Source organism: Schistosoma mansoni (genome assembly GCF_000237925.1).
Source record: "Schistosoma mansoni, WGS project CABG00000000 data, supercontig 0037, strain Puerto Rico, whole genome shotgun sequence".
NCBI lineage: Eukaryota > Metazoa > Platyhelminthes > Trematoda > Strigeidida > Schistosomatidae > Schistosoma > Schistosoma mansoni.
In genome coordinates, this window is record NW_017386026.1 from 1,807,267 (window position 1) to 1,951,445 (window position 144,179).

The following is a 144,179-nucleotide window of genomic DNA, read 5'->3' on the forward strand; positions in this document are numbered from 1 at the left end:
AATGACGGTTCTTTTCAATGAAGGTACTGACAAAATATAGCCTGATCACAATGAGCAATCATGTGTGAGATACGTTTCTCCGCCACTCAATTCGAAGTTTCACCTTAGGACTGCTCCACTTTAACGCATAAATTAGTGGTATGGAGTAAGGTAGTTGAATGCGTCTATGATATTTGAAGTATCATCAGCCCGGGTGTCTGACAAAGTCTCAGCATAGATTCGGAAATCCCACTTGGATTTCGCCAGCATCTATCACCTTTTGTGTAGACTAAGACGTCCGTCTTTTAATCAAGAAGTGAGGGTACTGCATAATGGTTTACTCGATTTTATTTATCGTTATGAAAGATGGACTTTAAAAGTGAAATTCTTAAGTTACTAGTATTTAATCGTAGATTCCTTCAAAGCATTGATTTTCATGTATATTGACCTTATAGATTCCATACTCTTTTAATCGTTTTATTTTCTTTTGTTTCCGTCTCGAATTTCGTTGTTTTATTGTGCTTTATTCTTGTCATTATAAATACCGCAAACATTCACAGACTGAAGTAAATCCAACGTTTCTCCTGGCAATCTGGTCCAAGCTTTTTTCAAGGAATTATAATCAAAATTATCGAATATAAGTAGGTACATGGTTTTCCGGTTCATTGTATACTGAATAGGTCATCCAATCAGCGTAAAAAATGTCTAAACTAAGTATATGTATTATTGTGTAAGAGACTTGTGATGTGAAATGATATGTGTTAAGATAACATATTGTATATATATGTAAGTGGTGAAAACATACAATTTTTAAAATACGATATGAATCATATATGTCACAGGATGTATAAAATGAAGATAAATAAACAAAGTGAGAATAAAAGTGAAATTCGAAGAGGAATAATGTAATTTGAAACTGAATATTTGTGTTATCTTAATGTTCCAATTAATTGTTTGACAAATTCAGATAAGACAACTGATTAGAATCATTGAATGTAATTGTTGTCACTCAGATAATACGAGATAGATAAAACGGAAAGGAGTTCAGGTTTTTATTTATTAATGATTAACTGCCATGGTACAGCTAATTGTATTCCATTCCTCCTATTAATATTGTTTGGATTAGCCCATATGTATAGGGCTTCGGCTGTTTGTCTCTCTTTGTAAGAATTGAAAGCTTTTTGAAGGATTCTTGTGCCATCAAAATCAATTGTATGACCCGATTCTATCGAGTGTAATGCTATCGCTGACTTGTTCTCAACTTTCCTTACATCATCTGATAACTTAGGAATGCGTTTTAAGCATAGTTTGTGTTTCTCCACCCTCACATTCAGTTGCCTTGATGTTTCACCTACATACGTTGCATTACAGTCACTACATCTGATTTCATAGACACAATTCTGTTGTTCTTCTTTGTGTATTGGATCTTTAATTCTTACTAGTTTTGATCTTAGAGTATTGTTTGTTCGAAAAAATACTCTTATATTTTGAATATTTAGGATTCTTTTAATGTCTTCTGAAACACCTTTCCGATGTGCGATCATCACTGTGTTAACCCATTCTTTTTTCTTTAATCCTTTTGTATTATTAATACCGTTTTTTTCTTTCATTCTTAATTATTTTTTTAATGAAATCCTTCGGATAATTGTTCATCATTATGATGTAATTAAATTCATTTCCATATCGTTTGGTTCAGTGACAAGTTTTTGAGCTCTTGTGATCATATTTTTGGCCACTGTCACTTTGGCTGAATGTGGATGTGGCGACTTAAAATCTAGAAATTTCCCTGAATATGTCGGCTTTCGGAAAATACTAATTTTTAAGCAATCATTATCTTTCCTTTCAACTAAACAGTCTAGAAAAGGTAATTCGTGTTCAGGAGATTCCAACCCCTTGGTGAACTTGATTTTTCCATCAAAGTTGTTGACAAATATATTATTTCTATTTAATGTTTTACATTAACTCGGCGCCCAAATACTGTAAAACTATTCGCTCTAATTTAGACGAAAGTTCTTATATATTCACAGACTGGTTTCCATACCAGTCTGGCACATAAACTAGTAATAATGTGTTTCCTATCATTCCTGAATGCTAGTAAATCTGCTTTTTTGGGGGAGGGAAGTAAACCGAACTTAGCAGTTATTTTAACATTTAATGATGTTTGTGTTTTTTCTTAGATATTTTTAAAATGGATTTACCACGTGTATTTCCAAATAATGTTTATCAAACAGTTGTATAAATATGTTTTATTGAATCTTAATTGTGAGATTTCTTGTAACTCGGTTACTGTATTGCATTCTTTTACTGTTCGAAAAATAATCGACAGCTGTGCATGTTTGAGTCAATATGTTAAGAATGTCATAGGTGTTAACTTATCGAGATTCCCAAACTACGTCATCGACCTCATATTTCGGTAGTGTATCCATGCCACCCATGAGTACAACTGACTGTTTGTGTTCATTTGTCCTACCTTTTACTTGGAGTTGGGAAAGAGATAAAATTTACAGGGCATAATAAATGTGCTGAAAAACAATAAAATAAAATAAAATACCCTTAGATCAGCATTCGACCCGACATTTCCGTCTGATTCAAAACTACTGGAAGTTAATTGTAATGTCTCAGTCTGTACGTTATTTTTTGTTTAGTGAATTGTGCCAAAGTAACTTGTGAAATTAATTTAAATTGTCAACAGTCACTAAGTAGACATACTGTTTGGCTTGTGAAGTTTACTTGAAGAGCTTGTGCTTAGTCCACATAATAAATAATGTGTAAGTAACTAACTGACTACCGTTTGTACTAACGTTAGCCCAATCATTTTAAAAACACGACCATGCCATTCAAATATGTTGGTAGTACTACATCAACAACCATATTCTGCACATTTGTTTGTATCTGTTACTCAACATCGTAAAACTGTTTAAAAATAATTTACTTATCCCTTTAGAATGCAACTAACACTGGGTGACGAAACTTCAAAATTTCATTTGTCTACATCACTGTCAACATTCAGTAAATCAAACGTCATGAACTAGCTAATAAGTTGTTGTCGGCAAATAATGTACGACGTGGAATTCTCTGGGACGACATTCGTAGAACATGTCCAAGCCACCGAAGTCGATGTCTCAAGATGGTGACACCAATTGGATTGTCGTCTCTGTGCCCAAACACACGATGCCCAACCTCTGCATTACTAACATGGTGTTACCACTGGCTGTCAGCAATCCTTCGGAGACAATGATGATCGAACACAGAGAGACGTTTAACACTCTCAACTCGGAGAGGCCAGGTTTCACAAGCATAGAGCAAAACTGCTCTCATCGACGCGTTGTAAATCCGACCTTTTACAGCCAGACTAACATCACGAAGGCGCCAAAGATGGCCCAGATTGGCATAAGCCGCTCTGGCTTTCATTACACGTGCATCAATCTCATCACCACCACCAGCACTTATATAGCTACCTAGATACACGAACTTCTCAACTACTTCAATCTGCTCACCATCCAGGGTGAGTACAGGATGAGAATCCTGCCACTCTTGTAGGAGTACTTTGCACTTGGAGGGTGCAAAGCACATGCCGTACCTGCGGACACTGATTGCCAACCGATTAAGTGCGGATTGCATGCCTTGGGCATTATCGCACAGTAAGACAATATCATCCGCATACTCGAGGTCGAGAAGTCGTTCTCCAGGCAGCAGATCCACACCGCCATTACCTACATCCATCAGAGCTGTTTCCAGGATGTCATCGATGGCAAAGTTGAAGAGGAATGGTGAGATCGGGCAACCCTGCCTAACCCCACTGCTTGAATGGAACAAGGAAGAAAGGTGGTTGTATGCCCTCACTCTGCCTGAGGTGTTCGTATACAGGGCCTTTAAGATGTTAATAAACTTCTCAGGTACACCCTTCTTCCATAGACAATCCTAGAGAACAGTCCTGTCCAACGAATCGAAGGCAGCATTGATATCAAGAAACACTACGATTGTTGGCCTGTGATAAATATGACGGTGTTTTAACATTTGGCGGAGGTTGAAGATATGATCAATGCATCCTAGGTCAAAACGAAAACCAGCCTGCTCTTCGCGAGTCAATCTTTCTCGGGTTTTAAACAACCTATGAAGAATGACAGAAGCCAATAGTTTGGACGCAATTGGAAGTAGACTTATCCCCCGATAGTTGTTGCGGAAATGATGTGAACCCTTTCTAAAGATGGAGACAATTATCGATTCATTCCACGATGTTGAGACATTCTATTTGCCAGACCCAGGAATAAATAATCTGAACCTGGAGTTCGTTAGGTGGGTCAACAGCCACCGGCCATGGAGAGCAGGACAATCTTTAAAAAGAGCCTGAGATAGGACATCTGGGCCCAGTGATTTGTAGCGTTTCGACAGTTGGAGTTCCTCGCGGACTTCCGCCGCGCTAGGTGGTTCAGTCGTCACAGGCCATGGAGGGTAGGACAGCCTTATCGATTTTGCCGGAGCAGCAGGCCAGTTGAACTGCCATTCGAAGGACTCTTCCCATCGTCCAAGACGTCGATGGATGTTAGTGACTGGCATCCCGTCATCCTCACAGATTGTTTCGCTTATACCAGACTTCTTGCTGCCAGTGGCTCGGATGCGTTGAAAGAGCTTCCGGCAGTTACCAGATGCAACTGCTGCATCCAACCCATTAGCACGCTACAGCCACCAGGCTTCTCGGTCCTTACGCAAGCTTTGCCCGATTTCACTACGTAACAGCCTTCGTTTATGGTCAAACTCACGGTCACCCGGAGTAGACCGACGGGCTTCGATGAGTTGTAAGGAGCCTGAAGAAACCCAGTGCTTATAAGCGGAACGTTTCGCGAAGCCGCAGGCGAGTTTACTCGCCATTTTCATGGCGTCATGTAGTTGCAACCAATGCTCATTTATACTTTTCGGTGGGATGTTAGCTAGCCTAGAACCTAGCTCGGTTTGATACTTGCAACAGAAGCTGTAACCAGTCTACTGAAATCAATCCTTTTAGGACGATGTATTCGTTGGCCACTGAAAAGTAAGGTAAGATTGGTCCAAACAAGGGCATGATCAGAGTCCAGATAGGTACTCCAAAAGGAGCAGCAGTCTTTTACACAACCATGCCAGCGGTAGCTGATCGCGATGTGATCAATCTGAGTCCAGGCTTGAGATGCAGAGGAAGGACGCCAGGTGGCACATCGGCGATGACTGTTAGTGCTACCCAGAAACAGGTTGTGGTCTACACACAGTTGCAGTAGACGGTCCCGGTTATGTCCTGCGACCAACAAGTCCCCATCGGCCACCTAAACGACTCTCTTCTGTGCCTAGACGCCCGACCTGTGCATTCAAGTCTCCGGCTAGTAGTACAATATCTGTCGAACGCACTTTCTGAAGAAGAACAGTTGACTGGAGGTAAAATCCATCCTTGACTAATCAAGAAATAATTTTCAAAATAGTATTTTTTTTTAGTCATTTTAATGAGGCTTCTACATGAAAATAATCTCTTGTATCACACTGAAATTAAGAATAGTTGACACATCCCAAGATGAACTTTGAATAATTTATGAAACATCTCTACTTATCTATCACATTGACAAATGAAATAAATAAAATTAGTGACTAAACAAGATTATAAGAAAACATAAGGTAAATATTGTTTTTTTGAAGCGACCAAATGTTTATACCATGCAAAAGGATATTTGACTTGACATCACAACTCGGAAAAGTTAAGATTCAGACAAAGAATGATTGAAGTCGTTGAAATATCATTAAAATTTGAAAATCCTGTTAAGCATATAAGAAAGGTCAGGAAAATTCTGGATGCTACATGGTTCGAATCTGTGGCACAATAATCATACTTCATTAGTTAACATTTATATATAAGCTGAATTACATCTTAGCCAATTTGTATAAACTTGGTAGTATAGGTGATTTATGTTTATAAGTTGATTGTATATTAAATCTGTACAATTCATCATAATCTTCCTTTGGTGCTAGAATTGTTGAATTAATCAGTGGAAGTTGTAAAATTCCACGACTACTTCTTACAAAATATGTTTTGTTTAAACTTCTTTTTTTGCATAAATTTGATGGTTGTTTATGACTTGCGAATAATGAATCCGTTTGCACAGCTATTGAATGTAAAACTGGTGTATTAGTACGTCTTACTGATTGACGTGAACATTTTGATAATTCTTTAATTAAATTAGTAGAAATATTTTGCTTTGCATCGTCTATTGGTTTTAAACCAAATTTCAATGCTAATGGAAAGTCCGACGTTGAATCACTGAATAAACAAATAATCAGTTTTGAAAAATAGTTTAAATAATTGACCTCTTCGCACAAATAGGCACAAAATAATTTTAAGTGTATAAAATAGTGATAGCTAACTTGGTGCCACAAAAACAAAGTGAAGTATTCAAACTTCACTTAATATAACTCATCTACCAAGTAAAGGTTTATATCGTTGACTTTGAGCCTCTTTTTTATATGAAAGCTAGTCAAAACGAGGTGAACCAGATTGGTGGTTAAAGCCTAGGTCCTTTTAACCAAAACACCATGACTAGTCCGGATTCACCAATTTAACGAAGTTATCCTTTATTACCTCAAGTTAAACAGCTAGCTGACAGAAAGCTGTTCCTTAATCTTTGATGATTATCTCAAGATAAATCAAAACCACTTACTTGAGCACAAATCTTTATTATTTATGTGTTTTTGTTGAACCAATACATGCTTGACTGATAAACATAATCTTATTGGCCGTACAGCTTGTCGTTAATTAGTTTGAAAACAACAGTCATACACTCCAACTTGGAGTCGTGAACTTTACACCATTGTATGAGGACAACATTGTGCATGTTTTATTTGCCAAGTTAAAATTTTTACACTCAAATATTAGAACCCAATGATGTAAAGGCTAAGTATCCAATTGAATAATTGCAGGCGTTTGATTTTGAGGCATATCTACTGAGTACAAGGGTTTTTTCATCCAATAATCATCACAGACCTCAAGTAACAAGAAAATGTTCATCAATATGGGTTTGTGGAGGTTATTAAACTTAATTAATATCACGGATTGATCCAAGTTAGATAGCAGTTGGAAACCTGGAAGGCCGTTTAGTCCTAATATAGGACTCTTCAGCAGTGCGCATCCGTGACTACTAAAGGAGCTACTGAACTCAAGAACTCCACGTGAACACAACCTCTAGAGCACTGAACCGGCATTCATTGGTATGCAAGTCTAGCTTTAATTGACCTGCTAACATTTTGTGCTCGTATGTGCAACCGAATGATGAGTACTTATATATGCACAATTAATGACGCGGTACTCTTGAATGAACGAAAATCAGAAGAATGAACAAATAATTAGAAAATACCATTTTTGGTCAATCTGACACACTGATAACCAAAGGATCAAACACAGAAATAAACCACTTAATGCAGTTTGAAACAAATGATTAAAGAATACAAGGTTATTTGAGCACTAATTACTAGCCTGTGAGATTAAGAAATTATATGGTTCGTTCATGTCTAACATGTTAACAACGAATTTCCTTATTGGCTTATTCCGTAACATGATTTTGTCACTATCCCTTAGTTGAGAATGGTTGCAATAATAAATTATTAATCGCTTCAGATATCTCTTTCATCGCTGATTACGAAATTATGTTTTTTCCAAATCTACCTAAAGCCTATAGTACTTGACTGATTATCAGAATTTGCTGATCATTTTTTAGTATTTGTATCAACATCAACGAGAAAATAGAAACTCTTAAAAATCAAATTCATAGTCAATTACGCTAGTGGCTGTCTAGACTTAGTAGGTCACTGGATAGTGTGGGTTTGTGCTTGGTGTGAAAAAAGCATTGTGTTTGAGTTTCAATGAATATCAATACTGAGATGCTGGTTTTGCAGTTGATGAGTCCCAAATGGGACAAAACATGCGTCCTGGGCTCCACTGTTAACTAATCTCTAAGTTAGATAAAAAATTTCACGTATTATTCCTGAACACTTTACACGCCAAAACTACTAAATCAAAAACTTACCGATCATTTCCACATGAATCCAACAATGATCCACTAGATTCATTGTTATTCGATGAAAATTTCCTAGTCTGGTTGTCACTTTTAGCCAATGAAGAACTGGAAAATGTATGCAGAGAATTACTAAACATAACCTTATTACCACACGATGACTGCTTTATTGATGATGAAGGTATACTTCTAGTTATTTGATTTAATCGAAAGTCTCCAATTTGATATGGAGTAATACGTGAAATAAGCTGATCACATGTATAAATTAAGATAAAGAATGCAGTCAATAAATGATCATGACGTTGAATGCGTTCACTTAAATTCAGTTTCATAGCATTTTCCGGTTCTAACATCTGTTTAAGGAAATTATGTACAGAAAAACAACACTAAACATAGAAACTAGAAGAAATTATATATATATATATATATATATATATATATATATATATATATTACAGATCAACATGAATAAGATAAAGTAAGCTTACTTCATAGGCTTCCTGTAACGCAGTTTTGCAATCATACACTAGTTGACACAGACTTTTTCTAGCTTTAATCAATTGTTTCAAACGATACAGTTCTTTATTCTTCAAATCCATGTATTCTTCACATTGACATAATGTATGCTCGTACTTAGATCTTTTAAAAAGATATAAAATAATATACTTGTTAAATTAAATAATTTACTGATTAATTTTTTAGAGAATTTCTATAGTTTAAGAATACGAATCTATCATTCAAAGTACAAATAAATACTGATGGAATTGAAGTAGTAAAGCAACCTAGTAAAATAATCTATCACCATACTATTACCATACATTTTGACAAACGTAAAGATTTCAGAAGGGGGTTTTGTGGAGATTTTAGTAATTTTTTATGCAGTTGAGATCATGAGTCAAGACCATCATGGAAAACCTAGAAGTACTGGACGGCCGTCTCGTCCTATTGTGAGACTCCTTAGCAGTGCGCATCCACGATCCCGCCTCGCGAGATTCAAACCCAGGACCTATCAGTCTCGCGAGCGAGCACTTAACCGATAAACCACTGAGCCGTCATCCAACGGTGTTAATGTCTAACTTCAACCGATCCACGAAATTAAGCAACCGCGCGCGAGACTGATAGGTCCTGTGTTCGAATCTCGAGAGGCCGGACCAGTGATGCGCACTGTTGAGTGTATACTATTTGTCTTTAATTGTCACACTTATTTATAAATGATACGTCTTACTGATTGAACGCTATATTCGGATCCTAAGCTAGTCTTGTACCCCCAAGCTAGAACTATACAGCGACTTGAAGACGAGAGAAAAGGCACAAAATATGCGGAAAGCACTTTACTCCAAAGGTTCATTTATGTACAGAAAATATAGGGATTTTATAGTAATTTCAGAGTCCTTGGGTTTTACTGAAAATTCTAGAATACTACTAAACATAGTAGCAGTGTAGTAATCAACCAATCAGAATCTCTACATGTGACTTTTCACTTTCGCAATATTTCTATCAATCTTCTAATCAAACGCTGATTGGATAAAATGCTTCTTAATGTTTCCTGAGCTTGTCATGTCGATTGCGAGAAATTTGCAGGATCATCCCAACAATATATTATATAAGGAGTGATTATTTGATTAATTATCCCATTAGCATTCGATAAAAACTTATTCTATAATGCATATAATTAATTAATATCAACTTTCCTTATGAAAAAAATAAACATATCGGGAACTTAAATGATAAAACTGAAAGAAAGTGAAACATCGATAGTCATTGTATTTGTTTACACTTTTTTTACAAACACCCGATAGTATTTAAATTTTAAATCAACTATCCTAAAAAATTGTAAATTCTCCCAGTTATTACAAAGATTACCATTCAAACAGTAAACAGAGAAATCACTGTTAAGTGCCTAAAACTGATAAAGTGGTCACATATACATAGGGAGGAGCAATCGTGATCTGAAAATTAGGGTGGGTGAACATGTACCAAAATGGTTGCAAAAACAAATAGAATCAAATGATTTAATAAGAGTAGAGGATAAACATCCATCATCCTCTATTGTTAAACAGGTCGTAAGATTGATCTTAACGTTGTAAATTGCAAATCAACTCGGACTGTTAACCACTTTGAATGTGGTTTGAGTCAAGAACTGAAATCAATCGTAATCAAAAAGGAAAACTAGTATTACGTTTTTCAGTAGTGTTCACAAGATCAAACTCTAAACCTTCAGGTCTACCCACAAACAAGATGACACTTAGACTATAGTGTTTGGGATCCCAAACTTTAGACAGTAGCTGTTAATTCTATGAAATTTCGAACTAGGAAAAATATAATTGTAAAATGCTCTTTGATTCTGAGTAATTATTCTGTTCATTTCCTTTAGTGACTGACTAGTTTTATTAAACCACCTGTCTCAATAGTTCCTAAACAAGTAGCATCCAAGAAAACTCTCATTTCTGAACAACCATAATATGACTATATTTCTTCACGGGCAGCAAAACTGATCGTAATACAAAATTAAAATCAAATATATCTGTTAAACTTCATTTTCTTATTTCACTTTTAGTAACAACGTTGCTTTTTATTTTGTCTAACTTATGCTATCTTTTTTTAAGTGGATAATTCTTTATAGTTCGTTAAACGATATTAGCACAGAGATGCAGTTGTCGATTCAAATCCATAGTGGTAGAAGTAGTAAGAGTATAAGCATTACGTGAAAGACTAGGTTTTGAAGATTCTACTGAAGGAGTATAATCCAGTGAAATAAATTTGGAAAGAGAAAAAGATAGAGACATGAAGAATTCAGAAGATTAGAATTTGGTAGAACACAAAGAGTGGATGCACCTTCGTCATTGCAAACGATTTTCAGCCATGTCATTCAAGGTCTCTAACCATCGATTGCTATCATCTCGCGAATCCCAACTAGGTAGTCTACACCTACCGACACGACTCAGTCCACTTGTCAGTGACTCCATGGATTTGTTCCACGTTTTGGTCTGGCCGCCCCTAGCTTTCTTCCAACCTACTCCTACACCATGAAACATTGCACGTCGGGGCAGTCGGTGGTTGGGAATACGTAACACGTGTCCCAGCCATCTCAACTGATGAAGTTTCACTACTTCATCAATCGATTTGCCATCCTTACCTAATACCCGTTTCCTAACAAGTGCATTACTTACTCGGTGGTCCCAGGATATACGAGCAATGCTTCGAAGACACCTATGAAGCGGCCCGGATAGTTCAGTGGTAACGTCTCTGACTGTGAAGCTGGGTGACACGGGGTCCAATCCGTCACGGAGCACCAGTTCCTTCAAGATTACAGACACATCTTGCTGACGAGTGCCAAGTAGCACGTAAACCGGGTCAAGGTTTTCCTGTTGACCACCTTCAACCATCATAAAACAATAAAATTGATCATCTAATAAATGTGTGATTTAAAGCTAGTCGTATAATGTGGATGATTTTGTGTAAAAAAAAAGAAAAACTTTCGCTGTATCAACAAAGAAAATACTGAAAAAGAAAAATAATCAATTGAAGCATAGTTACAATGGTAACCTTAATGTTTGTAAATCATCATTCAGTTGAGCTTCTTTCGTACTGATATATTTTATTTGTTCATCAAATAAATTATTGTTCATTGAGTCGATAAGTTTATCAGTTGTAAATGATTTCATCATTGAAGATAATCTTTGTTCTTTTTCTAAACAATTGGATATTGAATCTTTCAAAGACTTTAGAAAAAAAGTAAAAGAGATGGAAGAAACTTTTAAAAAAAAACTATTGAATTATTTTAAATATATTTTAGAAGAATTAGTTGCTAATTTAAGTTTGAGTGTACATTTGAAAAAAATATGTAAAGCTATTAGATATTACGTTATATGAAGCTAGCTATCGTGAATTGATAATGAAAACGGTATATTTATCATGTCCGAAAGAGCAGAACATTGAACTTTTTATTTTTTTCTCAAAGAAAAACTAACTTGTGTCAAGTTAACACAAGTGTAAATAGCGAAATGAGCAAATCAGTTTAAAGTTTATTAATTTATTTAAACACATAAATATTGGTACAAATGGGCACCAGATATATATGCCCCACACAAATCTCATTTGATTTGTGTGAGGGCTGTGATACTGCCCAGGTGCTCAAACCGAAGCAGGTGGTTTTCTTAGGGGGCCGCACCCGTAACCTTTGACCTAAAGGTCTGATCCACAAGGCAGTGGAGCATCGTAAGGAGATAAAGTCCTATGGTAGCCAGTGAACAACAATTGATTCATACGCCATTCGTTCCTTCAGGATACTGGAGCCCATGTGCACCATTGGTTTGGAATCAGGGTTTTCCAACTCGTCTAGGTGAACTCGCCATGTCCACCAACCCGGTTAAAGCTTCGGACATTCGCTTTTCGTCCTCTCAATTTCGTATGCATATAAACAATTAATATATACGAAAAGGGATGTGTTAAAAAATTTTTAATGGAACATCGTCTTGTTCCTATCAACTGCTGTAATATGGGGACGTAAATAGGTTTCACTTAGAATGATCTCTAAAGATAGCTCCTAGATGTTTTTCCTTTGTATATGTTTACATATGTCTAATATTCACCTACAGTTAGTATACTTTGATAATCTCCATTAATCTATTTAGAACCGAATAAGATTATCCAGAAGAAACTAATAGAGCAGAAAATCGAACAAAACCGACCAGTTATTTCATGCACACGTTCTCGTCCGAAAAACATACTACAAAACACTGTTATCTACTTCGTATATTATTGATATTTACTTCCTCACGTAAAGTTAGAAATTCAAACCAATGTCTCAAAGTGACTAACATACAAGTGCCTCAACTATAGACTTTTACTTTCACCACAATAAACAGACGTTTCACCGGTTAAAAACTGATATTTTACTTACTTTGAGATGATTTAACCAGTTCTTACGCATTTCATCTCTAACTTCTTGTAATACGTTTATATCATGCTTTAATTGTCTTGTAGCTTGTTTATAGGATTTATTTTTACCCATGATATGGGATATTCTGTTGCTTAGATTTGCCAACTTGTCATTAAGTTTATAATTGTATTCTAATGTTCGACGTTCTGTTTTATTAATTCGTTTCTCTGTGCCAATTCGAAATTCGCTAGCCAAATGTGAAACTCTGCTTAACATCTCTTTGAATAATCTGTAATTTGCATATTGTTTTTAACACAATAATATTTCAATATTAACAACAAACCAAATGTTTGACAAGCTTTTATTTAATCTTAACTATGTTTTACTATAAATAAAATGACAAGAGACTGATATGGTTTTGGATAGTGTTAAGTGTGTGTGTGGTCACACATACACAGAGAGGAGCAATCGTGATCTGAAAATGACAAGAGCTTAAACTAGTTTTTTTTGGAAAATCTCTATAACACGTAAATGAGGTCTAATCTACGCGAAAAAATCCTAAGCATAGTTGAATGGAAATTAAATTTTATAAAACTGATGTAATCCAGTTTCTTCATCCTTGTTAGATAAGTTGATTGTAAAGAAATATTCAAAATCATAATACAATTTGCAGGTCGGTGTTGAAGCGACATGAAATAAACCTCATTATGGTCAGCAAATCGAAGTTGTGGAGAATGGTTCGATTTGTAGTTGGCTGAGCCAACTAATAAAGTCTCTGATAGTTAATTTGAAATGAGATTAGACCATAACTACATGTAGTTTACCTAAATGAAACTTGTTATGTGATTATAGTTAATATTTTTGACCACTACAATGTTTTCTCAATCACCGTAATATTACAGACACAGATACGTAATTGTTTGGTAAATCTTATTGTTGGCTGCTCTTCAAATTCCCGCTATGTTATTATAGTTACTCGATATTAGTGTATTATCATTCCGTTCATCTAACGTTTGATTTTTTGACTAATTCTTTCCTCTTCTAACGCAAGGTGTAATAACTCGGACTAACGAAATTTTTCAAAACAATTTATTAATGCCCTCTATCTACTCATCATTACATTTCAATAAATGAATCATCAGGTAATAGAAGTAAAAACACAAAAATAACATTCAGGAGTTTGAACATGATTCTAATGAATGACTTTTTAAAGACTACTATCATCCAATACGTCCATCAATTATCCAGTTTTATATTTGTCATTTATCGTAAGCAGATAAAAGAAATAAATGAGATTGAAAAATAAATTCAAGTTAACCTGAGTTCTTAAATTCCCTAACTTTTACTTCAATTTCATTGCGATTAAATAACTTTGAAAAACTTATTTTATATAAAAAAACTTTTTGGAGATTACTTTAACAAATTTATTATCTTACCTGGACTTGGTGTAAAAACAATTATTTACTATTTTTATCACTGATTTTGCATTTGGAAATGTTCTCTTCTCACAACCACTTCTTATATCCTCATATTTTAGCTACGATTCTTTGAAGTAAGTTCATCTGATCTCTCTAATATTTGTAATTACTGTGACAAAAACAGTTTAGTTATTTTACTCTATCGGCCGACAAACTATTAACAATTTTTTTCATTTGAGTGAATCTTACAGAAGTTGTGCAACCACCTATCGTCATTATTCGCACCACTAGTTCGTCTTAACATCTTTTGCATCATAGCGTTTTTCTCACTGACCATATTTGCCAGGCAATTATTAAGCCCTAAAATTTCATATATGGACGATTTCATAGCCTGATGACAAATCCACTGAAAGAATATCCCAATGATAATAATACGTTGATGAAGTTTCTAATGACCACATAAGCTGAATAGCCCTTGGTTATATCAAGACTAGAATATCTAATTAAGAAAATATTTTGATGAAAAGAAGTTGGTTCCATATTTCAAATATGCTTGAAATTCGAACATAACAATGCGTGACTGGATGGAAATCTAAACCGTGTTACGGCTCTAGCTTAGAGTTCTATTACAACTCTTATACACAGATCTCAATGTGTTAAGTGGTTGATGGTTTTTTTGCGGTTGGAATTTGTAAGCAAACTTTATATTTTGTCTGATCAAAATTGTTGTGTAATTATTCGAAAGAGAACTCCGCCTGTAGCCCCTCCCGGGTCTACTGCCGGTCCCAAGCCCAGATAAAAGAGGAAGGTTGGGTGTGGGGTTAGCAACCCCATCCCGTAGAAAACTAACTCGCTAAAAAACGCTAACCAGGAAAAATAATCCAAACCACTTAAACTCTGCCCTGGGAGTTGAAGGAAGAATTATGACGCCTCATGATGAAATCCGATATTCTGCGGAATTCACGAGGCCAATGCCCCCTTTAACAACCAGAGCAACAATTTTGATAGGTACACGGAACGTCTGAACAATGTGGGAAACCGGGAGAGTTTCCCGAATTGCTGCAGAAATGAGGAATTACAGCCTGGAGGTGCTTGGGATCAGTGAAACATATTGAACGCAGGTCGGACAACAACGACTAACTTTAGGAGAGCTTCTGTTATACTCCGGCCATGAAGAAGAAAATGCTCCACACGCACAAGGAGTTGCATTGTTGCTATTCAAACAAGCGCAAAATGCACTTATAGGATGGGAACCTCATAGACCAAGGATCATCAAAGCCTCCTTCAAAACAAAGAGAGAGGGCATTACAATGAACGTCATCCAATCGTATAAGCCTACCAACGACTACAGTGAAGACATTAAAGATCGATTTTACGATAAGCTGCAGTCAATCATCCAGAAGTGTCCAACAAAGGACCTGACCATTCTGATGGGAGATTTAAATGCCAAGGTTAGAATGGACAACACTGGATACGAAGACTTCATGGGACGACATGGACTGGGAGAGAGGAACGAAAATGGTGAGAGATTTGCAAACCTATGTGCCTTCAATAAACTGGTCATAGGCGGCACTATATTCCCACACAAACGCATATTCAAAGCCACATGGACTTCACCGGATCACACTACACAGAATCAAACCGACCATATCTGCATCAACAAAAGGTTCAGGAGGACGATGAAGGATGTGAGAACCAGGAGAGGAGTTGATATAGCATCAGATCATCACTTGCTGGTCGCCAAGATGAAACTAAAACTCAAGAAGCACTGGACAACGGCGCGGACATCACAAAAGTTTAACACGGCCTTTCTTCGAGATGCTGACAAACTCAACAAATTCAACATAGCCCTCAGCAACAGGTTCCAGGCCTTTCATGATCTACTCAATGGAGAGGGAACTACCATGGAGAAAGGCATCAAGGAGGCAATCATTTCAACATGTCAGGAGGTTCTGGGCCACAAGAAGCACCACCACAAGGAATGGATCACTGTTGGTACACTGGATAAGATTGAAGAAAGGAGGAACAAGAAGCAGCAATCAATATCAGCCGAACAAGAGCAGAAAAAGCCAAGGCACAAGCTGAATACACAGAAGCAAACAAGCAAGTGAAGAGGAGCATCAGAACCGACAAACGTAAATATGTGGAAGATTTAGCAATGACAGCGGAAAAGACTGCAAGAGAAGGAAACATGAGACAATTGTATGATACAGCAAAGAAACTTGCTGGAAATTACCGTAAGCCAGAAAGACCAGTGAAAAGTAAGGAATGTAAGGTAATCACCAACATTGAAGAACAATGAAACAGGTGGGTAGAACACTTCAAAGAACTTTTGAATCGACCAGCCCCACTAAATCCACCTAACATAGAAGCAGCACCCACAGACCTCCCAATCGATATTGGCCCACCAACAATTGAGGAGATCAGCATGGCCATTAGACAAATCAAGAGCAGCAAAGCAGCGGGACCAGACAACATCCTGGCAGAGGCACTGAAAGCAGATGTGGCAGCAACTGCAAAGATACTCCACATTCTCTTCAGTAAGATTTGGGATGAAGAACAAGTACCAACAGACTGGAAAGAAGAACTTCTGATCAAAATACCAAAAAGGCGATCTCAGCAAGTGCGATTACTACAGGGGCATCACTCTTCTCTCAATACCAGGAAAATTCTTCAACAGAGTATTGTTAAACAGGATGAAGGATTCCGTAGACGCCCAACTTCGAGATCAACAAGCTGGATTTCGTAAAGATCGATCGTGTACAGACCAAATCTCAACCCTACGTATCATTGTGGAACAATCAATCGAATGGAATTCACCACTCTACACCAACTTCATTGACTACGAGAAAGTATTTGATAGCGTGGACAGGACAACACTATGGAGGCTTCTCCGACACTACGGCGTGCCTGGGAAGATAGTAAATATCATACGGAACTCCCATGATGGATGAAACTGCCAAATCGTCCATGAGGGACATCTAACCGACTCATTCTAGGTAAAGACCGGTGTCAGACAAGGTTGCTTACTTTCACCTCCTCTCTCCTGGTGATCGACTGGATCATGAAAATGTCAACACCTGGAGGGAAGCACGGGATACAGTGGACAGCTAGGATGCAGCTGGACGATCTAGACTCTGCAGATGATCTGGCTCTTCTATCACACACGCAACAACAAATGTAGGAGAAGACGACTAGTGTAGCAGCAGCCTCAGCAGCAGTAGGTCTCAATATACACAAAGGGAAAAGCAAGACTCTTCGATACAATACAGCATGCATCAATCTTATCACACTTGACGGAGAAGCTTCGGAGGATGTAAAAACCTTTACATATCTGGGCAACATCATTGGTTAACACTGTAGATCTGATGCAGATGTAAAGGCGCGAATCAGCAAAGTAAGAGTAGCATACTACAATTGAAGAACATCTGGAACTCAAAACAACTCTCAACCAACACCAAGATCAGAATTTTCAATACAAATGTCAAAAAAGTTCTACTGTATGGGGTGAAAACTTGGAGAACTACGAAAGCCATCATCCAGAAGATACAAGTGTTTATTAACAGTTGTCTACGCAAGATACTTTGGATCCATTGATCAGACACTATCAGCAACAACCTACTGTGAGAGAGAACAAACCAGATTCCAGTGAAGGAACAAATCGGGAAGAAGCGCTGAAAGTGAATAGAACACACGTTGAGGAAAGCAGCCAACTGCGTCACAAGACAAGCCCTCACATGGAATCTTGAAGGCCAAATGAGAAGAGGAAGACCAAAGAACATATTACGCCGAGAAATGGAAACAGATATGAGAAGAATGAACAACAACTGGACAAAACTAGAAAGGAAGGCTCAGGACAGAATGGGTTGGAGAATACTGGTCGGTGGCCTATGCTGCATCGAGAGTAACAGGAGTAAGTCAGTATTTGAAAGAGAAATTGGAATTAATTTTACACTTGCGGAAACAAATACAGACGGTTTGCAACGGCCAACTATAGCGCGCCTATTAAAATAAATACGACAGTTCTTCAGCAACGTTATTCTCCTAACTTTTCCCATTATCAATTCATTCATGATTTTCTCCGTTTATTTGACACAAACTGGCACACCTATGTGAAAATGAATTGCTATAAAGCCACTTGAAACATAGGCTAGAGATTGTGTAAACATATTTACTGGAAGAATCCATCAAGTTGATAGGCATTCATCAATTGTCCGTGTATCTTTATTGTTTATTTACACTCCATATTATGTGTAGGTATAGAATAGAAAGTTTAGTAACAAAAGCTGATTGTATTTTATTCCAAAGACTTTTTACCTCAAAATTTCCATGAGGTGCTTACTTTGACTGAAAAAGTCTAGTTATACATGTGTAACAATGTTTCTGTTACAGATTATATCCACAAAAAGACATTATAGGCGAATAGTCATCTCAGTTTTGTTTCAAACCTTGATCAGTAATGATTTAAAATTAATTTTTTTACCTAGTCGAGAGCACACATCCGAGCAACAAAAATATGAGTTAAATCAACAGAAGGACACGTTTGGTATCTGACGGCTAAGAGCTTAAGGAAACTCTCGAAGCATTGTGCAACACAAGGTAGAATAGTGTTTTTCAACCAACAAGAACACCGAGTCTTTTAAAAACATTGGTATTTTGAATACAATCTAACTTACAACTAGCTAAATAGCTAATCTCCATATCAAAATACAAGGACTCGTAGTAATCCTAACCTCAGTTAACCCATACGGACAGAACGTTGAGGAACGCTTTACAGGAAATCAAAGAAATAAGAGAAGCTACTTTATAAACGAATAGCACGGTTGTTATTTAAATACAATAAAACTTACTGATCTTGAGAAACAGTTAGTTCTAAATCCTTTTCATGATATATGGACTTATTGAGTTTCAACGTTTCTTCGATTAAATTTTGTATTTCTGTTGTCTTGTACTGTAGCTGAGCTCGCTCAACACTAAAATTTTCGAGGGACTCGACTTTTCCCGCTACATATATGTCGATTATAATGTAAGAAAAACGAATATACTCAAAACCGCTTTCTCTGAGTTCAACTTTTCTTCAATAGCCTCGATCTCAAGTCTCAGACTGACTACAATTTTGTTGTGTTCCTTATGCTTTTCGTTCATTCTTCTGAGTAAAGTGCTAAGATTTTGTTTCAAACCATCAATGTCTTTATCTACATTTTATTGTTTGAAAAATCGTAGATGTACCTAACCTTTGCTTTGAATGCAGTTTTGTAGATATGTGATAAGTCCCTTGCCATCTGATTCAATGTTGTGGACTTTAGACGTTGTTTGAAGAATGAGATCTTTAAAATTATCGATCACGTACTGATAACTAGTAGTTTTACAAAGACAAGAATAAAATACTCTTTAATTTTCTTTTTCAGTATCCCAATCTGCGCTACATAATTTTCATTATCGTACAAAACATTGGAGGCAACACTCGAAGTCCTTTCTTTATTCCTGGAGGAACGAGTACTTCTCCTACTTTTCTTCCTTCTTTTCGCCATTCTGAGCTACTAGAAAACTGAATCATACTCCGTCTAATTAGTTGTTATGGCTATTTTTGACTCCTAGTGATTTAAACAAGCAGAAAGGTCCAATATCTTTGCGACGAGGTTGAGTGAGTGGACAAATTCCTTTATGGTCGCCCAGTTTCTCAGCTTGACGACTCTCGGCTCACTCGTACTCTTTAGTGGATCCCAAATAGGAAGTCCTTTATCTACATCAATGAACTGACACCATTCCCGATATCACTGAACTTGGATGGCAGCCGGTTGTGAGGTTCTTTGTCAAAAGCCTTGCTGAAGTCAATGTAGGCTGCATCTATGAGTAACTTTTGATTTTTGAGAGGACACCATCTTTCATGGGCATCTTATAAGCTAGAAAGACACGAATAACCTGTTCTAAATTCATTTTGTTTTTCAGAAAGAATCTGGAATCTACAACTTCCGAATATTTTTTTCCAAAATCATGAAAAATATGCTCGTTAGGCTTACGGTTCGACAGTTCCGACATTTATGTCTCCCCCCTTTTTTAATGGTAGAACCAGTGTTGTTGATAGTTTCATCAATTTTATCAATCATATTACGTGACTGTCAAGTCATGACACCGCTTTACGACAGTATCCTGAAACCGCTATGTTCAACTAGTTATAGTGATTGCTGAGAACTAGCCAGTAGGAAATAGTTATTGTTGTTTTATGTGCTTCTGAAATGGCAGAAATTTGTAGCGTTTTCGAATCCGAGCTGCCTGATTATACCACAAATCGCAACCCAAAAATGTCCATCCATGTTATGCTATGTTTAATAATAGGCTTCGGAGTTTTTATTTTAAATGTTCATTTGACCAACAACTACCTGATACTTTAGTTATCATACTGATGCAGTATGACAGTACCCATATTTGGTGACTTCATTATTCAAACTATGTTTGTCGTTCTAGGTAAATAACATGACAGACCAATTCATAGCCCCAAATACATATAGCAATGACGACTATCATGGGCTTAGTGAAAAGTTTTGAAGACAATTGAAATAATTTTTAGATTTAAATGGCACTGATGATATAATAAAATGCATGTAAAGGCTAGGTTAACGTGTAGGTTGGTGAGGTAGAGAACAATTAAGAAAGTATAACTTGGCTAAAACGGAAAATATTTTTGACGTTGAGAAGACTTCAGCTAGAAATACGGCGAGTTATAAAGTTTCTATAAGAAGCTGCTGTAGTTAGCCTAGTGATATTTATAAACGTGGGAAATGTAATTAGAACTAAGTGTCAAACAATTTTTGAATCTAATAAGCTTCGCCGTTAAACAACACAAATCTTGATAGTAGTAAGTTGTAGTAGAAAGCTATTTAATATATCTTATGCCAAAAACACTTTGGGAGTGGTTTGTATGAAATATGTACGGCTTGGAATGCATATTATTTGATAATGAATTTTTTAACATATAGATCATGTCTGTAAAAATGGTGTGTACGTGCCCTTGCAGAAATATATTATTATTAGTCTCTGTGAAAACACATGTTAAGCACGAAAACAGTAAGTCGTCCAGCAGAATAGTTAAACTCTTCTGGAATGCTTTTGGGATTTAGATTATTCAATAGATCTGACATAAATATATATTTAATTAATTAAAATATGACGAAATTGACTTTGTAGACGGAAATCTACTTGGCTCAGCATCTGAAAAAAGAATAAACCTAGATTGCATTTCTGACATTGTTTCAAGGTTAGAATCCCATTTAGCCCCATAAGGTTCTCCGTTATACTTTGACTAACACCTACAAATGCATCATCTGCTCAATATGGATGAGGGAAGTGATCACGAAACATGTGTGACACAAGGAAACTCCTTTCAACATGTTCTCTTTTTCAGAGTTTGGACATTTCAGATCCAGTAATTGTAGAAATACGAATGAGTGCAGGACATTGATGTTTAAATCTCGGTCATTCTATGAGAAGCACATGGCCTATGATACTCTGACAAGTCGTAGGAAGCCGAATTTCTATGAAAAGTAAAGAACCTGGAAAATAATTGGCGTCCACTACTTCAGCTTGAAAACGATTCTCTAGAAATGAAGAATGAGGACGTTGGTAGGACCGATGATGGTGTTTAAATACCAGCCAATAAATCCAAGGAAGGTGGACCGACAAACTACCCTACGTTTGCGGAGGAGGAATTATTTTTAGTTTGTGCCAACAATCTAGACGAGACGTACTCAGTGGCCCTAATATTGTTTATTTCTTAGTTATGGGTCCATAGGATGATATTTCTTTCAAAGTACAATATTTTTTGAAAGTCCACTGAACCAGTCATAACTTTCAAAAAAATTAAAGTATGTAATAAGTGATCTGATTTGTAAGATCAGGGATAAACCTCCTCTTAACAATTATCATTGGGCCATTCCTTGAACCAGTTAAAAAAAGTTCATTGTTTTTCCCTATATCATGTTGTAGAAATGGCTCGTTGGTAAACTCTAGAAAGCCTCAAGAAGCCCAGAAAGAGCCGAAGACATTCCGTTCAATCATTGCTAGGGGAATATTCTGGAATGTCGACGTGTAGCTTCTCTATTGGATGGATAAGAATGACCCCCTATGTGCCTATTGGTTGTCCGAAATGATGATTTACTCTCAGTCAAAAACTATAAATACATGAGATTTCTGTACTATATTTTGACACTGTTTTGGAGAATAAAGTTCCCACTTACTAGTCTTCTGTCTTCTCTCTTGCGACATTGCGGGTTCGATCGTTCAAGTTGTCTAGTAGTACGCGGCATAGTAAGAATCAAAACTCTAGATATAACACATATGAAATGGAATGATTACTGATTTGTGGAATAATAATATTGCATTAAAACTGACCATCCATCCTTGGCTAAGCTAATTCAAGCAGCCGAGAAAGGGGAAATTTGGGTGAACACTGGGGAGATAGTGGGGAAAGTGTTGATTGTGGGGAAATTCAACCTTTCTCCAGAGAGGGATGTAAATTTTGGGAAATCGCCTAACTTCCCTCTAGGAGGGAGACGATGTTGTGGACAATCTTTTCGTGGAAAAATTCGTTTCTGTCATTTATATGTACCTACTCGTGCCAACGCCAGGTATACAACTAGTCACAATGGGACTGCAGCACAACATAGGTATGCAGTAGTCGGACGTTGTATCAAATGTAGAATGACTTTTCCAAATAACGAGTATGCTTTACGAAGTGATGAATGTTTCTGCCAACCAACTCAAGCTATTCGCCATCATGGAAGTTCAGACTTCTACTTACTAGATATTAACATATTCACTTTCCCTCTAGTTAATGTGCATTTAATATGCTTAGGTGTCCATGAAAAAGTTAATAACTCTGCGGTTAGATTTATCACACAAGACTTGGAAATATGACAACGACTGTTATCACGACTATAAATGAATTGCCATTGCAGCGTACTGTAAACACTCCTGTCTTTCAGCATAAATATCGAGCGTTAGATGATACTGTTTAGAAAGCATCAGGCTTCCACTCATTTATTCTGTATTTAGGAAGGGTTACCCTTAAAATATCTGAGCTTTACCTCTTCATCTAAACTTTCTACAGTCGTCTATCACAACTTATTTACTGTCTCATCCTAAGTTATGTAGCAGTTCAATGGAACCTGTTAAGGAAGGACTGACTAAAAATCTTCTAAAATGGGAGTAGCGCTACGGTAAACAGCACTTATTTCACAACATTCATTCACTTATATATATTGCTAATGACATCAATCTCCATGGCGCTTTGGACACACCGCATTTCTTTTAGAGCCCTACATATGATAGATTAAAGGGACTGTGCATTAAGGATACAACCAAACAGTTAATCCGTATACTGAAGAAGCATCAGTTAATAGTATGCGGCAAGACAGCAATCCTACTAGTAATCACGAAACACTAGCTAACTACGGTTTAAAAAAGCTAATGACTTGTAGGGGCATTATGTTTACATCATCCAAACCCGACAATTTAGTAAACGTCAAAGGTAAACCTTGTATTATCACAGTAATAGAAGAAAACAGTAAAATTAAATCTTGCCCCTAATTTGATGCAACCGATTTTTTTGAGTAACCAATTCCTTCCAGCGATATGTATATATTCATGTGGTCAGTAGTTTCCCATGAGTAAATGTGGGTAACCACTAGTAACGTATCATGCAAGTTTAAATCTGTAAACAATGACTCCTATGAAACCACAGTTCTGCTGCCTCGCAGATTTTTGCAAGCGACATTTTCGTCCATAAACTCTCTCCATTAGGACACTGACGTCTTTTTACAAGCATTTTTCAGCCTACAAATGAAATGTTCGCAATCTGTAATGCTTTTCTTGGTAGTCGGATTCCTATGATGGCTGGAAAATGGCAAACTAATAACTAATTGTGCATGTATCAGAAATTTCTGCAGGTATGACGTGAAAAATAACGTGTATGCGGAAAATGCGAGGTCCACTATAAAGTGTGAGGACCCGGATTAATTTGAGTGGTTACAAATAATAGATAACAAGACCCAGGAATAAACGTCAGCAAGACTTTCTGGTGAAGCATTCACTTGTTCCGGCCTCCTGTCAAACCCAATATTGTTCAGTCGGCATGTTTTATCTGCTTATTGAATGAGATTTTAAGGTATAATTACATCATTATTAGTGCTGATTCTCCCTATCGTGGATGTCAATAGCGCTGTTTAAAAAACATTTTAAGAACAAAGTTGTTTATGTTTAATAACACTATGTTAGACGTAAAGACTAACAAGGTACACAGGGTGACGAAGCCTAGACCGCAGAGTCACACAGTCTTGGTTAATTGCTTCCGCTTTGAATTCAACTGACATAATCCAATTAATAAATGCCTAACCTGAATCCCTTTATTTATTGTAGGCTCAGCTTCAAGGATCATGTGACTAAAATACAATGTTACTCCACCGCCTCTACAAGTTTTCTACCGTACAATTCGGTAGAAGTATATCATATTTAATTCTCGCATCTACAATTCGTCATCTCAGATGGTGTTCATTATAGTCTCAAAACAGCATTCAAGAATTTCGCGCCTGTAGTCTCAATTCTCACATCACAGGGATCCCTAAAATTCTCCAACTGACTGGGTAATATCAGCACATTCTTCGGACGTATTGGAATAATTTTATGTTATTGTTGTTATTATTATTATTTACAAACATTTTATGGGTACATAAGTGTTGTGAAGAAACCATTTCGGGTTTCTGCAAAAATGCAATAATACAGAAATTTTAATAATGTTGGCATTATTTATTTAGAAGGAAAAAAGAGAGGGAGGGAAATGAACACCTAGTGAAAGGGTTCAACCATGATAATAATAGTGTAATGAATATAGACCTCTGAAGTAAATTAACAATTTAAAAAAGACGAAAAAAATCCTTTAGTGCACTCGGAAAAATACATGTAAATTTCTCAACAGTATACAGAGGGTATAAGTATGCTCATTTGTGCAATAATAATTGTGAATGATGCCATGAAAGTCACAATTAATTGCAAAAGATAATCAAATATAAATATATATATATATGGTGAAGATGAAATGAATATGGGAAGTTGACCTATGGTAATATTTTTTGGTTTTGGTCGTAGGCTTCGGATGTTAGGGAATAAAATATGTTCTTTTTAGTTTTTATTAATGATATTTGTGAGTGTTTTAGTGTGGGTAAGTCCTTTTGTATGTAGACTATATTAGAGTGGTGTATTCATTTTCTCCACATGAGCTGAGCAATATTCAAAATTGCATCACCACGGAGCTTAACAAGGTAGCACAGTGGTGCTCGAAATGGCAACTGGAGCTTAATACAGCTAAATGTGGATGGCTATACTTCGGTGATACATCACTCAACCTCGATCTTACCATAAATGGTGAAGTGTTATCTAGGTTACACACAGTAGTAAACCTAGGACTTAGGTACTCATACGACTTGTCGTTTACCGAACAGATAATGAAACAAACTTCCAAGTCTTAATGCCTTATAGGTTACATAACTCGGAACCTTCATATCAACGAGTCTCGTATTCTAATGTAAAAAGTTTGTGTTCGACCACTCCTTGAATACTGCGCGTTTCTTCCTTGTAGCGCACGCATAAAGGATAAATTAGAGCTGGAATCAGTACAGAGACGATTTACACTTAGTACTCTTGGAACTGATAGTGTCTTGACATATAATTCTAGGTGTAGTGAACTAGGGCTTGACCCCTTATGGAAGAAGAGACTCAAACTTAACCTTATCTTCTTTTTCGAAATACTTAACAAACTTTCCCTCACATCCAGCCAGGTGATTCAATATGCTAAAGCTTCACATTACGACATTCGTAACTCCTTGTCTTTAGCGAAACAAACATATTCCAGGTCTTCTCTCTAAATGAATTACTTTACCTGTAAGTTTTCCAGACTGTGGAATAATCTACCACAAACTATCCGTACGTTAAACTCTCTCCCATTATTTGTTCGCTCCATTAATGCATATTGCTCCTCTGAAAATGCATTAAATGCTCTGTCGCCTGTAAGTGTATCTTACTACACAAGTGAGATTATAAGAACTTTAAATGTTTAACCACTTGCTTGCCGTCACTTTACATTAACACTTTTACTAGCAACTCTAACACGTTTGAATAATATCTAACATAAACAGTAGTAACCTAACCGGCATATTTTGGCAATCATTGTTTTGTTGTTCCGTGCTCTTTGCTTTAATCTTACTTTCTCTAGTTGTAGATATTTATCAATAACTCGCTCTGGCACTGGAAATAACCTTAAAGAAATACGTTCATAAATCATCAGGCTATCCACTTAAGAAAAAATTAAAAGTTCCCTGGTGTTGCATCGGATTGCCGTGATATATGCCATATATAAACTACTTATCAATTACTAAACCAGCAAACATAAAACAATCTTATATTTCATGTTTGTTCTCTACATTAAATGTTGCTTTTTATATCAATCTGATCGTGCCTGTAAACTGGTGTGAATTCTGTAAATATTATTTTCAGAATGTATATTATTATTATTAGAAGGAGGCGAAGAGATGAAAAGAATATCTGATGTATCGAGGGACTAATTATAACACTAATAACACGAATAATTATAAATACGAGCGTAAGCGGACTTTATATATTAAGATGAATAAAGATAAAATAAAATAGACGTGAAAAGTTTCAAAAGTTTCACTTTACTTTTCAGGTAATTAAATAGATGATGGACCTTATTTGTGTAAATCATTATTAAACAGATTGATATTCAATCGATGACAAAATCCACTTTCGGAAAAAAAGCATCAAGAAGACTTCGGAAACAGGTTGTAGTTTCATTGAAACGGAGGTTCAATGGTAGAGTAACGAATAAATAAAACATTCTGGAGTAAATTTGTGTGTTCTTGGAATCACAAGAATATTTTTCTTATTGAGCAGATTGTGGGACGGTACCATAGAGTATGGAAAGTGGATACTGAAGAGTAGGAAATACCGTTAATAAGCCGTTAGATAAAGATAAGGTTTAATTTGATACGCCTGATCCAGAGAGGCTTTAATTTGAGTTGTTGATATCTTTAGTGACAGTCTTTTTTGTCGGAACACCCCAAAACAGCTTTGGTGAACATTTTGTGAACACCTTCAATTTTAATCAGGTCATTGGGCTTGCAAATTCCACGACACAGTCCACTCGCGAAACTTGTTTACTTCTTGGATTACCGCTGAAATATAGCTTTCTTTGGAGGGAGAAGAGAATAAAGAAATCATTTCCAGGTCACCAACAAAAAGGAAAGGTTTACCATACTGAAAGAGGGAACATGTCATCGATAAAAAGGAGAAAGAGTAATGGACCAGTCACACTTCCTTGTATAACCCCGCTGGTTGCATTCACAGGTTTAGAGTAGCAAGATCCAAAGTGGTCGATTTGGCTGCTTTCTTCTAAAAAAGATTTCAACCAAGATAAAAGGGGATTCTGTATGCCAAATGAAGAGGGTTTTAGAAGATGTTTGTGCGAGACACTTTCGAACGCCTTACTGAAATCGAGGTACAGGATAATCGCTGACTGACCAATATCTCGTCTCTGGGTAATTCGATCTAGAGCTCCAGGTGCGATGCTAAGCATGAGCGTTTAGTCATAAACCCGTGTTGAGATGGGCTAATCAAACTAGCCGGAAGTAAAAATGATAATAGCTGTTTGTGGACGATTTTTTCCATTTTTCTTGATAGCACGGACATCAAATTAATTGACCAATAGTTAAGAATATCACTACGTGATTCCTTTTTGAATCTAGTAGTGATTACAGATGTTTTTCATACCGCTGGATTGGTCCCATATTCCATAGATAGGTTGAAATGTCTCAAATAAAATAATGGGAATTCTCTACCACCATATTTTACAAATGATGAAAGGATCCCGTCAGGTCCACCGTCATAAGACTTTTTCAGGGCAGCTATGACCTGCTTGACGTTGGAGAGTATGAAATCAGTTTTCGATAGGTGTCTGGATGTCAGCATTGGAAATGTATTGATAGAGCTTTCAGTTCCAATGTTGTAGCATTGCGAGAACTGCTGGCTGAATTGTTCGCAAATAATATCAGGGTCGTCAACCATGCTTCTGTTAAATATAAAGAATTTAGTCGTGCCAAGAGGATTTGACCTCACACGGGATTTAAAAATCCGAAATATTTATAATTCTGGGCCATTACTACCTAGGGATTATTTTCTATATCTATAAAATACATGCGTTTAGGTGAAGTGTTTCTGTCAATTGAGTTAAGTTTACTCTGAAGTACACATAAGCCATTATACCCGTGGTAGCCGTGTTTTAATTTCCACAGCTTTCCTTTGAAAGTTTTAGAAGTATTCTGGCCCCTGTTAGCGTTATAAGTCACATGGCTAATAATTGGAGTAGTGCAGCCAAGGTAATATATCGGGTTGTGTTTTATATCATATGTCGTAAAATAAGTTTTCCATAGTAAGCAACGAATAAGAGTTTCAGTCCATTTCCAAGCTTTTTGATCAAAGTGTCTACTCTGGTGCATCATTGCAGCTTTCGAGTTCAATGGTATGTGAACCGTCTTCCTTAATATCAAGTCATCATCGATCTTGTCATTGGCTGACAAAATGATGGCATGTGAAGCTGTGGAAATAAGGGTGAGGGTTTATAGCTTCAAAAGCAATCTGTAAAATCACCCTTATTCTTCAGAATTCACCTTCTGTTTATTAAGGCTCCCACTTGTATCATGATGCATACTGTCCAACAAGTACGGTATTGGGCTACCTGTTGTCCAGACATAAACTGACCTGCAAGTCAAGACTTAAAGACGACTGTGGACTTCTACGCAACAACTGCAAACGTTTCTGATTCTTTTGATCAGTACCTCAAGCCTTTTCACCATGTGGATGCTGAGACCGTTATGACTCTACATGCAGTGTTTTTCGACTTAAACTTCAGTTTTGTGAACAAGCAATAATTCCATGACCCTAGTAAACGATTGACTGTTGAGAAACACCCAGATAACCATAACTAGTTCTATCCCTGGAATCACAAAATTTATTCTCCTTGCCGTATTGAAGTGTTAGAAGTTACTTGATCTCAGTTTTTTAATTATTTAACCATAATTTCTCACCAGCCATGCCCTAACTATCCTTGTATTTCAAGGGTAGGGATTAGCAGGGACTCTATGAGAATTTCACAAGACAAAATCAACTCTCAAAAGACCAGTGACATTCTTATAGAACTGTAAATGAGTAGAACTCCATACCTCAACACTTAGTTGAGAATCTAATCATGAAAGCACTCAAAAAAGGTTTTATTAACTGATGGATTTAGACATGAACCTTAAAGCTTCCTGTCTTCCTCAGAATATAACTGAGCACAACTATATTGGATATTGAGATGGTCAGGTTTTGCGCTAGTAGGCACACATTTGAATCTAGACGTTACTTCCGTAGCTTCACAAGTTGGTTGTAGGATTGTTTTCCCCACTTTTTTTGGTAAAGTGGATATGCTTAGCTTTCAAAATGTGCCTTTTGTATATTTTCACCCCCTATTTTGACTTAAAAGGTTTTTTGTGTGCAGACAAATTTTTCACGCACTCAGTCTCGTCAATTCCATGTTATCATAAGCGCGAACAGGAAATATCATTAGCAGATGAAACATATGTCTCAAAAGAGTCTTTGGCGGAATATTCCATGTAGTCTTCGGCTTTTGTTCGCTCTTATTTGTGCCAACCGAAAGCCCTCTAACAGTACTTTCCTAGACACCGTCTTCTGTTTGCTCCGTATCATTAAATAATACATGTTCACTACTGTAGTATTGCAGCTTATTCATTTCTATTCGAAAGGAATTTATTGTGGTGTCACAGGTGTGTCGCGATTGTGCTTTCAGTCATTGTGGCCTCATACAACAGTGTTATTGTCGCAAGTAACACGAATAGTAACAGTAAATTGAATAGTATCATGTCTGACAATATTGGCTTGTTACTTGTCAAGGATTTTCTCAAAAGTTATCCATGGCTCATATTAATATCTGTGTAGAATGGTGACTGATAGGTTCATTACTTGACAGCCATCAGTTGACACTAATTATTGCATGGTTTCTTCAGAAAACCTGATCAACAATCTGTTACTTAAAGTTCCTTGTCATTACTAATACGGTCAAGTTTTTGTTCCCTAAAGGTTTAAGTACATCTATTGGGGCAGTACTGTTCGTAAATACGGTTAATATTAATTTGCTTAGAAAATGGATAATATTGTGTACGTGAAAACCACAGTTAAATGTTCAGTTTCTGTCAACTTTTCGTCTCACTGCTATGAAGCGACAGGTCTTGTACATTTTTGTGATAAAAGACTAGTGTTGAAGTTTACTCTAAATTTACATCTTAATTTTCACTGTACATAGTTTATCACATTGGTAAGGGTTCTTTGAATACAAATTTTACCGTAAGTAATTGATATTCTGTGGGCTTCACATGCCATTTAAAATTGCATATTTAACTAGCTTATTTTAAAATTATTAATTACTTTTCTTTATGCACGATTTATTTTCCAAGTTGTTTCCCCATTCAACTTGTTTTTTCATTGGTGTTTTTTTCTCAAAAATTCTATACCAGAGCTCATCTATCGGTCGTATCCAAATGTCTTTAGATGTGCTTTTAAAATGTGATTTTTCGGAGGCAGAATTACCTTCTGATTGGATACAAAACGTTCTGTTTTCTATTCCATCTGACGTAAAGATTATTATCATCGGGTTGCAGACTAGGATGCTTGTTTTTGGAGGCAATAATGTAATAGTTTTAGTCATTTTCTGTAGAATTATCTCGGAACACTGAAGAGTTTACCCTACTTGGTGAATTAAAGTTTCAAAGGTATTAAAAAGTATAAAATGTTGAATATTTTAGTTGCATCAAAGCGATTAGTTGTTTATATTTTTCTTCGTAAGAAAATTCCCTAGTTAAAAGCAGTGGTTTAGTTTCAGAAATAACAATGATGCTAGATGTGGATCGAATGTTTATGTTGTTGGACTTGAGAATGGCGAACTATTATTTCTACACGAGGTAAATATTTCCATGCTGTGATCCTAATTTTTGTTACATTTTCAGAATAATAAAATTCTTTTGTGCATCAAGACTGGATTTGATTCCGTTAGATCTATCCATTTGACTTCATGTGGCGTAAGCATAATTTTCCATCTTATTTTCAGTAGGAAAATTTATGTGTTTTATATAAAACGACAATCATTTACTTTAATCTTGACGATGTGGAAGGTGTTTTATCAAATAGCTTCACGTACTTGTCAGATTGTTCTCTCCAGTCTTATGGAAACACTACTTCTCAGTACACAATGACGATTCGTTATCGATTGTTGACAATTCCAACTGATGGTGAAAGCAGATATTTTTCTTGTTTGTGTAAGTGTGAATTTTTCAATCAGATTGTTCTAGCCAAATATCAGGTGGGGATTTTCGATTCATTGGTTCGTAAATTCGCTTTTGAATCACAATTGCGAGATGATAAGATGTGTATTTCACCCATTCAGACTAGGTGGATAACAGCTGGATCTAATCCTTTCATCAGCTTCAGTTTTTTAAATGAGGTAATTCTTACTCCTTCGAAGTTATTTGTAGCTAGTTTAATAATTGTTCTGGTATTTATGAGGTCTTTGAATTCTGTATTTGATTCCTTTCATTTTCTTTTGTCAAATATCAAGCTTGAATATTTTTCTTGCAGAATGCAGACCCTGAAGTCTCTCATTTTGCATCTTTTGTCTATCAAGAAGCTAAGCGTGCCATGTTCGGGATCAAAAAGTGAGTAGAATGTTTTCACTTTGCTTCTCACCCACTGCTTTTTTTGTGAATGGTCCACTTTATATTACTTCAAATCCGCTTTTGTGATACGTTTGGGAAATACCTTTGTTTTTAATTCGAGTTGCACATGAAAGTCCATCCTTCAGCTCGCATCTGTGTCAGCTTAGTTATTCACAAACAATGAAACTGAACTCAGTATTATGTGTATGATATCGTTATTTTACAGTGTTAAGTAAGTACTCTCAACAACTACTAGATTACTGCCATTGACCATAATTGAATTTACATAGTTGCAAGTCATTAAGTCTCCTTCGACTTAGTATTCTACCGCGTATTATTCTTGGACACCACTTCAATAGACTGGTTCCAAACTCAAAATATGACTTGGATAGAAACGTAAATATATTCCAAATCAAACAGTAAGTTAAAGTTATTTAGTAGAAAAACGTTATTGTTTGCATGAAATTCAGACAGGAATATACTAATCTCATCTCATCCACCAGTGCTGAGTGGTTAAAAATGGATCAGTTAGCGCTCTCCAACGTTATCTTGTCTGAAACATGTATCAATCAGGTCTCTATTTTGTTGCTCTATATATGTTATCTCGATGAAACAATGCAAAATTAGTCTACGGATTTTTAGGGACTGCTAAGTTGTTGACTAACCAGTAGCTTGAGATATTTGGTATCATGGTTCAGAATCAGTCATTGTTGTCTAGGTGAATGCTCACTTTATTTCCTCCCAAGTCATGGGCTTCAATATTCCTCATTTTTAATCCCTCTAATTCATCCATTTTCGAACCGTACTCTTAGGTTTCCGTATATTCTCTCTATCAGTGACATTACTATCAGTTCTACTCTTCTGCTATTTATATTGTTAACTTTTTATCACCTGTGTTGTTATGTTAATGGCAACTTTATCTGACGTACATCTGTTCAAAACTATTTATTGATCATAACTGATTGCCCACTTAGTTACGGATATTTCTTTTCATTGCTTGTTTTATTGATTCACCTACAGATACTCTAGTAATGATCCAGAATCGTTAGTTGTAACATGGTCACAACAGAAAGATAGCTTCATGTATCCCACTGCTATGTGTAATTCTCTTTCCAAGATCCCTTTGAGTTTGTCTCATGGGCTGGCTGACAGTCGTCGCCATATATTATCTTCCGGTGTTGCTATTTCACCTGACCATCATTGGTTAGCGATTCCCGATAGCCTTGGAAGAGTCCTTCTCGTGGATGCTTGTAGAGAGCGTGTTGTACGTATGTGGAAGGGTAAGTGACCTGATTTATTTTTACCGCTTTTTCAGTAACGTTCTTCACCTTGTGTATATCTGCGTGTAAAGTACTATTTCATGTGTTCAGCTGATGTTCATGTTTATTTCCTTTACTACATAAAATATTTATAATGCTGTGACGAGTGCAATACACATATTCTGGTCTAAATTGACAATGATTTACCGTGAATAATAATAGTGTTTGTGACAGTTAAACGCAAATCTAGAGTGCTAATTCGGTCTAAAATGGGTCTAAATTGACAATGATTTACCGTGAATAATAATAGTGTTTGTAACAGTTAAACGCAAATCTAGAGTGATAATTCGGTGTTTTAGTCTGATAGTCCAGACTGTGTTTCATTGTCATTTTTCTCTACAAATTTACTTCATTTTCTGTGCATTGGAGAAATGAATGATAACAATCAGATACTCAATCTTATTCTGTGAAAATAATTTACGGCCACGCGACCAACCGCTCTGTGACCGCCTCCCATGTCTTCTCCCCGCCAGCACCGCCCAGGCTGTCATATACCACCTTTGCCCTGCCTCTCAGCAGCGTCCCCAGCACCACTTTCTTCGCCTTAAGCTCCTTCACCCGCATCAGCTTCGCCATGGCCTCGAATTCCCTCGGCCATGGGACGTTCATCTTGAGTAGAGGCAGCGACATCAAATGTAACGAACAGAAACACGGTTGGAGACGGACGATTATATTTTAAAACAAAGGTACTGAGTTATTTGGTACAATGTGAAAACCATACGTTCAATCCTTCATTTGAAAAATGTCCATCAATTGTCTCAGACTTCATTGTTCCTTCATTTACATAACAATTACTCTCTGTTCCCGTTCTCTTCTATTCGATCTTCTCGATCTTCTGCTGTCAGGCATTCCATTTCTGATTGGCGTTATACACTGCTTATGTCGACATAAGTAGTACACACCAGTGTCAATAGCCTAGAACGTGTCGACTGATGTAATGATTTCAGTAACAGGTGGGCGCAGGTGACACTTCAATAACTGACATGCAGCAGGTATCAGTTTAATTTCGAGACGACGTATTTGGGCCTCCCGATCAATAATTGCCTTGTTGCGACATTCTAATGTGTATTTTTGAACTCGCGCCTCCATCCAATATCCAGCCCTAAGAAGCACACTGATGATCGATCTCAACACGGGTTTTTTTCTTGTCAGTTTGTGCAGCTTCAAAATTCTCCACGAAGTTGGTATTATTTCGTTCCAGAAGTGTCTCAACCGGTCGAAACGCATTAGATCGCTTGTGTTTCTTAATCAACAAGTGATCTCGTATATATCGGTAAAAGGTACCGTCAATAACTGAAAGGTAGCTTTGAAAACTACAAAAGATTGTAATGTCTAAATATTTTTATTTACCCGTCCACGTTTCGAGTGAACATCAGACGGGAGAATAGTTGTAAGAGCTTAGATCGCAGTCTCTACAATTACAATTTAAGGTTAATTCCACTCAATTAATAACTTATTTTTTTTATGACATTGCGAATGAGGTGTACACAACATAAAATGTGGTGCGAGTCCGGACACACTTCTGTTATGGTATCAGTTATCGCCGGTGAGTCATCCGTAACAATACCAACCAACTCTCGATCGTTAGTTGAGCGCCTGAAGAATGACAGAAATCGTGACAGCAGAGCAGAAGTTTCATGACTTGTAAAGGCTATACAAACAGGTATTGCCATTACATTCATATCCAACGCAACAATTTGATACAAAAATAAATTTTCATTATTAGTTTTGTATGTCCCGTCAAAACCAACAACATCAAGAAAACAACATGTCAAATTCATCTGATCGGCAGTTGCGAAGAAAAAGTACTGAAGATCATTTTCGTCACCAATTTCATGCTCACAAAACCCACCAAGTGACATGATGTCAAATTTCAGCTTGGCGTAATCACCTACCATTTACAGTATAGATAGGCACATTGTTTACCTGGAAGGTTGACCTGTCAGAACACTTTGTGGCGTATGTTAAAAACATCTTGCGTGTTCAGGCGCTTCCCATAAGGTTGGTTAACGTAGTAGACAATATTGAATGCTGTTGTCCCCGAAATCAGCAGAGGTTGCACGGTTTCAAATTCCGCATCAGTTAACCTGCTCATCGTACCTCAGGGGATCACACTCATGATTGTGATGCACATTCCCACGAACAGCAGTCCAGTAACCTTCAATAAATTTACAACTGATGAAGGCCGGATATTGTGTGTTCATTGCAGCCCTTCATGGATAATTTAATAACATTATTAAACGTACCTCCGTCTAATCGGCTGTGAAGATCCACTAGGTGTTCTAAGACCATTTCTCCAACATACAAATTTAATATACGGCTTCTGATTCTTATGGAAATGAAAATCGCGAACTGCATAATGGCAGTACGTCACCCTTTCATAATTTCTGATGTCTCTTTTTAACTCTTTAAGCGACTGGAACACTACCAGATACATTGTACTCAAAAACACGTTATCCGTGATCGTGACAGCGTTTGAAACAATAGAGCTTGTACTTTGTACGTTATCGACGTTCATAATTTGGAGATAAGGTGATCAGTCGAGAAATAGTTACCTTCTTTTATGTCAATTTTCAGAAGTGACTAACCCATTATTACCGTTTTTCAGTTGATCATTTAACTGAACGAAACAGGATGAAAAAATTTTGATAGTTGAATTCATGAGTCGAGTGCTTCCGTTCAGTACTTCCAGGTTTTCAATGGTAATCTAGCTTACATCCACTCATGAGTTCAACTATTAAAATTACTACAATCTTCACAAACCCCATTCTAATCAGAAAAAAATTTTTACTAAAGGAAAATACAAAAATAACCGCGACATAAATCATACTAAAATTCTTCTGTTCTCAATAGGAAAGGTCTGAATATTCATCCAACCTGGACTGTTTATCCAGACAACCACATATGACCTTCACTTGGTGTTGTTTACTTGTATCTTCCCATTGTTATTTAGAACTTCAATTGATCAGTCTTATGTTGGCATATATGCATCCTGTGCGGACTGCCTCGATATTACCTGAAGTCATAAGCTTTATAAGCAAAGATGGTTAGTGGCTAGCAGTGGAATCCAGTTTGACGCGCGTTTCGTCTTATTCGGGACTCGTCAGCTGGATGTACCTGCATCTCAGAGTTGATGTTCACTTTGCGACTTGAATCCAGTACCGTTCGCTTCAAACGCCATCGCGTTATCCACTTGGCTACTGAGTCCTGATCTGACATTTATTTCCCACACTATCTACACACACAATTTCAAACCCACTATTTTTTATTACAAGTGCATGCATTTTTTATACTCACCTTCTGACGCACAAATTGATACTATAACAGGTCATACAAATCCACCCTGACCAAGAATAACTTGACATTTTCAGACCTATTATGATTTTGATTGTACTAAAAATATTCTGCATTATTTCCCTTGTACTATTTAAACTTGTGTTAATTTAATTCCGATTTCTATTTACTCTGAAGAAGTGGTCTACATGAAGTCGCGAAACGTCAGAAGTACAATTTTCTACACATTAGGATGTAACAAATAATTCATTTATTATTAAGTGTCCACCCAATGTTCGTTTTATTTGAAACTATGAGTTCAAGTTTGTCATTGTTTTCTACAATATTATAAAACGATAGATATGCTTATTATTATATATGTATAATTGTATATTCATGCATAGTAAATACAATCATAGCGGTTTGAAGAATAGTCTGAATTAACTTGAGTATTTCTTAATTTGAATTTTTTTTAAATTTTAATTGTTATATTTCTATTAAAAGGGTCATTTCTAAAAACATCTGACTTGAGAAATATATTAAATGCTATTAGTTTGGTTTTTGGTTTGTATTTATAACCTTCGCTATTAGGTTACAGAGATGCTGAAGTTGCTTTTCTTGAAGTATGTGACTCTGAAACTCCATACATTGGCTATCGTAATAAACCAAATTATTCTGTTAGAAAGACACTTTGTCTATTAATTCATGCGCCACATCTTCATTCATTGGAACTTTGGTGTCTGATTCATGGACCACGCATTGTTTCATGGGATGTTGTAGAACCAGTTCGCCTCATTCAAACTGAGCGTCAAAATTACATGAATACTATTAGATCAAATGAATTCAAGTGAATATTTGTATTTTGTTATTTTAGTCATTTATTTTGCGCTTTAATGAATAATCATATTGATTCCAAAAATTATCAATCAAAATAATATCAGGACACTGTCACGTGCTTGAATATAATCACCAGGACGTCGCAGATCTAATTATCGTGCTAGTTGGCACGTATCGGCGGGGCATATTTTACAGTCTTTAGAGATCTAATGCCCTTCGTGGAATTTAAATGACCTTAGCTTATTGACAATTAAAGATTTTACTGACTTGAATTGAAGTAGAAATTGTTCATTATTAGGAGTCAAACAAATATTCCTTTGATTACCATTGTATATTCTATTCATTATAAATATCAAAAGATTCCTAACATTTAAAGTACAAAAATTAATTGTTCATATTCCCCTGAAAGTGATCATCGTTTAATCTTTTTGATTTATTTTTAATAAATATAAAAATTATAAGGAGCTTTATGCTGTCAGTTGCAATATTATTTATTCTTTTAAAGTATTTATGTAAGTCATAGTTTGTCAGTTTTAAGGTTAATTGTTTGTGATGAGATGCCGTCTAATTTCTACTTGAATATATCTGTTAAAACAACCAGTAATGTATAAGAACTTTCGTCTAAATTAGAGCGAATAGTTTCACAGTATTTGAGCTCCGAGTTGATGTAAGACATTAAATAGAAATAATATATTTGTAAAATCTCAGCGGATGAATTTGAAGTAAATCCAACGTTTCGCCTGGCAATCTGGTCCAAGCTTTTTCAAGGAATTCCTTGACGAAAGTTCTTATACATTACCGGCTATCACCGAACGTCGCTCTACTGCCTTGTGGACTACACCTCCATGTTAAAGGTTAGAGGAGTGGTCCCCTAAGAAAACCACCTATTCCGGTTTCGGCGCCAGGGCAGTATCCCAGTCCTCACACGAATCGAATTATGACGTGTGGCGCACATATGTTCGGTGCCTCCTTGTACCAGTGTTCATGTGTTTAAATAATAAATAGTTTATACACAGTTATTATGTCATAGGATTGCCAGTATACAGTAAAAAGAAACCTCATCAATTGTCTTACAATGCTGAGTGCTAGGTCAGTTATCGTAGATACTAATTTCACAGATACTTTTGAAATAGAATCAGTTGTTTCATTTTCTGTTTGTTGTAATCACAGTAAATTGTGTAATAATTACTTACAAATTATGCATTCAGATGAACAATATGATTAGCTTCGTATGGTTTACAAAAAGAAAACTTCACAGTTAAAATAATTGTAAAATGCACAAGTGCTTTATTGCGAAACCTCTCTCTTCCACATTATAATTCAGCATCAGAAAACAGTCATTGTTACATATTCATAGTGTATCCAAGCGGCTAAATCTGGTATTGTAAGGTGATCTCATCCATTGACTGATAGCAAATAGTGCCTATGCACACTTCTGACCCAGAGATCCGTTATACGATCCTCGCATCATATGCTAGTAACACTAAGAGGAGTTGTAAATTATTGTATGGGTACAGAAAAATTGGAACTTTTTCATCAGCCAGTCTTATTCTCCGTGTTATCCTCACCTCATGTTTGCAATTAGTTGTATTTCATATAAAGACAACAAAAGAGAATTCCATCAAATTTACCATACAACTAGAGGCGTTTTAAAAAGGATAAGATGTGCCTATTTGGACATCTTCAGACAGAGAGTTAATTACACAACTAACCGGGTTCAGCAAATTTAGTCTTAGAGTTATCACTTCTGTTGGTTAACGATCGTTTTGAGTGACGGGCTTTTATCAAAGAAATAAAATTAAATACTGATTATTTGTTTATTCACTTTTTATAGTTTGAATTACTACCAAACGGTTTTACTCGACTCATCTGGATCCATTTACACAATTGACCTGAATGCAGGCCTGTGTTTATCAGATACTAATACAGAGGCAGCTGTAGACTATCAAGAATATAAAATTCTTCAGAAATTCTATAAAACCTTGGAACAATGTAGTAATAACTTAATATCAAGTAAGTTTACTATATTTTTTGGATTGATTTTTCACATAGATTAACTTGAATCTTCAACTTATCATTTTTGTGGTTCAGACTTTGCAGTGCTAAGAATTTTATTTGAAAATAAGTTTAATTGATTTGAGATCCCATTGACAAACGTCACTTATTTCCGCAAAGTGCGACCACAACAATTTAAGTTCTTCCTAGTCGTGAAAATTAAATTTTGGCTTCATAACATACAATGTCTTAATGGTTTATTTCAAAAATAATTCTGCAGATACCTATTGCGATTTCTATTACCACCATCATTATCGTTATTGATAGCAATGACGATAGATATAATAAGTTTGTTCAGCGTTTATTTGTGTCCGGTTTATTTTTTCTTTAATTCTTAGTAGTTGGGATAAGAAATAAACTGCAGTCCTAAACATCCATAGTGAATTTAAACTTTACCTCATTGCACAAGCAGGTGGTTATCAGGAACCAGTAGATAACGCGATGGCGTTTGAAGCGGACGGTACTGGATTCGAGTTCCAAAGTGAACATCAACCCTGAGATGCAGGTACATCCATCTGACGAGTCCCGAATAAGACGAAACGCGCGTCAAACTGGATTCCACTGCTAGCCACTAACCATCTTTGCTTATAATGCTTATGAATTAAGGCAATATCAAGGCAGTATGCACGTATGCCTATAAAAGGCTGATCAATCGCGATCCCAAACATCAATCGGAAGATACAAGTAAACAATACCAAGTGAATTTAAACTGTGCTAGGTTATATCTCCATTTCGAATCATCCTCATCTTGTAAATAGTCCCATTGAATTGTGTCGCAGTAGTTTTTCTCTTATACGCACTTATTTACTAAACTGAATGGCTTTTCAAAAAGTGTATCTTATAGTTTATTACTCATGAAATCTCTAGATCCCTTCTTACAAGGTGTCCTCTACTAGAATGAAATCATTCCATTACTAATACCTGCTGTGAATCGAGTTAATTTCAAGCATGGGGTTATGTAAATTGTTAAATCTCATTGAAGTCATGAACCGATCATCGTTCGACCATTACAGAAAACCTAGAAGCAATGGACGGCCGTTTCGTCCTAGTAATGGAACCCCCATCAGTGCACATCCACAGTCCCGCACGCGGGAGTCGAACCCAGGACATTCAGTCTCACACAAACGCCCAACTTCTAGACCAATGCGTTAGAATCTGATAGTGTTGGTGTCTAAATCCAATCAATCCACGACATTTCTCATCCATCTGCCATTGCTTTAGGCGGGTAGCTGCCCCACACCTGACATGGTTTAGCTCTACTGAACACGGTTTCTCACTAGAACTTCGGAAGTTTCCGCTTGAAGCACTTTTTTATTATATAATACAAATGCAGCTTTATATCTACCTACTTTATGCTATTATCAAGAGGTAGTACCAATTTGTTTATTTGTCATAAATATGAGGATGATTTTGTTGGTATAAAGTTTCGTTTCTGTTTAAAATATTTATAAAAGTTTATCGATTTTATTTTAGTAATTTTTTTAGTGTTTATTGAAATCAAGTTTGTATGTTCTTGTAGATCTGCACTGTTCCGATGTAACCGATCTGTTGGTCGAATTTCGGACAACTCAGTGGTTTCAAAGAGCAATTAATTATTTACTAAGCTATCCAGATCTTAATCCTCAAATGATTTTGAACATAGTAACACTGTATATACAGTTAATACAAAAAGGTTAGTCTCAAAGCTTTTTGACACTCAAGCCATTTCCACCTTTCACATCAGTATTTTTATAGCATTGTTATACGTTTTCTTGTGTTTTACATCAGTTTATTAACTTTCTGAAAATTACAAACAAAAAATTAAATAAGTCAAATGGGTTGAAAAACAGAAAACCTGAAGATTCTTAGTTCATTACTAGTGTGTTTATATTCGGAGGCAGGCGTCAGAGTTACGTGTTTTAAAATATTGAAGTTAGACAGAAACATGGAAAAATTGTGCTCAGTATACTCTCCGTATTGTATAAATAATTCACAAGTTATTTATATATCACTAAGATTTTCCTTTTCATAATACTATATGTATGTATGTCTTATTAAAATTATTCTGTTAAAGACAATAGTATCATTTCCAACACATAAATGATTTATAAAGTATTAAAATATACTACAAAACAATCATACATTTTATGTTCATCTAGTATTGTTTGTTTGAATCTTCCCATCGATGTGTTAGGACTGTAACTGGTCAGTCTCTAATTGGCATATGTGCATACTGTGCCTATTACCTCGATATAGCCTTGGCAAGTGGCTATCAGGACTCAGTGGCCGAGTGGATAACGCGATGGCGTTTGAAGCGAGGGTACTGGGTTCGAGTCCCAAAGTGAACATCAACTCTGAGATGCAGGTACATCCAGCTGACGAGTCTCGAATAGGATGAAACACGCGTCCTGGATTCCACTGCTAGCCACTATCCATCTCTGCTTACCGTACATTTTATGGTTTACTTGAACATTGCTTATTCGCTTTCTAATACAGTCAAGTTGTTTAAAGAGTTTAGTCTATGAGCTAAAATTTCTCAGTTATATTAATGGTGAGTAAAACGTCAAAGTAACAAAACGGATAGTTTATTTTTAATTCATTTCTGTTTGTCTAGCAACCTGTTATGTTAATTTATATAATGAATAATAGTATTCGATTATTTATGTGGTGCAGGTAATAAATTTTTTAACACTCCATTTTGTTATTCGTTTAAGAGCTTTTGGATTTCTTTAATATAGATTTCATATAGTCAGAGTATCTTTGGAATGAAGAGAAGTCAAAGGAAGGAAGTTTTACTTTCAGATACATCTTCATAAAGTCAAGTAGCTTGAATCTTAGTAACTGTTTTTAACAGTAGTGATTATACATATACATATTGATGTATCTCGACTTCACCTGTGGACCATCCTCACAAATATATATATAATGATATGTGGTAATGAAACTAAAATATGATTTAAAGCATTTAGTCCCTTTGATAAATTCCGATGGTGTAATAAGAAGACGAAGATTATTAGAACTATGTGATATATTAGCGCAATACATTTCTAACATTCTGATCACACTGAGTATGGACAAGTAGGCACTTAGGTTACTCATTTAAATATTTGATTCCCTCCCCTTTCATCGATTTCCACTCTGGACTTATTAAATGTTGCTGCTTGTAACTGTGTTGAATAAAGTATTTATCTCGTGTTGATCTGGTTTGATAATCATGGATCAAATATAAAGTAACTAGTCTCATTATTGCATTAACGTATTACCTCAGTATACCTGTGTGTGTGAGAGAGAGAAATATTTTAAACCATCCGTTATATCATATAGCCATAGAAAACACCTTAATCATAACTGAAAATTAAATAGCATACACTATTGATTAAAACTAAATCTTTGTTATATCCTGATGAGGACATAAGTACGGTTAACTCCCAGGACGATTACTCTATATATATTCTTATTGTTTAACTGTTAAGTAACTAGATTGTGTATATCTATATTCATCTTATTATAAGCTTTATTTTGACCTATGAATTATTACTGTAAGATTTACTGTTCCAAATTATGTTCAGTTTATTGATTACTGTATCCCATGTTCACAGCCACATATGGCCTGATCTTGTACAAATATTATTTTCTATTTTATGATTTGATGCGTTCTGCCTGTCTGTCTGGTATATAAACAGAGTATGCTTGAAATAAATGATTCTCATAGATTCGCATAGCAGAAGCTGCAGTTGATGTTCTGGACTCGATTGGAAGGGCTAGGCGGACAAGGGACTAATAAGGACGCTAGATTACTCATACTGGTCGAACGTCATTGATTTGTCACAGTGTTAATATTAGGGAAGTCGTATTTCGATTGGTGGATAATTCACGTGATAAAAAGCCGGACATAAGATCAATAACGAATTAGCATACGTTCTATTATATTTTTTTATAAAGTCATAACAGTCTTGATTTGTTATTTTACAACTTTGTATTTTTAGGCAATAATACTAATACTCAGGTGAATAACATAAATGTTAGAATTTGTTCAAATGTTAAGGATCTAGTCAATTTCTATCTTAACTTTTATTCATTATATGATGATACTAACGAAGTCAAGAAAAAGTTGGAATTCACCAAAACATCCCATAAGACATGCGTAGAGGTAAGATTTTTGTTTTTGTTGTTGTCATTCAAGGAAAGGTTACTTTGCATTATTTTCAAGACCATGTTCGCTCTTATTAGATGGTAGTTGCTGCAGGTCTTTTGGAATAATTTAATATCATCTATCACATGACCACTATTAACCAAATCTGATAAAGCAGAACTTCGTATCGATTTTGTCTGACTATTTACAAACCATCCAAGGAGGCTTACTCATAATCTAAACCTCACGATGGTACGCCCGAGTGTTCTACCGTATACCTTAGTGCTTTCCTAATAGAGTTCGATCTTGTCTCTTAAATATAGCGCAAGCCAACGACTTTAGTGTCTATGTATGTTCAAATTACTTTTGCCAACTAGATTTCGATAGTTTGTGATGATCTTAATTGTTCAATCATTAATCTCTACTTTTATCTATAAGTCACTACTAGTTATGATTCCCCATTTAACTGAAGGTTAGTTTGACTGCCTGTCTGTCTAATGTATTCGGTAATTTGATTATTGTGTCCGTATAAATTAGATATTTACAACTCATTATTATATGACATGTGGGAAAGAATATAACTTTTATAATTTGTCCTCAATAATGTTTCTTTTATGAACAAGGAAAATGATGTCAGTGAATTCTGGATCATTTAGGTTGAAATTTCGGTTTATACTAATAAGGGCCGACACTAATAAAGTCGAGCACTGGAAGGGAGTTAAATATTTTCGATTTACTATCTGTTGTGGAAAACTTCCCTAAAACGAACAATATGGTGAAGAGGTCTCACAGAAGCTTTAGCGAACTTATTGGTGCTGCTTATCCAAGTATATGAAAATGTACTGATGCTCTAAATGGATTGAAAATCGAACAGTTTGTTGCAGGGATCCAGCAACAAAACTTAAAAAGAAAGTATACGAAGGTAGAAGTACGTATTAAACTGGTCGTCAAAGATTGAGGAAACAGACTGACACTAGACTACCTACATGGAACAGAACATAATTTGAATATGCACATCTAAACATATTAGACTGCGTTTTGAAAATTTTATAATATATGTAACATGTATATCCATACTCCATTGATGTTACCTCCTTTTTGATGTTTTATAGTCAGTTAGTTAATATATTGCTAGTATTATTTTATTATAGTAATAAGTCTCCGTTTTAGGCTGAAGAGTTATCAAGGTGTTGGAAAGTCGGGGTCCAAATTTTAAATGTCTATGCCTCTTGCTTACCTAGACCCGTTACTCCTCGTATTTTGTCTACGAATGTAAAGAGCAATACACAACTTCAAAGATAGAAATAATGTTGCGTAACGATCTAAAGTGAAAGAAAAGTTATAGTAAAAAACCAAATGTTGTGAATGATAATTATTTACTTAACGAGTATGAAAAGGATGAATAGATCAAAAACATGAAGGTGATAATAACAAATGATTAAAAACCAAAAACATTTAAAGAAAGTTAAAGGAATCAGTCTCTTTTATGAATTTCGATAGAGCAATGATCAACAGATCAACTCTGTTTTGTTCTTAAGCCCGGCTTATTATCACGTGATTTATTCACCAATCTAAATACAACTTATTCAACCTTAGTATTGTGATAAACCAATGACGTTCGACCGGAATGAGCAGTCTAGCATCCTTATTGATCCTTTGTTCGCCTAGCCCGTCCAGTTGAGTCCAGAACGCCAATGACAGCTTCCACTATGCAAGTCATTTATTTCAAACATACTCGGTTTATATACCAGCCAAATGAACCGCGTCACACCATAAAATAGGAAATAACATTTATACAAGATCAAGCCAAAAGATGGCTGTGAACGTGGGAGACTGTAATCAATAAACTGAACATAATTTAAGAACAGTAAATCATATAATAATAATCTATAGGTCAAAATAAAGCTTATAGTAAGAGGAATATAGATATACATAATCGGGTTACTGAACAGCTATACAATGGAAATATATGAATATATATATAATATTAGTCCATTAATAGTTCTCAGAAGTTACCCGTAATTTAATCTTCACTAGGATATAACAAACTCCATCCTCTCATTGCTGTATAAAAATCTAAAGAAAGTATTGATGATAACCGATTGACTCTGTGTGAGAAATTAGATATTACAGTCATGATCTGATAATAGCTTGATGCGACGCGTTTGCACACATAGTCATTTGTCTCTTACCATCACGGAAGTTAATAATCGACAAGACAAAAGTACATTATGTTTCGCTAAAGAGCACAAAGGACAGTGTTTTCGAGAATACATTTCATGAAGAATGCCGAGTATAACTTTAATTTTAAAAGATCATGTTTTTTAGCATTTAAAACTTATTCAATCTGAAATTCACCAAACCTTTTTGAATTATGTTCGTAACCCCCCCCCTAGTTGTTCGAATTGAATATATGAGATAACATGACTAGGGTAATAAAAATAACAGTTTGTTAGCAAATTCGAAGAATTACAGTATTTGATGAATGTGCACGTTTAGAAAACTACTTTTTGTTTGGTTGTAGGGCAAAAGAATAGAACGATTTGAATATATTTTAAACTATTAAAAATGTTATTCCTCGTTTCAATGCTCACCTTTATTATGTGCCTTTTTGATAGTCGCCCTTATTAATCTGCTCCCTTTTGAACGGGTACCTGAAATTTTGAATACTTACCAATATTTTAACATTTTGACTCTTCCGTTTTATGGTAAAATTTATTTTTGAATCCAAATTTATATTCCGCATCTTTTTTCTCTTTCACTAAACTGCTACTTGAAACCAGTTTATAGCTGATCTTCTGTGTTGTGACCTTGAAGATGCTGAGCACTGTTTACAGTTATATGATGTTTGTGGTTCGATTCTACCTAGTAGTTCCAGTTCTGTTGAGAAACCACTTTCTATACAAATGTTTCTTAACTCATTCCGATATGCGTTCATTTCAAATAATGAAAGTGAAAATGCATCCCAAGATTCACCAGAGCATAATACTAAATATGTAAAACAGTTTCACCTACCAATAATTCGTTCAGATAATTGTCGTAAAACATTAACAGATATCGGTAAGCTCTATTAAATTTTGTTGATAAACTTATTTTGTCTCGAATAGGAGAATTGTGGCAAGCAGTGGAATCCAGGTCAAATGTTTCGTTCTGTCGGGACTCATCATCTGGATGTGCCTAAATCCTATGACCCTTCGTTTCAAACACCCAACTTTTTATCCATCGAGCTACTGTGGTATTAAATTCGAGTCCCAATATGAACATCAACACTGAGATCTAGGTACATTCAACTGACGAGTACGAACTAGGATATGTTTGAAGTCTTAGATTTCACTACTAGCCACAAACAATCTCCTTTAAATAATGTGTGACATAATTGTTATGCCAACGCGATCTATACCGAATGTACATGTGATTAAAAGGATTGATCGAAATTCAGACCTGATTACCAATGACAGAACAACTTAAATACTTACTCATAATGATATGTCTTATTGCTTTTTAACATTTATAGATTCGTAATTATTAAATAATAATGTTATTGAGTCATTGAGTATAAAAGATGGGATACGTGGTCAAGACTACGGTGAAATGAGTAATTTGATATGTTGTTTTAATACACAGAAATTAAACTTAAATTAGTAGATTACCAAAGCGTCTACCGTAATAAATCTGTAGAATTTCCCTTTTTAGTTAAAAGATTTTTTCTGTTAAAACATATAATGATTACTGACAATGACGAACTGTATTCATTGCAAACGAAAAATGCCCTAAAATTATAACATTGAAGAATTTAGATTTTTTAAACAATTGTTTGTTACTAAGTGTTCGTTGTACTTAACTAACTCTTAAGGAGACATATATAACTTGGTTAGTTCACCGACAACATCTTTGATACTGTGAGATATTGAATAATATCATTTCGAACTTCTGAGGAGATTACAGTTTCGTTTGTCTACTGAGTTTATTCTAACGAACACTATGTTGATCATTTGTTTTCTGTAATGATTTTAAAAAAGAATACTTACCGTGATGAAAAAAGTATGTTGAATGTATTCTGTAGTAAATATATTCTGACTTGTTTGAATATGCATTCACTGGTTTGTTGTTTTAACCTGGTTTCAGGGTCATTTATTTTTAGACCTTATATGAATGGTTTGCAAAATTTCACTTCTTTCCAAACAATTATTGAATCATCTGATTTGGATCCCAAATTACTTTTGGTATGTTTCTTTTGCTTTTTTCCCCCTTTAAATCATACTCCTAATAGCTTGTCATACAAGTTTCCAACGTTTTTTGTATCATAATTCTGAATTGTTTCAACACCTAACTATAAGTATTGGCTATATAAATTGTTAATTTTTCTTCCATTGAAGATTGGGCGAGCATCGAAAACTGGTGACAATAATCCCAGTTACTTGAACTTTTGAAATTGGGATTTTAAGTATCATTACCAAGGTTTGATTCAATAATTTCAAATAAATTGAGGATTGGATAAATTGCAAATAATAAGAATAATGATTTATTTATAACATCCCATTGAGTAGAAGGTTAAATTTCTGATGTTTCATGGTTTAGCTAACAAACATATAAATAAATGGATTAAACCAACACATGTTAACCTGGTAAATGTGTCCATCGATCCAATTTGACTCAATATATCATCAGAGCATAATAAAATTATTAAACTGAGTACCGAAATAGTAATGGTAATATTAGTGTGAATGATAACAACAAGCATTTGACATGTCGAATATTATCTCCTACTAACACGACTCAATCCTACTGACGATAACTCCGTAGACTAATTCCACGTTTCGGATTAGTTGTCTCTAGTTTTCTTTCAACATATTCCTACATCAGACAACATCGTACATCGAAGTGGATAGTGGTTGAGCATATTTAATTCCGATTCTAATCGATTCAATCGAACAACAGTCAAAATCTCATCAATCGATCTATTGTTTTTGTCTAGTACGCTGAGTGTAACCACAACATTGCTCACTTGTTGTTCCTGACATAAATAACCGATTATTCGGAGACATCGACAATCGAATGCTGATAACCTATGAATGTCATCTACTTTTAAGGCTCTTGTTTCATAGGTAGTACAGGTTTATGTACTTGCCTTCACACCATATTCTTTTTCTATGGTCTGGTGACATTGCTCAGCTCATCGATATCAAGTAGGGGAAACAGAGTTTTATCCTTTGATCTGGTGATTAAAATTCTGAGTCTTTTCATCAATAATCTACCGCTTAACAGAGAAATTTGTTAGGAACTTTCTTATTCAATTTTTTTATAAATATCATAACATGTACATAGTAAGAGAGAGAGAAAGATGTAACGTATAAAATATTTATTACCTCTCAGTCATTATATCTTAGTTCAGTCTCCTAGTAGAACTACATTTTTACCTTGCTGTAATACACACATTGACAAGTGATAATCACGAACAGTTTCTAACATACTATCAACCAATAAAATTTTCCCTTTTTCTTTTGAATATTTTTTTTCTTTTCAAAAACTTTTAGTTCTCTTTCACCTTGTTCATGTTGAATGAAGATAACTACTTAAATTTACCAATTTTAATTGATCGAATACATCACATGTATTGTTATATAATTTATCGAATTCTAGTCGAATTATTATCGTTACTACCAGAGGCAGTAAAAGAAGACGGAAATAATGATGGTGAAGAAAACAGTAACAAAGGAAAATGCATAAGTGGAAATGTAAAAAATCAAACAAATTTTCTTGACTTTCTTGATATAAAATATACTAAATCAAAACAGCTTTATTCAATGTTGTTCGAGTTAACATTTAAACAAATATACAGTTACTGTTTGGATAGTTATCATTTATCATCTGCTTATTTAATTGCATTAGTAATACGTTGTATACTCTTTCAAATATGGCAAACATTTGAATCAGAAGAAAATATTTTAAAAGTTTTATATGATTATACACAAGTAAGTTGTTTATTACTTTTCATATTCTTGTTAGGTCATTACTTTCCAATTAATTACATTGTTATTATTAAGTAATCTATGAAATACAAACGTTTAGCAAGAAAATAACAATGAATAATAATTAGGAAACATTTTGTACCGACTGAGATTAAAATGAAGAACCATAGGATGGAAATTCTATAGTATGAACCTTAAACGCTTGTTATGAAGCTCCGAACTTACTGGTTTCGATCCCTGGTTCAGTCATGTCCACTACTGTGCGATCCTGTACTAGGATGATTCTGTACTTCTTAGTGAGAAATGTTGTCTAGGGAGTTATCGTCAGTAGGATTGAGTCGTGTTAGTAGGAGCATGCTGCCTGGTTAGGGTCCGTTAGATTATCATATTCGATTATTGGAGATGTGTGTCAGTTCAAAACTGATCTTAGTGGCCCATATGCTCTCTGTCTTTATTTTCCTTCCGACCATAACCCTCAGAATTTCTCGATACATTTTTTCTTTTCGAATCATTTTTCCAATGAACGGTTGCAGTATAATTGGATATTACCATTATTTATACTTCTTATTTATTCAACTTGCTTATTTCACCTCATTGTGCTTACTGGGTAAAAGAACTTGGAATCACGAAAAAATGTTCAGGCTATGTATGTAATATTATATGTCTTTCGTTATTTACCTACCTATAGCTCAATATTGTTATAAATTTTTCTAAAATTACTTGTTTTACAGCGCCCAGAATTCACAATACACAGTTCTTCTGGAAATTTCAGTGAAATTGGTAGTGATTCTGCTAGTCAAGAACTTCATCTTAACAAAAATACAATTGATACTGAACTTCATTCTCTAAACATGTCTTCAGAATTGTTCGACTGTTTGACGTCAAATTTACAACATCTTGTAGATAAATGGCATCAAACTTGCGCTCAACTGGAAGATATATTAACTGTTGGACTTATTCTGTTATGTCCGATGAATCTAAAGAAAGAGTTCCAAGATTCTCATCATTCTTATCCATATACGTTTTATTTTAATTTGAGATATGTTTTAACTCATGGTCGTTGTAAGTTAAAATTATTGTTGTTTGTTTTCTGTTTTTATGAAACAATTTTTTTATTAAGGTAAAAAATAGCTGGCAGTAGATTGTTTCAATTTTCCATGTATTAGTAATCCATTAATGTAATTATTCCTAACCTAGAAAACTCGTCAACACCATCGTCTCTAATATAATAGTTAATGTTCCACAGTGATGTTGTGGTGTGGTCTACTTATATCCTTATAAGTAGTATATGATGATGGTCAGACATAGAATGTATTTTGGCAGAAGAATGATAAGGAAAGAACTGAAATGAAGCGCAATTGGTAGGAAAATGCATGAACAATGAAATTAGAGAAGATGGATTGATATTTACAGAGAGAACAGTGGAGAGTGAGACGATTGATTGTTATTTTGCAAGTTAACTGTTTGCTGTATGGTTATCAGATCTTAGTAAGATAGTTTGTAATTTGTGCTTACATACATCCGATTGTCCCCACTCGTGTTCTTGTTCACTACAATGTATGATCAATATTAAGATATATTTTATCCTATCTAGTGTTAGTTAGCTAGTCATACCTTTTTATGGTTAAATTGATTAAAATTCACAACATCAACTTGGTTAGTAAGATTGTACTGGCACTAAAGGATCGGACAGTAGGACAGTGATTACTATCCGAAAACTGACTAGTGTGTTAGCTTAATGTTAGTTTTATCAGTTTAATAAGATATTGAAATTATTTGACGTAACTGAGATGATGGTTCATTTATGGTATTGATTCTTTAGTTCTAATCAAATATAATATAGAAGACAAGTGAATAACTGATCGACTGATGAGATGTATGTAAATAAGAAATTAAAGCTAAGGTTTACATGCGAAATTATTCAGCTGAATAAAGACTGAGTTAAGTGTCAGTTTGTAAATGAATTGTCAAGATTAAGAATTCATGTCACGTCACACTCTATATATAGTTCATTTTTACAGATAGTTCTGTTCTGAAAATTCTTTTGGTGACATATTTGATCATAGCGTTAGTGTTGATTTATAGTCTTGAATATCTCAATTGGTTCCAGTTTGTTCAAAAGCTCATATGTCTTGCTAATTAAGGGCCGTAAAGTATATGGTACAGCTTAATTTCAGGCTTTATTGTCTATTGCCTTAAATAGTTGAACATGAATTATTTTGATTTTGAACTCAAAATCTTAACCTTAATTTTGCTTATTTAAATGTGAATGCTGACAATAAACTAAATAATTTAAATGATAATCATCTCAGATTTAATATTATCTGTAATAGGACAAAGATAGATGTATTTTATCGTGATTTTCCTGAGCTACATTTCAGCATGCTAAGTATTCAATGCCCTATTGTGCAGGTGAATGTTGAAAACTTTTTCCATTAACTCTGATTTTAGGAGATTAAGCGAATTCCTGTCACTTTAAAAGAATGTTTTACTGAATTATTGGGTTATGTACGGACATACGGTTTATGTTACTCTTTTTAAAAACTATTTCGTCGAAAATCCATATCTTATGTTTCTTGTTTAAATAATTTAACAGCCTATTTAACTGGTGTATTTTCATCCTGGATTGTAAAAAACAGCATTACACCTGAACAAGTTTTGAGTTTCTATCAACGGATCTGTGCAAAAACATTACCAGTTGAAGATGAGAACGCAAACGATTTAATCACTTGTGATCCAGCGCATATTAAACAAGGTAAAAAAAAGGTGGTTATTTTTGTGGCTAATTTATGAAATTAATAATTGTAATTCGTTTACCAACCAAGTAGAGATTCATATACTCGGTTTTAAGTTTGATTATGTGTATGAAAGCTGGTGATGTTACCCTGATTACTCAAACAAACTATTAAGATTTTATGTCAAAATTAAGAAACAGCCTCAAGAAATTTATAAAATTTCAATGTTGCTAATAGAGATGATGTATAGAAAAGACGGTTTTTTTTAAACAGATCAAACGTTTCAATCAGTGATATGATGATTTCATCGATGATAGAAGACCTCGAAGACTACAGACCTTCTTATGTTACTGAAGATATTGAATCTTCTCGGTTTATCAATGTTGGGATGATCCTGCAATTTTCTCGCAATCGACATGACAAGCTCATGAAACATCAAGGAGCATTTCAACCAATCAGCGTTTGATTAGAAGTTATGTTACTAAAATAACGAAAATGAAAAGTCACATGTAGAGATTCTGATTGGCTGATTAATACACTGCTACTATGTTTAGCAGTATTCTAGAATTTTCAGTAAAACCCAAGGACTCTTAAATTACTATAAAATCCCTATATTTTCTGTACATAAATGAACCTTGGAGTAAAGTGCTTCCCACGTATTTTGTGCCTTTTCTCTCGTCTTCAAGTCGCTGTATAGTTCTAGCTTGGGGGTTACGAAATTAGCTTAGGATCCGAATATAGCGTTCAATCGACAAGACGTATCAATCAAGGTTTCAGATTGCCAGTTCGGTGTTTGGGCAATTGTTGAAAAATGAATTTAAGAAGACCTGTACACATGATTTTATCAAAGCATTCAGAGTACTTATTTCTTATAAATAGATATCAAGTTTCATTAATCGAAGTTCTCATCTCTTCTGGAGTTTTTATTATTACTGTCATTAATTCTTTTGTTTGACTTCCAATATGTATGTTTTTTTTTCAATTACTTTTTAGTCATTTTCTCACTAGCCTATAAACGTCTTCCTTTCACATTGGAATTAGATACTATTCTATCAACTGTTTGTTGGATTCATTTTCAATGTTGGCTTAATAACCTAGAAGTAAGTTTATACAAATTGGTAAATAGTATTAAAGTTCGTGGATACGCGCTTTCATCTCTTTAGTTTATATACATTCTGTAAAGACAACTCTTTAATTTATTCTTAAAATTACAGAAAATCAGTCAATTATATTATGTATGTATATTTGTATTAATAAGTATACATTATACGTTTATTCGCCATGAGAAGACGTTTAAATAACACATTAAACATTATCCTCAACAGAGCTTTTCAACTACATTAGAACATGCCTAAAGTGTATCAGTTTCAGTTGTATGTACTTGTGATGAATATCATCGTTAATTTCTTTCAATTCCAATCCAATGTATATTAAATCAAGGAATTTCCATTGAATCGTTTTGAATAATTTATTGTTTTCATCATTTATTATTTGTTTTGAGCAGTGGCTTACTAATTTTAAAATGCTGCTGCTTCCAACCAGTAGATCGAAGGTTTAGACTCTCTTGTAATATCTTCCGTTTGAACACCTGAGTACTATTGTAGTGCATGCTACTTAAGTCGACAGATATAAATAGTATGTATCACCAATTGTAAGTGGAATGCCTGGCGGCAGAAAGTTGAGAAAATCGAAGAGAAGAGAACGAGAACAGAGAGTGATTGGTATGAAAATGAAGGAACAACAAAGTCTGAGACAATTGATGGATATTTTGCAAATGAAGTATTTACCAAATGCTCTCACATGGCCACGCGAATATATAGCCTCTGCCAGGGAAGTCCTACTCACTGCCTTCTCGCACCATGGGTGTTGTTTACGAAATTGAGAGGACGAAAAGCGAATGTCCGGCGCTTTAACCGGGTTGGTGGACATGGTGAGTTCACCTAGGGGAGTTGGAAAACCCTGATTCCAAACCAATGGTGCACATGGGCTCCAGTATCCTGAAGGAACGAATGGCGTATGAACCAATTGTTGGTCACCGACTACCATGGGACTTTATCTCCTTACGATGCTCCACTGCCTTGTGGATCAGACCTTTAGGTCAAATGCATGGGGTGTGGACCCCTAAGAAAACCACCTGCTTCAGCCTGGGCATCTGAGCAGTATCACAGCCCTCACACAAATCAAATGAGATTTGTGCGTTGCATATGTATTCGGCGCCCCTTGTACCAATATTTATGTGTTCAAATAAATAAAATAACAATTATCTGGTTGTTACTACCTGTGTTATCGTTCACTATATTATCACTAGCTCTCAAGCAATACATAGCTCAAAGTTTTGTACATAAATTACACTTAATGAATAAGTAATTTTGTAATTTCAGAGTAATTATAATATTAGTTTGTGACAGTATGCTGTATATTTTCTCATTCTATATTTTTAACAACATGAGGAACACTACATTTCTTTGTTTCCTTTCAAATAACTAAAGAAACTCATTGTGTCATCATAGAAAAACTAAAAACCATTCAAGAAAGAAATTTGTCTTTTTTCAATGAATTGTCCTCAATTGTTATTTTTTTTTTTAAGAATTTATTATATATTCCAGTTAACTACAGTGTTGTATAATATAGAAACATTTATACTGATTAGTTCATTTAGTATTTACGATATCGACCGAATACATTTAGTATAATACAGTATACCCTCATATGTTCAGAGATTGATATTAGCTGATTATAAAGAAATAGGACATATTCAATTATATTTGATTGACCATAGGTGTGTTTATTTAGACAATAAGTGTATAAAATTTGCTTCCATTCGCACATTTCCCAAAATCAATCGGTTTGTACCGTAGTGTTACTTACTTTCATTGTCATGAGTACACTTCTATCACGAATTGTCTAACTCCACAGGATTTGGATCTCCACTTATAGTTTAAGGATTACATTTCGACGAATGTCATTAGTATGCATGTTATTTACTAAAATGGTTTCGTGAATGTCTCAAACAAATAGTATACTACTCGCATCTTCTCTTCCGACTTTTCTGTTGTTTGGGGTCTCTTGGGTGAAGACTATAGTTATCTTCAATGTTCTTTAGTTATCATTGACTATCCAACTAGTTTCAGTTCATGATGAAATTACCTTTAAATAAATTTCGCTCTCACATATGATATTGTGGTTGCCAATTAATCTAGTTGAAAACATTCAAAGAAGAACTTTAATACAATAAGTTCCAAGGAAGTTTACTGTGGTATAACACACATTTTCACTGATTAGTTTAAATCTGTAGAAATCAAAGACCTAGTAGTCTGAGATAAATAAGACATGGTTAAATTGAATGTGATGAAGGCTACCAATTAACACAATATCGACCATAAAAATTTGTATAATAAAACTAAAAATGAGGAATTAATGGAAGTTTTTAATTAATTTGATAAACTAAGAAAGATTCTATGGCCCTAAGATAAACGAAAGATTAGGATTTTTTTCTTTCTTGATCAATCATCACAGTAGCTTGAAATTGATTTGATCAACCCGTGTAAACTTGTCTGGGTGTTTTAAATCGGTTCGCATATTTTGATACAACGGTTTTCATGAAATCATATGTCAAATTCCTACTTTACTTGTACTCTTAACTTTCTATTACTCTGTCTTTCATTGCATTTAATTTTTCGTCTACTTTTGAACTGATGAACTGAGTTATTAAGTTGGCTTTGTACTCGACTTCCAGTTACATTGTTTTGTGTCATGGCTAGTAATACTAATCAGCCTTCCAGATCCAAGAACGTGGACTGTTGTTTGAACTTGAAACCAGCGAACTGTGTGGGCTTATTGTACCTCGGCACAATAGATATCCAATCAAACTGGAGACACAATCGTGGATTTAGTATTAGTATCTGTCCCCTAAACGTGCACATTTCTGTTTGTATCCTGAAAAAAGGCACTAGTCGGATCTCAGTCACGCGACAATAATGCCTGGGGAATTATACTGATTTCAGCCCTCTTGTCTACAGGAAAATGGCTTCCTAAAAGTTTATCCATAGCGTAGAATAGGGGCGTTGGTGAGTGATCAATAACAGTTGTAATTTCGCTATAGACAGCACTGGGTACTAATGGTGATTATAATGTGTTAGTGTCACTGTTATCAGAGTATACTTCCATTATTTGTCTGCCATATCTGCCACGACATCTAAGTTAACGGATTGCATAAAAATGAATTATAAACAAATGGAAAAATGTATGTTGGATGTTTGCATCTTCCCACTGATGTTCAGAATTGCAATAGGCCAGTAACGATATAATTTAGAACATTTATACAGCTAGTTACTTGGTGATATTTTCTGTTTACATGTTCCATCCGGTCCAGAAGAAGCCCCAATTTTTAAGAAATGTTCCATCCAAGCGGTATTGTAGTGAATGAGAAGACGAGTGGGGACAATCGAGTGTCCTTGACATGAAAATTACAGACTATCTCACTAAAATCTGACAACCATACAGTCAACAGTTAATTTGCAAAATAACAATCAATTGTCTCAATCCTAACTGTTTCTTTTGCAAATATCAGTCCATCTCTGATTCCATTGTTCATGCATTTTCATACCAACTGCGTTCCTTTTCGGTCCTTTCCTTATCAATCTTCTAAAGAAATAATTTCCATGCCTGACCATCATCATATACTACTTATGTGGATATAAATAACTCACACCGCAGTATATATATATGCTAATAGTCTAACGAATAGTAATTCCGATAAACAAATATTCGAAAATGTGATTAAAAACCATGTGAATAGGTGCTCTTTCGTCCAGGCAAACAAACAGTAATACAAGAGGGAGCTCAAGTACTGTGAGCAGAATATGTAAGATTGTCTCTGAACAAGGAATTTAACATAACAACTTAAATAATCCTCTATGGTCAGTGATATGAGTTGTATAACTAGAGTGATTATAGGAGATATGAATAATAACAAAACTATTTACAGAATAGATCTAAATTGACCGTTTCTACAAGTTTTCTGTATCACAAAAGATCCAGTTCTGAAGCTTCCCACGAACTATTTACAGTAAACCATCTTTATAGCTTCGTTTTTTATGATTGAATCTAGTTCTTAAAAAGCACTGTAATTCTTCCATACAATTACATTTGTACGTGATAAAATTCTACTTGTCGCTCTCTCTACTTTAGATAAGCAGGTTCGGTTATTACTGTTATTTCTTATTACAAATTATCCATCAAACTAATTGTCTACTTTGCTATTTAATGTTCTCTATTCTTCCAGCATATAAATCATTTGATCTCATGCATTGAATTTATCAGTCGATTTAGTTCAGCTGGTACAATGATTGCACAGGGCTTAGGAACAATGATATGGAATAAAGGTCTCATAAATTGGATTAAACCGATTCTGGCTATTGGAAGAGGTGATAAAACAGTAAGTTATTTTTGTCATCATAGCAACACAGTGAAAGCCTAGTTTACATTCCTTGACTTCCTTTTAAAAAAATTTTTCCTAAATATTTTACTGTAACACAAAGTTAAGGGTTATATACACACAGAGCTGACTATTTACTCAATAGTAATCAGTGTCATATGCATCAAAAACTTTTAGTGTTGATGAAATTTTGTTTGATTAAGTCGCATTACATTCACTAGTCTGAAGGAATCGGTTACCCCTTTGATCTGTCTACCCACTTTCGTGCCGAGTATAACTTGTCTAATGTAGATTAAGACCTTGACGCGATAGGCTGACTGGCTTAACCTTGAGGCTAGTATGCGTGAGTTCGAAGCGGGGGTAGAGAGACGAAAACTATTCTATCCCTGATTGGCTGACAAGCACGCGCGCGAGAGAGAAGACAAGACAACTGGAACAGCAATCGCTTTATTCCAATGCCGATCTGGTACCCGAATTCCGAATTCAGATTAGTGTAAAAAGATACAGGAATAAATAGATGACTATCCTGACCACAATGTACAATAATTAGGAAAATACAATTATGTCCGAAACTTGGGGAAAAAATAGAGTACAAAAGGTTGCGTCTGAATTACAATAGCTTTGGAACAGAAAGGGCTATGGCAGTGAATCATACATCAAACGAAAGCTCATGATCTGTAGAATAGACTAGGGACAAAAGTAAATATTACAGTTTTACAAGCTTCGAATTAAATGAAATAACGTCCCTAAAAATAGCTTCCGTAGTTTTTTAAGGCTTCTTGTTTCGCTGTTCACATCACCTTCCCCCTTGACAAAAAAGTGATCTCTGCCATTGAACTGAGTACATAAGGGGAACTGGATGGCATTGTGGTCGTTGTAAACGTGACCAATTTGGCTAACTGGAATAAATAAAAAATAAAAGAAAAGTGGTTAGTCACTATTTACAAGTAATAGCTAAGATATCATCATTGATATCTCCCCTCAGAAAAATATGCTCTTTTCTTTGAGTCCACCTGCATGATATCAGGTCTTTTGCATTTCCGTAGTGATCTAATAAAATGTTGTTCAGGTTACACAGTCTTCTTAGTCGCTGAATTTCCTATGCCGATACTGTCCAAGAAAATCTCCCACATAGAGCACTATTACTTGGCTTTCTGTGAAGGTGAGTATCAGGAACCACGTAGATTCTTCGTTTCGCCCCATGATGGCGATTAAATTGGGTTCCGATTTTTCTCGCAACTACTATGGGAGCAGCCTACTGCGAGTAATTTACTGGCTGAATGACACATAGGGCTTCAAACCTGTCAAGTTCTTGGTCAACGACTGACATAGTAGCATAAGGTTCTGGTCGTTTTGATCTGAAGATGGGCTTTGCATTTTGCTTTCGAAGATGATTTACGTGAGATGCGGTCGATATTTTAGAGGAATAAAATGCATGATATTTTGAGATCTTACGAGAGCATAGTTTATTTGAGGAGTTTGATCGGGAATCATTTTGAGAACATGTTACATCGGAGGTATTTGATTTAACATCATTATGAGAACATATTAAATCGGAGGTATTCGATTTAACATAATTATGGGAGCACAATACACTGGAGGTATTTGATTCAGAAATATCAGGAGAACATAACACATCAGATACATTTGATTCAGAAATATCATGAGGAATTTGGATAGATTCAGAGGAAGGATTGTGAGAACATACCTCATTTAATAAACTATTTAAGATATCGATCTTCTCAATCCAGTCTAATCCCAATAGATCTAAATCGTGCCGATTTGTCAGATAACAAACATCAGTAAACTTATGTTTCTTGAATTGTACGTTGCAAATGACTTCTCCTGTTAGCTTCACTATATCTCCTGAAGCATTTCGGGCAACATGTTCTGTTGATCGGATGTGTGGGCAACTTAGCTTACGCCACGTGTTCTTGGAAATCAATGTGATGTCGGAAGCCGTGTCCAACTGAAGACGTATAGGTTTTTCATTCACTAATAAGTTTACATACTTCCGTTTACTTTGAAATCCAACTTTAAAAGTTGCAAACGTGCTTTTGACTTGACTCCGTGGCTGTGGCTTCGCATTTACGCCACGATATTTAGACTGACGTTTATTTGAAGTGCAGTGACCTTCTTTATGACCAATACGATGACATTGGCGGCATTTGTGGTTCTTGAACGGGCATAACTTCACAAAATGCCATGATCCGCAAAACCAACATAATGATGGTGGTTTACCAGAAGGTTGCTGTGCGTTCACCGTGTTTTGTTTGGAAGATTTGGAAGATCTGAATGCGTTTATTGAAGCAAAATCGGAAGTCTTTGCCTTCTGCTGTACCATCGCGGTATCACGTTTGAGATTTAACAACCGTTGACACTCGGTTGTGACCATTTGCAGAGTCATGTTAGGCTCCTGCTTAATACGCGATAGAATTCTGGTACGGATATCCATATCTTCCGGATTCTTTAGTCCACAGATAAAAATCAAACATTTAAATTGGTCTGTTGTAATTTCACTTATTTTAAAACGTTCGCATTCTCTATTTACTTGTCCAGCATATGTGAGATAATCATCAGATAGAGATTTTGATATTTGAAAACATTGATAACGAATGCTGAATAATGAAGACTGTTCACCAAAAAAATTTTAGATAAGGTTTGAACTGTCTCATTGAAAGATAAATCTCGCGGATTTTGTGGCAGAATGAAAATCACATATTTGTTGTATTCACGTGTTCCGAGTCTTCTCAGGAGTAGGCGAACTTCGGCTGCGTCAACGAGATTTGAGCATTCAACACGGAATGTGTCTTCAAAACGACGAAACCAGGAATCGCAAATAATACCAGATTCAGGATCACAAATAGAATTTGCGATGCTTTCATATTTATCTGATTGACTCATATCTAGTATCGATTGCTGAGAGCTTCTGCATCAATGCATATATGAACGTTATAAGACCGCCCAATTAGAGAGGAGTGAATTTATTGATCGGATCAATAATAATAAAATAATACACAAAAGCCGTATGAGCAGTCTTGAGTACTTATCAGTCCTGCTTTCTGCCTAACCCAACCATTTAAGTCCAGAACATTAATAACAGCCTCAGCAATATGAATCATTATTCTCAAACATACTGGGTTTATATACCAATCAAACAGACCACATCGTACCATAAAATAGAAAACATTTGTACAAGATTTGGTCAGATGTGGCTGTGAATAGGGGGAACAGTAATTAATGGACTGGGGATAACTCAAGAATGATAAGTCGTATAATAATAGTCTATAGGTCAAAATAAAGCTGACAATAAGAGGAACACGAATACGATTAGGTTACTTACTTAACAACTATACAATAGGAAATATACATATTACATTGGTCCATAAATAGTCCTCAAAAGTTACTATTCACAATTCTATTCGGGATACAACACCTCCACTTTTTTGAGAGATTCAGAGTTTATATCCGGATTTTAAATTTCCCGAATTTATCTTCCCCCACGAAACAGTGTTGGATCCTCATGTACACAAGTTACCGTTAATGTGACATTATTTAAAACATGTTTGTCTCATTTAACAGACAGTTCACCAGAACGGATTAGATCGTGAGAGTCAACGACATTTGATTTAAGGTCGCCAGAGTCTGATTCTTCTGAAACACTTTCTTTGAATTTATGAAATAAATTTTCATCAGTATTGATATAACACAATAAACTAATATGTCAACTTTTGCTGATCGAATTTTATTGAACACTGAAATCGATTGGATGGAATGCCGATCGGTACCATCCAATTCTGAGATAACTGCCTCTATTATTTATTTTCAGAGAAATATAATAAAGTTTCTTTTTGATGTAATTCTTGTCACTTTTCTATTTTGTTGATATAAATAAATTTCAGCTTGATAAATATCGGGATTCTTTTCCACATATATTGGATGTAGCCGTATGTTTAATTGGTTTCTTTCGAATATATTCGAATGTAAGTTTTCTTATCAATTTCGCTGGTAAGAAAACATTGTTTATTGTGTTCGTATAATCAAGTATAATAAACTCATTTATTCTTTTTTTAAGTAAGGAATGTTGCTGATCAATCAGTCAGTCAAAGGTAACGTAAAACCTGGTGTGTATGTGTGTGGGTTCAAGTTGCTTTACCCCATTATCGCAGCGAGATGAAATTTTCACGGTAAATCACAAAGTAACAGAGGTAGTAACATTATTAGTGATAACACCAAAGGTACGATTCGAGAAGAAAATATAAATTGGTGAAACATAAGGATTATGAGGAATTTTAAAACTTAGAATCCATGTCATTCAAAGTCTCTAACCATTGGTTTTAATGATCACGTGGACCTCAACCAGGTAGTGTATAGCTGTTAAGATGGTTCAGTCCAGTTGCCAATGACGTAATCGAAATCATTTAATAGCTTGTCTTATATATCATTTCTCATCTATAGTTTGGTCGTGAAATGTTGCGAGGGCACAAGAACTCATTAGAATGTTTTTCGCACTATTTTAAACAATATGTTATAACGCTCGGTTTTACTTCATCTTTACGAATGGGATGTCAATTTACCATATACGAATATCTACCCTAAATTCCCTCCCAGTGTCTATTCTACAGGACATCAACACAACTACGATCAAGAACACGTGATTAGCCTGACTAGAACGTAAATATATTTCCGCACCAGAAACCGACCCATTTCAACAACAGTCAATAATAATAATAATAATAATAAGGACAGGAGAATAAGGACAGGAGAATATATAACTTATCTAAAACTTGTCAGACTATCTACAAGTCTGACAAAGCAAACAACCAATCACTATCATTCTCTCCCACATATCAGACATCATAACAATTGATTATTAATCATGTTTATTTATTTATTTGAACACAAATATTGGTACAAAGGGGCACCGAATACTTATGCGCCATACGAGTCACTTGATTCGTGTATAGGCTGTGATACTGCCCGTGTGCTCAGACCGTAATAGGTTTTCTTAAGAGGTCACACACGGAGCCTGATCCACAAGGCAATGGGGCAACGTCAAGAGATGCAGTTCCATGGTAGCCGGTGACTAAAGATTGGTTCGTACGCCATTTTTTCCTTCAGGATCCTGTGTATAACTGTAAAATATGTTTATTAGTATAGAGCCTTGATGTGTTACTAGTTGAAAGGAAATATTTGTTCTCTCAATTTGTGTTTCAATCTCTTTATTGAACAAAATGCTCAATGAATAAACTAGAGCTGGAAGTAACTGTTAGAAATGTATAATCCATGTTACAACAATCCTAAATAAATTCAAACCACAAGTTGATGTAAACAATTTAGAAATATTAAGCAACAAGAAGGAACCATAACTCGCTATATATTCAAAAATGATTGGAAATGAAACTACTTACTGTATGTCCTTCAGTAGTATAGCTTTGTACCCAAAAGGTTATCTGATAAGAAAAAATAGTAGGCGCAAAATTAATACGACTTAGAGCTGGGTTTTTTTTAAAGAAATAATGATTACCATGTAATTTACTTATTCGATGAACGTTAGAAATCTAATTCCATGTAAGTTACGTGAATCAATATGATTTATTCTTTATGAGGAGACATTTCAAAAGTTTATTTGTTTGATACACTACTTTAGTTTATTATTATTATGCAGGGATAATACTACCGATTGCATTTGAAATAATGCACTCGTTTAATAATGCCGGAAGTCAGTCCCCAGTTTCTGAAATGCACGATCATACGTATATGGAGAAGGATGTTATATTTACAAAATTTAATTTCCATTACAATTAAATGATGAAAATTAGCCACTAAATATTCAGTGTAAATGAAAGCTAAACAGGAAACAAATAATTAGTTTATAATAAAATTAAAAAAAGATATAATAACCAGTTTTAAACGAGTTAACTTTTGAACTCTTAACGAATCATGACAAAAATTGTGTAGTGAAATAGATAATCACTCACAAGTTACATAATCCGATAACGTCGCTAGAATATCGTATTGTCATTTTGTTTGAAAACTGCCTAATTTTAAGCTAATGATTATTACGACATTTAACCATCAGAAGTGTAGCCTCATTTAACTGGACGAATTCTAAATCTTCTAACGTTACTTATCATGAGCTAGCTCTATAAACTAATGGGTTTTATGTTTGTTCTCTTCGTCTAATTCTTCATGGCATTTTCGTTGTTACTTGCTTAATGGTTTTTAAGGCATTTCTTTATTGCCTTTAGTTTGGTTGTATCCATTTTCATCTCTAATATTATGTATTCATAGGCCTGCCAACGTGCTGAAGTAGTACCAGTCTTTTCAGTAGAAACTGAATGGAGTGATTTCGACACTTGTATTAATGATAAATCTTTTCAGTTCAATGACAAAACATTTGAGGACAAATTATTTTTGGATTTACATGCTCAGTCTCCAATTTTTGATGACAACGCTGCAAATAGTATGTTTACTGAGGTTTCAACTGGTGATTCATGTAGAAAACTTTTAGTTCAAGATGCTGTCAATCAACCTGTTCCTAATATGCTGTCAATAATTTCGTGGGAACAACTTATTATTGTCGCATCATCTTTCATCATATTTGGTCGACCTGAAAAATTTGACAAGTCGTCTAATCGACAAACAACCGATTTGAAATTCTATTCACCAATTGATTTTTTCCCATCACAAGTACGTGTATTCACTTGAGTTTGTTAACTTTTCGTTTTAGTGCACATCATTATATGATCGATGCAGTTTCAACTGTTCCCTTCTTGAAGTTTTATTGTCAAAACTTTATCTCAGATGATCCAATAATATTAGATATGATTGGACTTGTCAATCTCTTTCAAATACGTTTTATTATTTCCATTGTATAGAGAGTTCATGGTTGTGCATAATGATAAAATTTAGGATATTGTATATTTCATCTGGTGCTTAAATTTTTTAGAGAACTTGAATAGAAACTACATTGCTGATGATTATGTTGTTCTACTTCTGAAATGATTCTTAACAAAAACGTACTTTTTTTAATCTGAAATCTTATCTATCAACCTTCATGGACCATACTGATTCTGTTTTCTAAATTATCAACAAATATAACGTAGGAATAGATTTAGTATTTGGTTTGATAAAGCATTGAGATTTCTTAACTTTTCATTTATTTAATGGCCGTACTCAATAAATGACTTGCGTAATATAAGCCTGATACACTGGGTTTTGATATCAGATATTAGCTAGCATATTATAAAAGTAACCAGAATTCTTTTACATTCTGCTATTGATTTTTTATTTGTTTATGCAGTTTCATCTAATATGTTGTTATTCCTTCCTTTTTAAGGACTTACATATGTTAATGTCACCTGATAATCCAAACTGGGTCAGCACAGGTGTCGGAAACAATGTTGATGATGATTTAGCAATAAGGCGACGCTTTTTCCTCTATTGGTTAATTGAAAAATGTGTTGCATATCTTTCATTGTTACCTAATTCACAACGTTGTACTACACCATTATTTACATCAAATGAAGATATAATCCGCTCAGTTAATCATCAATCTGAATGCACTTTTGGAGCTGTAGATATTTATCGTCGATTTAGTTCTTCTGCTTTTACTTTGGCCAACCATTGGGGTTTTCCAAAAGATACTGTAGTTATACAACATATAGTATCCTTATTTGAAGCTAATCTAGATGATCAAGCTCAGCTTGTAAGTTTTACAGTCTGTTTCTTACTTATGTAATAAATCTGTTAGGTTACAGTTGGTTATATAATAAAAAGTTACCAAGTTGGATTCGAACTAAAATGGTTATTTCTTAGTTACAAATTTGCTCATTATTTATGTTATTATTGAATATACTTTCACTTTATTCAAAATGTTCAAGTCCGTCTCTGTAAACTTCGTACGTACGTAGTAATGTGATGACAAATGTTTTTCTATTTCTTCCTTGATCTAAGTTTACACAAAACTGTAACAGGTCCTTCATTATCTTCATCGGGTTGATATCTGTAGGCACTTGTCCACAAGCAACTTAATCCTCATAGAGATATATGTTACTGTTAAGTATCTTGCACAAAAAACGTTTGCAACGCTATTTTCTCATAGGTTTCCAGGGAATTTTTATCCCCCCCCCAAAAAAAATAACGTCAATGGTTTACTATCAAGGTCATTTTATTTACAGAAATCGCCCAACGTGCAGTAATCTTGTAGAGCTTACGCGAGTAACACTTAAATTAATGGTGTAGATACATAAACAATCTGATTCTCAATAGGACATGGATCTATTAGCCGCTATATTTTCCTGGGAAGTATAACTTGCGGTGTATACATAGACACAAGTAAGTCAATGGATAAATAAATTTCTGCAGACTTTTTTATTCGTTATTCCTTGCTTCACATTTAGTAAATTTCCATCTTAATTCTTAAACTACTCATTGTTCATTACCTTTATTCACCGATGTTATCTTATTTTCAACCCTACTATTTTTTTCTATTACTAATGGTAGTTTTTATCCAAAGTTCAAGAACCTAGTAATTTGGCTGTTCGATTATTATTCATTGTTGGACGTCGTGTAGCTGATCGATGTTATGGTCCAGGACATAATAATATAAAACAACGATTACGTTTACGCGTATTCATCCCACTGACAATTGAAGCATGGCTTCGTGGTCTATTACCACCGGTATGTTGTAGCACTTTTTTTCATAGATAATATTACTAATTTCCCTTTTTTTATTCATTAGATTTCTAGTTTACCTGATAGTCAACAAATTAATGATCATGATCCTCAATTCACTTCATCTACAACAGATGTGAAAACCTTGACATTTCTTATTGACTATGTAATACAACATCTACCACAATATGCAAGTCAATGGCCTATAGCTGAAGAACTTAGAGATATTATTCAAGCTATTGTACAGTTAGATACAGAATAATATTCCTTTCACTTTTTCTAATCACGTATGCAAGAATCTCTTCAACAACAAATAACTTATTTTCCTTTTATTAAATGATAGATAATAAACGTCTATCTTTGATTATAAAACATGAGTTAACGTGATACATTGTTTTTCTTACTCAATAGGGTACATTGGGTACAGTAAACGAAAGTTTTGTGCTCTTAAAATCACAAAATAAATACTGTTCATTTGACGTGATAAACGAAAATGAAACATTTTTTTGGTTATATTGTTCAACTCTATTATAGTATCTAATATGTTTGGTCATCACCATCACCAAGACACTTGCAACGTAGAATTATGGTACTTGCGTACATCGGTTCAAGTTTCTATACCCCAATAACACAGCGAGATGAAATTGTCACGGTGAATCCCAGAGTAGTAAAGGTAATAACAGCAGAGATCAAACATCAAAGATACGACTTGAGAAAAATATGGATTAGTGAAATAGAAAATTATTAATTTAAAAACTTCGAATCTGAGGAATGATAAAGAGTAGATGCACCTACGCCATCGCAAATGATTTCGAGCCATGTCACTCAAAGTCCTTAACCATTGGTTACTATAATCGCGCGGACCCCAACCAGGTAGCCTACACCTATTAAAATAGCTCAGTCCAATTTTCATTAGCGGGTGCTATGTATTGGTTTCTTCCCCCCCCTAGCTTTCGTCTTCCAGCTTATTCCTATACCGCACAACATCTCCATCGAGGCAATAAGTGCTTTGCATTTAGTTTTGATCCATATCTTGTGGATTTTTCAGATGTCAAATTTGGGTGAACTAGTTTCCCTATAGAGATATTAATGTGGTCGACTAAAGGAAGATGACTGATGTCCTATCCCAATTTAATTTTCTTGAGGCCCCCTCCTGATATCGAGAGGAGTGGTAGCTGAGAATCTACAACAGAGATTGAATGACAAAAGTTGATAAGCGTAAACAACTTATCCTTTTTGTCAAAGGCTCTGCATATGCGGTGGTTCCACCATATGCGAACAATAAAGTTTCCGAATTCCATATGGCTTGAAAAAATGTATCTTAGTTTCATGAAATAACTCAAGACCTACAGAACTTATGTCATCGTTATTTTATTTACCACCGTCCATGACTTTATTTAGTGAAAAAGTAATTGTCAATGACCATCTACAACAGACAAATTTTACGATGCAACCATACAAGTGAAATCTAGTTAGCATGTTTTCAAATGAATCATGTTACCATAGAGTTCCAGCACTTATTTCAATTTTTCCTCATGTTAACTTTTAAAACAAAGCATTTCTTTCAAAATGTTTGCTTAATTTTCATTAACCTTCATTATCCACAAATATCGTTACAAATTACTATTTGTTGTCATTCATTCTATTTTTGTCCTCATACAGAAATATCCCCTTAATTGATTATTGACTCTATAAATTATTCTATTTATTAACTATGCACAAAGATACATCTAATTCTTTATATTTAACTATTCTATATTCATTGGGTGTTATTTCCTGAGACCAATTAAAACAATGTGTAAATCTTAGAAAAGTTTTCAATAAAAATAATATCCATGTATGATTATGATTTAATTTTTGTTTAAAAAAAATACTTGTACATACGTAGTTTAGTGTTTATAAACGAGAATGATACACTTTCAAATGATGATGTAATTGCAAAAGTTTACAACAAGAAAACCCAAACGACTATCAGAATAAAATTGAACAGCCGAAGTAATATATTACTAAATTATTATCATAACAGGATTACAGTGATCAAAAAACAAACTAATATGTAAACTATCTTACATTATTTCAAGTTAATCACAGTAGAAAGACTACAAAAAAAGAAAATAAAAACACCAACTAACAAACGTATCCAATGCTCAACACGATAATCTATCTATTAATGATAATGTATGGTATGATTTGTGCTTACAAAAAAAAACAGATTGTGAATGAAACTGAAACCATAAACAATTTGACACTGTACAAGGAGAAACTAAACGAACCATTTTGCCTACCTACTGCTATTATAATGAAATCATATGAAAGTGGCTAATAAAGATTAAGTACACATTGATGGTGAGGAGTGTTCGGAAAGAAAGAAAAAAAACGACTATTTGAACAAAAAGAAATTATCACTTTTAGTTATTATTATCATCATCATGATTATTATTTATTGGTCTGATAGACATTAAACGTCGAATCTCAGCAACGGCAGAACAAAATTGACACCAGATATATTGTAATTCACCATTTAGATTATCACCAGCAAAATTGTTTATAAATTCAATATTGCTCAGTAATCGAGGAGGATTTGCCTAAAAAAATATAATGAAGAATTGGCAAGCGAAAATAAATTCTGTATTACTAATCTATCAACGAAAATTGATGAACTCATATTGAAAAGTATCATGTGTAGTGTCACTTGTTAGTTAACACAACATCATTTGACTGGTATTGCTTTTCGCATTTATGGTAAGGCATATGGATTGGTGGAAAGTCATGATGAAGACCCTATTGGAAAGAAATACTGCTCCGTTATAGTTACCTTTCGTTCTAAAACAAAGCAGCGTGCAGCTATAATAAAAATTTATATGAATTCGAAAACTATGTACAACTTAAATTATGTTAATACATATGTTTTGTAGTTTATAACAAGAACTGATCTTAGTTGGATAATCATAGAGAACTAAGAGGAATCGAGCAGCTGTTTTGTTCTAATATGGGACTTTACAACAGTGCACAATCACGACCTCATCGGAGATCGAAACCAGGACCTTCAAATCTCGGGACGAGTAATCCATATTTCCTAACGTCTGAAGTTCAGTCATTTATTTTATGATTGCTCTACTTAAATTACTATTTATTGTCTGCTATACACTTAAAATTCTAAAAAAATTTAAGTTAAATAACTTTTCATCATTAGATAAATTAAATACCTAATACCGAAGAAAGTGCTTCGTTTTTATTCACGCTACTAGCTATATTAGACAAATCTCATCAAAAGTTATTTGTCACAGTATACGGAAACACAGAGCATTCGTATTTAACCAACCTGATTATCTGATGTAAAATAAAAGTATACCCTACTCTTAAAAACTAATGATAATGCACAATAAACAACACTCTCATAAGTCAATCATATTAATGGTGTTTATGATTAACAATCAGAATCATATGATAAGATTATATACTTTTATTCAATGTTACTTAATAATGTTGCTTATACGGCGATGTGCTCAAAAGTACTTTCATATATTATATGGTATCTACTTAATGAGAATGATAGATGAGATATATATCTAGTAAACATACTTACATGTATAATTAAATAAATGAGCACTGGTAAAAGATCATCTGCACACGGTATTGATGTGGGATTGGCTAGTTGCAAAGCAGCTAAAACATGATTTATTACACGTTTTAAACAACGAAGTTTATCAGATGATGTCTATTTAAGATAGAAAATAGAATGAAAAACCATTCAACATTATAAAAAAGGAATCAAACAGAGAACATAGAGTTATGAGAATGTTAAATTTCCAGTTCTTAAGGTTTTAGTTCATTGGTGTTAATGAAAGGCTCATTTAATAGTATACTTAAATAGTTACATTAGTCCAACTGACAATTCTGTATTCAGTATGAATTACCAAATATAATTCGAATAAACTTTTAAAAGCAGAACTACTTAGTATGTGAATTCGAGCATCGCTTTCTTGAAAAGTTACAACTCTGCACATGCACAAGATCGAAATCTCCCACTAAATTCAATGTCAATCTGCATCAACGCTTAGAATAGAAAGAAGTAGTCGAGCGCGTTCACCGCTTAAATTACAGTGGAAGTTTTATCAACCCCACCGGTTTGCCAACAGACGAATTATCCCTTGGTTTCTTCTGATTTCCTTTAGCTGTGATATAGGCGGGATGTGGTCTGTCAACAAGGAGGAAAGTTTGATGAATGAAAGTCTTATCTGTATTATTTGGTCGCTATGAATAATAGGAGACATTTGTAGCCTGAAATTACCTATCGATAGTTGTCTCCGAAGCATTGTTCGCACGTAATCGAATACTCAGATGAACAATGCTAACGCTAGGCATACAGGCCCAATTAGGTTGAGAATGCTTATCAGCTGAGATGGGTGAGAAATGACAAGCCAAAACCCAACTTGATGTGAATTCCTGGCCAGGGTAACAGTAAGTTAAAAAAAAAAACAAGTCATGCAACAACAAGAAAAGTACCAGTCCCTATAGTCATTGTCTGTTGAAATAAGCTATATAGCGAGGTGTAGATACTCTAATTCGTGTTCTCATGGTAATTGTGACCAGTAGTTAGAAATTTTGGGTGATATCCCTAAAAATCGATCATAGTATATCAGATCCATTTATTCTTTATCTACATCTAGGTCCTGAGTCTTAATGATTTTCGTACTTTTCATTCCTTTTTCTCAAAATATAAGTTCTTTTCTAATCGATTTAGGGCAATATATATTTGGGTTACATTCTACATTGCTTATAACTGACTGAAAACTTTCTGTACATCACCTGAAATTAAACAATATAATATTCAAACCGACATCACATTTAGCTTTAATTATGGGTGTTACCAATAAAACACTTTTTTCTATCGCAACGATTGAATTGATAGTTACCAAAAAAGAAATCATGATTTTTAAGATAAGTTGAAACTAGTTAAATGAAGAACACAGAAACCTACACAATCAACGTAAACGATAGAAAAAAGAATACTCAAACAAATACATACATGATAGCAATCTAATAGTAGAAGTTCATTTTGTACAGATTTTAATGGTAAAACAATATGATATGCATTTGAAATTCGTAATTCTGTTGGTGTTACAGTATTTTGTAAAAATGCCAACTCTCGATGAAATAATCTGTTTTAGAATGAAAGAAACAATAAAGTTATTTACATATAAATATTCAGAATTATAATAAAAACATTAAATTTTAAAGTGGTCTTTAAAATAACTTGATTACATACTGGAATAAGGTTATTTGTTTGACGTATGAAGCTTTCAAACTGGATTTTAGCGTTCAGTTTATTATTGTTAGCAGATGTACTACAAAATTTAAACCCAAGGGATAATGCTTGTAACTCAATAGTTGATAATGTTATGCTTGAGTAATTGAAAACATATTTCTTTGGAGATTCGGGGAAAAGAAGCTTGAGTCTCAATCTGTTTCAAACTTTTCATTAATTTCAAAATCATGTGAATATCCAAGACCATTTTACAAATTATTACACCGTAAGCATATTCATCCAAATCATTGTTCTTTGAAACGTCTTACTTTGAATTATATCAATGAAATTAAGTCTAGAATACCAGAATTGGAACGTTCATATACGTTATTTGATTTGTCAGAAGATCAACGTTTTAAATTCAAAGATTATATCGATATTGTCAGCAAAAATCGTACCGAAGATGTGATTTTGAAATTAATGAAAAGTTTCAAACAGACAGAGACTCGAGCTTCTTTTCCCCGAATCTCCAGAGAAATATGTTTTCAATTACTCAAACGTAACATTATCAACTATTCAGCTACAAGCATTATACCTTGGTCCTAAATTTTGTAGTACGTCTGCCAACATTAATGAATTGAACGCTAAAATAACTTGATTATTAATAGGAATTTTCTAAAAATTAAATCCAGTTTCCCTTATAATTAGTAAAAATCAGAATTAGAACAGTGAATTTTTCAGAATACAATGAATTCATCATCTTAATTTTATGTCTTCTCAATAACTTTAAATGGTTCTAATAAATAATGGTGATCAAAAATAAATTGTCACCGACGTTCTTAACACAATTGATTGTCGAGATAAATATAAAAAATACCTTTTATAGTTGAATTCATGAGTCAATTGAAACTAGACCACCATGGAAAACCTGGAAGCACTAGACGGCCGTTTCGTTTTAGTGTGGGACTCGACAGTCCTACCCGCGAGACTCGAACCAAGGACCTATCATTCTCGCGCGCGAAAGCTAAACCTCTAGAACAATTAGCCGGCATCCAACGATGTTAATGTCTAACTTCAACCAATCCACGAAATCGAGCAACCGTCCATCATTGTTTGCAGTGAGTTACTATCTCACAACAGACCTGGTTGAACTCCACTGGTCACTGTTTCTCACTAGAACTCCAGGAAATGCCTTTTAGATTGCAAATTACCTCATCTATAACAGTATTAGATTTTTGGAATGTCAAATGGCTAGTTATCCATGATTCAAGTCATGAGACATTGAACTTTTATATGATTAAAACCTTATTTTACTCGATTCCGCCAGTATTCCGATTTAAAACGTAATTGTTGTTGAAGATACAAGCGTCCAAAGTCTTTTTGACACGGTAAGTGTATGGAGCTGTAACTTAATGATTAAACTAACCGACAGACTTCGGGTTAGGCATTTCATTTGGTTTATTCTGACTTGGATAACTATGTAGTGTGTTAGTACTTTTCATACAAACACTGATTGATAAACGAGTACATATGCCAGTAATCGGTATTTGAGTATTATGATACATCAATGTATTAAATTAGTAACATAAGCTATAACTTTTTATTTGAACAACTCTAGCAAAAAGTAAAATTTGAATGAAGCACGGTAAACTAAGTAGTATGGGTTCACTTAATCGTCACAGAACTCCCTTGAGATAAGACAAAGAAATTATGCAATTATTTGTATTCATTTAAGTTACGTAGCGTCCAAACATAAAAGACAACGGATGAAAATTAACTGTTAAGCTACTACTGCTCTGCTAGGAATTCTTACATATAACTACCCAGTAGTTGTACATTATGTTTAACGAATAATCAATCGATTGCCAGTCAATGGTTAACAATATTATTTCATTCGACAAAAGATAAATAAAGCACAATACAGTAGACTAGGGAAACGTACTCATCACGTTCCTTCTCTACGCTGGGATTATTAATCCATATTACAAACGGATAGATTTCATCCATAACAAGTCTTTCTAACTGTATAATTGCACTTTCTACATTGTTATCATTTGTAATTGAATTATCCCGCAAAATATTCATTGATAATTGAGATACATCACATTTGTGGAATAATGATAATGATGATGATGATAAATGCGTTGAAATGCAACAATCATTTAGACAAGATTCACGCCATTTACTTTTCATTTTATTAATTAATTGTGTAACAAGTTTTTGTACCATTTCAACACGTAATTTTGGATCACAAGACAATTCATCACTAGTGAATTCTTGATGAAATTCTATGAATAATTTTCTATTTTGATTAATAAATTCCAATAAATTTCTATTGGTAATATATTCTTGTTGAAGGTGTATAGACTGTTGTAACCTTGGAATAAAAAATAAGACACAGAAACGAAAATTAATATTCAAATCAGTAAGCCTGGCACGAAGTTGTGTTACCCCGATTCATCATACTACATTGTAACAATGGTATGAAATTGATGTAATAAACTCCAAAGAAGTTTAAATAATTATAATACCAATGAAAGTGATAAGGACTGAACTTTGAATATAATTCAAGAACAAAGAATTGAAATTAAACAGTAAGTTGACAACGGGAAACGCGAAGAGACTGTCAGTTTATGACATGGGGGTGTAATATGAAAGATAACTTTATAGGACTGGAATATCTCGATTTGTCATAACTTTTCAGATGGAATCCTAGAGATGAGGCAACTCAATGAGGTATTACCAAACATGTCCCAAAATAGAATCCATAGGAGAAACTACTGTAGTTTTCTTTTAAATGTCTCATAAAAGTAAGTGGGACTTCTTTAACTGCAAGAGATCTCACCTAGTTGCATTTTTAGTAATACTCCTTTCTTTTTTTACTTTGTAAAGTTATTTCTTTGTTTTTGTGGGGCATACTTATTTTGAGGTATTGTTACACCAGAATTCATAGGTATCCGATAAAATTATGAAAAATTCAGGTCACTGATCTCAACCACTTCAGTGAAAATTTCACTTCTATAAATTTATGGCGTTTGAAGCGAACGGTACTGGGTTCGAGTCCCAGAGTGAACATCAACTCTGAGATGCAGGTGCGTCCAGCTGACGAGTCCCAAATAGGACGAAACGCGCGTCAAACTGGATTCCACTGTCAGCCACTATTCATCTTCGCTTACAATCCTAGTGAAATAAGGCTATATCGAGGCAATACGCACAGTATGCATATATGCCAATTAGAGACTGACCAGTTACAGTCCTAACACATAGATGGGAAGATTCAAACAAACAATACTGAGTGAATTTATGTACACATAAGTTTTTGATCATCAAAGAAAATTCGCCCCCCCAAAAAAAAGAAGAATATTGTAAAGATACATAGAAAAACAATAAACAAAAACTCTTTACATACCAATCAACAGATAATTGTAAATTTGATTTCAGTTTATTTAATCGTTCATAATCTTTTTTTAACTGTATCCTATAAACTTGTTGTTGTCTAAGATATTGACGAAGACTAGATATTAAACATTTAGTTAATGAATATGATAATGTTTTATCAGTGAAATTGAATAAATGACCATTTTGATTGGAATTATTTTCTGTATTATTTTTATTTACCGGTTTATCATTTATGGTTGAAGAATTAGGATTTAAACAATTTTCAAATAGATTGTTTAATTCTAATAAAATATTTCTTGTTTCAATTAGAATGTTAATTATTGTTGAATTTTGCTAAAGATAGAAAGAAAAAAGATCAAGAAGAGTAAAACATAAATTGATAAGAATTAGTTAAATTTCTTAAGAAGTATAGGATCTGTGACAGTTATGCCACCTAATTCTAGCTAATTTCATTTAAATACATAAATATTGATACAAAGGGGCACCATATATATATGCGCAACACAAATCTCATCTGATTTGTGTAAGGGATGGGATACTGCGCAGGTGCTCAAACCGGAGCAGGTGGTTTGCTTAGGGCGCCACACCCGGAGCCTCTGACCTAAAGGTCTGGTCCACAAGGCAGTGGAGCATCGTAAGGAGATAAAGTCCCATGGTAGCCGATGACCAACGATTGATTCATACACCATTTGTTCCTTCAGGATACTGGAGCCTATGTGCATCATTGGCTTGGAATCAGGGTTTTCCAACTCCCCTAGGTGGACTTTTTGTGTCCGTTAACCCGGTTAAAGCGCCGGACATTCTAGCTACAAGTTAATCAAAATATTGCTGTAACATAGTGAATTCAACAAAATACTATTCAATTGAACTTGTACTATCCTTCCAATAACTATAGATCAAATTATTAAAATTATTGAGACAACAAAGAATCAAAGGATTATTTTTCCGCTTGAACTAATGAGAATAAGTGAAATAGAGAATAGATATTATTTAAAAAATCTTTACATCAATTGTTTCGGGTAGCGTTTTTTGGAAATAATGTATTTTCCAACTATAAAACTTTAGAAAAATTGATTCGATAGGGTTGTTCAAATACAACGCTACATTTTGTGTACTAAAATTCCAAGGAGAGAGCTACGGTAAAAATACAATTGATATTCGAAAAATTAATATTTCTTTTGCAACAAAAATTGAACTTGGATACAAGAGTACTTTTGAATTTAATTAACACCATAAATAACAATTTATCTCATTTAAAAAGCACAGATCCATACACTAGTCTTTTCACTACTTTTTGTAAGGGCTACTTAATTTTCTATAACGATAAATATGAAGAGAAGGTTCGAATCCGATATATATATATATATATAACTGTTGAAAAACAGTTGCTTTATCTACTAAAGTATTGAACACATGAGCAATCGATATCTAATTGATATGCAAGTGACTAAAAGTATAAGATGAGCTGTTCTTAGCACAAACTACCAAAACACAAGTCAACCAAATACTACAGAAAGTCAGCATAATTTAGAGATTGAATTTTTCTGAAGACAATTTAAACAAATGTATTTCAGTGAAGCTATAAATGTAAGGCATCGGATACTGAATAAGTGATTTCAGATTTGAGCGCTCGCTGTGGGACCTTAAGATAATGAGTGTGATCCCCCTGTGAGGATGTGGGTACGCACCGATGAAGAGTCCCATACTAGGACAAAACAGTTGTCTAGTAAATTATTTATTTTAACTGGAATCAGCTTGTAATGTGAACCATGAGACGTAGAGAAACAAACATTAAAAACAGCTAAGAAATGTTGGCTGAAACGAAACGAACCTGTGTACCATATAGTCCAGCTAGCATTAAATTTAACAAGGAGAAAAAGATTTGGTTCTCAGTAAATACACCAGTTATATCTTGCGATTGTCGAGGTAACAATCGATTATCACACGTCATTTGCCATGTTGACTTAAGTTTTTGAATAGTATTCAAAGCGATAATATTTAATTGTGAGTTAGAGAAAATCTCTTGTAGACCATTTAAGGCTAAATTAAACAAATGAGGAATTGATTTGCATGATTGCGAACAAACAGGAGATAATGAATACGATGATGATGACGAAGCAGACGATGATGATGATAATTGCAATGAAGGGATAGAAGAGAAATTTTTGTCCGAACTATTTACATTTCCAACACTAACAGCAGTATTATTATTGACCATTTTGTTGGAATTTGAAGTACTGGGGATTTGTTTGTCGTGATGAGAATACTGAGAATTAGAATTATGATTAAAAATTGATTTGTCTGGTGAAACAACTTTTGTTTGTCTACGATAACGTTCCATCATTTCATCGACAGTTTCTTCTAAATAAATGAAGGGATTAAAAAAAACACGAAAACTAACAACTTGTTTACATGAACATTTTAAATAAAACACTGAATAAGAGTAGTTACTACTTCAATATTTGAATTATTTGGCTTATTAAGAATTAGCTGTAATTTAAACCTTGCGATTTTGAGTCAATTAACCAAAAGTTATCATGCTATAGCTTCAAGACCTGAAGACTACGATAATGAAGAGTCCTAATCTAAAAAAGCAGTAATTTTTCAACGAATGACATTAGTTGCTTATCTCAAAAAATCACCTTCTTGCAGGACATTATCGGTCGGTTTCAATCGCTATGTTAAAGAATATATCAAAATAAATGCTATGATTATATGATGCCCACTAAACGTTAACATTTTCAAAACCATATTTAACAACAAAAGTAATAATCACTTGATTGAGTACTGTATATAGTTTGGTGTAAAATGAACCAAAGAGACTGAGGGTCGAAGTTCCATTTCTAAATTGATTATAATACTTCAGAATAACCTCCAACGGAGAGGCTGAAATCGACTAATTGTCTACAAGTCCGAAAAATTTGGAAGGTGACCGGTTGTTGATATTGAGAGAAGTTTTGCTATTGAGTTATAAAGTAATAACTAAGTGTTTGTTCAGTTTTGACATTACTGTAAATTATATACGCGTTTTTGATAAACATGAATGTATCTTTATAACAACAATCGTTATTCTAATATGTATCACTGGAGATAGTATTCGGTATAATTCAGATTGCTTTCTTTTCCAAATTTAAATAGTTAGCAGTCGGTTAAAGTTAATAATGATTTATTAACTTGCTTACATCACCAAGGTGTACCTAGAGTTTAAAAGAGATTAATGCTGGGTTTGAGCTCAGGTTACCTAGAATGAGATGCTAATATTGAGCTATTCACGCCACGACTACCTCCCATAGGACTGGGATATTTACATTGATCCGTAACTGAGTATTGGCCAACGTTATGTTTGTGTAATCCTTAACGCTGATTGAATTTTATGAATCAATTTGTAATGGAAAACAACAATGAAATAGATAGAAGGACAGTCACAGGATTCTTAGCAATTACCTTTTCTCATACTGTCATCTTCACATTGACTTGAACTTTGTGATTTAACAGCTAATTGCTTCGATTGATTAGAATTTGGCAAAAAGGAAGTAGATGATGCACTTAAATGTTGTTGATTATCATGTGATGAATAAGTTCCTGATTTCACAGAAACTGACTCCATTAAATCCGGAAGAAATGAATACTAAATTAAGGGGATATAGAAGCACAAAATGTGAATACAATTAGTAATAAGATATATTATATGCAATAGAATATAAACTTGAATAACTCAAAGGGACATTATTTTATTAGCTGACTAGTTAACTAAAATTATCTTGATGCACAAGATCAACTCCATTTAGATGGCAAAATTATCTCAACAATATACAGTAAACAAAACTCATATCACTGGGTTGGAATATTAAACGGACGCTTTGATTTCATGTTACCGTTACTGTGAAGTAATTTTAGAATAGATATTACCTCGGAACTGCAGTCAAGATTATGATTAGAGGCGCAATTTATGATCAAGTATTCAGCTTACATCCTGCTAAGATTTTTAATTGGTCTACAGTAATTCCTAAATACGAAAGATTCGGATATCGCTCTAATGTAAAATTGGATCTACTCAAACTTAATGGAGTAGAGAACCGGCAAACAACAATTTAAGAATAATCCCCAACCCAATGGAAAACAGGAGTTCAGGAGAAGCTGGATATCGAAAAGGAAATGGCAGTGGAGCAACTCTGTATATATAGGGACCAATAATGACATTAGAACACAACAAAATCAAATTAAATAACGGCAAAAGTCAATATGGAAAGATTTATTGGGAAAATGTTATTACGGTTATTATTACAGGAAAGAAATGTCAATCATCAATAAGAGACAAGATAATCTAAGACCTCCTTAGCACATATACATGATCTGAGTACATAAAAGTTACTGATACTACCCGGCTAACAGAACCAAAATAAGCGAAGTAAAGATATAATCTGCAATCCAACGGTTAAGATATAAATACTTTTAAATTTCAGATTTTGACATGTCGCGTGATAATGGACAAAGACGAACAGCGATTCCATAATCTGTAATATGAATATCTATAATGTATTTATGATTTCATTGTGGACTCTACTCTATGTGTACATTTCTAGCATATATGTTCAGTAAACTATTGTTTGGCCTATTAACTGATGTGTAGTTATTAGTTGTGAACTGTACATTTAGGTATAACGTGATCCAGTTTATAAATAATGTATGCAGTTGAAGTGCTATCCGGGAACATGAAAATATCATACTTCCGCGTTACAACCGATATTTTGAGAAAATAAACTCAATCATTCCAAATGCAACAACAGTACTGTCGGTAGGTGTAGACTACCTGGTTGGTATTCGCGAGATGATAGCAATCGATGGTTAGAGACCTTGAATGACATGGCGCAAAATCGTTTGCAATGACGAAGGTGCATCCACTCTTTGTGTTCTATCAAATTCGAATCTTCTGAATTCTTCACGTCCCTATCCTTTTTCTCTTTCCAAATTTATTTTACTGTATTATACTCCTTCAATAACATCTTCAAACCCTAATCTTTCACACAATGCTTATACTCTTACTACTTCTACCTCTATGGGATTTGAATCGACAACTTCATCTCTGTGCTAATGTGGTATGGCAACTCGAACTGATGTACGTACGTACGAAGTTCTACGTTGTGACTGATTGACTGTTTATATTTGTCAATTAAACTACGTAAAAAAAGGCACACAAAGAAAAATCATAATTCACTACTGAATATACACTAATACATATTTATATTGATAAACTATATACATTTTCATTTGATTAATAGATTTTTATGGTGCAACTAAGTGCCATTTTATTGAGAAAATCTAACATGAATAATAATGTTGATCAAACTCATACAAATGCGATACATAGAGAAAGGTTCACAAACAAACATGTTATAATACAACATGTTTAATTAACATAATTTTCTACAATGACTTTTTTCATTTAGAAAAATGCATAGTGATACACACTTGATATAGACATTTAGTTTTACAGAGATAAAACAATTAGCATAATAATTCTTTGATAAAAAGAAACAAAGTCATATATAATTAACATGATAAGAAGGATTTTATTTAATTTCTATGTTTGTTTGGTTTTCATATATTCAATTTACCATAACTGTTGAATAATCATTAATTAGAAACAGTGCAAAATAAGACGGATTTTTTTATGGAAAAAGTTTTTTCGGAACTTCCCAATAAAATAGATTATAAATGATAGTTTTCGGGGAGAAAGTTCTGGTCACTCAGTCAGCTACAACGTAGGACCAGGTACATTTATGCATCTGTCCAAGTTGCCATACCTTGTTAGCACAACAAGATGAACACCAAATTCATAGAAGTAGTTAATTTAGTGGTGGTAGTATATAAAAGATAGGTTGTATATAAGGATATAGTACAGGAAGGAAGAGAGATATGAAGCAATTTTAATCTCAAGGTTTAAGGGAAGATAAAGAATGTATACACCTACGCCATTGTGATCGATTCTGAGCCATGTCACCTAGAGTCTCCAACCATTGGTCACGATAGTCACGCCGACCCCAACCAAGTAGTCTGCATCTACCAACATGGCTTAGACTACAAGTTAGTGACTACAAGCACTGATGCCACGTGCTGGTTTGGCCGCCCCTAACTCTCTTCCAACCATCCCCTACACTAGTCAGAATAGCGCGTCGTGGTAATCGGTGTTCAGGCATACGTAACACATGGCCTAACCATCTCAGTCGATGAAGATTCATGACCTCATCAACTGATTTACCATCATTCTCTAGTACCCTGTGTCTAAACTCACTATTACCTCTAACAGCACTCAAGAAAGTTTTAGTATTATAACACGTTAAATAAAGATAAATGGTAATCGATAATTATGTATACCCAACCATTATTTATCTTGAAATGTAACGATAATAGTGTAGAAATAAATTGGGAATGAGCTTAAAGCAATAAATTAAAAAGACATCACACTAGTTCGTATAGTAGCTGACTGTTAAAATGGACTAGATGATGCATATATCTTGATTGAAGTCTATGTAAAAACCAAAAGGAGAGGTCGAAAGCACAGTAAAGAGGATTTATTCATACTTTACTTTAAACCTAGATTTACTTTTAATCCCTCAGTTTATTAGTTTTTCGAACCTAGTCTTTTCATAATTATAGGCCTTAATTTGATATCTGTCTTGTTAGTTTTTGTTATAACTTGTCGCCACCAATTGTTATATGTTGTGGCTGAGTGCCCTGTTATGTATAACGTGACGATATAGTCAGTTAGAATGCAGTGAATTATCGATTGGGCAAATGACACACGAAACCCATACAAGCAGTCTAGAGTACTTATCGGTCCTACTTTCTGCCTAGCCCAGCCAGTTAAGTCCACAACACCAATAACAGCCTCTACAATATCAATCATTATATTCCAAACATACTGGGTTTATATTACCAGTCAAACAGACCACATCGTACCATAAAATAGAAAATAACATTTGTACAAGATTCAACTAAATGTGGCAGGCAGCAATTAATAGACTGGGTATAACTCAGGAATAGTAAATTGTATAGTAATAATCTATGGGTCAAAATAAAACTCATAATAAAAGGAACATGAACATGAATAGTTAAGTTACTTAACAATTATACAATAGGAAATATACATATCATATTGGTTCATAAATAGTTCTCAAAGGTTACCATTCATAAGTCTCTTTGGGATATAACAGTTTTATCTCGCTGTGTTGACATGATGTAGCAACCTAGGTCAAGACACATTTACGCCACATCTTGCGCTAATTATGAGAAACCGACTAACACTTACAAAGAATAAAATAACTAGAAGCATTTTGTACTTTACCCACCTACCTATCTGAACTGTTTTAAATATGATTGAATCCTGGTGATAATGTTCAAGAACAAGTATTATACATTATTAACAATTTTCATAAAAAAGTTTAGTTTAAACTAATCTCATTTACGATAGCATAAACTACTACATACAGTTGTTCATGATAAAATAAAAAAACATTTCAGGCTGTACGGAACAAAATAATAAATTTCAACTTATAGATTATCTGAAATAATTAGGTCAAACTGTTGAAACTTGAATCATAACCAGATTAATAAAAGAGGAACTACAACAACAATCGGGAAGAATAAGTTAAACGAATCTAAGTTTATTAATTGATCATTTGGTTCGCTAATCTTTTGATCAGTGGATCATCGATTTGAACACCTAACTTAATTTAAGCAGTAAAGGCACCACATACAACGTAAGACCAACAAATCTATAAGTTTCATTCTGTGATAGAAAATTTATTGTATTATAATTTTGATTATCAAGCTACCAGTATTTCTTAAGATGAGTAGTAATTCAATGAAAGGTTAGCAACATATTATTAAACTGAGGATTTAGAAATATGAAGAACGAATGCAACTATACCATTAGACTTTGAGCTGTTATTTGATCTTTCCAATGATCAATTACGAATATCTCAAAAACCATACTTAAGAAGCATTTACTTACTAGTATGCCATACACCAACAGTCGTTAGCTTTATAATTTTTATCTTATGCTTTCATTTGATAACTGATACAGTTGGCCAATCGGAAAAAGAGAAATGAGTAGGGGAAGTTGATATGTTACCCCGACCAGAAATCGGCAAATGAAAAGTGTATGTGATTAACTACAGAATGGCTTTATTTTTCATGGAATAAGACATTACTCACTGATAAGCTTAATTTCCTAAGGAAAGACACGTGTTTATGTAAATGAGTATATGTACATGTAAATTGGTTTAACCCAATAATAAACCTTTCTCACTATTCGTTTTTGGATTCAAATAGCCGGGCTTATGAATAGGGAGAGTGTGCATCAGAGCATCAAAACAATCACCCAAGTTAACCATTGTAGAGCATGAGATAGATCATAAATATTTATGTATAATACATTTCCTATTGGTTATATAACCGATGAAGTTCCGCAATATATTCTTTATATAATGATAATAATAATAATAATAATAATAATAATAAAAGTTGAAATAAACTATAGAAATAACAAATAATTTGAAGGGGATAAAAAATTGGTACTGCAAACAGAATAAAAACATTTTAATAATTATAAATTATTATCATAAGCAATTATTATGCAATTAAGTATACGAACAGTTTCTGGCTTCATTCGGTGGATGACATTTCTATATCATATACAGTGAGTAGATAACTGACTATTAAAAAAGGACATTAAAAAGCCGGTTTCTATAGGTGTTTGACATTAATATTCCTAAAATTCTGTAAGTTATGAACGAAAAGGTGAACGAAACATGAACGAAAAGGTGAACGAAACAACAGTAACCTACTTAGAAGTGGGCATATATGCATATATATATATATATATATATATATATATATATCATAACTTAACGTATGCATTCAATGAGAAAATAGAGACAAGAAGGATTGAAATAAACAGATGGTTACTGAATTATCACCGAATAAATATAAACATAGATATCTACAAAATAGTAGGAATAACACCTTTTATCATTATAGTTAACATACAAGATTAGACTGGGATTCATTGTATTGAGTTGATGGATGGCGATGTTTGTCAATACTTGAATTACCTGATATCCGTGGGCGTCGAGCCATAAGATCTGGAAAAAAGGATAAACTCCATTTTAGAGAAAAAAAATATTCGATTAGGTTTTCACAAACTGTCCAACAAGCCATGTATATGATACTTGAAGGCATCATGTATATTCGCTTGATGAAAGGTAAACTTTGCAGTTAAAGGATCTGAATCTAAGATGTAAATATCATCGGTTACCATGGAACTTCATCTCCTTACGTTGCTCTACTGCCTTGTGGATTAGACCTTTACGTCAAAGTCTCCGAGTGTGGCCCCCTGAGAAAACCACCTGCTTCGGTCTGGGCACTCGAGCAGTATTCCAGCCCTCACACAAGTCGAATGATTCATGTGATGCATATCTATTTGGTGCCTCCTTGTTCCAATGTTTATGTGCTTAAACAAATAATAAATTAGGATGGATTTGATTATTACGCTAAATGGAAATATAAAAAACAATTTTATATGTGCTGATTGTGCTAAATAATAAGTTCGATACAGAAAACGTTTGAAATATTGGCTGCCTAGAATACCTCCAAACTTGCCTAATCCTTAAGAATTAAATCTCGGATGAAAGTGAAAGGTGATAAGTATTATTTGTATCACTAATAAAGAGTTCCAGAAGTTGAGGTTCTCTAAGTGTTATCATTGTTTTGCTAATAAACGACCCAGCTACTCCTATTGCTTAGTATTCTTTACACAATGACACTCGACAAGACCCCAAAATCAGAACACGTTGAACAGGAATGAAATTGTATTCAAAATAACAAGGGTGGGTGAACAGCAATCAATGGTTAGAAAAACGTTCATATATTTATAGTATATGCATAAGAAGCTTCTAGATGTTTACTCCAATAATTTTCCAAAGCTGATTGGTTTAGAATTAGCCAATCAGTGTGCGCCATCACGATCATGCACATAACATGCCTTAATCCGGTTTATTTCCCGCTAACACTAAGCAATTAATACGTATAAGTATTCTATTTATTAAAAGTAATCAAATACCCAAGTAACCAATTTTAAACTCATTGTAACAACTTCCTAAAATACTAGAGACAACTTCTTGAATATGATTAGTGAAATGTAGTCGTTTCTGACCTAATAAAGTAATGTCAACATAATATCTAAAACGACGAAGACAGAATAGCAATCACATTCAATGACCATGACCGGCTGAGAGAAGAAATTCGCCATTATTGCGAACTAATGATACAGTAACACGGATATACCCTTACTAGGTCTAGTAATTACTCACCTACCACACGATTTTTGAAAATCATATCGGGATGAAATTTGACCCGTTTATTAATCACTTATTTGATGCTACTGTCTTAATGGAAAACAATATAATAGACCATTGGCATCACCGTTTTAAAAACATTCATTTTCCACAAAATCATAAATACAAATTTTCATACATACCTAATTTTCCCATTAGACGTGAAAAACTCTCTTTTAGAGTATGTGCACCACCATGGAGACGATATGTATTCATATTGCGCCGTTCATCATCTGTAGACGATCTAAACTCACCATTGACTTTTTCACAAGCATTACATGAGTTATCTATTTTAGTGGACATTACAGATGAAGCATGGTGATTAGAGTTTACTGCAGAATCCAATGATACAGAACAATGATGATTTGAATGATCAGAATTGATAGGTTGTGATAATCCGCCAAGATTATCCTATTTGGTTAAATATCAAATAAAAAAACTTCCATATATGATTTCAAAGCAGTATTGTTGAAATTGTGGAATATTGACTGTTTTTAAATGATGGAATCAACAAAATTGATTATGGTATTTATAGATTTAATTCAGAATTGTATTAGGTGTTCACATTCTCTTCTAACAAAGTTCTCTTCATGTTATTTGCGCTATGGATGAATTAAGTTAAATGGGTAGTGGTCATGCACTATTATTATATGCCCACAAATACTACTAAATGAGAGTTCGCCATATTAAACTGAAAACAATTTAGAATCAGATTAAATAAGGACTAATAAAGTAAGTAGTATACCGGATATGAATTAATTACCTGACACTGAGAGGTAGTCGGAGAACTCCTCATAATTACAGGATGGATAGAATCATTAAGGACATGTAAATTATTTTCATTTTCTTCTACATTTATTGCATCATTCAATGGGGAGCTGGAGTGAACTCTCGGCTGGGTTTCCCTGTTATCCGACTCTGAAGGAACGTTTGCTGATCGAAAGTTATTATTCTCAGAAGATTCATTGATCAACGACTCAGGCATAGGTGCCCTTCTGTGATGATGACGATGACCACGCCGATGAGAAACACGTGTCACACTGTGACTAGAAAGACGTCTAACAGCTGCGTCTGGATTTAAATTGGATTGTGAATTTGAAAATTCTTGACCAAGATCAGTATATTCTGTATCCGATGGAAGTACGTCAGTAGACCATGTATCACTAACAGTAGATCTGGTTTCATCTAAACATGTGAAATATATTTACCATAAATCCCAATGATGATAACATCAGTTATCATGATGTGATAAAGGACTATATGATTTCATACAAATAACTTATAAAATAGTACGTTTGTTTTATCACTCGGAGAATAGGGGGTAAATATATGAACATATTTTTTATATTCAATTTGGACAACATCGGATACCAGTCAAATCGCAATACTAATTACTACAAACTTATCAAATATAGTACAATAACTTGGATTTTGATTAAGTGTGGTGCATATGTATTTGGTGCCTCCTTGTACCAATATTTGTATTTAGATAAGCAAATAAATAAATAGCATAGAAAGCTCTTTCTACAAAGTAATAGTTTTGATTGGTGCATATTGGAGGTAAGTGCTAACATACCTGTGAAACAGAAATTTAGATTAACTCATTCACCAGGTACTCGCGTATAACCCACACTCCAAGTGTGGGGTCTAACTAAATGCTATCTGGTTGTTTAAAGAGACGTAGGTGGAGCGGGGTTTGAACCTAAGACTTAGTGGCAGAAGGTTGGACGTCTTAACCACTAAGCTATCTGTGAAATATAATCGGTTTGGGCGAGGGTATACCATAGGTAAAGTTACACTCAACGTAGAACCAAGCAAATATGTGTACATCGGATTATGTTGCCACATTCCATAAGAATAGTAATAAGAAACTGTCAAAGCAAATTCCAGAGTAGTATTGATAGCAAAAGTATTGGTAGTAATAGAAAAGATTGAGCATTAGAGATTTGATTCAAAGAAATATGGATTAGTAAAACGAACAGATATATAAGGTAACTTATAAACCCAGAATCTAAGGAAAGACAAACAGTGAATACACTTGCGCCAATACGAACGATCCTTATCTATGTGGTGAAGTGCTACAATTATCTGTTGCTGAAAAAAATGACAACGGAATTCCAACTACTGAATTATCAATCACGTAAATCGAGGAAAAGTGGATTGAACAAAAAAATATGCTTGGAGATATAAATTGTAACAAACTAATATTATTACAGGAACCAAGATAAACTGGAGAGAAATGGAAAAGCCAGTTTATTCTAACTTGACACTCTAAAATAACTTATTGACCGACCTAATAAAAGTTTTTATGTTGTAGAAACTAACAGATCATCAATGAACCATTGATTGTAAAACCAAGGTAAAACGGACCTGTAATTCAAAATTACAAGCAAGTAATCGTTTTCACTCTCAACCTAAACAATTCCATAAGTCAAAAATTCTTCCTTTGGAGACACTTCTTCCTATACTACAGCTACTTAATAAAGAACTTATGAAGAGATGAGAGGTGCAATTTAATTCCGTAACGATAAAATAGGTTCATGAATAAATAACGTATATATTTAAACAGATACATAAAAAAGCATTACTTTCTGTCATTCGATTCGGAGGTAAGTCAAATTTATTAAACTTTTCGGTAACGTCTGGTGTGCAATGTCTTTGAAACATTGTTGACGGAAATTCATTAGGGCCACATCTTGTAAGTCCTAAATGAGTTGTGTTGGATGGCAATGCTGTTCCAGTAGGAAGGATAATACCAGATTGAGAAAACATCGCTGATACACGATAATTATTTTCCGTACCATGGATATTTGGTTGAGCCAATTGGCCCCCACGAGACGTTGTACTGGTTAAAGATAGCGGTGTCACACGACCAGATATATTTGCTGATGAAAGAGGTAGATCAGAAAGAGCATCTTCTTCATCTCTTGGATAACTAGACTGTTCATCAACTTGTGTTTCAATTTGATCACTATTAATATCAACATCTTGAGACTCAACATTTTCAGGAATTGGATCCGGAATAACATCTTCGCCTAAACGTACTCCACATGATGAACATGTTAATAAACTAGACTGTTCATCAACTTCTCTAACATCATTATGATCATGTGAATTTTGGTATGACTGTATGAATGACGAATTTAGATGACATGAAGAAGAAGCAGTACTATGCTGAGAAACTGCCGCTCCTATTAAACCGCTATCACTGTCATTGTCACTTGATGCGCTATCCACTGAAAAACTAGGAGTACCTATTTATAAATAATAAAGAAGAAATAAAATTTAATTATGTTGTCTGAAATGTGTCGTCATTGCTCTTATATACATATCGACTTTGTTTTGTCAGCTGTCCTATTTCTTATACTTGTCAACCGAGAACCACTGCAATCCCCACAACACAAAATAAGAACACGGAAGACTAGTGCAATTAACACTTATCGATTTTCCCAAAACACGTCTCTAAACAAGTCCAAAATCACGTCGTGATTAGCCCAAACTACAGTCGTATATGGACTAATTTCGACATACAATAATAGCACATATAAGAGAAAACATACATAGTTACTGTAAGAATACACTGAACATAGTTTACCGGAATCGATAAAGGGAATATATGTGTCAAACTGGATGAAAGTTCACATTTGTCATATTGAACGAAGTTTACACCTGTCACCCTGGCCGAAGTTCCTAATGAATTCAAACAAAAACTATTGACGTAAATTAACGTCACCTTTTTATTCCGTCAAATAATCCTGTAGGGTTTCTATCAACAAAATCTTCTGGACAATCTTGAACTTCTATCCATGGTTGATAGGAAAGGAACGAAAAAAAGAGAAGCAACCTTGTTTAGTGTCACTGTAGTTGGAGTTACAAATCGTTAGTTTGGTGTGCAGACGTATCACGCTGCGATCATAATATTTTTGAGCGGAATAAGTACTGGTATGTTTTTTGTATCAAATGGTTTAATTTTATGTCAATTTATGCTATCGATAATGATTAACACTGCGCACATGAGACTTCTACGCTATCAAAGATATAGACCAAGATGAATTAATTGATACTGTTTTCGACATCGTAACTGATATATTAGCAGCAACTTTTTTAAAACTCAACACTATATATACATTTACATTCGCGAACCTTGGGACTCACCTTGACCTTCAGTATCCTGATTGGAAGTACTTGTAAGAAGTTTTTGAGAGTGCCGACGTACACGGTGAGCTGGAAGTGAAGAGATTCCAGCAGATGCACATAAAGAAGTAAGTGAAGAACATCGAGGTTGAATTGTAGGTTTATCATCACTACGTAACATTTTATTTGATACAGGTATGGAAGAAACGAAATCTAAATTCGATTTATGTCCATCAAATTTGTATTCTCTTTCGGTTAATGGATTAGAATGGTTGATTAAACCAGACTGAAATAGATCGATTGAACTACACCTAACAACCGAAGGATGAACAGAGGACCTTTCTTTAACACACCTTGTTTCTGATATTTTAGATTGAACCATAAATCCATGGTCAGGTATAAGACTCGAATTTTCAAATCCTCGAACTTTCGTAACAAAAAAAGGAAAATTGTAAAAAAGATATGTTAAATGATTTCATCATTGATGCCATTCAACTATCATTTGGCAGTACATATAAAATCAATTCCATTATGTAAAAAGTGTGTATCAACATTAAGTACTCGATTCCATATATTTAAGATGTCGACATCTCAATTTTTTGATACATTTAGTTACCTAAGTATAGATATTTTTCAAACACTGACTACAAAGGGCGATAAACAAAATACGTTCTGTTTTTTATCCGGCCTCAACAAATACAGAAATAAAAGGGCGAACCATTGACTAAGACTTATTAAATCCACATGGGAACAACAAAGTGTAAGCTTTCTGTGTATGAATACATTCCGTGTGTTTATTGGAAAAAAGGTAACAAATTAACATACAAGTAAACAAATACGGTGGTTGTGATGTTAAAAGTAATAAAATATGGGGGACAGCATGAATTAAGCAACATAGTCGACAGAGTTCAGTTGATAACCTAGAGGTCATTAGTTAAAACTGCACGATGACCTAGATCTTTGCTCAAGCATAGTCATTATCGATGTATTAAAAATCCAAATATCGAATGAGAAAGTAAACCCAATAAGTTAGTTCCGTGAGACCTAAACACTTTTAACACCTTTTCTGTCACGATCGAATTTGTATTTCCCATAGATGTAAACCACGGATGTTAGATTATCTTTGATACGTTTTTTACAATGTTTCGTTACATTATCTGCAGTGGGATTAACAATATGCATCAGTATATGTCCGAAGAATTCTGACAAAATATAGCATATGCTTGCGAAATAAACTACGAAAATTCAGCCATCTCCCTACACACCCCTATGCTAATAATAATTATGTACTCATTGGTGATTAACTTCGAGATGAGACTGTAGGAGTTCTAATGAGAAGCCGTGACTAGTGGAGTTCAACTACGTCAGGTGTGAAAAAATCACTCATCACAGGCAGCGGAAGATGGCCAAACAATATCGATAATTATATGAGATTAAACATAGATACCATTGGATTTCGAAACAGCGATCTAGAGGTTAAGTGCTTGTGCGAGAGACTCAACGTCCTGGTTTCGAGCTCCGGCACAGTCATGGACGTGCGTTGCTGAAGAGCCCCATACTAGGATGAAAAAGTCAGCGAGCGTTTCCTGGTTTTAAATAATTGTCTAATTGGGATCAATTCGTGACGTAAATTATGAAGGTTCAACAATCTCCATAAATTCGCTATACTAATATTCTTATGTTCACTTCCAACACTTAAGTAGAATAGTAGATATATAATTCTTACTTGCCATTTCCTGATTATTGTAAAGTGTTTATACTTCGCGACATAAAGTCTAGAACAAACTGGATTCAGAAAACGTTTTAAATTCCAAACCACTTTAAAAAGTAACTGCTTTGGCAAATGCTTTAGGTAGCAGTAACAAAGGAATTCGAAATTAACAATTGATCAATAAGAGTATATGCGAAATGAAAATACACCTCCGTTCTCGTAATACTATAAAGCTTAAGGAATCCGGATAATATTGCTAACCCCAACCCCCACAAAATAAATTAGTACTTGATTTACATCCACGCGATAGCTGTGATCAATGGTTGGAAACGATGGGCGATATGGATCAGAGTCGGTCACAGTAGTGTCGAAGCATTTAGTTTTTAACTTCCCATAGATCTTGAGATTCAGTATTCATTCATACATACCTAATCAGTTCGTCTTCTTCAGTTATAATCTCAACGTTCAGTATTTATTACTATCATCGCTACTACAGTTATTTAGATCCCCTTGTTGTTCGTTATGCTAATTCCATTTCATCGTGTTGACATAGTTTAGCATCTTGGGCAAACACGTATTAATGCTAGGCTCTACATTATGACTGACTGATTGATTTATATTTACGTCATGTAAAAAACCCTAGACTAGAAACAAGTAAAGATATCATAAGAAAGGAAAATATGGAAAAAAGTTAAAACATGGAAAGCAAATCACAGTTACCTGAGTTACTACTGGGCAGAACAGAAATAGAAAACCGAGTACGTTTTTCAACCCCACGTGACAGTGAACTACATGCCACATATTGTGTTGTGCGATCGTTGACATCACTCCGTGAATTGCTAAAACTATGTTTAGGGGAAGCTGGTGGTGAAAATGAATAAATATGTGATGATGAGTTGATTGAAGGACCAGAGACTGAAGTAGGATGGGGCGTTCCTTGATTTAACTGTAAGTCACTCACATTTTTATCTTGTAGCGATTCATTCACAGATGTTGTTGTTTCTAAACGTCGTCCAAGAGCACAAGCACTGCTAGCTAAACTTGTGCACCCACTTGGATCAGAGTTCTGTGAGGCAGCTTCATCACTGGAACGCTGACCGGTCAAAAAGTGATTGTGAGAAAAGCTGATGGATGAGTGCTTTTCGTTACTTAAATTATTGATAACATCACCCCGCGGGGAACAATGAGATTCACATAAGTTACATTGTCCATCTTCTGCACTAAAATATTAAACAGTATAATGGCTCTAAATAAATGTGATCTCATGATAGACACATAATAATGTAATATCGTCGTTACCATGTATTCAGGTGTTCGGTAATCGGAGATCGTTACAACCTGGCTTGAACTACACAATTTGTTAAAACAACAAAATAGTGGACGTGAATAAATTTCAGTCAAGCTTGCACTATACTCCTAATAACATTCTTGCCCAGCCACCCCTCCCGCAGGGAGTTAGAAAGTAAAATAACATGTTTTATTACCGTTTCAACCAACAATAATACAAAGTAAAATGCGTAGGTACTAACAGGATTTTTCGGGGAGGTTGTGAGAATCAGGGATTGAGGATGCAAGTACTTAAGCCCTAAGTTCAACTGCCAGTTGAAAATATCCTTCTTTTAGTTGGCTCCAGCCGAATTATGGGGAAATAGTGCATTTCCTAACAGAAATAATCAACATGAAACCATGGTTCTGGATGACCTTCGGTTATCTCTTAGTAACTCTTACTCCTCTTAACTTACTTAGTGACAAACTGAAAGACCTTTTCCTCTTTTGGTCCTTCACAAAACTAACACCACTTGTGTAATGTAATTTTCATGCTCTATAGTCGCAGAGTTTATATTTTAATATGCAACATACTAAGCCAAACGCTAAACTGAGGTATGAATAGTCAAGGATATTGCAATCAAAGTATTGAGATCAAAACAGCGAACAGGAAGAAATTGGTACACTCCGTGACCTTCCGAAAGTTTGGGATTTACGTAATTCAGCTGCAAAGTAATCCCCTAAGGCGTTAATGAATAAATGTAGTGTTTTCTCTAATTGATTTTAGGACTACTTAGTTGGGGTCCACGTAACTATCGTAACCAGTGGTTGGAGACTGGGTGACATGGCTCAGAATCGATCACAATGACGTGAATGTATACACTCTTTATCTTCCCTTAAACAGTGAGATTAAAATTACTTTATACTTTTTTCTTTTCATAAATTAATTCTTTCTCCTTGTATCATATCCTTATATCCAATCCTCTTTTTATACATTACTACCATTGATGTGGCTGTTTCTATGAATTTGATGTTCATCTTGTTGTGCTAATGAAGTATGGCAACTTGGACCGATGCATATATGACTGAATGAATGACTTTATGACTTTGAGGAATTTGTTGTTCGCTAGTTTCAACCTACTTTAATAAATATTTATGTAGGAAGTAACGACAGGAGCTCAAAAAAAAGCATAACTGGGTTACCAAATCAGTGCGTTGTTGCTTAAGTTAAAGAGCTAATTGCTAATTAAATCTTAATTTTACTCGAATCGTTGACATTATGTTCGTTCAACCATCAAGTGAATGAAGCATACGCATTGAAATTTGATACAATGACTACGTAGCTAGATGTCTTTAATTCTACACAGTGGATTGTCTTAATGAGAAAATAGAGTAAACTTCGCTCGAATATGCTTAGAAGTAGATGGGTAACTTACTTGACATTCCCAGTGACATGAATTTCACTGATAGGATAATATTGGTCGAAACACGGATGACTCGACCTGTCACACCCACTACTTACACTACTAGGAACAAAACAACAGGCAGTTTGGTTGGTGTCCTTCATAACAACTTTCCTGACTATGTCTGAGTAAACATGACTCGTTGTAACACTTGCATCATCGCCATGCGAACTTGTAGATTCATCCACTAGATGATCAGTCTTATTTCTATCCACCCTTACTTCCCGTGATCGATCAACTTGATTTTGAGAAGGCATCTTCTGATGATGAGAGCAATGATATGAATATAAATTGAATAAATAGACAAATTCTGAATTTTCATCATTGGATTTAACGTTTTTCCCTGATAGACTTGGATTTACAACTCCAGCATTGTCAATATGAGTGTCTCTGGAATGACTAGAAAAGTTATATTTTCCATTAAACAAACGATTTAATGAACGACTGCGTCGCCTTTGTGGTGATGGTGTATTACTGTTCGATCTTTTGATTTCTCGAGTTAGAGTTTTAGTAGTATTATTTTCTGATATATCAACCAAAACAGCAGATATGTTCGTATCTGAAAGAATATAAAAAACGTCGAAATCCCCATGTTAGATCCACCCTTATTCCAAAGTTATCTTTCTCTGGTTAAATAAGCCACAAACACAAATTAAAACGACTACATGAAACACGCTGTTGAGGCATCACAACCATCTTTCAATACAAGTTTGTCAAACATTGCAAATCTACACAACCAAACCTTTCAAGAACTATGAAGATTTCTACCATACACATTTGCTGCACCTTAATACCTCCTTAATCGGACTTTAATCCGAAAAGTATATACGGTTATTACATCTATGCACATATTTTTCTCACTTTCTAGCAATTTAACAACCCGTCTGATCGTCGAAACTTAAACTTAAACGTACCCAAATAGATGATTTTTTAAATAACTGTGTTTGTTCATTGAAAACAAAAAACACGTCGTGAATTATAATTTGAATAACTGGATGAATATGTCTGGGACACAGAAACCACAGGATAATGAATTAAAAACACCTACCTCTCTTTACCTCGATCCATCTAATAATACAAGAAACGGCATCCCAAACTGACAAAAAAAACTTATCAGACCCACAAAATATAACTAAGCATGCAGTTACAGGATACATACATGTTTACACTGATTCTATATATACGACGACCAAACAGTTAAATAAAACAATTACTCAATAAAAAATGAGTCTATCAGAATTTGAGATGAAAGATTTGGATATCTCACGACATTATCAAGCAATAGTAGCTAACATAATTTTCTATTCTATACAAGTTTATTTATTTAGTTAACCACATAAACATTGGTACAAGGAGGCAAAGAAAATATATGCGCTACTGTTATGTCCCAATAACAATAGTGAATGGTAACTATGGGACCCGTTCATTGACCAATACTATGTATACTTTTATTGTGTAATTGTTAACTAACTAAACTATTCATATTTGTGTCCCTCTTATTATAAGCTTCATTTTGACCCATAGACTATTATTATACGATTTACCATTCTTGAGTTATCCCTAGTCTATTAGTTACTGCCTTACACATTCACAGCCACTATTTGGCCAAATCTTGTACAAATGTTACTTTCTATTTTATGGTACGATGTGGTCCATTTGATTGGTATTTAAACCCAGTATTTTTTAAATAAATGATTCGTATTACAGAGGCTGTTATTGGTGTTCTGGACTTAACTGGCTGAGCTAGGCAGATAGTGGGATTGATAAGTGTGCTAGACTGCTCGTACAGTATTCGTGTGTCATTGGTCCAATCGATAATTTGCTGCTCTCTGATTGGTGGTCTTATCGCGTCACATATTAACAAGGCATCCACTCGGCCACAAGATATAACAGCTACACAAATTATTTGATTTGTGTGAAAGCTGGGATACCGACCAGGCGCCCAAACCGAAGCTGGTGGTTTTCTCAGGGGGCCACAATCGGAGACTTTGACCTGAAGGTCTAATCTACAAGGCAGTAGAACAACGTACGGAGATGAAGTCCCATGGTAACCGATGACCAACAATGGGTTCATACACCTATTGTCCCCTCAGGATCCTGGAGACCACGTACACCATTGGCTAAGAATCAGGATTTCCCAACTCCCCTAAATGGATCCTCAGTATCCACCAGCCCGGTTAAAGAGATGAACATTCGCTCTCCGTCCTTTCAACTTCTTAAACAACACCCCTGCCACGAGAAGGCAGTGGGTAGGACTTTCTTGACAGTGGCTGTATACTCGTGGCCATGTGAGAGCATTTCGAGAGGGACAGCGGACATTCCCCACCCTCGGCCGTACCAGAGCTAGGCGGTTGATCGAATCCTATAGATCAATTTACAGTGTAATCCAAGTCTAATAGGGAATATCAGTTCCCCCGAGATCGCTGGTACGCCTTACTGATGAGTGCTAACTAACAAGAGACCTAGATCCAGGTTATACCCCTGACTAACCCCTTCCAACTAGTACATCAAAAATCACCATCAAATAGTATCATTATGACTTAGTAAACAAAGAACATAAAAATTGACCTAGAAGAAAATACCTGAGCTTGATGCGTCTCCAAATGAGACATTATCCACGGATAATTCTACTTCCACAGTAGCACCTGGAACATTATGCGGTAAACGATCAATTATTTTGAGGAATGGATGGGAGTTCAACTTTTTTTGTAAGAATATACGAGTACACCCAACCTACAACCAAGACATATAGTGATCATGAAATTAAGTCTAACAAACAGGAGTGTAATTTTCTCGTATTAATTATAAATTCAATGATGAAAGCGTGTTCAGTTAGCCAGTTAGTTATATGTGACGTAGAACCTGCCACAAATATCTATCTGTTTAAGCTGCTACACCACATTAACAGAGAGATAAGATGATCAAGACAAATCCTAAAGTAGAAGTGTTAACAGTACCAATAGTAGTGGAAAAGATCAAATACAAAAATAAAAGTATCAAGAGATCTCGGAGTTAATGACCTATGGGGATATAGAAAGTGAATGCACCAACGTCATTGAGAACGATAGTGACACGCATCGCCCAAAGTCTCTAACCACTGATTGCAATGATCGTGCGGACTGCAACCATTTCGTCTTCATCTATGTACATGGCCCAGTCCAACAGTCTACCACTTCACAGGTTGGTGCTACCAGCAAATATTCGAAAAATATCCTAAATGAAAGCGCTCGTGAAGAATCCACCGCTTATAGCTTGTCATTTTACTGATTATGGTATCCATGATTTTTTTTCGTTTGAGTTAGTCTAATGTATCAGCATTCCACTGAGTGATCTTGAACTCAATTTAGCTGGAACGTAGTCCTCAAAATATCTCTCTTGAGTCGTGATAAACACTCAACGTGTTGCAGAGATCGGCTGTTATTGGCCGGTAAATACTTAACTGAATGATCAAACTAAGTCGGTCTACACCGGCTAGGAGGTGGACCCTTAACATATACGGTTAAGTATTGCCATCAAGTACAGTTTGACAATCAATCAGTCTTCTACAACATAGGACCAGGCACATATATGCATCCGTTCGAGTTGCACAACAAGATGAACATCAAATTCATAGGAACAGTTACGTCAATAATAGCAGTTATATATATATATATATATATATATATATAGGGAGATTTACGCTTTATGAAATCTAAAACTTTCTAATCACCTGGTGAAAGCTTTCAGTGTTCGAGTAGATGGTGTCAAAACGAGAATAAATAACGCCCAGCATTTACAGTCGTACATTTAACGAACATCGCATAGTCTTTTGATACTGTTTGATTTCAAACGATCATATGTCATGCCTAATTTTAATCCCATTTGCTTTGTTGTACACATTTGTACGAAACGAAACGTTTTATTACATAAAACGACAAAACCTTTGTGAAATCTGGGTTAAATCTTCAGTATTTTTGACCGTCACGTGGTCCAGAAACTGTTAGTTAAGACAAAACGCCACTGAACTTGGGTTTCACCAGTCGTCCTATGCTAGAGCGTGCTTACAAACAATTAAAACTGTGATTGTGAGGGTGACTGACTTATAACTTCTTTAAAGTGTGGACTACATCCTATATAGATAGAGCTAAGGTTAATTCTCAGACGCAAATATTGGTTAAAAATCTGCCTCAAAAGATAACTTACAGTCACGGTAAAAATAGAAAAGACGTTAATGAAATACAAAAAAAACTATATCTTATGGAGTTCAAGACGGTTATTAGCCACAAAACATGGATAGATATGGATTATGAAGAAATTCCAAGAATTAAGAAACACTAGTTAATAATAACCAACAATACGGCCGATGAAGAAGCCACTCCACAGGAACATATATTACCTATCTACATATATCCATGTTATGTAAATTCTCACACCCTCAATGTGACAACTGTACCCAGTAATTTTTTTGTTAAATGGTATTTGATGAACTATATACTAACATCAGTAAGAATGGACATAGACCTTCAGATCATGAAGAGTTGGCCAACTTTTTTGAATTATAGTTGTTCTGAAACATGTTTACACTTATTAATAGTCCATCTATTTGTTAATAGAAGTAAATGTTACTAGATAAAAGATGTTGGCTCACTTCTAATTATCACCTTAAAAAGCAATAATCTTGCGAAAGATGAATATATGAAATTTTTAGGCGGAATTGTTGGCGTGAATAAAGTATGAAGCCGAAGATTAAACAAATAATAGGTAAAGTTAGCATATTTCTAAGAAAGCAATAAATTATGACACCAAATTTTGACACATTGCACCCAGAATACATGAGTTAATAACCGTGAATAGAGTTCCAAATACTTACTAAAATATTCAGATTATTAGAGGTTATTGAGACGATATCACAATTACATGAACCCTTTGAAATACAGTTATCTGACTCAGGATGCTGAAGTTTATTTTCCCCAACTAACAAATTTTCAGAACACTTTTCAAACAAACTATTTGGGAAGGCCATAGAATCAGCAGCACCAAGTATAAATTGAGCAAATCCTTGCAGCCGGTCATAATCTATTTTTGTACATTCATTATGGATAATTGCCGAACCGTTCTGATTAGTTACACCGGCAGTTAATGAGTAATTCTCACCCTCGATAACGATGGAAGAAATAACCTAAAGGCAATAAAATAGTATTAAAAATGAAGTACTTCCATATAAGATAAAACTTAACACCTCTTGAAAATATCTTGCATAATATGGGAAGGCTATTACGTCAAAAGACATGAAAACGATTAATACATTTCTGGACAAATAATACATACTTCATGAGGATTTCAGGGAACTATACATTACAAGAAAGTTACCAGCAATAGCCAACAGCAAAATATATCAGAAACCCAATGCAATATTTCGACTAAAATAACGGACCAGTGGTCGGAACATTACCTAGCCATCATAGTTAAACTGTTGGATAAAAATGGAATTTCATGGTGTGGACAGGTAATGGACATAAAAATATGATAGTGTGACTTTTATATGAACAATATCAGATCCCAACTCCAATTTTGGCAGCAGGATAGAACAGTGAGACCTTACTGAAATGTATGTCTCGAAGACAAGTATGTGGACCCCTACTCGTTCACAAACTAGCATCAATATAAGAATATATGTGTTGTGAAATATATTTTCAGTCACTTACAACAATTATTTCTACTTCTACCCATTTGAGTGCTCAAACATTTAAAACGAAAACCATGAAAAATCGCGACAAAATTTACCTCGATCGTTTCCTTGAAGATTGCGTAAAATGTAGGAGACAACATGAGACTCAGGTTGATGTTGTATAATGCAGGCTTTTCAAAAGCATATCCAATAAAGTCTTTGAAAATAAACTCCACGCATGCACGCAGAACTTCTTTATGTGACAGGTTGGCAGTAGACCAAATACGACGCATATTACCCAGCAAGATGAGAACTGACTGGGGAAATAGTAGTATATTATCAGACAAACTACTAATTATGATATTAAGAAGCATAACCATGGAAGTACCCGGTGAAACACTGCTGGGAAATTCAGCAGAGTTTTTATCGTATTCAAGCATATTGATTGAAAGATTGGAACTACTGTTTATAAACCTGTGGAATACATTTTGTAAAACAGAACTTAAGAATGAGAAGACATCTGGAGTACCAAAGATGAGTAAATGCACCAAGAGCATTAGCTCTGACTTGGAATACATTGCACACTTTACGTTATGTAGGCACTGCTGCAAATAATGAGCGATTGTAAGCTGAACTAAGTTACTGGGAGTATCTACAGGGTTTGTACATATAGCTGAACACACTGAACTAAATAGACTTTCAACTACGTGAGCACTGAACTTGTAGTAATGTAATATTTCTGCAACAAGCACAGGATCTTTCCTAAGTAATCTGAAGAATTCAATGTAGGAACTTTGAAGAGAACCAGTTGGTAAGTCGAATTTCAGGGTATTGAAGGAACAATATGGAAGTCTATCCACATATTTAGATTCATTGAACCTCAAAGTATAAAAGATAATTTTGGCTCTTAGATGGTGATAAAACCATCTCAATTTAAGTAGATTGTCGTAAATTCCATTTACTTCCAATTCGAAAGTTTTTACTGCTTTCACATGACGATCATAAAAACTGTTGTCTTCATAAATGTCCACAATGATCGAGACAAGATCATCACACAAACTTCTAAACATGCTATATGTCCACGAAAGTATCAAAACATTCTGACCTCAAGTGGTAAATAAGTAACGCTCTGAACTTGAAAGCTTGCGCCTTTTAATTTGAGCAGAACATCAGTGCTATTCGTATATTCATTTGGAGCTTAAATCAAATCTTCTCGTGCCTAAGAAATGGTATGACTGTTTCGGCTGACTGGAATCATATTTATACTCAACATTATAAGTGACTATAAATGACACCTGTTGTTTGTTTACAGCACACGCACGCCTTTCGAACGGGAAGTTTAGTCCTAACGTGATTTACATTTCTCAAACTTTTGCTGTGTTCTTACGCAACAAAAGTACCATTTTCGATCTAAAAAATCTATTCTGAGCTATACGTTCGTTAACTTACTTCTTTTTTTGTGTTTCACTCAACTTAATAGTTAACTGTGGTTTTGCCTCAGCTCATTATCGGTTTTCTTATAGCTTTCACGTAAGGACTAGCTTTAGCTTATCGTTAACTGTTTTTATACATTTTTGATAGTTTTTGTTTACTGTGTTTTTTTTAACGGTCCTAAATTTACTGCTTGTATTTTTAAGACAGTCTAAATCATTAGCCATGAAAAATTCATGCAAAAGACCTGGTTGCCGTTTCGCCGTTACATCTGGCATGCAATGTGACAACTGCAAAGGTTGGTTCCACGAGGCATGTACAGATCTAACAGCAGCAGCCTATAGCAGACTCAGCAAGTCTGATCGTAGGTGGGTATGTGTTACCTGTAACACTGATACCGTAGTTATGTTGGGTACCATCATTACTTTACTAACAGGTCTGAGAGATAAGTTGTCTAAGAATTTGGTAAATGATAGCATCATGACGGGTAACAAAGCTGGAACACATAGGGCAAACAAGAAAAAGGATATTGACAGGTCGGTTATCGACGGTGCTGTTAACAGCACGAGTGATGATGTGCTGAAACTCAGCACCATCTTAACATCGACTGTCATCGACTCCTTCAGTAAACTTCAGTCCCCCAGGGAAGATTCCTTGAATAAGACAGTGGTTCCCAAAAATCCTTTGGGTGGTTGGACTCACGTTAACAGGAGTAAAAAGGTCTAAGCGTCCCCGCCGAAACTGAACATCCCAAGTACCGTGCGGAAATCAATTGATGCTTTGGCCGCAAAGTCTACACCCAAGACTGTCCGCCCGGTCATCACTGAGCCCAGGAATCGAAAACGCGCCTCGCCATTCAAATAACAGGATACTAAACCTAGACGCCCTGGAAAACCTGGGAAATCAATTACGGTTCGTGACGACTCTGTCATAATCATGAACCTTATTGACAACCCCGACCTTCCTCTCAGTTTTCAGGACAAAAATGATAGGATGCTCTGGGGAGAATTAAACAAGATGCTTGAACTCCCTAGAATAGAGCCTTTGACCGTCACACGGCTCACTCGGGGGAAGGACTCTAACCACCTAAACCACCCGAGGCTGCTTCGTGTTACACTTAAGAATGCCTCCGACGTAGAGGACGTCCTGCTAGCCAGTCACTTACTGAAATCCGATGGGAACGTAAGAACACTGCCCGACATACCGTATTCTGAACGAAATCTCATCCGAAACATCCCTAAGGAATCTCGTGAGGCATTTTTCCGTGGACGAAATATCATTGTGCAAGGTGTGCCGGAAAATATGGACCCAACTCAAGCAAACTCTGATATTCGGGAATGGAAATTCATCAAGCATTCCTTAGAACTCAAGAACATATTGACCCAATAGGTAATGCGACTAGCCAAGAGAGACGGAGACTCTTGGCCCCGGCCATTGAAGATAACCTTCTTCTCCTGCCACATAGCGGCTGCAACTCTGGAAGCATTTCGTGCCCATAGACGTCGGTTGCCAACTGGCATCCATATGCATCCGGATAGGCCCCACGACAGCAGGATCAAGCACAAGGGAAAGCTGGAGCTGACAATTCCACTCGTGGACTGTCTCTATCATAAAAAAGGTGTAAAGGACAGGGACTACCAACTCGGTAAACATTGTATAGGTAGGTTACCTGTCCACTCACACACGGCTGATATAGACAAACAAGAAGAGGATCACGCGTTCCAAATTGAAAGCATAAACTGCCTATACACGAACGCCGCGAGCTTGCCAAATAAAATGGATGAGCTACGTGAACTTAGCAACGCTAATGATGCCCATCTGATAGGAATATCCGAAACTTGGATAACGTCTCAGTTTACGGACCAAGAGTTAGCAATAACTGGGATGTCTTTATTTCGCAACGACAGAAAAACAGGATTGGGGGTGGGGTAGCACTATATATACGGTCATGCCTGGATAGGCACCAACTTCACAACCAAGAGTTTCACAATCTTGATGAGTCAGTATGGTGCTCAGTAAGATTGTCTACCACCTCGGGGTGTCTAGTTGGGGTCATTTACAGGAAGCCCACTGCCGACATCGAGTATGACAAACGTCTGCTGGAAGGATTAACTCGCTCTACGCGTCTCGGATTTTCTCTTATCCTGATTCTAGGGGACTTCAATCTTCCTAGAATCAACTTCGTGGAACATACATACATTGGAGGTGACAACTCTACTGAAGCTCTGTTCTTCAACCTTATCGGTGACCTGGGATTATTCGAAAATGTGAAGTCGGCAACTCGTTCGAGAAACGGTCAGACGCTGGCGCGCTTATACTGGGTATTCACAAATGAAGAATTTCTAGTTGACGACCTCTCAATCCTGGCTCCCCTTGGGAAAAGTGATCACGCCGTCTTATCATTCAGCTCTGTCAGCAAAACGAAGCTAAGATATCCTACTAACAACAAGCGCTGGAACTTCAAACGGTTGAATGTGTTAGCTTTACAGGACTATCTACAACAGGTGGATTGGGATGTTCACCCTCAGCTTGAAGTGGATGCTCATTGGGATATTTACTGTACACGATCTCATGTGCTACTGAGCTAAGCCGCAAAAGGCACTGTTGGGCCGAATATAAACGAACCGACAATAACGACGCATACAGGCAATATAAACGCATAAGGAACATATGTTCAAAGGCAATAAGAGAAGACAGGCTTCAGTTTCAGACCAAGCCTATCGATAAATTCGTCTCCAATCTGAAAAGCTTATTCAGTTACTCAGCTTCTCTTCGACAAAGCAAAACTGGAGTTTCCCAACTGCTTGATCCTAATGGCCCCACCAATAACGACGGTGATGCCACTAAATTTTTGTCTGAACAATAATCCCGGACATTCCAGCTGACCCACATCAACTATACTGACGAAAGCTTCATCTGCACCTGTACAGGACTTTCCGAAGTGGACCTGAGTGCTGACTTGGTGCTCCGTAAACTGCAGCACCTAAGAAAAGACATTTCTCCTGGTCCGGACATGGTTCATTCCGCTGTATTGAGGGAAGCAGCTTCAATCCTGGCGACACCACTTAGAGTGATGTTTGCACACTCGCTAAGCAGAGGCAAACTACCGGAAATATGGAAGCTGGCCCACATCACACCAATTTTCAAAGGACGTCGACGCAGTGAACCCTCAAGCTACCGACCAGTGGCCCTTCTCTCCATACCTTCAAAAATTATGGAATCCCTAGTATTCGACGGCATACTAGAATACTTATCCTCCTCAAAGTTCTTCTCACCTCAACAGCATGGTTTCAGAAAAGGTCATTCTTGTATGACCAACCTGCTGACTGCGGTGGATAGATGGACAACCATCCTTGATCGCAAAGGGAAGGTTGACGTAATCTACCTGGACTTCTCAAAAGCTTTTGATAGGGTCAACCACGTATGTCTTATCAATAAGCTTAGACGATTGGGTATAAAACCCATTTGATTGACTGGCTCACTTCATATCTAGAAAACCGACACTTTAAGGTCAGGGTTAACTTCACTCTCCCTCAGGCTATGGAATGTCCTAGTGGGGTCCCCCAAGGCTCAATACTAGGACCTCTTCTCTTCTTGATTTATATTAACGATCTTCCTCAACAAGTTTCATCTGACTTATTGCTTTTTGCTGATGATGTGAAACTTTGGAGAGAGATACGTAATCATAATGATATACTAGTTCTTCAGGAGGAGCAGACGACAACGGACTTACCTCCAACACTTCAAAGTGCAAGGTAGTCCATCTGAGACATGTTGCAGACTACAGTTATAACTTAGGTAACTCCCCTCTAGAAGTTTCCCAAGTCGAAAAAGATTTAGGAGTGTTGGTACCCTATGACCTGAAATCGTATGCGAACTGTGACAAAAACGCCTTTCAAGCAAACCCTGCACTGGTAACATTGAAACGCATTTTCGGCCAGTTTGACGGTAGAACCTTCCATATAATCTTCAACAGTTTTATTCGTCCCCATTTCGAGTACGGAAAAATAGTATTTCCTCCCTCCCTCCAAAAGGATAAGGACACTCTGGAACGTATACAACGTCGAGCCACGAAATCAGTTCGGGGACTCAAATTCAAACCTTATGAAGAGCGCCTCCAATCACTTAACCTTTACCCGTTAGAGTACAGGCGTCTTAGAGGTGATCTTCTTATGACTTACAGTAACCATAATACTTCTGGTCATCCCCTTAAACAACTTCTTAAGCTTAGTCATAACACTAACCTCAGAGGTAACACCCAGAAATTGGAGACCCTACATAGCAGAATAGACTGCAGACACAACTTCTACTCCGTTAGAGTTGTCAAGTGCTGGAATTCGCTGCCGACTGAGCTAGTCCAAGCGACCTCCCAGGAGTCCTTTAAGAGGAAACTTGACTTATTTTTAAGGGCTAAGGATAACATATTATTATGATCTACCAAATTCTTTTTTTCTTCCATTATCGTTCATATACCTAGGTTCTTGCCTGGAGGTATTGGTGATCCACTGCTACTAGACACGAAGGCCCATTAAGCGAAAGCTTATTCTATTCCGTCCTCAACCATTTGAACCATTTGAATACTGGTCGTCAAGCCTGTCTCCGAAGTTACGCCAACTACCTCTGTGCTTGTTCCCTGTTCGATTATTCTGTAACTGCTGTTCAGGTTGAGAAATAGGCATTGCTGTGGGGTTAGTTTATCACTGTTCAATAGCACTTATATTCCTTGATTCAAGTGCTCTCGAATAGATGCATAGATGATCATTGAAAGTCAGTTCTAACAAGTGTGGTGATGAAAAAATAGTGGCGATAATTCATATCATCGAACGATAAGTGGAATAGCATAACCTAAAGTCATGGATTATAAAAATCTAGGAGTCAATAAGCAACGACTTCAAAAATATGAGCAACTGTAAGACTATAACTATTAAATGCTTCAGGATCCCATTGCCTGTTCGTCCGTCATTTCGTTACTTGGAAGAAGAAATGTTTAAGGCATTATTACTTACTTACTTACGCGTTACTCCCAATGGAGCATAGGCCGCCGACCAGCTTTCTCCAACCCACTCTGTCCTGGGCCTTCTTTTCTAGTTCTATCCAGTTCTTGTTCATTCTTCTCATGTCTGTCTCTATTTCACGGCGTAATGTGTTCTTTGACCTTCCTCTTCTCCTTTGACCTTCAGGATTCCATGTGAGGGCTTGTCTTGTGACGCAGTTAGGTGATTTCCTCAAGGTGGGCCCAATCCACTTCCATCGCTTCTTCCTGATTTCTTCCTCTGCTGAAATCTGGTTTGTTGTCTCCCACAGTAACTTATTGCTGATAGTGTCTGGCCATCGGATCCGAAGTATTTTGCGTAGACAGCTGTTAATAAACACTTGTTTCTTCTGGATAATGGCTTTCGTAGTTCTCCACGTCTCCGCCCAATACAGTAGAACTGTATTGACATTTGTATTGAAAATTCTAACCTTGGTGTTGGTTGACAATTGTTTTGAGCTCCAGATGTTTTTCAGTTGTAGGTATGCTGCTCTTGCTTTGCCGATCCGCGCCCTCACATCTGCATCTGATCCACCGTGTACATCAATGATGCTGCCCAGATATGTAAAGGTTTCCACATCTTCCAAAGCTTCTCCATCAAGTGTAATTGGATTGGTGCATATTGTATTGTATCGGAGAGTCTTGCTTTTCTCTTTGTTAATATTGAGACCTAGTGCTGCTGAGGCTGCTGCTACACTGGTCGTTTTCTCCTGCATTTGTTGTTGCGTTTGTGATAGAAAAGCCAGATCATCCGCAAAGTCTAAATCGTCAAGCTGCACCCTGCCTGTCCACTGTATTCCGTGCTTTCCTCCAGATGTTGACGTCTTCATGATCCAGTCGATCACCAGGAGAAAGAGAAAGGGTGAGAGTAAGCAACCTTGCCTTACACCGGTCTTTACTTCAAACGAGTCGGTGAGTTGTCCTCCATGGACGATTTGGCAGTTTAGTCCATCATAGGAGTTCCGTATGATATTTACTATCTTCTCAGGCACGCCGTAGTGTCGAAGAAGCCTCCATAGTGTCGTCCTGTCCACACTATCAAATGCCTTCTCGTAGTCGATGAAGTTGATGTAGAGTGATGAATTCCATTCGATTGATTGTTCCACAATGATACGTAGAGTTGCGATTTGATCTGTGCACGATCTATCCTTACGAAATCCAGCTTGTTGATCTCGAAGTTGGGCGTCTACGGAATCCTTCATCCTGTTTAACAATACTCTGTTGAAGACTTTTCCTGTTATTGAGAGAAGAGTGATGCCCCTGTAGTTGTCGCACTTGCTGAGATTGCCTTTCTTTGGTATCTTGATCAGAAGTCCTTTTTTCCAGTCTATTGGTACTTGTTCTTCATCTCAAATCTTACTGAAGAGGATGTGGAGTATCTTGGCAGTTGCTGTTACATTTGCTTTCAGTGCCTCTGCCGGGATGTTGTCTGGTCCCGCTGCTTTGCCGCTCTTGATTTGTCTAATGGCCATGCTGATCTCTTCAATTGTTGGTGGGCCGACATCGATTGGGAGGTCTGTGAATGCTGCTTCGATGTTGGGTGGGTTCAGTGGAGTTGGTCGATTCAAGAGTTCTTTGAAGTGTTCTACCCACCTGTGTCGTTGTTCTTCAATGTCGGTGATTACTTTGCCTTCCTTGCTCTTCACTGGTCTTTCTGGCTTACGGTAATTTCCAGCAAGTTTCTTTGTTGTATCATACAATTGTCTCATGTTTCCGTCTCTTGCAGCCTTTTCCGCTGTCGTTGCTAAATCTTCAACATATTTACGTTTGTCGGTTCTGATGCTCCTCTTCACTTGCTTGTTTGCCTCTGTGTATTCGGCTTGTGCCTTGGCTTTTTCCGCTCTGGTTCGGCTGATATTGATTGCTGCCTTCTTGTTCCTCCTTGCTTCAATCTTATCCAGTGTACCAACAGTGATCCATTCCTTGTGATGGTGCTTCTTTTGGCCCAGAACCTCTTGACACGTTGAAACGATTGCCTCCTTGATACCTTTTCAGTTGCTCTCCATGGTAGTCCCCTCTCCATTGAGTAGATCATAAAAGGCCTGGAACCTGTTGCTGAGGGCTATGTTGAATTTGTTGAGTTTGTCAGCATCTCGAAGAAAGGCCGTATTAAACTTTTGTGATGTTGTCCGCACAGTTGTCCAGTGCTTCTTGAGTTTTAGTTTCATCTTGGCGACCAGCAAATGATGATCGGATGCTATATCAGCTCCTCTTCTGGTTCTCACATCCTCCATCGTCCTCCTGAACCTTTTGTTGATGCAGATATGGTCGATTTGATTCTGTGTAGTGTGATCCGGTGAAATCCTAGTGGCTTTGTGTGGGAATATGGTGCCGCCTATGACCAGTTTATTGAAGGCACATAGGTTTGCAAATCTCTCACCATTTTCGTTCCCTTCTCCTAGTCCATGTTGTCCCATGACGTCTTGGTATCCACTGTTGTCCTTTCCAACCTTGGCATTTAAATCTCCCATCAGAATGGTCAGGTCCTTGGTTGGGCATTTCTCGAAGATCGACTGCAACCTGTCGTAGAATTGGTCTTTAGCGTCTTCATCGTAGTCGTTGGTAGGCGCATAGCATTGGATGACGTTCATTGTAATGCCCTCTCTCTTTGTTCTGAAGGAGGCATTGATGATCCTTGGTCCATGAGATTCCCATCCTATAAGTGCATTTTGTGCTTTTCTGGACAGCATCAATGCCACTCCTTGTGTATGTGTGGCGTTTTCTTCTTCATGACCGGAGTATAACAGAAGTTCTCCTGAAGACAGTCGTTGTTGTCCAACCTGCGTCCAATGTGTTTCGCTGATACCAAGCACCTCCAGGTTGTATTTTCTCATTTCTGCAGCAATTTGGAAAACTCTTCCGAGCTCCCACATTGTTCGGACATTCCATGTACCTATAAAAATTGTCGCTCTGGTTGTAAGAAGGTGCATCGGCCTCATGACTTCTGAAGGAACTCGGATTTCATCATGAGACGTCATAATTATTCCTTCTACTCCCAGGGCAGAGTTTGAATGGTTTGAATGATTTTTTCTGGTTAGCGTTTTTTTAGCGAGTTGATTTTCTACGGGATGGGGTCGCTAACCCCATGCCCAACCCTCCTCCTTTACCCGGGCTTGAGACCGGCAGTAACCCCCAGAGGAGCTTCAGGCATTATACCCGACTTTTATTTGAGGACTTTCAGAACATAGGGTTTAAGCATATGGGCCTTCCTTAAAGTATGGAACGGATATACGAAAACGAGTCCAACGGCTAGGGATCAGAATGAAAAACGATCTCAATGGCCTATCTTATGAAGACAAACTAAAACATCTCAACCTATTTCCAGTATCCTACGGCAGGTTACAGAATGGTTTGATAATGGTATACCGTATACTGAACGATGATCTTGGTATTAATACGTTCCTTCCATCTATGATTTGAAGATACCAAAATTATTGTAGTTTGACAACACTTTACTAGTAACACCTGAGGTTTTTCTTGGACTGAAAATACCTCGACGTTAGAGGTCTATGTGATTTCAAGTATGCAGTCGGCAGATGCAGCCAGCTCGTCTACGGCGTTGTTTTGATACGAGACAAGTACTGCTTGCACCTGTTGCGGAAGTTTAGATAAGAAAAGCTGTTTGAATAGGCCTTCATCAAAAGTTCTTTTGTCAATCACCTCTCTCATCCTTAGCAACATGTCTGTCACGGAACCATGTTGCACGTCGATACTATTAAGGGGTTGATCTAACCTTTGTCGACCGGTTAGATTCAAGCGGTTAGAATCAACCGTTTCAGAGTTTCATAAGGTACCGAAACATCACTAGTAAACATACTAGGTGTTACGTACCTGTTGAAAACGCACGGTAGTGTCTTTACAACCGTGAGAAACTGTGCGCGTGAATAAGTAATGCCGTGCTCATGGAAGTCGGCTTCTGCGTAGTAGGACCAGGCTTCGATATTGTCCGGCCAAAAAGACACTAGCCAAAACGTGGGTGGTGTAAGAGTCTTAATCTTGAGGAGCTTGGGAGTCTAATCTGTCATGGCGAGTTTAAAGTATAGGAATGAACGAAAAAAAATTATCCCAAAATACGAAAAGTATACCACAATATATAAAATAAAATAAAACAAAGCAATGATTTATGAAGTTCCACAAAGGAACAGACTCACAGTTTATTGCTTGGTGCAACAGATCACATCGGGCTCACCACTAAAGATACCACCAGTATTGTAGTTTGGCAACACTTTACCAGTAACACCTTCTATAATCGAATCGCGCCCACCCAGGTAAATCAAAAATCAGAAGCGAGGAGTTTGGAAGATATATTGGATAAGTTACCAATATATTGAGGAGTGATTGATATAATCTGACTAACGATCGCAGATGTTGGGCACGCCGTTCTGAAACGTGATCTGGTACGGATGCATGACTGAGAATCTCCAGCTAGGAGAGTCCATTGAAACTAGTATGGTCAGCATCCAATGTCGAAAGCCCAAAGAGCTATTGCTTTTGAGGGTTTATTTACAGCTACAATATCAACTGTTGTTTATAATTATCGTGAAGTCACTTCTAATGAATACTCTAGTCAATATGTGAAATACGTTTTAAAGAAAACCACATTATTCATAACTTGGGGATATGAAGATCCAATATTATTTCGTCGGGGGGATAGCGTTTGAAAGTCTATGATGCAAATTCTAAATATCAGTGGTTTCACTACACAACCAACATGATAATTGTATACAATTCCAGGAATCAGGTCAGTCTGTTCCAATTTCAGTTGTTAATTCTAATACTAACGAGTGCATTCTAGATAATACAGAGTCTACATCCACTACACTGTCGGACAGACGTAAGATGAACTTAAGAAGGAGACGTACAATCTATTACAGACACTTACACTCCAACTTAAGATGTGGCGGATGTGGTGTTTGAATGAACCAATGGTTCCCTTGTATTAGTGAGTTTTGATTTTGAATTCCAAATACAGTTCATTCGTTCGTGCTCGTCTAATACTTCTAGATTAAACTGCGTTGTTTCTAGGATTACTAGTTTATACTGTAATTCAAATACTTCAAATTACCACAGTTTTTCAATGCAAAACTGCCAAACTGTAGGCAAAAATAGCACTGATAAAATTACCTAAAGAAAATTTTTTTCAGTCCAATAACTTCTCTACAATCTATACAAGGTCTGCTAAACACAAGTGAATTAACTTATGGTTCATATGGAAACCGGTCACAACAACCGAATACATAACAAGGAAGCGGGTTAGTTTATTACAATTTCCGCTGTTAATTCAAATAGTAATGAGTATATTCTTGACCAGTCAGAGTTTGTATCTAATACATAGTCGGATAGACACATGACGGGTTAGGAAGAAGTACAATGGATTACAAAAATGTGGATTCCCGTTTAAGCTGTGGCGGTTGTAGTGTTTGTACAAATTAATGATTCATTTGTACTTGATTGCGCGCTTACTATGAATATCATATGCTCACTTTTGCTTATCTAGTTCTATCTTACTTGAATTGCACTATTTCAGGAATTCTCAGTTACATATTAATATGAATACTTCTAATTATCATTTAATTATAAAACATTGTGGAAGGTTATAAAAGAATCAACAGAAATGGATTTTAGCTGTTGAAATCTACTAGATGAATGTGCAAAGGCAAACGTTTTCTTCCTAATTAATTTTCCTCACACTTACAGCGATAATTTACGCCAATACATGAAAAATACTAGCTTCCTATCAAGCACTTGATGACTGCTTTAGGAACGAAGTCAAAAGAATCAAACTTTCCTGATGATTAACAGTATCGACGACGGATAAAAAACCACAATTTTGAACCGATACAACTGTTATGAAGTACTAGTATTGCTAAATTAACTTTAAAAATGTATTTTTGTAGTAATACTGTATTTATAATAACTCCGACATTCCAATCACCTTGAGGATGCAACGGATCCTTCAGCTTCTTCATTGAACATGGATCTAAACTATTACACGAGTAGGCTTAAAAACTCTATGCGTTCAGTTAAACCTGCTCACAATCGACGTCAATCAACTGATGTTTTCGTTCAACCCGAATTACGACATAGTACACACGTCTTCGTTCGTCGAGACTCACATCGACGACCCCTCGAATCAGCATACGAAGGACCCTTCAAAGTTCTTCAACGCGAACCTTAGTACTATGTAGTGGATAAGAACGGTACGAACGATAACATCAGTTGATTGAGGTCGAGCGTGAGCAAGTTTAACCGAACGCATAGCGTTTGTAAGCCTACTCGTGTAAGAGTTTAGATCCATGTTCAATGAAGAAGCTGAAGGATCTACAAATTCTCCTGGGAGTCGAAGTGTCGTTCCGTAAACGAGTTGAAATGCCGTGTATCCAATGTCAGCTTTCACTGCATTACGGATACCTAGCAAGACGAGTGGAAGAGCGTTTGTCCACTGTGAAACGTTTGAAGCTGATAATGAAGCTTTTAATTGTCGATGAAAACGTTCTACCAACCCGTTTGCTTGTGGGTGGTAGGCGGTCGTTCGGAAGCGCGTGATTCCTAATAGTGAGGTGAGACAACGGAAAAGTCCAGATTCGAATTGGCGTCCGCGGTCTGTAGTGATTGTGGAAGGGCAGCCAAAATTTGCTACCCATCGTTCGACGAAAGCGCGGGCCACTGTTTCAGCAGTAATGTCCTGAATCGGTACTGCTTCTGGCCATCGAGTGAAACGGTCTACGCATGTTAAGAGATATGTGTATCCGTTCGAGTCGGGTAAGGGTCCTACCAAATCTAGATGGACGTGGTCGAAACGAGCGTCAGGGGTTTTGAAAGAACCTAAGGGACACTTGTTGTGTCTGATTACCTTAGATTTCTGACAGCTTACACAGGAGCGTGCCCACTCCCTCACGTCTTTATTCATGCCAGGCCAACAAAAGCGTTCGGCTATAAGTTTGACGGTTGCACGAGCACCTGGATGAGAAAGATTGTGCAACGTATTGAAGACGTTACGTCGATAATGTTTTGGTACAATTGGACGATCCCTACCTGTAGATGTGTCACAGAGTAAGGTTTCCTTACCTGTACCCATCTGCTTAATACTTAGTTTTAGAGTTGTCGAGGATAACTCATGCTGAAGATCAATGTCTTCTTTTTGAAGCTGAGCGAGTTTAAGAAGGTCGATTCCTTGAAAACTGTTCAAGGAACTTATTCGAGACAAGGCGTCTGCGACTACATTGTTAGCTCCAGAAATATGTTGTATGTCTGAAGTAAACTGCGAAATGTAGTCGAGTTGTCGAGACTCTCGCGGTGCGTACTTGTCTGAAGATGAACTTAAGGAGAAGGTAAGAGGTTTGTGATCGGTAAAAAGCGTGAATTCTCTTCCTTCGATGGAATGTTGGAAATGCCGTACAGCACAATACATAGCTAGGAGTTCCCTACCGAACGTGCTGTACCTAGATTCCGCGTCTAGCAACCGTCTCGAAAAAAATCCTAAAGGTTGCCACGAGTTGTTAACCCATTGTTGTAAGACTGCTCCGATTGCTGAGTTGGATGCGTCTACGGCGGTACTAATGGGCGCTTGAGTGTCCTGATGAGCAAGCAAGGTTGCTTTAGCGATGTGTTCCTTAACTGTGGAAAATGCTTTACGGGCTATGTCGTCTAAACTAATTGATTTCGTATTTCCACGAAGCTGATCGGTTAACGGTTTCATAAGGGATGCGCATTTGGGTATGAACCGTCTATAGAAACTTACAAGTCCGTTGAAAGTTCGTAACTGCTTGATCGTGGTCGGTTCTGGGTAATCCAGAATGGCCGCCACTTTGCTCCTAAGGGGTCGGATGCCTTGGGCATCAATAGTGTGTCCTAGGAAGTCTAAGGAGTTAGTTCCGATTTGGCATTTCTGTATGTTGACAGTAACGCCATGCCTTTGGAGTCGATCGAAAACAATGTCCAGATGCTTGAGATGTGATTCTCTGTCCGAACTTGCTATTAGACAGTCATCAACATACGCATGTACGAAGTTGAGACCTCGAAAAACGTCGTCTATAAACCTTTGGAAGGTTTGAGCCGCGTTTCTTAAACCAAAAGGCATTCGTAGAAATTCGTAAAGACCGAAGGGAGTGATGATGGCGGTTTTAGGAATGTCGCCAGGTGCCATTGGGATTTGGTTATAAGCTTTAACCAAGTCGATTTTCGAAAAGACAGTTGTACCTTTCAAGGTAGCTGTCAAATCGTGAATATGAGGCAGCGGGTAACGATCGGGAATGGTTTTGGCATTCAGACACCGATAATCACCAGTTGGCCGCCAATCATTGCTGTCCTTTTTAGGGACCATGTGTAATGGGGATGCCCATGGACTATTCGATGGTCGAATTATCCCTAGGTCCATCATGTGGTCGAATTCGTTTTTAGCTAACCTAAGCTTCTCGGGAGCGAGTCTTCGAGCTTTCGAAAATACAGGTGGTCCTGTAGTCGAGATGTGATGTGTAACATTGCTGGTTACACAAGGCAATTTCGATTGCGATTGGTATATCCCGGGGTATTTGTCGAGTACTGATTGGTACAATGGGTCTATGGTGTGCTTAATCGTGACTGGGGATAACCTGCAACCAGAACAAGGAGTTACGCTAACAGATAACTTAGTGTTTCCGTCTATTAACCTTCGTGAGCGTGTGTCGATGAGTAGATTGTGGTGTTGTAACAGGTCTATACCAATGATTGGCATAGAGACGTCTGCAATAACGAAAATCCAGTATATGGTTTTGCGTAAACCCACGTTAAGGTAGACGTACCTTTTACCGTAAGTAGCGATCGGCTTTCCGTTTGCCGCCTGTAAACTTAAAACAGACTCGCGAAGTCTGTCGTCGGGATTTGCTGGAAGAACGCTAACTTCTACGCCAGTGTCGACGAGGTAGCGAACTTTCGTAGTCACATCCGTGACATATAAGAGGCGGCTGTGTTCGCCGGCTACGGTTGCCGTTAACGCGTGCCGGCTGGCAAGTTTCCCGAAATCTTATTCGTGTCAGTCGACTTTGAAGTCGGATAATTGCAAGGTTTCCTGCAATTTTTGGAAAACTTACCGTACTGGTTATGATATCAGTACCAGTCGGGATTATCTGTCTCTCGTGGTCGAGAGCCAGATCGCTTACGTGAGGCGCTTCTATGCGGGGTTTTTGACCGACTACGGTCATTGCGAACTCTAAGATATCGTGTAAGCGTGTGACATAGTTCGGCCATGTCAGTCGAGGTCGATTGGGGTTTTTCTTTGACGGAAAAAACCTCGGCCTTAGAAGATCTAGTGGTTTCCAAGATTCGATCGGCAGATGCAGCTAGTTCATCTATGGCATTGTTTTGAAATGAAACAAGCACTGCCTGCACCTGTTGAGGGAGTTTAGACAAGAAAAGTTGTCTAAATAGGCCATCATCGAAAGTTCGTTGGCTGATGACTTCTCTCATTCTAAGCAACATATCCGTCGCAGAACCATGTTGCAAGTCGATATTGTTCAGGAGTTGGTCTAACCGTTGTCGATCAGTTAGGTCTCCTCATTTTAAAATCGATAGCTTAAGCGTTTCGTAAGGTTCGGGAACATCACCAGTAAACATACTAGGTGTTACATACCTGTTAAACTCGCGCGGTAACGCCTTAACTACCGCGAGGAAACGTGCGCGCGAGTCTGTGATTCCGTGCATGCAAAAATCGGCTTCTGCATAGCAGAACCAGGACTCGATATTGTCGGGCCAAAATGGCGTTAACTAAATCGAAATAGGGGGAATAGACTTAAACTTAAGAACCTTAGGAGAGTGTTCCGTCATAGTAATATAGATAACGAAAAATGTCTAAGTAAAATATATCCGGGAAAAAAAATTCGAGAAAAAAAGTATATCACAATATATAAAATTCAAATAAAGAATAACAATGAATAATAATATTCCAAAATGGAACAGACTCACAGTATTTTGACTTGGTGTACTAGATCACGTCGGTCTCACCAATGATGATGCAACGGATGTTCTAATTTTACAACTAGTTACCAGTAGCACCTTCTATGTTCGATCGTTCCCAGTCAGATAGAAATCAGAAGTCAGACGAGAACAGGCAGGAAAGATATATTTGATTCGTTACCAATATATCGAGGACCTTTTCTATGAGCTGGCTAATGAAACGTAGGAGCTGTGTCCCACGCCGATTTGAAACGTGATCTGGTAAGGATGCATGACCGAAAGCCTTCAGCTAATCAAGTACACTTAAACAACGTGGTCAGCATCCAATGTCGAACACTTAATGAGCTATTGATTTTGGGGAATTATTTACAGCTACAACCTGTAAGTCCATCAGACTAGAAATTACACTGTCACTAGATGATCCAGTTTAGATTGTTTGTGTTATAATATTTGAGATTTCCATTGGAATTAAAAGCATCTGGTCTAATCAACCTAAACTGACTCCTTCAGAATGAATGTAAAAGACTAGTCTCAATGAAGATAACCATTGTTTAATTCATACACGATTTCTAGGACATAGTCACAAATAACCTGCTTTTGATTATCAAGTTTGGTTTTGGGTTTCTCATTTCAGCTGGAAGAAGATGGTAGATGATCTGATCTCAGATCATCTTGAGAATCCGATAAAGTTTAAAAAAGTATTTAAGGTATCTGTCATCGTCAAATGACATTCACAGAAGTTATGGAGCTTATAGATGAGGGTGATATGTGATGATATCGACTCCTAACCACAAGATTTTCGAAGCTGAATATACCATAAATGAGATGGTTTAAATCGGCCGTTGAACGATTGAAGAAGGACAAAGAAATTTTACGCAGGAAAACTAAATCTCGACAACATAGCCAAGCTATACACATGTGGTCAACCAATAAAGGAATGACTTTTGTTCTAATTTTACAATTTTATAACAATGATTGTTAGGAACAACACTAATGACTCACCATATGACCATTCAGTGTACCGACAATGATGTGATTTTGACGTGAACACTTGTTGATCATAAGTCTTTTCATGACAAATCAATTGGAATAGATCCATTATTCTATTAGTATAGATAAGTGCAGTAATACGGATCTAGATATAAATACTCCAGTTTTACGGTAGAATACATGTTGTGCAAGGACGTGTTACTGGGTTCAGGATGTTTCGGTTAGTTTTATTGAGTTTTGTAGTACGGCCATAAGTGGTAAGTTTAAGACATCAGGGAATAATTGGGTTAGAATAATTAGGTTGGGATTCTTCGTCGGACTATCCTGGGCAATCATTTCTGGTTGCTTCCAGCTGCTACTTATTCTTTTGATATATGCTTCCAATTTCTGCAGCAACGTGTTACTTGGTCTTCCTCTTTTCCTTTTCCCTTGGTAATTACAAGTTGGAAATTGCCTCGTGATGCAGATTGGTGATTTCCTCAACGTATGTTTTATCCACCTCCGTCTTCCTTTCTTAATCCCTCCTGTAGCTCTTCTAGGATTACTGCCGGCCCCAAGCCGAATGTAGGGTTAACAATCCTATCCCGTAAAAAACAAAACTACCGAAACAACGTTAACTCGAAAAACAGTCAGAGCCTACATGAAAATGTAGGCAACGCCACGAAGTAAGGGAAAGACGAAGAACATTCAAGATAATCATAATAATAATAATAATAATCAGACCATTCACCATCAAGTGTTCACTTTTTAGTCAAGGCGGTTCTTGCTTAAGCATCGATAGGAAGTAGTGACCATGGCTAAGGCAATTTTGGCGTGACCACAAATGTGGTCACCCAGTGAGATGAGAATGACCCCTATATTTCAGCAACAGTACAAAATGCAAAGTGAGAGGGCGTATTCAACGTACTCATGGCCACACAAACAGTGTAGGTTAATGACGGATAACCACTAAAAGATGATGAAGGATATTAGCCAATAATTCGTATCTCACAACATACCCCAAAGTAAAAATACAAAGCAGAGGCATAAAAAATGATTTTGAAGCACTTTTTGTCTAATAGCTTCTTTTACACGGATGACGACACCCGAATATAAAGCTGAAAGTTGCCTATCTATCGTGGACTTTGACCGAGACAACGCGATAAAGGCATTCAGCACTTATGACACGGAAAAATTAAAGGGACTGGATGAACTGGACCCTAAAACACTGAGACAAATCGCAAAATATATTGCTGTCTTAGTGAACACGATATTTAATAAGTCACTTCATCAAGGTCAGTTACCTACGGACCTTAATTGTGCAATCACCAACACAATACGTAAAACGGGATCAAGACAACTTGCACTTAGTTAAGAACCTGCCAACTACTGAAAAGAACAACCAAAATAGCCATAGTCTTGGAAAACAAAAACTGTTGAACATCGGACAACATGGTTCCAAAATAAAGTCCTCTTGAACAACAAACTTGCTTATAGCAAGAGAGCAATATACAGATGCTATAGATGATTGAAAAGTAGCGGATGTTTTGTACGCAGAATTCAACAAAGCATTTAATGGGGTGCCAAGAAGGTTTGACTACTCTTGAAGCTAGGAGGCCCAGGATGTACCGAACCTCTCTCAAAAAAGATCAACGACCAATTAATTGTCGTTGACAGAAAGTAAGAACGTATTCCAAATCCTCCTCTTGAAAATCAATGCTGAGTAGAGTACCACAAGCCTGTATCCTAGATCTTTCTCTTTTTATAGTATACTTAAATGAACTCCCGAGTATATTTGAGTCCTCGCTGCTACTATACTCTGACAATGTGAAAATCTGGCTTGATAAAACAGGAGTACAAATGTGAACTCCAGGCGAACGTAGATTTTATGTTTAGCTGGTTTAAAATATAGCTGATGCTTATCAATCCGGACAAGTATGTCTGCGTGCATATTGGAACACAAAGGCGAAGGTATAGCATAGGGGAAGAGTGAGTGCCCGTAGTGCAGTCTCATAAGAATCCCGGGGTGACATTGAGGCATAATCTTATAATTGCAGCCCACTGCTGCGCAGTCCCAGCTAAGGGGTTTAGAACCATATGGGCTTCAAGTCAGATACCAATATATTCACTACAGTATACTCAACATCAATGATGTCCAAACTTGAAAACATCATTCCAGCTCAAAGTTCCTGTCCATAAGGTGGCTCAGATTTATTGGAAAAAGTACAGAGGACATCTATCTATTTTATTTCAGAATTCCAATGTTCACCGTATAAAGTGTCTTGAGTAAGTAGGTCTGTTTACTTCATCACACCTCGGATTAAGAGGTGATCTGATGTCGATGCAGAGAGTACTAAGAAATGATTTTTAGCCTAATAAATCTTCATTTTGTCTTCCTACCAGATCAGGACAACTTGGAGGATAAAGCATGAGGGTACAAAAAACTAGAACTAACAAAATACCCATGACACTCAGGTTTTCATATCGAGTCACCAATTATTGTAAAGATGCTACAGGTATTCGAAGTCTGACAACGCCCTCACATGTAGCATCTTTATAATCGAAATGTACCAACCCATTCAAATCAGAAGTCGTTAATGAACGGGTTTTAGGGTACATTTAGAAACCTATCAGTATGTCTAAAAGCGTTTAGTCTAGGCGGGCCAGCGGTTACAAGAGGTGCGTACCCACGCGTGATCTGATGTGGATGTGTAGCTGAGATCCATCAGCTAAGTGAGTCCAGCAAAACTAATGAGGTCAAAATCAATGTCGAAGACATGAAGAACTATTTATTTTGGGGAATTATTTTCAGCCACACTTGGAACATGTTACTAGAAGAAATGGTTTCCACCCTTCGTTTGATTCATTCAAGAGAAGACCAGACACACTCAGAAATTTACTTAAAAAGAACTAGCATAGACCGAAGGGCTTCTGTCCTTAACACACATATCTGAAACTGTGTTTGGAAAGGGAGCTAACTGATTGAAGTAAGGCATAAAAGCCCGCCCTAGCCCAAAAGCAGAGTTTGGTATAAAGGTTAAGTTTTTTGAAAGATTCTGATAGTAGCTAATACTTGACACTGAGAAGTAGATACAACTGTAAAATAAAGTGATAGAAGTCATATCTAAACCAAGTCAGCAGCTAAAATACAAGGAGATACGAAATATCGCCACTGAAACATGATCAAACAGAAACCATGAAATTTTCTTTAATATTTTTGAGGTTCATCTTTCTCCATTTTATATAGACGCACGTTTACAGACTGTAACACGAAAGTACTGATTTCTGTATCTATGTAGCATAGCTGCTTTCCATTACTGGAAAAGTGAAAGCCAGTTAAATGTGTTGAGACCAGCTTCGTGGGCTCGTCAACTTTATTCAATAACAAATGAACAGTTTTAAAAACATTAAGACCACAAATGAGTGAAATATTTGAGAAAAGATGCTTTAGATACAAAGCCCAAGATAGGACTGAGGAACAAACCTTACAAAAATAGACTACGACACATGATTATTTTATTTAGGTTATATAAGATTAAGAGGAAACCTGATAATAGCACACAATACGCTACGTCAGCCAAGACAATTCAACAAAAAATATTCTATCGGAAACTCACTGTTACGCTCTTAGATGCAACCCCTAAACAATAGCACATTAAAGAGCTGAGATTCAAGTGTCATTTCATTTTCCCTGGCTAAAAGTTGCCCACATAAAGAATATTCTACCAGTGAAAGTGACTACATACTCTTCAGTGGATTCTACGAACTTCTATATTTCCTCTTGAACTAACTTCGTTTGATGCAACCCTGGTAACGTAACTATTATCATCATCACGTACTATCAGTTTATCCAAATCCTGTTTTTAATAATCTCCGTTTACCTTTTGTTTTCATACTTCAGTCTGTTTACACTGTTCGCATTGGCAACTACTTGATTTAGTTGCTGTCTTCTACAGATTATCGTCGTCTCCTAGCTATTTGTGTTAATACCTTTCCTTTATTACTTTTCACAATGCAGTCAATCTGCTTGGTAACGCGATAACTGCTGGTCCAAGAACCTTTACTGTCTTGAGACAGACATACTCACACAGATTATAATATATTGTGATGATTAGGAGTACTTGAATTATAGTACAAACTAAGAATCCCAGAAATAACGCTATTTGATCAAGAATTACTAGGTAACCAAGAACGAATGTATTGTATTTGGAATTCGAAATCAGGCAGCCATTAAGTACAAATGGATCGCTCGTTCATATAAACACCACATATATACAAACCCACAAACTACTGCCAAACTGATTAGAACTAGTACAGTTAAGTGACTAGACTAGTGCCTATTGGACAGCAGCATAAATCGAGAATTATATCAAAAAAACCAGAAAGAAACAAAAAATCGATTTGCCTAAATGTCACAAACATTGTGGATAAATAGACATAAATTCTGAGATTGTAACTTTCTGAGAAGAATATATATATATATAGCTAAACCGCTTATCGACTTTATGACTTCATATGACCGAACTTTTATTTACATTCGTTGAAGGAAATTTGACATTCCATTGCACTATTAGTTAGTTACTTTTTGGTATTTATTGCATTACAAAAGTCCAGAAAAAAAATTATGCATTACAGATAAATTTGATTTCTAAATCTTGTAATTTAAAGTACCACAATCTTTTCTAGTAGTAGTAATGCCAAATACAAATATTTTGCTGAATTACACCCTAGTTCATAAAGGTCACGGTAAGAAAATGTAATTGACATTGTAGACGAATTTAGATACCACATTACCTAAATTTTTCAAAAGGACTAACTACCTTGAATAGTAGAAAACATATCAACTCTCACTTTTTATTAGCATGATAACTTCCATCTTTGGAATGTGGCTTCCAGGACAAATTTTTAATAACATTTATAACAATGATACTTTTTTCATCAAAACAACCGTATTTGGTGTATACTAATCTACTTCAGCACCTTCAACACTATATTATGTTGATACAAAATTAATTAGGTTGATTATAGAAAGAAAAACAATTATTGATAAAAACAATCACAGATTGAAAGTAATCTTATCATGACCGATGAATGTATGAAGCTCTCTTTAATTATTTAAGAATGAAAATAACGAGACCCTACTGTTCACAATTTGAGAAAATCTATTAATTAGGTTAGAGATTATTTAAAGAGCAGATACTATGGTAAACTATATTTACCTCCCTTATTATTGTTTTGTTTGAATATTCCCATTGATGTTTAGGACTGCAACTGGTCAGCCTCTTATTGGCATATGTGAATACTGTGCGTATTGCCTCGATAAAGCCTGAATTCACAAGTATCATAAGCAAAAATGGATAGTGGCTAGCAATGATATCCAGGACGCACATTTCGTCTTATTTGAGACTCGTCAGTGGCTATCAGGACTCAGTAGCTGAGTGGATAACGCAATGGCGTTTGAAGCGAAAGGTATTGGGTTCGAGTCCCAGAGTGAACATCAACTCTGAGATGCAGCTACATCCAGCTGATGAGTTCCAAATAAGACGAAATGTGCGTTCTGGGATCCACTGCTAGCCACTATCAATCGTTGCCTATACTTAATTGTTTTCATGGTAGAATGTTAAATTATTAACTTTAAAATGACTTATTCTAACTGTCTTATAATCAACATTCTCCTGACAGAGTTAACCTCACCTTATAAACAAGATGACAATCAGTAATCATTCAAGCTGAACTCATTTATATTTCTTTCGCTTTGTAATTTATTTATTTGAATAGGTTGTTTGTTGTTATTTTTAGCACAACTTTGAAACTAATAACTGTGGAAATAACTTATTTGTTTTGTAATTCAATTCCATACTGTTTTACTATTCACGATATGTTTCCACAACAGTTATTTTTGACAACAGTTTTGACTGCAATTTATTGTTATCGTCATTTTCATTAAGCTTACCGTATGAGGTTTATTTGTTGCAATAATTCGCATGTGATAACGTAACTATTAAGATTTATGGATAAATACAATGATTCTATTTAGGAAACTATATGAATTATGATAATAATTGGATACCATTATATGCGAAAAACCACTTTTACGTTAGCTCTGATCATCATTACTTAGTCATACACTTTTAATAATGTAAGTTGTTGAAGGGAAAAAAGAGAAACATGTTGATTATCATGTGGTCCAATGTCCAGTCTATTGTGATTATCAATTTTTAGTAGATTTAGTCTACTTAGAAGCTTTTACTCAGTGACATTATTGACGCGTCAATCATCAAAACATATAACTGGATAGTTTTCTGCAATTCATGTTTCTCAATAATTCCTCAACTAATTACTGAAGTGGTTTTTTTGTGGAGATTTAGTATTTTCACAGTTGAAAGCATGAGTCAGTTAAAGCTAGATCATCAAGGAAAACCTGGAAGCACTGGACGACCGTTTCGTCCTATTGTGAGACTCCTCAGCAGTGCACCGGAGCACTTAACCGATAGACTGGTAGGTTCTGGGTTCGAATCTCGCGAGTGAGGGATCGTAAATGCGCACTGCTAAGGAGTCCCACAATAGGACGAAACGGCCGTCCAGTGCTTCCAGGTTTTCCTTGATGGTCTAGCTTCAATTGACTCATGCTTTCAATTATGGTAATTACTGAAGTTCCTCAAATCTTAAACAATAAGGTCCCATTGTTTTCATTCTTAAATAATTAAAGAGAACTTCATACATTCATCGATCATGATAAGATTACTATCAATCTGTGATTGTTTTTATCAATAGTTACTTCTCTTTCTATAATCAACCTAATTAATGTTATACTAGCATACTTTAATACTAAAATTGCTTAAACAAACCAGTTTACTATATATAAATAATTTGAAAAGTAAACAATTATTTTGACTACCATAAATTCGACCCAGAAAACACATTCCAACAACATAACTAATCATGCTAATGAAAATTAATGAAAAAACGTTTCTCTACAGTATTGTTCAGATTGCATTTTTAAATTAGAACGTGAATTCAAGAAACCTTTTGATTTTGTATTATTTGAAAGTATTTCAGTTTTAGTATAATCAGTATGTACATCAGAAACACTTCTGATTATTTTCATAATAATTATTGTTTACCTGAACTGCTAATACAAATTTTGGTAAACTGTTTTAAGTGAGAAGGCAATACCTAAAACATGAAGATTGTTTGAACCATGTGGAGAGTAAACTTAAAATGAAGCAATTGAAAAGAAGCTTACAAACAACTGTGAATTTCAAAAGTTTACTATGGACATTATTCATCAAATATTAGACAACATCCATGCTACAAAGGTTTACAACAAGCTAAAAATTTGTCATAAACTCCATTCATAAACATGAGCGTTATCTTGTAGAATACTGTTACGATAACTGCATCACATAATACGATTATGTTATATCCCGAAGAGAATTATGAATGGTAACTTTAAGAACTATTTATGGACCAATATGATATGTATATTTCCTATTGTATAATTGTTAAGTAACTAAACTATTCATATTCGTGTCCCTCTTATTATAAGCTTTATTTTGACTATAAGCTATTATTATACGTTTAATCATTCTTGAGTTATCTCAAGTCCATTAATTACTGTTCCCCCTATTCACAGCCACATTTGGTTAAATCTTGTACAAATGTTATTTTCTATTTTATGGTACGATGTGGTCAGTTTGTTTGGTATATAAACCCAGTATGTTTGAGAATAATGATTCATATTGCTGAGGCTGTTATTGGTGTTCTGGACTTAACTAGCTGGGCTAGGCAGAAAGCAGGATTGATCAGTACTCAAGACTGCTCATACGGCTTTTGTGTATCATAGCTTTGATCGATAATTCGCTCCTCTCTGATTGGCGGGAACCGGCACGTTCATATATTAAACTGGGCACACACTCAATAGATATAACAAATTACTAATAAAAATCGGATAGTCTGAAATCTAAGTTTTATAAAAGCTGAATTTCTTTATAAAAAATTATTTTTGTCTATGTACTAAGATGTGGTTTACGAAATCTACTGAGTAGTTTTACTCATACTGCCAACTTACAATTATTATCAGTATGAGGTTGTGGAGATTGTTGATTTATTGATTGAGATCATGAATCGATGAATGTTAGACCACCATTGAAAACCTGAAAGTACTGGACGTCTATTTCGTCCTAGTATGGGCGCATCCACTGTCCCGCATCTGGGATTGAAACCCAGGACTTTCAGTCTAATCCATTAGACAATTTATTAGTGTCAAAATATGTCATATCACGGTACTCAAAAACCGAAATAGGTTCGTAATACATTTGTTTGCTAAGTACCTGGAGTCCGTATTCACTAATGGTTTGGAATCAAGATTTTACAACTTGCCATCCCGGTTTAAGCGTCTAACGCTCGTTTTTGATCCTTTCAATTTCATAAACACCACCCCTCATGATGTGCAGATAATGAGCAAGATAAAAATCAACAATTACTTTTACATTCAATGAAAATGACAAATCACAAAAACTTAAGAACTCTCCTACTTTAATTCAGTCCAATGTAATATAGATTTGAACTGATTAAAGTCATAAACTTCAGTATTCATATACCAAAAAAATAGATTTCCATAGGCAATTACCACTACATTATACACTACAACAAAACAACAAGCGTATTAAAAAGGCATAGTATTTCTGATGAATAAATAAATAAAATGATAACAAAAATCAAACAAAAGTTATAAAAAGAAGGAAGTGGTATACAAAAAAAATATATAAGGAGATAAACAGGATTTTGTAAGAAGTTAGATTAAAGTGGTTGAGAAAAGGTGGATTCTCCATTCCGATTACCAATATTATCATACTACATTGAAACGTATGTATTTTGTTTCTTTTCCCTGATAAGATATAAGAAATTATAAATACATAAACACGTCAAACATCTACAACACTTTTTTTTCCATTAGAAGTGAGTTACAAATAGTGAACCATATAAGTTTTATACTTTATCTGAAAGAGAACTTTATTATAAAACAACCTAACGAGATTCTACTATAGTGTAGCACTCATAATGTATCAGATACCTTGTAGAACCAATTAAACGTATACGCACAACAACACACTGTCATTATTTGTCACATTCAAATGTTTCATACTCGTAAAAATACTTTCGGCGTTTTACTTAGTGAATATTATTGTCGTGATTCGATCTCTGTTTAGATGTTTATAGGTGAGACAAACACCCTGAGAGATTTAGATTTCTTGTATTTATGTTTTAGAATGATTTATGAAAATCACGATAGTTAGCTTACCATGCGAAACATTTTAACATTAGCTAGAAAAAATATGGAATCTTATCCTGGTTTCATCAAATCAGAACGAAATCGTTCGTTTAAGTGAGCATGATATAACTTTAAGATTAGCTAGCTAAGTAGACAACAGATTGAACTAACTACTCATATTCAACCTTGCATAAGAATTACACATTCAAATCTTTACTTAAATATATTAGATCATAATAAAACTTCAAAAAAGAGATTAATTCACCAATGATCAAGTCAATTATTAACAACTAATGAGTATAAAAACAACATACAGTGGTTTCTCTTGTCTCTGACGTTTCTCATGTTTCAAAGTGATCGACCCTCGACTAATATTATTCTACAGTCAGAAAGAAAGACAAAATATAAATATGTACAGATTAGGCTGACTGACTTTATCATGATGTCCAATGATATATTACAAAAACTAACTCCACATTTGACTGTAGATTCAAACCTATTCTGAATAGAGAAGTGACATTTTCAATTAAAATAACTATATAGATACTTGAATGAGTTAATAAAAGTATCAAAGTGACACAATAAAGACTTTACGTAAGTTTACTCAGTAGTGTTATACACAACATAGATGCACACTAGTTTAAAAACAGAAATCTTGTTGTAAACAGCATTTTGTAATAATGACATTTCAATAACTTTTAGTGATAAAAACTGTGACAAAATGTGGTATTTGAATGAACCAATGATTCCCTTGTATTTATGAATTTTGAATTCCAAATACAGTTCATTTGTTCGTGCTCATCTAATACTTTCTGATGAAATTGCGTTATTGCTGGGATTACTAGTTTATACTATAATTCAAATACTCCAAATTATCAAATTGGCGTCGCGATGGAGCCTGTGATGGAACCGTTGGACATACATTCCGATTTTGATGCTTTTGAGGATTATATGGAAAGGTTCGAAATCTGGACTATGACCAAGGAAGATGCTGAGGATGTTAATATTGTGGCTGATTCCCTTACGTTCATCGGAAAAGAAGCATACAGCTTAATAAAGACTGGCATTTCCAGACAAGCCGATTTCACTCCCTTATGCAACTCTCAAGCAACTACTACTGGACCATGTAAAGTATACAAATTTCGAAAAAAAATTCGAAGAAATGACTCGCCAGAACATCAGGAATTCCATTACTTTACTACGTCATCCCAGTGAAATACGTAATCAAGGTTATTCAGATAACGGTTCATTGAGTTATGAAACAGTTCGCAAAGATGAGCACAAGTTTGGTAAATGCTTGTTCTGTGGCAAGTTTCACCCATGTAATTCATGTGTATTTAGTAATTCTAAATGCTTTGAATGTGGTAAAATTGGACACATTCAGTCAGTTTCTAATACCATAGTTCATTTCGCTGAAACTAATGCTAAAATTCAACTTCGCCTGTAGCTCTTCTGGAGTTACTGCCGGTCTCAAGCCCGGGTAAAGGAGGAGGGTTGGGCATGGGGTTAGCGACCCCATCCCGTAGAAAAGCTAACTCGCTAAAAAAAACGCTAACCAGAAAAATGCTAAAATTCGTAATTGGGATCCTATTAAGTTGGATGTTCCCAAGACTTCTAGGAGCGGTATAGAGGCACATAGCAGTTCAGAGTTGAATAAAACCCAGAATCACTGTGAAACAAAAATTTCTAATCAACCAACTTCTTATCGGATTTCTTGTGTTATTGTACCAAATATGGTTTGTCGTAATAATTCACATATTTCCGACGAAATTTCTTACAACTCTGAGAATAATATGTTGAATGAGTCAAATCATGATCAAAAACCAGATTCAGTTTTGATAGATGCTGATTTTTCTGATGATCCATTATTCTCTAATGAAACTCTTAATAACTTTGAGGAAGATATTTCAGAAAAATCAAATTCTGATGCCATATCAAGTGTCAGTGGTCCTCATAATGAATTTATTTCTAGTGATATCCCCAATGAGTGTGACAAATATGTTCCGGATCAGTCGAATTCTAGTCACATTTCTGATGTTATTGTATCAGATGTTGGATATTCTCCAAACCAATGTTTGTTGAGTAGAATCTCTAGTCAGTGGTATGATGAATCAGAGGGAATAGCAAGTTTTCCTGAAGCAACCAAAGAACCAGTTTGCCCAGATATAGAGTTTGCAAAGACAGAGAATCCAAATCAAGTTCAAGAATATCCTAATGAGTATGAGGCAGATGAGTGTTTCCCATTTGATTGTTTCGCAGGTGAATCAAGCCTAGATGAATCACATGTGTTAATTACACATATCAATGCATATCTATCTGTGTATTCTAATATGAATAACAAAAAAATATGTATCATAGTTTTTATTCAAGTGAAAGTCACATGATGGAATACCTCAAATTATATATCAGTGTGTATCCCCAAATACTTACATACGATAATCGAAGCGTGAGATTTGAGAAAATAATCCAAATTGGGAACGTCAAATTAGTTATAACATTGCGACTTAAGGACCCAACATTGTTTCATGAGAGAGGATATTGTTGGAAATTCTATGATGCAAATTCTAAATATCAGTGGTTTCACTACACAACCAACATGATAATTGTATACAATTCCAGGAATCAGGTCAGTCTGTTCCAATTTCAGTTGTTAATTCTAATACTAACGAGTGCATTCTAGATAATACAGAGTCTACATCCACTACACTGTCGGACAGACGTAAGATGAACTTAAGAAGGAGACGTACAATCTATTACAGACACTTACACTCCAACTTAAGATGTGGCGGATGTGGTGTTTGAATGAACCAATGGTTCCCTTGTATTAGTGACTGTTTTGATTTTGAATTCCAAATACAGTTCATCTGTTTGTACTTATCTAATACTTCTAGATTAAACTGCGTTGTTTATGGGATTACTAGTTTATACTGTAATTCAAATACTTCAAATTATCACACTAAACCTATTAATTGATATAATCAAGTGTCAACTTTACATCGAATTATTACTTATCTATTTCCTTGAATAAAAATTAAAAAAAGCGTTAGCTTCATTTCTTTTGTACATAACTAGGTTTATCTGTCCCTTCGTTAAAATTATCTAGTACGAAAATTACCTCAGAATATTTGTTTCTATGAAACAAGTTAGATGGGTTTTTTTCGAAATTCAGTTTATGGAAGATTCCGGAAAAATTAATCAGCCTTTGTTTTGTCGGTTTAATTTCTGACAAACCCATCCAGCCACATAGTGTATAACAGATTTCATTCAGACGTAACACTTACGAAAAACAGTTGACTAACTTTGTCGGATAATCAAAGCGTGAATAGTGTGCAGGTTAACCACATAGACTTTATGAGGCTAAGTAAAATATCACGTTCCGATTTCTTCAGAAAAATTGCATACACTAACGTTATCAAAACCAAAAGTTTTGGCCTATGAAATATGTTATTCTTTTTAACTAGATCAAACATACCTACACACTTTCTGACCGAGTTCTCAAAATTTCTAACTAATAGGAAAATAGAATCTTATATAGACTAAGTTAAAGGTTGAGATACAAGATAGAAAATGTAGCGTAAGAAATGTACAATCAGCAAAACTGAAGGCATTCAACGGATCAAGATGTAATCAGTTAAAAGTTATCCAGATTCAATCTTTAAAATATTTAAACTTACAATCGTTGTGCATAGTTCTTCAAATTTTACTTCAAAAGGATATTTCCCTGAAAAATCAATATAACGACTTTCACCAATCATGAAACCCAACCAACTGTCTGGAATAAACCCTCGCTTAACACGCAGAAAAATAGGCGGTTTTTTTAGTTTTCGAGTATATTCCGCTTCAATGAAGTGAGTTGTAGAATAAAATAAAAAGGAGGAAAAAGTTAACAGTCTAAGATTAGTTGATACTGTTTAGAACAGTTTTATTAACAAAACAATGATTTGATACAAGAAAATGACGAAATCTACAATTAATTTAAAGCCAAACATACACAATTTATACACATGCATTCAATCAGTTAAAAGGTTTTAGATAAATAACTCATTTGTATACAAATTATATTTATGGGTGGTACTCGCTTGATTATAATAATGTCATTTGTAATGTGATTAGGATATTCAGAGATTGGATTTATTAAACTTTTAATGTCTTCTAGAACAACTACCGATTGTAATGGCAAATCAGTTGAGATAATCATAGATCTGAGATGGCTCAGACATATCCTCTACCACTGCGTTCCACGAAGTACAATGTCGGATGGAGTAGCAATCAGTAGATGTGGCATCAGTACATGCAATCACTGGCTATTAGTCTGAACTGTGGTGGTAGATGTATAATATCTAACTAACGTCCGCGCGATAACGGTTATCAGTGGTTGAATAAGTTAGGTATCATGGATCAGAATCAGTCACAAAAGCGTAGAAACATTCCTCTAGACCATAACTCCCAGTATTTCCTCATTGATAAGTCTTGTTAATTGAACGCTATATTCGGATCCTAAGCTAGTCTCCTAACCCCCAAGCTAAATCTACACAGAGACATGAACACGAGAGAAAGGCGCAAAATATACGAGAAGCACTTTACTCCGAAAGTTCATTTATGTACAGAAAATATAGGGTTTTTATAGCATTTTAGTAGCCTTCGGGTTTTCCTAAAAAATTCTAGAATGCTACTAAACATAATAGCAGTGTAGTAATCAGCCAATTAGAAACTAAACATGTGACTTTTCATTTTCATGATGTTTCTAGCAAAACTTCTAGTCAAACGCTGATTGAATAAAATGCTTCTTAAAGATTCCTGAGCCTTTCTTGTCTATTGCGAGAAATTTCCAGGATCGCTCCAACATTAATATATAGCTTTCCATTGTCTTCTTCAGCCTTATTTCTAATGGTTATTCTTTCTTCTTATCTTGAATATCGCAACTACTTTGATTCCTTTGCTATTCATCATATAAATTCCATCTGCTTGTGCTGATGTAGTATGAACACTTTGGCTGATTGAAGTTTTTGCCAGATTCTTCACTGATTATGACGGACTGAATTCAATGCAAGTCTAGCATATGTATTCATAGAATGCTTTCATCATGAGCTACAAAACAGTTTGTTAGTTAAAACTGGAATGTAACTAGCTTTGTTGTTTTTAAGTCAAAAATTCAAAACATAATGAACTGACGCTAAATGTATACCACCGCTTATGTAGTATGCCAATAAAGTTATGTTAGAAAAATGTTTGTGTTTGCTAGAGACCTTTTATAAGCGTTCCATTACATTGAAAATTAAACAATGATAATGTTTACAAATAGTAACAAGTACATACTATCTCATTTTACCACAAGGGTATAAGTAATATGACAGACTTTAGGCAAACTCCAGTTTTTATACCGTGTCAAATATCACTGTAAAAGTGATAGACGACTAAATAATTCATACATACAGTGCAATGTATATATGACAAAAGAAATTAAATTGGAATATTTAATCGGTAAATCTGTTTAATACTATAAAATTATGTAAATCAATTTACGAACATAAAACATAACAGGTTAACATGAAAATACTGATCTTATTCAGACAGCCATTAGAAAAGAAACACTAGACAGCTTTTTCGTCTTAATGTGAAACTCCTTAGTAGTGTGCAACACCGCTGGGGACCAAACCCTAGATACTCAGGACTGGTGGAGAGGGATTAATTCCTAAACCACTGAACAGTCATCCAGTGGTTTATAGGTTTAACTTCAATTAATTTGGGATGTCGTGCGAACCATCTTTTAATGCAATTAGTGAGTAGATGTCTCACATTCTATATGGCTGAAATCCACAGGTCATTGATTTATAAGTTGATTTGATCAACAACCTAAGTTTAGAACCGTATAATTTGCCCCCAAATGTCCTGGTAAGGCCGAGAGTGGGGAGAGTCACCTCTCCCTCTCGAAATGCTCTCACATGGCCACGCGAATATATAGACTCTGCCAGGGAATTCCTACTCACTGCCTTCTCGTGGCGGGGGTGTTGTTCACGAAGTTGAGAGGACGAAAAGCGAATGTCCGGCGCTTTAACCGAGTTGGTGGACACGGAAAGTTCACCTAGGGGAGTTGGAGAACCCTGATTCCAAACCAATGGTGCACATGGGCTCCACTATCCTGAAGGAACAAATGGCGTATGAACCAATTATTTGGTCACCGGCTACAATGGGACTGCATCTCCTCACGATTCTCCACTTCCTTGTGGACTAGACCTTCAGATCAAAGGCTAGGGATGTGGCCCCCTAAGAAAACCACCTGCTTCAGCCTGGGCATCTGAGCAGTATCACAGCCCTCACATAAAATCGAATGAGATTTGTGAGGAGCATATTTATCTGGTGCTTCCTTGTACCAATATTTATGTGTTTAAATAAATAAATAAACTGAATAATTTAAATTAATTCAATAGTATATTTACAGTTACGCGATGTCAAGAAACAAAGTAAAAAGTACGAAAAAAAGTCATTTTCTTCAATTTTTATTGAAGTTTATGTGAAACACCGATTCGGAAAGGTTTTAATAATCTCATTGTAATTTATGAATTGTCTTTTATGCATAGCAGGATGATTAGTTTGCTAGTATCTATGCTTAGTTTTGTTTCTCCTGTTGAGTTGGATTAATATTTCTTGATGAAGTTTTAATAAATATCTCGTTAATATTATTTTTATGTAGTATTTAATCAGGTTTGTACTTACCTGCTTTAGTATTTTCACTATCTTGGTATGATTTCGAAAAAAGTATTAATACGATTGCAACATTTTGTACAGAGCTTGCCATAACATCTAAAATCTTAACATCTTGAACCATATGTTCTTTGTCAATCCAAATCTGAGAAAATAGAAAAAGGGATTTTTGATGGTTGTATATATATATATATATATATATATATATATATATATATATATATGGCGCATAGCAGTGAAAGGTAAAACATCACCTATTACTTTGTTGCGTGTTCGCTAGTCGGGCTAACCGGTTATGTAGTGACGTGCTTCAATAATAATTCATTTCGATAACCGTTATTATACCAATCTTAACGGTGTATAAAATCAGAAGGCAAAAGGAAGCGGCAACTACATTTTTATTGATAAATGATGCAGATCAGAAAGCTGTGGGCACATGAGCAAGTGTAAGCGAGCGAAGCAAAGATGATGCATAGTGGAGATGGCTGGGAAGCCAACTCGCTAAGAGCAAGCATTACTCAATATTTATAATCAGACAAAAATGAATGACAGACATATGATGAATAGGATACGATGGGTACACATATATACGCTCATATAAAAATATAGTCAAGGTTAATAAGCGAATAGTTAACAAGACCAAAATATGACTCATAATATATAGGTGAATTGGCTAGGCCAGCAACTAGAATAAAGTATATGGGCTTAACATATAAATTGATACTACAACTTTTTGCAACTAAAAATATTTTGAACTATTCAACAAAAATGTTCAGCTCTATTTAGAACTACAGTATATTTAAAGACAAATCGATACACGTTTCAATAATTGAGGACTTTGAATCTTCTTTTCGTATTGGTGATCATCATTTAAATATTATAATGGGACGATAAGTGTTTATATATATTTTAAAAATAAATTTGAAATAAGCCTTGACACAAAGTAGTTGAGAGTTTCGTTTTCCTGAAATACCTTAGATAATAAATAGAATATGAAAATGCAATCAATAAACCTATAAACACATAACAAGTAGTTGAACTAAATATCAACCCTTGACCATTATTTTATAGGCCTTAACTCTTTCGGACTTTACATGAACTATAATTAGAGAGAAATACTTTTTAAAAGAGATTATATGTAACTGATAACATTACACACTCTCTAAGAGTAAATAATTTAAGTCGGATGACTTGACAGTGAGATATGAATGTATATAATGTGAGGTCTCAGATAATATTTTAGCTGCTTAAGCTTACACATATTGCCCTAAGCAGGTGTAAATAGGTTTGATAGCATGATGATCAGAAGAATAAAGTTACTGCAATCAAAAGGAAAATAAAAATTGATGAAGGATAATAAAAATAAACAGTGTTTTTATAACACTGACCACATCACAGATGATGTTACTATTCAATTAAGTGGTCAACATGTCTACTCTATCGTTAAAGTAACTATCGATGTAGACTGATCCTGAAGTAGTAATATGAGTTCCGTAGTGTGAAAAAACCTCAAGTTAAAAATGCAGGTCATGAATTTGTCTGATAAATACCACATAATGTAGCTACTTCAAATCGTAGGTTATTATGAGCTCTCCGATCGTCTAAGCTTTAAAGAAGTTGGCGTTAGCTTAGGGTAGATTGTAAAGAGTTGATATTTAAATAATGTCAATAATATTCTTTTGAAAAATGACTTATAAGTGACATCTTGATTCTTCAAGAATGAGTTATCTAAGTAGAATGCACCAACAAATCACTTTCTAGACACTTACAATCATAGCTGTTTGAAAGAATAAAAACACATGAAAGGCATGACTAATTTGCTGACAGCCTTCCTTACCACAGAATTACTAATAAATAAGATGGAATCGTCTTTTTACAAACTGTTATTTAAAACCTACACATGATAAGTCATATCGTTGATACTGTACAGTTTGTGTATATAGGATTTTTACTCTTGAATAGCTTTACTTGTTTTCAGTATTCATATTGAGTGTAGAGCTTGAATCCAACATTCGTAGTTAAAATGGATTAAATATACTATTATTACGAATGATACTACTGAATCATAATGTTTTCAAAAAAACACATAACATACATAATTTAAATTTTCTATCAACTATGAAGATAATTAAAATATATTTCTCTTTTTAGCTAATTTCATTGGTATTTTCCGTAGTATTTTCAAAACCTGTTTAAGATAACCCTGTGACCATAACACATTTCTGAATAAGTTGTGATGTAGTGAACAAGAACACCGGTTGGAGACAATCGAATGTATTTAGGCACAAATTACAGACTATCTCATTAAATTCTGATAACCATACAGCAAACAGTTAATTTGCAAAATAACAATCAATTGTCTCAATCTTCATTGTTCCTTCTGCAAATATCAGTTCATCTTCTCTAATTCTATTGTTCATACATTTTCCTACCAATTGAGCTTCATTTCAGTTCTTTCCTTATCGGTCTTCTGCCAAAATACGTTCTATATCTGACCATCACCATAAACTACTTATATAGATATAAGTAGGCGCATATTTATTTATTTACCATAAACTACTTATATAGATATAAGTAGACCGCACTACAGTGAGATAACTACTAATATATGTAATAAATTGAATATCATGACATAACTCGTTTGAAAGTATTGCATCAATTTAAATTGCAATCAGGTAACACATCTCTGTATGACTAAAACTTATGAATTTAAGTATAGGATTTATCGAATCTCATTTTATTGCATGATATCTTTTTTCTTTAAATAATTTCATTCTAGTGTTCGACTAGCATTAAGCATGTGTTTGGAGGATGGAGACGAATTGTTGTATAAAATTTAGTTAGAAAATGTTTGAAAATTTGAAATTCCAAAATAAGATTGACATACCTTGATATCTTCCTCCTGCAGACTTTCTTTAATCTTGATCGCTATCTCCAGATCATCATGATTGTAGCTAATCATAATATGACCATTCAGTTGAGGTTTTTCTTTTATTACTTCACTACATTCTATAAAATAACACCCATAATAATAAGTTAAATACATACAATTATAAAATCGGATTTAGATAAGATTTCTGTATCATAATCTCGAATCTGATCAAGACTTTTGATAATTGACCTAGTTTGACAAAATTATGTCATGTGCCCACTGGCAGCTAACTTCAAGAGGCGATCGTCATGATCCTGGTGACAAGCGACGATCAATGGATTCGGGTGTGGAGCAGTTACTGACCGATGACAATGGATGATGGTCTTGCAATGTCTCGAAGTGACTAAAGTTAAAAATACAAACCAGCGGATAACAACTCTGTAGTTTAAAGGTTAGGCGCTAGCTGTAAGAACTAGATGTGCTAGGTTCGATCCCTGGCAGGGACGTGGATACGCACTGCTCATCCCCATACTAGTTGTTTAAAGGATTTGAAATACTGTAAAACTGGCCAGTATAGATACAGATATCAAAACGTTGTATAATTAATCAAAAGTTTGGTCAATACAGTGAAGTAGTGCGACAACAGATCGAATATGGATAACTCTCTACTCTCCTCGCCAGCTCCACTCAATGCAATGGGTTAAGGTAACATTTTAATAAGGGGTTTAATAATAAGAACCAAACGACAACAATGAGTAGATGGAAAGTTGCTGTACATAGATGTACTTACAGTAATAAAGAGCGTACTAAAACATCAATAAGTTAATAAGAAGTTTATACCTTCAAAGAGGTAAGTACTAAAAATAAAGAGTGTACACTATAGACGAAATTCTAATTCGAAACCAAAATATAAACTTTGAAATACTAAATATCAAAAACTATTTTCAGGGATTTATCCAGGCCTGAATCATAATGTAATAACGATAGTTTTAAACTAAGTGCAGACTTCATTTACAAAAACCAGACTGAAATTCTGTGGTTCATTTTCAAGGCAAATTTTTGCAATATAAATGGAAACCCAAAGAGCATATAAACTGCATCAACAGCAAGAAGACTGTATAGTAGCAAAGTATCTCTATCAATGAAAAAAAGAAACATGCTTTCAAAATAATCGAATTCTATCTACCAACCTTTAATGTGGGTAATAATCTGAGTGACTCGACATATCATGTTCTGCATTGAGATATTATTTGTTTGGAGATGGTAGATAGGAAAGCCTTGATCTAGGCTTCGGGCGATTTAACGTAATTTTATTTTTAAGTGAACCGGTACTGCCAGGCAGATTCAATCCCGCATCATCCAACTTCATAGTATGAGACTTTTTCATAGGCTAACCTATTTTACTTTGCAAGGAAATATTCAATTTCCATGATTTCCGTTAGCTTTCATTTAGCATTGTGTAAAACTCACCTTAGGTCCTTTTGTATTAGGCGCTAAGTTGATTTCTTATCCAGTGTATATAGCAATCACAAAAAACACTGTTATGTCTGATATTACGTAAAAATAAAATTAAGAACAGTACTAAATTGACGTTGTTACATACCTACGTCATCCGTTTCATTTTCAGACGATGGATATTGAGGTAAATATTCATCATCACTATACCCTTCAGTGAACGTTCTAACTTCATCTTCTATTCCAGTCATATTGTTGCAAAATTCCATCGCAAGTAACTTTATCTCCGTGATAGCATCGTCATTTGAAAGTTCCGAGGATAAAATGCGTATGGTCAATGATATTTCATCTGTACCATTAGATAAAGACTTAGGCAACAACTTCAGGCGTCCCACAACAGCACGCTGGGCAAACTCATTTCTGTTCTCATCATCCAAAGCCAAAATACGCAGCACTGGAGTTTATATTGAGAAGAAAAATATTTATCATCCATTTATAAGAAAAAAGATTTCAAACTTGAGACGAATAAACTTTTACTTTCCTCCATATAAAGCAGTAGGTTCTAACGATATTGACTAAATAATATTTGGGGTGTTAACCTGGTTTCTTGGTCATTACATATATTAGTTGATTATTTTTTGTGACAAGTAATTATTTTTTAATACCTGATATGGATAGCCAATCAGAAGTAGCAAAAGGTCAATCGATGGCGAGTAAAAGTGATCCAAAGATCAAGTGCATTTCATTGGGGTGGTATATATATGAATGAGTATTTGTGCATTCCATTTGGTAGCTTAATACACTTTTTCACTCGCTCTTGTGTTCTCGCTCAAGTAGTCAGTTGAGAATTTAGCGCGTAGCACACCGTGTATCAGTATCGGCTTTTGGACACCGCATGTCACAACAATACCTTTATCACATATTATTACACCCATTTAATATCAACGAGTGAGAAATCTGTTCTTTTGAAAATATTCTTGCTATCTCAGAATGTAGCAGTTTAGTTTGAGTTTTACAACTTACCAATGATGGAGTGCGATTTTCCAGCCGTGCTAATATTGGTCACGAAGGGGAAAATGCTCCACACACTCAGGGAGTTGCTCTAATGCTGTCCAAAGAAGCACAAAATGCACTTGTGGGATGGGAATCTCATGGACCCAGGATAATCAAAGCATCATTCAGAACAAAGAAGGAGGGGATCACAATGAACGTTATCCAATGTTATGCACCCACCAATGATAGCAACGACGATGACAAAGATCAGTTCTATGAAAGGCTGCAATCAATTATAGCAAAGTGCTCACGAAAGGACCTCACCATCCTGATGGGAGATCTAAATGCTAAAGTTGGAGTGGACAACACAGGATATGAAGATATAATTGGACGACATGGACTAGGAGAAAGAAATGAAAATGGGGAGAGACTTGCAAACCTATGTGCTTTCAACAAATTGGTTATAGGCGGCACAATATTCCCACACAAACGCATACACAAAGCTACATGGATTTCACCGGACCACACCACAGAGAACCAGATAGATCACATCTGTATCAACAAAAAACTCCGAAGATCAATGGAAGATGTGAGAACCCGGAGAGGAGCTGACATAGCTTCAGATCACCACCTGGTTGTGGCCAAGATGAGACTGAAGCTTAAGAAACACTGGACAACTGGACAAACAGCACTACAAAGGTTTAATACAGCCTTCCTTCGAGATACTGACAAGCTCCATGAATTCAATATAATTCTCAACAACAGGTTCCAAGCTCTACAGGATCTACTGAAAGAACAAGAAACTACTTTGGAGGACAACTGGAAAGGGATCAAAGAAGCACTAACTTCAACGTGTCAGGAGGTTCTTGGTCCTAAGAAGCATCATCACAAGGAATGGATATCTATGGGAACCCTGGACAAAATTCAAGAAAGGAAGAACAAGAAACTAGCAATTAACAACAGCCGAACACGAGCAGAGAAAATCAAAGCACAAGCAGACTACGCAGAAGCAAACAGGGAAGTGAAGAAAAGCATTAAAGCCGACAAGCAGAACTACATGGGAGAACTAGCAACGGCGGCGGAAAAAGCTGCAAGGGAAGGAAATATGAAACAACTATATGATACAACGAAGAAATTGGCAGGGAGATATAGCAAACCGGAGAGACCAGTCAAGGACAAAGAAGGAAAGACAATCACTGAGATTCAAGAACAGAGGAAAAGATGGGCAGAATACTTCGAGGAACTGCTGAATAGACCAGCCCCATTGAATCCACCGAACATCGAAGTAGCCCACACAGACCTTCCAATAGATGTCACTCCACCAACGATCGAAGAAGTCAAGATGGCCATCAGACAAATCAAAAGTGGGAAGGCGGCAGGACCTGACAATATACCAGCTGAAGCACTGAAGTCAGACATTGAAATAACTGCAAATATGCTTCACCTTCTATTCAAGAAGATTTGGGAAGAGGAACAAGTGCCAACGGACTGGAAAGAAGGATATCTCATCAAGATACCTAAGAAAGGAGATCTGAGCCAATGTGAGAATTACAGAGGTATCAGCTTGTTATCAGTACCAGGAAAAGTTTTCAACAGAGTGCTGCTGAATCGGATGAAAGACGCAGTAGACGCCGAACTTAGGGATCATCAGGCTGGATTCCGTAAGGATCGGTCGTGCACAGACCAGATTGCGACACTACGGATCATCGTTGAACAATCAGTTGAGTGGAACTCATCACTATACGTCAACTTTATTGACTATGAGAAGGCGTTTGACAGCGTGGATAGGAGAACATTATGGAAACTTCTTCGACACTATGGAGTTCCTGAAAAGATTGTCAACATTATCCAAAACTCATACGATGGATTACAGTGCAAAGTGGTGCATGGAGGACAGCTGACAGATGCATTCCCAGTAAGGACCGGAGTCAGACAAGGCTGTCTACTCTCCCCATTCCTCTTCCTTCTAGTGATTGACTGGATTATGAAGAATTCGACATCTGAAGGGAAATACGGAATACAATGGACCTCTCAGAATCAATTAGATGATTTGGACTTCGCAGATGACCTAGCCCTCCTCTCTCATACACACGAACAAATGCAGATGAAGACCGCAAATGTAGCAGCAGCCTCCGCATCAATAGGCCTCCACATTCACAAAGGAAAAAGCAAGATTCTCAAATGCAACACGGAGAACACCAACCCAATCACACTTGATGGCGAAACTCTGGAAGAGGTGGAAACATTCAAGTACCTGGGGAGCATCGTTGATAAACAAGGGGGATCGGATGCAGATGTAAAGGCGAGGATTGGAAAAGCAAGGGCAGCATTTCTACAATTGAAGAACATATGGAACTCAAAACAACTCTCAACCAATTTCAAGGTCAGAATCTTTAATACGAACGTCAAGACAGTCCTACTGTATGGAGCTGAAACGTGGAGAACTACTACGGCCATCATCAGGAAGGTACAAGTATTTATAAACAGTTGTCTACGCAAAATACTCAACATCCACTGGCCGGATACTATCAGCAACAGCGTTTTATGGGAGAGGACAAACCAGCTTCCAGCTGAAGAGGAAATTAGGAAAAGACGTTGGAAGTGGATCGGACATACATTGAGGAAATCACCAATGTGCATCACGACTCAATCCCTAACTTGGAATCCGGAAGGGAAGCGGAAAAGAGGAAGGCCAAAGAACACACTACGCCGAGAAATAGAAGCCGATATGAAAAGGATGAATAGCAACTGGAAAGAACTGGAAAGGAAGGCTCAGGACAGAGTTGGATGGAGAATGCTGGTGAGCGGCCTATGCTCCTCCACAAGGGGTAACAGGCGTAAGTAAGTAAGTAAGTAAGTAATATTGGTCAAGCCTATCTGGACAACCCCATTAGCTTTCCTGGAAATGCTTTCTGTTTCTCAAGTCTCACAAACCCCCAGCATGGATGTGATTTTGTGGACAAATCGTTACCCCTATGTATTGACTTGCTGGCGTCACACCATGGGCAAGTATAGTCTACATGCATACCAGTTAAACACAAATCCTCACCCATGCATCCTTTGACATACACATACGTATACTTACCTTGTTAGCAAATATATGCTACATGAATACTAGTGACACACAAGTGTTTACTCATCCACTCCATAACATATATATAGGTATATTCACCCACTTGGGAGGGTAGATGGTGACCTCTACGTTTGGACGGATTTGCTATAGCTGACTGACATGAATATTACTAGTATAAAAGCCTTCACTCATGCAATTCATGACGCACATAAACATAGGCACTCCTTCAGGAAAGGTTGACTGTCACCTCTCTCTAGTATTTGCCAACATATTTTCTTATGATGTCTTCGATCTGAAGGATTAGGCTGCTTATTTTATTAGATATAGGGCAGACATTTTTCATCTCATGTTCCTTGTGCCAACCCTTGCGCGTACCCAGTGCACACATATATAAACCACACAAGCCGAAACTCATGCAGTTCATATACATAAACATACACACTGGGCAGCCCACAAGATTTTCAGATAGTCCTAAAGAACGGAAACCCAGTGAACTTGGTTTGCAGCAGGGTGGCAGACCAGTCCGATGTCCGCCGACCGCCCAAGTTAGCTAGCAAGGTCGGCCTTACTACCCACAAGCACCAGGGGGAAGTCTTAGGTTGAATTTCTCTGCAAATGACAGAGTACATTTTTTGTTTATATGGAAAACAAAAAGATTCATAAACACTGCACACAGAAATTTCTACTTTACATTGAACATTTTTGAAAAATAAGACTAGCTAAACAATCTTATTACTTTGTTTTAGTTCACATTTAATAACTCACAAAACTAACTTTCTGACGCCTAGAATGGATTTGAATGTCTATTATATACAGTCTATTATATACAGTATACAAAGACTGATAGGGAATTACCGGTAAGTAGTATCATCTAAAATAGTGTTTGGTAAACGGTTATACTGATTTAAACGCGTAATTTAAACGTTTCTCATCGTTGTGCTGTCTTATTTCCTCCGAGTTCAAGATGCGTACCAGTCATTTTGGCCTTGACACAGCAAATACAAAAAGTTTATTATACTATATCACATAGGTGAAGCACTAAAGAATCGCTAATTAAACTCATACAGTCGTCTAAAGATGTTTGTTGAAAATCTAAAACACAAGATCAGTAAAACTCAATGAATTTCGATAGCCCTTTTTGAATCAATAAATTTTCGTAAATTCATTTCGAACAATTTTAAAGAAAGTAGACTGAATATAGACTAGAAGAAAATCTACTCATTAATTACGATCATTTGTCAATCGCTACCAAAGTAGGATCTGATATAAGTGTCATACTTAAGTTTTGACACTTTATATTCGCACAGTATGGTGAAATCGGTAACATTAAAAGCAGATTAATCAAAATAATAATATCAATGGTAATAGAAAACCAAGCATAGAGAGCACACCTCAAGAGAAACGGATGAAATAGAAGACTGGAATGTACTAAGTAATAGTAAGCTCAAGATGTAAATGAAGAGACCGGATGAATACATTTGGACCGAAATGACTTGTATTGAGGAACGGTTACAAAGGAAATAGAACTAAGTAACAATAAGCAGTCCCCTAGACTTGTCAAGGAGACCAGATGAAAACTAGCCCTAAATAAAACTATTAAAGACAAAGACCAATTTTCAATCCAACCTTATATTAAATGACCACAATGATTGGTGAAATATTTCGGGAAACAACCAACGGGTCCTGAACTGCTCGTCAGTTACTACTAACTGCTAACAGCAATAATGGGAGACAGAAACTTGGTTCCCAGATCTTACGGATATTTAGGCTTTAACTAAACAGGAAGAGATTGAGACACTGTCTTAGATGAGTTTACCATAGACACCTTGAAGTATGAAGGTTCAGTATAGTTCACTAAAGTTACTGGGATATTCACAATATTTTGAAGTCTATATCTAAATCCAACTGACTGACAGTCATTGATGAGGATAAATACCTCTTGCAATAAGCAAATAATACCGATTCCGTCAAGCTTTATACGAATCTTGGTTTTGTGATATTCTAATGTTTAACTAAAGATGAAGAATAACAAACCCGAGAAACAGTGGCGAGTTTCAAATTAAAATTAATTAATGAACTATTTATCCATACCAGGAACCTTTGAAAGTTGAATATTTTAATGATAAAACTTTCTGAAAATATATATCTGAATATCCTTGTCTATATTCAGTAGAAAAAATAAGTGATACTGGTGGTTACTAGTTATGATTAAAATATACAAAAGGTGGAAACTAGCTTGGTGAATAAAGAATACTCTAGTACTATATATCTATCTAAACTGTATATTTTACTAGTTCAACTTTACGTCTCCAGGAATACTTACCCGTTTTTTCTGTCACTCCAACTAAAGTAAAGATGAGCCCGTTTCCCACATATATATTACCGTTTTATGTTACATCTTATATTTTTGGCAAACATAAAATAAATAATTCATACAGCAGAACCTATTGATTTGAAAAAAACCTACCTTTATTAAACTGAAAGGCACTAAACAAATCATCACTTTCAATTCCTTCATCTATAAAATAATCGAAGCAGTTTAAGAATAATTCAATGGATTCTTCCTTTAAATTAAGTTGACTAATATCAGTGTAGGTAAACGTTAAAAAAATGGTTATGGCCAACTGGAAAGTAAAT

General features: G+C 35.6%; 7 protein-coding genes and 2 non-coding genes across 9 annotated transcripts in view; 3 read left to right on the forward strand and 6 right to left on the reverse strand.

The window, feature by feature from the left end:
- Window positions 1-5,859: 5,859 nt before the first annotated feature.
- Window positions 5,860-8,602, reverse strand: Smp_130020 (hypothetical protein; the record flags this gene model as incomplete). The annotated part of the gene is made up of 3 exons (XM_018790782.1): window positions 5,860-6,256; window positions 8,016-8,356; window positions 8,492-8,602. 3 exons carry the CDS (start codon window positions 8,600-8,602, stop codon window positions 5,860-5,862), a joined length of 849 nt encoding a protein of 282 aa, XP_018646019.1.
- A 2,934-nt stretch (window positions 8,603-11,536) lies between these two features.
- Window positions 11,537-19,834, reverse strand: Smp_130010 (hypothetical protein; the record flags this gene model as incomplete). The annotated part of the gene is made up of 4 exons (XM_018790783.1): window positions 11,537-11,725; window positions 12,907-13,174; window positions 19,154-19,307; window positions 19,654-19,834. The coding sequence occupies 4 exons, from the start codon at window positions 19,832-19,834 to the stop codon at window positions 11,537-11,539; spliced, it is 792 nt and encodes a 263-aa protein (XP_018646020.1).
- Window positions 19,835-29,763: 9,929 nt separating this feature from the next.
- Smp_130000 (hypothetical protein) lies at window positions 29,764-66,832 on the forward strand. Its single transcript, XM_018790784.1, has 25 exons — window positions 29,764-29,784; window positions 30,938-31,103; window positions 31,138-31,192; window positions 31,226-31,261; window positions 31,297-31,381; window positions 31,427-31,498; window positions 31,531-31,735; window positions 31,769-31,920; window positions 32,055-32,131; window positions 33,152-33,411; window positions 37,315-37,570; window positions 39,395-39,573; window positions 43,581-43,744; window positions 46,510-46,786; window positions 47,852-47,949; window positions 49,261-49,698; window positions 50,427-50,757; window positions 52,292-52,450; window positions 53,424-53,530; window positions 57,715-57,867; window positions 61,770-61,850; window positions 64,162-64,560; window positions 65,210-65,578; window positions 66,376-66,552; window positions 66,614-66,832. The coding sequence occupies exons 2-25, from the start codon at window positions 30,962-30,964 to the stop codon at window positions 66,806-66,808; spliced, it is 4,467 nt and encodes a 1,488-aa protein (XP_018646021.1). The 5' UTR covers window positions 29,764-29,784; window positions 30,938-30,961; the 3' UTR covers window positions 66,809-66,832.
- A 1,785-nt stretch (window positions 66,833-68,617) lies between these two features.
- Window positions 68,618-91,457, reverse strand: Smp_129990 (rab GDP/GTP exchange factor, putative; the record flags this gene model as incomplete). Its single annotated transcript, XM_018790785.1, has 16 exons — window positions 68,618-68,645; window positions 69,004-69,131; window positions 70,133-70,264; window positions 71,576-71,708; window positions 73,737-74,171; window positions 75,204-75,526; window positions 77,025-77,233; window positions 77,369-77,554; window positions 78,638-78,821; window positions 84,245-84,339; window positions 85,734-86,001; window positions 86,354-86,775; window positions 88,179-88,826; window positions 89,746-90,035; window positions 90,078-90,150; window positions 91,451-91,457. The coding sequence occupies 16 exons, from the start codon at window positions 91,455-91,457 to the stop codon at window positions 68,618-68,620; spliced, it is 3,561 nt and encodes a 1,186-aa protein (XP_018646022.1).
- Window positions 91,458-92,126: 669 nt separating this feature from the next.
- Smp_014440 (hypothetical protein) lies at window positions 92,127-100,881 on the reverse strand (the record flags this gene model as incomplete). Its single annotated transcript, XM_018790786.1, has 4 exons — window positions 92,127-92,655; window positions 94,138-94,723; window positions 96,747-96,897; window positions 99,928-100,881. The coding sequence occupies 4 exons, from the start codon at window positions 100,879-100,881 to the stop codon at window positions 92,127-92,129; spliced, it is 2,220 nt and encodes a 739-aa protein (XP_018646023.1).
- A 21,719-nt stretch (window positions 100,882-122,600) lies between these two features.
- Window positions 122,601-122,667, forward strand: Smp_tRNA_00273_Gln_TTG.1.1. The gene has a single exon. It is a non-coding gene (tRNA).
- A 3,867-nt stretch (window positions 122,668-126,534) lies between these two features.
- Smp_014430 (hypothetical protein) lies at window positions 126,535-130,202 on the reverse strand (the record flags this gene model as incomplete). The annotated part of the gene is made up of 2 exons (XM_018790788.1): window positions 126,535-126,826; window positions 130,122-130,202. The coding sequence occupies 2 exons, from the start codon at window positions 130,200-130,202 to the stop codon at window positions 126,731-126,733; spliced, it is 177 nt and encodes a 58-aa protein (XP_018646024.1). The 3' UTR covers window positions 126,535-126,730.
- Window positions 130,203-133,248: 3,046 nt separating this feature from the next.
- Smp_014420 (hypothetical protein) overlaps window positions 133,249-144,179 on the reverse strand; it is a gene marked incomplete at both ends in the record, with an annotated part of 11,565 nt that continues 634 nt past the window's right edge. The window contains 4 exons of the mRNA XM_018790789.1: window positions 133,249-133,293; window positions 136,037-136,158; window positions 137,625-137,930; window positions 144,010-144,166. Coding sequence (XP_018646025.1) covers window positions 133,249-133,293; window positions 136,037-136,158; window positions 137,625-137,930; window positions 144,010-144,166 — 630 coding nt within the window. The remainder of the gene's footprint in view (window positions 133,294-136,036; window positions 136,159-137,624; window positions 137,931-144,009; window positions 144,167-144,179) is intronic.
- Smp_tRNA_00327_Pseudo_TAA.1.1 lies at window positions 136,456-136,526 on the forward strand. Its single transcript has one exon. It is a non-coding gene (tRNA).

What these genes read in the sequence shown, in the direction of transcription:
- Smp_130000 (XM_018790784.1), top strand. Translation starts at nt 30,962, where the DNA reads ATGTCTTTAGATGTGCTTTTAAAATGTGATTTTTCGGAGGCAGAATTA. An exon ending in TAGGATGCTTGTTTTTGGAG is followed by an intron (nt 31,104 to 31,137) that starts GCAATAATGTAA and finishes CATTTTCTGTAG; the next exon opens with AATTATCTCGGAACACTGAA. An exon ending in GCTTCAGTTTTTTAAATGAG is followed by an intron (nt 31,921 to 32,054) that starts GTAATTCTTACT and finishes TTTTTCTTGCAG; the next exon opens with AATGCAGACCCTGAAGTCTC.